The sequence below is a fragment of the Muntiacus reevesi genome, chromosome 8 (genome assembly GCF_963930625.1).
Source record: "Muntiacus reevesi chromosome 8, mMunRee1.1, whole genome shotgun sequence".
In the NCBI taxonomy this organism is placed as follows: domain Eukaryota; kingdom Metazoa; phylum Chordata; class Mammalia; order Artiodactyla; family Cervidae; genus Muntiacus; species Muntiacus reevesi.
The window spans coordinates 46,523,609-46,625,898 of NC_089256.1; the positions used below are offsets into that span (position 1 = coordinate 46,523,609).

General features: G+C 39.6%; 1 protein-coding gene across 1 annotated transcript; it reads right to left on the bottom strand.

The window, feature by feature from the left end:
* Positions 1-5,191: 5,191 nt before the first annotated feature.
* Positions 5,192-94,111, bottom strand: HACD2 (3-hydroxyacyl-CoA dehydratase 2). Its single transcript, XM_065942985.1, has 7 exons — positions 93,927-94,111; positions 91,029-91,146; positions 79,064-79,082; positions 35,241-35,329; positions 15,244-15,365; positions 13,232-13,410; positions 5,192-8,489 (listed from the first exon to the last, which is right to left on the bottom strand). The coding sequence occupies exons 1-7, from the start codon at positions 94,079-94,081 to the stop codon at positions 8,407-8,409; spliced, it is 765 nt and encodes a 254-aa protein (XP_065799057.1). The 5' UTR covers positions 94,082-94,111; the 3' UTR covers positions 5,192-8,406.
* Between the last annotated feature and the right edge of the window lie 8,179 nt (positions 94,112-102,290).

Genomic DNA, 102,290 nt, shown 5'->3' on the forward strand with positions numbered 1-102,290 from the left:
TTGTAGTAAGAAGAGGAGTTAGAATAGAACTCTCAAGATGAGGAACCCAAAGGCAAGGACCCCCAAGGCATGTTCTTCTAAGTAAGCCCCTGGATTGGAATCCCCCCATGACTTGGATAAAAATACACTCCTAGTCTCTATCTCTAGTGATTCAGATTCAGTAGGTCTGAGGGAGCCAGAAATCTGATTTTGTCCAGCACCCTGAGTCATTCTTAATGCACTCAACTTTTGAGTGAGACTTGAGCAAATTTTGTCAAGGAGGAAGGAGGAAACCAGAACAGGCTGTCCAGAGCAAAGATCATTTCAAGAACGACATTGGCTTCCCGGGAGAGAGTCCAAGGTCCCTCTTCATTCTTCCAGCACGTCTTGGCTCCTTCCCAAGGAAGAAGAATGCTAATCTTCGTGCTCAGGTTCAAGATTCTGATGGAGCTCCATCTGCTCGTGAGAGGGAGTGGAGTCAATGGGCATTAAGAGGTTGGTGTACAGGGGTGAGGGGCTCTCTTCTGGCTCTTCTAGCCATGAAGTGGTAAGCAAAGTCAGATTTGCTTTTTCTGCTTTTTTCCTGTCCTTCCCAGACCAAGTCAGCCTGGTGCCAAGAATGGTGGCACATGCACACCATCTTTGAACCTCCCTTCCCTGGAGCTGGTGATGTGTGTTGGGTCAGCCTTTCTCCCTATCACAGTGGTAGGATCTAAGATCTGGGATGAACAAGAAATGGTAAGAGGTAAGCTGAGCAGGCCTCACAATTGCCTTTTAGTCTGAACCACTACCTCTTACTAGCTTAGAAATCATGAGTGTTCTGTGGGGAGCTTCCCAGGATGCTCTCCTGGGGCTCGACTCAGTTAACCACTACACATTTTGTTAGCTGGTTCTCCCTCATTTCTTTTGCCTACACCTTCATTAGAGATGCAAGGAGCAGGGAGGAAAAATGAGAGTTCTGGGCCAGAACTTGGTATTGCTGGGCCCCCACTGGTATGACTCTAAAGTCATACCATTATTTCTAACATCCAGCCAGTAGTGCCCCAATTTCAACCCTAAGACAAAGGCCACAGAGTCTGCACTGGATGTCACAGCAAGGAAGTCACTAGTGGCCTGGAAGAGAGCCGTACCAGCAGGGGGTGAGATGGGAAGAGGGGGAGGGGAGAGCAGAGGAGCGCTGGCGGGGCCTCTCCCAGAGAATGGAGGAGAGCAGGAGGTGGGTGGGGTCAGAGCCAAGGCGGGGAGACCCTCTATGGGAGGGGATGGCAAAGAGGGAGCACAGAGGGATGGGACGGCTGCAGGGAGGTCCCTCAGCGTGGGGGATGGAAACATCTAGAATACAAGGAAGGGATTAACTTTGGACAGAAAGTTGCCCCTTCCATTCTAACAGGAGGTAGAGCAAAGGGTATGCTCTGTATAGGTAAGTCTCTAGGTGTGGTAATAGAAAGCTGAAGCAATTGCTACTTGAGGACAGATTTCTGTTAAACTGGGGGTGCAATCTGGGACTGGGAGTGAGTCAGAGGTCTAAGGAGGATGGAGTTTAAGGGAATTCAGGGCAGTGCCAGGCAGACAGCCCCCAGGGTGAGGCATGGGCAAGGGGAGAAGGCATATGATCCGAGCTCGGGGTTTTGCCAAGAGGGTGTGATGGGAGGGCAGGGGGCATGGGGGTTCCTGATTACAGTGGTGAAACAGTGGGGTCTGGCAGAAGGTCGGGAAGGTTGAGGGGTTGTGGGCATGAGAGACTGGGGAATAGGGAGATGGGGAACAAGAGAGGTTTAGGAGCTCTAGCCATGATGGGTGTGGGCAGCAGAGGGCAGGGCACAGCCCTGGAGCTGTGTGGCAGGGCAGAGAACTGTTCCCAGCTGTCTCACTCTGTGGCCCTGGAAAAGTCACATGCCCTCTCAGGTCCCCGTTTCTTCTGCACAGAGTGATGGCTTCCCTGGCTCTAAGGATCTATGAACACGGTGAGCTGACATGGGGAGGATGCCAACTGACAAGAGCCCAGAGCAAAAGGAACTCCAGGGCTTTGTCACATAACAGGGCACACCAGGACAGAGAGCCATCACCCGGGACTGTTCAGGATCAACAGTCAAGTCAGGAAGACACTAGGAGACTCAAGGACACGGGCTGAAGAAACTGGGGTGTGGGCACAGGGGGCGTGGCAGTTGGACTGACCCAATTTGGGGCTGCAGTTCCATCTAGATCTTCTCAGACGAGTTCTCATCCACTGGTAAGCTCCCTTTAGAAGCATCAGAAACAAGCGAATGGTGGACTCCATCCAGGGCTGCTGACATCTGGGTTCTCAATCTAACGTGTAATTCATTTAACTATTTGGGATGGGTTTTTTTTTTTTTTAAACAAACAAACAAACAAAAACAAGGAAAATCTTCCCAGATTCCAGGCTAAGCCCTCTTTTGTTTTTTTCCCTCAGGATGCATTAATATTCTCTGATGGGGAAAGCTGCCAACAGATTAGTATTTTTCATAGTGTTCAAGGAGCTTTAGCCCTGAAGATGTTTCAAGGATAAGGTTGAAAGTGACTTTGGGCCTGCATCAGTTCCCCCTTCCTTGGAGAGTCACAAACTGTATTCACACGCGAAAAGATATACAAAGTCCAGCAGGAGAGAAAATTTTCGTTTCAACTTTTTAAACCACAGAACCTCCCACTCCCTAGCATACTTGTACTCCCATTGCCCCCAGAACTAATATTCTGTGGCTTCCACTTTGACATACACTAGCAAAATAAATAAACCACCTGCAGTAGACTATCTGCCCTGGCACAAACAACTAGTGTGGCTGTGAGGGATTACATATGCCTTGGGTGATCTATTGGGTATGTCCAAAATTGGTGTTATTTAAACAGCTCTTGAGGAAGACTTTAAGCCTGTTAAAGAGTGAGAATAATCCCTGGCATGAATAGAAGTATTTTAAATCCGTGAGAAAACTCACAGTCCAAGAGTCAACTCACACCCACAGAGTGTACTGGACATGCTGCAGACAAGCATTCTCGGGGCCAGACGCGGCCTTATAAGGTGGCCTGACATTTTCTCATGGCCCAGGCCACCCTCCAAAAATATCCAGGGACAGAAGAAGAGCGGGAACTGACCTCCCTGAATGTTTCAAAGATTAACAAGCAGGCTCTCCATTAAGCAGGAGCACTAACACCTGCTTTATGACCAGCTCCAATATCTCTCATTTCAAAACCAGGCAGCCTGTGCAGTCCCAGCCAGGGAGGTCTCCGCAGCAGGAAGAGAACAGCTGGAGCCTCAGAGCTCAAATCCAAACTGGGGTTTTTTGCTCTAAAAAAGTGTTATTTCCTCTACCCCTCCAGAACATGAGGCTGCCTTTACTTTATATGGACAATAGAAGTCTGTGACTGACCTTTATTAGTGTGCCTTTCTGCCCTTGGGTCAAAGCTATGTTCCAAACGCCTTTGAGTCCCCAGATCCCCAATCGCTTGTGAGGTGCTGCCCCCCAGTGGGGCCACCCAGCTACAAAACTGAGGTGGAAATGGCCTTAGGGCTTTAAGTCCAGCATGAAAAAGCATCTGGATTGTCACAGATAGATGTGGAGGCGCTGCCACAGTAATAAGTCCATGTTCTGGAATTAGTGAACAGAAAACACAACTTCCAAACATAAATAGATTTATGAAAGGGGTATTAGGTGCTTAAAGTACACTGCCTCTCACATATTTTATTTTTGTTTATCAAGTGACTCTTAGGGTGAATTGCCTTTTTGTGGGGGGGAAAAAAGATTATTTTTGGTAATGAGATCTTACCCTGTAACAGTAAGGGGTATTTCTCTAAATTTGAAAAAAAAAAAAAAAAAAAAACAATAACCCAGATTAGTTTCTCACATGTTCAAATCAAAGTGTAGGTCAAAAAAACCCACACAGCTCTCTTTTCTAACTCTGGTTCCTAGTTGCAGGCAGGGGAATGTTAATAGGTATAGCTATTTCTGGTAATAGATGTTTAGAACAGTTTCTTCACCACTAAACTGTATACCAACGAAACAGTCTATTTGTAATGCTGGGATAAAAAAAAAAATGAGGAATCGCAAAGCTAGTTTCTTCATTCTTGTTAAAGGGAACAGAACAACACAGCAGTATTTTCGGAATACTGTGTGTGTAACAGTGGGTCTCAATTATACCAATGGTAATTCCTAAGGCTGGAGCTTATGCTAACAGAGTACAAACAATTGCCATAAAATATGACAATGACACATTACAAAGACCTGGCTGGTTTCCCATTGCCACCCTAAGATGGAAAGGTTGTATTTTCTGGATAGCCTTTAACTTTACCATCTGTTCCTCAGTTTCAGCTGAAATAATTTTCTTTTCATAAATGTGCCTATCTCCAATGTAGATTAACTCTATATGAGGAGAGAGGTTATTCTAACCATTGTGCTAGTAATTTCTAATGGTGACCAGACAGCATTCAGAAAAAATATGCTCCCCTCTAGAACATTTTCCCATTTTAGAACATTTAGAACATTTCCCATTTTCCTGGATAAGGGTGATACCTCTAGGACCTGGGAGACTCAGGTGGGCTCATGCCCCTGCTGGAGGCACCCTGAGACCACCTAGAGAAATAACTAGAAAGGGATTGGCACATGGACACATTACCGCTTTGGAGGTGAGGAAATCTGCGGTCTAGAACTAGCGGGTTGGAAGCGGCCAAGCTAGTATCCTCTGTCTCTCTCCTGGCTTGTTACTGTGTGTAAAGCAGTTTCGAGGATTGCTCTGTACTTGGAGGTGTTTTTAGGAGGAGGTGCTAGACTGCTTGACCTAGTACTTGTTTTATAAGGTGAACATTGCTGGGCAACAGTATTTCCTCTCTCAACTTGTATTAGAAAAATATTAAAACTCACACACATACACACTGTAAGACAAGGGCCCTCCATCTTTTACTGATTGATTTTTTATTTCTCCTGGTCACCTATATGATGAATCTGTCTTGTCCTTCTGTAGCCAGACTGGAGACTGGCGAGGTAAGCTTGAAGACTGACTGCTAGGAAGAATGATTTTTTTGAAACCTCTTAATATAATTTGTCTACTTTTCCTTTAAATGTAGAACCATTATGAAGAGCAGAAATAGATTTAAAAACTTTAAGAAAGAGCTGGAATCTATAATGGAACTGAAACTCCCACAATCCTAAAATACCATTTTCAGGCCAACTCATTGTAAAAAATCACCAGATTTACTGGTCAGATATCAAATCCAGGCAGAGCACACACAGTTTATTTTGAAATGCAACACAGATCAGTATTTTATGAATACAACTTATTACTACATTATCAGGTAAAAACAGCTTCCAAATGCATGCATAGAAAGTTAAGCAGTCTTTGAATGCCTTATTTCTAAATATACAAAAAATACATTTAAATTATATAATTTTAGTGAATCAAAGACTTATAAAATTACAGTTTTGGTTTTCACAACATAGAAAAAATATAAAAATGACTTTATATATGGTTGTATAATTTTTTACCCGAATTTCAAAGGAGCGGTATGTACCGATTTTGTCTTACAATGCTTTATCCGAAACTCAGAATTGAAACTAATTTACAGGTTGTACCACATCAATGCCAACCTTTTATTATAAATGAATAACCAAAAACACAAGTGGAAGTGAGGGCATAATCTCTTCACATGCCTCAAAGCTACACCTTCTAAGCCCTTCCTGTCGCAAGTTTGCTCCAGAGGAACGTTTCCATCAGGTGGATGTGCTTTAATTCCATGACTAACTCTCCACAGAGCCTTTGAAAACAGTCAGTACGTGTTAAATGAATGACCCCAACCTTAGCAAACAGAACACAGCAAGATGCAGATTAGCAGCTTGTGTCAATACAGCACTACTGCGTATCTCAAAGAATTCTCTGCCCGAAGGTGGTACCCGAAGAGGGGGATCTGAAACACCCAATCAGGTATGGGTTGGGGGGGGGGGCAGATGATGCCTTTGACTCTGCCTGGAAATGAAAGTGGTTAAGTCTGACAAAATACACACCAAAACACCACCTTCCTCATTCACACCTTACAAGAAGATGTGATATCCGGTGAGGTTAGACGTTCTCAGTTCATGAACGAACACCACCACTTCCAAAAAGAAATGAATTCACATTAGAGATAAAGAAACCAGTTACTGAGAGAGGTGATTGAAGGACACGGTACATGCCTTACTTATCTGCAATGAGCATTTTAAATGTTGATGGACAAAAATACACACTGGGGTTGAGACCCTTTTTGAGAAGGGAGTTGTTCGCTGTGTTCTTATTGTCAAAGTTCAATTTGATGCATGACCACTATTTGTGACAGATTGTTTTTCAGAAATAGTGACAAATTATAATAGAGAGGCCCGAATAAAACTCCCAATCCAGCAATCCTGGAAAACTTGCATTTCTCATCCCATCTTCTACAACTATTTCAAACACAAATGAAAAAAATCTTACTCAAGTAATAAGGCTAATATAACCCAAATTGATTCTATTTTAAGGCAGAAAAACATTTTGGAAAAATAGAGAGAAAAAAGCATGAAAAATAATCTTTCCACATATTTTATCAAATACAAGAGTAGATTCTAATCTCACCACACCCAAGTCAAGAGTGCTGCCTTTAAGAAGCAGAATTTTAATGATCAATTCAAAAATAATGTATTATACATCTGCTTGCATTAAATTTCAGGCTGCATATTTTTTCTCATTTTTCATCTTAAGTTTCAAGCTTCTATTAAAATAAGCATTTAAAAGTTTTCCATTATGACATCCTTCTAATATTGGCAATTATACTTTAGTTGATAACCAGTCAGTAAACTAGTAAGCTAGACTTTTAAATGGAGAAGGCAATGGCAACCCACTCCAGTACTCTTGCCTAGAAGACCCCATGGACGGAGAAGCCTGGTAGGCTGCAGTCCATGGGGTCGCTAGGAGTCAGACACAACCTGAGCGACCTCACTTTCCCTTTTCACTTTCATGCACTGGAGAAGGAAATGGCAACCCACTCCAGTATTCTTGCCTGGAGAATCCCAGGGATGGCAGAGCCTGGTGGGCTGCTGTCTGTGGGGTTGCACAGAGACCGACATGACTAAAACGACCTGGCAGTAGACTTTTAAAAGATCAACCAATTAAAACAAAAAAGGGAAAATGTTTCCGTAAAGAACACTGTATATTTAAAATTTAATGCATGTCTAAACCTGGGCTTTACATTTTCATCCAACTCTTTCTTGAAAAGTCTTAAATGCACAGTTTAGCAATTATAGTATGTAGACACGACGTTAATTAGACAATGTCCATATGTCCAAAGTATTTCTTGGCTGCTCCAAAATGCGGGGATGATACTACTTTTAGTTCATGACTGCCCAACTGGAACATTTCACTGCCTCTGGACTTACAACTTGGTGGAAATTACATAGCATCATAATAAGGAAAAGTACACAAACAGAAGAGCAGAATAAAAATGTGAAAATAAAATAATAAGTGTACATAAACCCATTCCTGACTGTTTTTCCAAACTCCATTTCTAGAGTAACACCTTCCATGTGCTTTCAAGAACAGATTCTCTACTTCTGTGCACTAGACTCGCTTCAGGTCCCTAAGCAAGAATAGCTCCTGACAAACTCCTTACTCTGGGCATTCTGAGAATGGTACTGTGAAAGATACCTGTCATTGTCTAACTACTGAGCTTTCCCTTTCTCAAAACTGTCCAGTTTTGTTAAAATAGGATTGAGGTTGAGCCCCAGTTAAGGTAGCTTCTCTACAATATACACATACTTATTAAATTCAAGCACATTTCGTAGTGGCAAGCAGTAATGACTCAATTGAAAACGAACAAAAGGGTTCTAGTTGTTTTCTGATTATAGGCACTACCCCAAAGTTTCACAGACATGTACATTGTATAATTCATTCACTAGATACGAGGGGAAGGTCCCAGCCATAACTTCAGAGCATTCCAGAGAACAAATGGCTTCCAGCATGCAGTCGAGCACTTTGAGAGGGAATGCGAAACACACTGCAGACTGAAACGTAACTGCTCCAAGTTGGGCATTCAGTGGGCACAACTTCATGACTCAGACTGTAACGCTCAAGTATTTAGTGTTACAGATCTTTTATTTATCAGACATGTGGAGGAAACAGGAGGATATAAAATGCCAGATCCCTTTCCAGAGCCATCATAAATATTGGGAACTTCTGGTTGAAAGAGCATGCTGAAATGGACCGGCCAGGATGTTTTATGTAACAGCTTTTGTTTTTTTGTTTTGTTTTTTAGAAAATCCCAGGCCCACATGACACTGGATTTTGGTTTATTTATTTATTTTTTTAGTATTTAAAAATAGTTCTTACTTATTCTCTATGAAACGTATTGGGAACTGAAAAAGTCTGCAGCATTTTTTGTCATTGGAAAGTTTGTTTCTGGGGGTGTGCAGGAAGGAGGAACTATTCAAATTTCTTGTGTTCTTCAGTATGAGAAAGGATCTTTCTTCTCTGGTGTATCATGTGGAAGTATAACTGGGGAAAAACTGCAAAGAAGAGAAAGAATTGGTTAAGGAGATGATTTAAAACCACGTTCTATGTAAAGCACATGGACTTGAGGTCCTCTCTGACTCCGACCATCTTCTCTCCCAGCAACCAAGGATGGTAACAAGACGGGCTTGGAGAAAAAAGAAAAACACAAAGAAACTCACTTTCCTACTTTAGCCGACGGGGAAGGGTAATGTGGATTGGAATGTCAGATACTACTGTCACTAGGCATTACCAATCAAGATGCCACAGAGCTGCCAAATAATACTCTTTACACAAGCTCATGCTATCTTCACATTTATTCTCTGATTTCCCAACAACTAGGGGATGAATTCTAGTGCTGGGGTTATTCCTGTTCACAGAGGAGGAATGGAAGCCTCAGAGAGGGTGGGCATTTGCCTGCGGTCTCACAGCAAATCACTGACGGTCAGGAGCAGGCTCCGTGCTCCTGACCCTCAGCCTCGCCCTCTCTGTCCCCCTGCTCTGTCACCCAGGAGGATGTCCCAAAGGTACTTCCAGAGAAATGCTGTTCTTTGGGAAGACCGAGGAATGGTGTTTGATCTGAACACCACTAAGCCACGCTTGGATATGAAAAGCAGGCCCTTACGCACTGGAGATTCTGTTCTTGGTCATTTCGTAAGTTACTTTAAAAAGGACTGGCTGTCGATTGAACAGGGTGGTACTGCCTCTCCAGGGATAGTTGGAAGTCGGGGTGGAGTGGGGAGGTTACTGGCATTCAGTGGAAGGGGCCAGTAATGCCAAAATCCACACTGTGCCAGTCCTCCGTGACTAAGAACTGCCCCACCCCAAATGCCTACAGTGTCTCTGCTGGGAGATGGCAGCTTAACCTAGCTGACCTTCACAAGGTTACTGTAAACTGAGGGTTCAAAAACCACAGAAAATATTCCAGTGAGTTGGTCTTGGACATACACCATCCACTTTCCCTTCTCAACAGCTCCAATCTCTATATTTTAGACAGTAACCTGTGTTTGGGGGGAGGTGATTTCTACTACTGCCAACTCTTCTCTGACAGTTTCTTTCCTTCCAAATGGGTTCCAAGTTGGCCAAATGTCAAATGATCCTCCCAAAGTACCAAGACATCAGTGGGTGTGTGCACACAGATTTGATAAACTGCAGAGGAGGCTCCGGCGCTGAACAGCGCTGCCATCCACTCCACTCACTATTTGCAGGCAGGAAGTTATTCACAGCAAAGACCCAGCTTGTGCATAAAATTCAACAGGGAGAGAACTATTTTGGTATGAACGCCAGAAAATTTGACAAGCTCTATAATCTAAAAACTGGAAGTAAGGATATAATTAAACCATAAGGAATGCTAATTGTAATCATTTAAAAATGTGAGGCTAGTCACATTTCTATAGATATACTTTAGTAAAGGGAAACTGCGGCAAAGAACACTAAGGACTTTTCCACTGGCTGCATTTGTGATTATGTCACCCATATAAAGTGTGGCTATGGACCACGGGGTCTGACACAGGACAACAATCCAAAAGCCATTCAATAGGCCTTTAGTGGCAACAAGATGGCTAAATATACCTTCATCCTCATGCAAGGGCCTGCCAGCTACTGAGGCTCCTGGGTCAGAACTGGGGAGCAGATATGGCCCTTTCATTTCGTTACATTCTTCCAGAGGCTGCTCAGTGCCCGAGAGAAAGAAATGTGTAGGGGAGATGGGAAAAATGGGAGTACTTGGGTTAGAGATTCTCTGCTCCTCTGGCAGTGACTCCCTGGTGACCAGAACTTGGGGGACACTGTCTTCATCTCAATTACTCACCAACTACAGTGACTGAAGTAATTCCAGATGCATGGCTGCCTGCTTTTAACTACACTGAAAATCTCAACCTGACAAAAGGCTGTTCAGAATTCTAGCCTCTGCTCTTATGGTTCAGGACATGTAGGATGGAGATGGTGGCTGTGCATGTGTCTGTCTTGGTGTGCAGGAGGGTGGGTGGGTGTCACTGGGCACACCTTCCTGTAAGGAGCAGGGCGGTCTTAAGACTTGAAGGCAGAGGGCAACTGGAAATACTCTGCTTGGGGCAAGTTCCTTGTGTTTCTCTACAAATCAGAGGTGTGGTTATGGTTACTGACAATGCGGACAGTGCCCTGCTTCTTGGTGACCCTGCCCTCCATCACTGTTTCTCATTTCTCTCTGCCTTTTTTAAACCCCCAGCCCTGCAGCTAACTTGCACCAATTTGCAAAAGGGGGAGGTCAGGTAATGTTAACAGATACTGTTCATACTCATACTGCAGCTGCAGCAGAGGAGAGGAACAGCCCAAAGGGAATCCAAAGCACCCTGATATGAGAAAACTCCCAGGGCTGAGGCTCACAGGCCATGCACAACATGGGCTGCATGTGTGATAATGCATCTGGTCAGGACCATAACGAAGAGATGCTGCTTTCTGTAAGATATGTACATCATCCACTTCCCATGAGAGGGGATTGAAAGAAACCTAAGTTGTGGAAGGGAATCCAAATTTGGTAAAGAAGGCTGCATGGCAACAGCAACCTCTCCTGACTCTGCATTTTCTTCTTATAAATACAAAGTTGTGGAAAGTTGGAGACATGCAGTTGGCTGGAGTGAACTGTACAAACTGGTCTCAGTATTAACAACGTAAACTACTGAAAACATGCAGGGCGACTGGCTCAGGCCAGAAGCACAGTGTGCGCCAGCAGACAAGAGTGATCTGCAGCAGGAGACAGGGTCTGTGCTGCCATCTTGAGCCTGGGTGGGGAGTGAGGGATTTGAAGGGAACCTTTTAATCTCTGTCCTTGAAATGAATCCTTTTTTTGTCCTACAAGAGTTGAGCTACCTTAGAAATTAGAGTGTGGACTTTAACCAAGCCAAGTTCTCTCATTAAAAAGAGGCTGAGAATGGTAGAAAGGGCAAGGACTGAGGTACAGAAAGCAGATGCTGGCTGAGAGGAGTTTCCCTACTCTCTGTAAGACAGCTGACCCTTGGGTCTGTGCTCTCTTCTCTTCTAAGGCCAGGAAGGAAAATCCCACACAACTGGGTTTGTTTTCCTTCAGGAATCCTGTCATCCTGTGCTTGACCAGGTCCCTTCTCTACTGAGAGGTCAGCAGGCAGAGGCAAAAGGTTGGCAGCTGGTTGGCCGCCATAGCACAAAAAGAGACTAGGAGGTGCAGAGTGACTTGAGTTGCCTGGAGAACTGTTCCTGGAATACAGTCCCACCTGCAACAGACTGGAAACCTTGCAGCTACTCTGAGGTAGAGGCCCCAGGCTTCCATTAATGGGGCAGCACTTTGTTACTGGTTTGATTTCATGATAGTCTCCTGGCCCCGTTCCCAGTTATCCAACACAGCATTTATCTACATTTATAGACTTATGCTGAATTTAAATAAATTTTGTGGTGCTCGTCAGGATAATACTGGTTAGTCTGGGTGTGGCAAAACTACAGTTAGGAATTGTTGCTCTAGAGACTGGAAATGAAACTCTAGGGGGACAAAATTGGAAAGGTGAAAGCTCTAAGTTAATTCTTACTACTTAAATTTTTACACTCTTCCATATTTATCTTTTGTTTGAAAATCAACTACCTTTTACATTTGGAGAGAGATGGCCTTTAGCCACCCTGGTTCCAGCAACAGAGAGGAGGACTTGATTGCTACTAAAGGGTGTAAAAGGAATCATAAAGCAGAAATGCATCCAAAAACTTCTCCAAGATAAATGTTCCCAAGAAACTGGGATGTCGTTTTTTTCCTCAAAATGTATGAAATGCAATTTTCCACAAGGGGACACAGCTTGTCACCTGTGATTGTTAGGATGATTCATTCAGTTAATGCTGTGGGCTGAAGAAAAATCCAGCCTTCCAGTCTGAATTTAACCTGAGGTTTAGGGGAGAATATAGCATCTTACAACCTAAAATAAGATTCAGAGTCATAAAGCCAACGGAAGTAGCTAAGGGAGAAGAAGCATTCAGTTTACATGGCCTTGGGTAAAACATGACTCTTGGATATGTGGAAATCAATTATAGGATAGAAACTGAACATCAAAAATTGAGAAAAGGAGTAAACAACTCTTCATCCTCAGCAAACACGACTCACTGCAGAGAAGCCTCAAACATGGCCTTTTCTCTCTGTTAATGTGCTGGGAGGCAGATTTGAGTATCTATATATTTAAACCTTCAGCAGGACTACTAAAATAATCGGAAACCATCCTGAACAGAATGCGACGTCCTGTTCGGATGGCTTTAAGTGTTTATTTCCAAAAAAGAAAATAAGAAATAAAGAAAAAATTAATCTATTAATCTAGTTTTTATTTTATTTGTTTCTAGTCAACTACCAATTCCTTAAAAGTGAAGTAATGTCTATTTTGATATAGCAAAAGTGTAAAGCTCTCTCTACAGTGTCTTCCAAATACCATAACAAGCAGCTTTTAAGAGACAGAAAAAGTCAAGGTAAGGTCTCTAATGGCTTTTTTTTTTTTGCTTTCCACTCAGTACTTTCCTCCAATAGACAGTTAACCTATCCTAGCATTAACTGTTTCAAACACACACACTAAGGACTGCACTTTAGCAGCTGAGAGGAATTCATTTTTATTCAGTTACTACCAGAGAAAATTCTTTCTGACAGTCAGCTTCAATGAAAACCAAAGCATCCCCGATAAATTAGATTTATGGTATGAAAACAACCAAAGGCATTTAACTCTAGCTATTGTTGAGCCGATTTTTAAAATATAAATAAATATATACATAAATATCTACTTACTTGGAATGTAAGAGATCATTATCAGAATTAGGAATGCATAATAATCAAAGGAGAAATTGTATTTGTTAGGTAAACTGATGGAATACAGGCCAGCCTGTCTGACAAAGGGCAAAGCGGCATATATTGTGAGCAATTCTCCCGACACTCCCATTGGGTACAGCACAATGAAGAGTGTGTACCTAAAACAAAACAAAATATTCATTACTGAGGTTTGAAGTCAGCTTCAGTAGAAAGACGCAACCTCCCACCCCTACAACCAGTACTGATTATAAGTAATCAGTACTAGTCTTGTAGAAATCTATTGTTTATACACTTTCCTGTTTACCCACTGCTTAAAATTCAGGTTTTACAAGCCAGTTTTTGAAAAGGGCCAAAGCAGGTATGTTTCTGAATGTTCTAAAATAAAATGTATTTGGTCAGCCTCAAAATCTGGCCTGACTAAATAAACAACTCTTCAAAACAACCTCCTAAAATAACTGAGATGATGTCAAATACTGGTAAAGTAGGGGCATGGAGTCATGGTTCATACTGAAGGGTCCTGCCTCATAGGTGGGTGTGGGTTTTGGGGGGAAGGTGTTGAAACATGGTGTCTAAGAATCCCTACAATGCACACCAATTCTGGTCTGTGGACTGAAAGAAGCAGCATATCCAATGTGTGTCTACTTCTAAGTTTTCAAAAGCCTGTAACATGCTACTGTGAAAAATAAAACACATGCTAAGTTTAAAAAATATTAAAAATTTTATGATAGCCTTGGTCATGATGTAATTTTCCAGTCCCCCTCCCCCCAAAAAAGCCCAATTACTATCACATGGGTGACTCTACACAATTTTCTTCACTTTAAAAAGGAGTTTCTCATGTTTTAAAAAGAATTTTGGAGAGGCTCACCCTATGGAACTAACTGGAAGCCATTCTGAGGTGTAAGTATTGCTAAACAAATCATCAGCTCATGTTTAAAAAGCCTTTGGCTGTTTGTGGCTGACAGTAAATACAGGGCTCTAAACCTCTGCATACAGGAAATATGCTGATGAAAGAAAGATATGTTCTCCACTGTCACCTTCAGCCATTCTCAGGAGGAGGGTAGAAAAGCACGACTCTTCCAGGGGCCACAGAAGACAGCGGACAAAGGTATCTTTCTCTAATACTAAAACCAGAGTTTGGTCAATAAACTTGCCCTATAACTAGGATAGACGGCTTTCTATTTTTCTATCAGCTTTGCTGCCCAACTTGGTTAGAAACAGCTATACTTTTCCCATTCTCCTTTCCTAATACAAATGTTTACTGGAGGGGAGGGGGGGGGGAGAAAAGAAAAAGAAGTTTACATGCTTTGGAAACATTTGGCTTACATCTCTGTTTAATCATTAAACTCATAAATTGTCTAGGAACCACCGTTTTCCTTTTATGAAATGAGGCACTTTGGCCCCAAGGACAATTTTGATCCTTTGGCTTTGTCACTCATTCCTGTAGTCTTTTCTAGCTCAGAAAGTTACTCACAACTGTGTCACAGGTTAGTTCAGATAATCAGATGAATGATCAGAAATGCACCAAATTCATAACAAATACTATTGCTAAAAATAATCAAAGCAAACTAAACTGATAATATGCTAAAAGTGCCCTGTAACATATGTTATTAATTAAAGAGTAATTTAAGAATTATTGTGTTGGAAAAATTGAGACAGGAATTGGACTTGGTCCCAAAAAACCATCATAATGGCAGAAGCTCATCAGTAAAGTTTTCTGTGGACAAAAAGGGATGCTATACCAAATTTCTATTGAATAATTTAACTGAGAGAATTGATCCCAAATAAATTACTTAAGTAGAGATAAAAAATTTAAAAATGTTTTTATAAATCACAGTTACATAGTCACTTGTCCTGATGAAATCCACAGAGCAGAATTTTATCCAACCCCTATCTCACAAATTTTAGAAATAAAAAATAGTATTTAGGCAATAGAGAAAAAGTACAGTGATAGAACACTTCAAAAGTTAGCCTTCATTCCTGTACTTCTTTACCTGGCCCATTTGATGAGGTAAGGCAGATGGTTTAACAGACTGAATGTATAAAAGGAGTAACGGATAATTTCTGTGATTGTCCAGGCAATAACAAACAGGAGGACACTGTCTTCACTCTGGACCTGTAGGAAAAGGAAGACAAAGGAAAAAGCAAACACATAAAACATTTTACCAAAGAAGCACTCACAGTGTGGAGAGCTGAGTCCTTTCCCCCTTCCTGAGTTGGCGGGGCTGAAGTCAACACAGCTCCTGGTCTGTAGCCTCAGGGCCCACAGCACGGCGCATAAAGAGTTTGCCACATGAAGAATACACACATGTCTATGACAACAACTGCAGAGCCAAGGGACGAGGGGCAAGTGAGAAGAGACTCGGCTTGCCGACGAGTAAGAGAGACAGGGAGGGGGAATTACATGAGCTGGAGTCCACAGGGAGAAACAAATACGATGAGTGAGTTTCTGCGTGTTTGCTTGCTGACATGATGTGGAGAATGTGAACCGATGTCGTGGGAGCCAAGAATGCTTAGGCGAGACAGTAGAAAGGTGAACTGGTGAAAAGCTTGGGTTCCATTAATAAGAAATTTAATTTGATTTCCATGACAACTTGGAATCCAACGAAATTTCAGAGAAGGGCAACATAATGATAAAAACACAACTGAGGATGAAGCTAATTCCCTGGGCAGGATGAATTCATGTGGGGGAGGCTGGAGATCGTCTATGAGGCAAGCCCATTTATTCTCTCCCACTGGTGACTTCTGATCCCAGATGAGCCTGGTTTAATTCAAGGATCACAGAGGCTTCCTTGCTGATCACAGGAGGTGGCAAAAGCCAGAAGAACTTTGGAATTCTCAGCCTCCTCTGAAGTTGTTTTCATGCTGAAAAACCAATATGCTTCTAATAAGGCTCCTTAGTCAGTCAGTTCAGTAGCTTAGCTGTGTCTGACTCTTTGCAACCCCATGGACTGCAGCATGCCGGGCTTCCCTGTCCATCACCAACTCCCAGAGTTTACTCAAACTCATGGCCATCAAGTCGGTGATGCCATCCAACCATCTCATTCTCTGTTGTCTCCTTCTCCTCAAGCCTTCAATCTTTCCTAGGATCAGGGTCTTTTTCAATGAGTCAGTTCTTCAGATCAGGTGGCCAAAGTACTTGAGTTTCAGCTTCAGCATCAGTCCCTCCAATGAATATTCAGGACTGATTTCCTTTAGGATTGACTGGTTTGATCTCTTTGCAGTCTAAACTCTTAAGAGTCTTCTCCAGCACCAATTCAAAAGTATCAGTTCTTCAGTTCTCAGCTTTCTTTCTAGTCCAACTCTCACATCCACACATGACTACTGGAAAAACCATAGCTTTGACTAGATGGACCTTTGTCAGCAAAGTAATGTCTCTGCCTAGGTTGGTCATAGCTTTTCTTCCAAGGAGCGTCTTTTAATTTCATGGCTGCAGTCACCATCTGCATTGATTCTGGAGCCCCCCAAAATAAAGTCTCTCACTGACTTCTTAAGTATTTTCATTTTAGGGGATGTTCTCACGATATGCCTCAGACTGCAAATCTTGCATGAAAATTTATTACTGTGGTATTAACTTTCAGTACACCCAGCATTCCCACTCCAGCTAAGTTATGATGGTCCCTCACGCTTGAAAACCAATAGTAAGAATAAGAAACAACCTTGCACCTCAATTCACTTATATTTTCTTACATCCAAAAAGGGCAGTTAGAGTTGTATGTAAATAAGAAATTCCACTGAGCAAACCAAACAAATATCATTTATAAGATCTTCTCTGTCTTACTCCTAACATCTAATATAACAAAGGTATGGCATTCTAACCTTAACTTTTGCTTCTCTTCATTTGCAATGTTATTGAGCACTTATATTCTTCCTCAGAAAGTGAACATGGAGCGATCTGCCTACACAATGAAATAAGCAGTCATTTACATACCTATTAACTAAATTGCTCTGACAAAGAACTTTATAAATCCACAGTTACTATTCTCTAAAAATAATAAGAATTTTATACTGTCAAGAGTGAGAATACTTTTGTTTTCCTGGTGCTCTTATATGAGCCAAAGTAAAGCAAAAGCTAAACTCCTTTAAAGCGTTCATGTTTGATTTTTTCAGTCTGTCCGCAAATCCTTGCTTAAAACCCATCTATACCAAAATATAATTTCAAAGCACACTTTGCTTTTTTTTTAATATACTTTGTAATCCTCATCTTAAGGAGATATATTTTTACAGCTATGGGTTGAAAGCCTTCCTCAAAGATCTTTGGGTTATAATAGAGGTTCTTCTCTAATATTGTGCATTGTAATAGTCTTGAAAGCAGGAAGCGAGTTTTATTCATTTTTTGATTCCCAAAAGCACTTTGAGCTTTTCACAAGTAGGAGCTCAATAGATATTTGTGGAGCAAAACAATTCAATCCTAATCAGCTGCCTGCGCTTTGATACCTGATACTAGTTTCTGTGTAGTCTTGGAGGCTTTCAAATAGGGAAAAGCAGAAAAGCAGGCCCCCCCCAGCCTTCTGCTCTGATCCAGTCTAGAAGGTATTTGATTCACACACACCCTCAGTTAGACCAAAAGGACTGCAACAAACTCAGACTCAGGAGGAATGTGAAAACAGTCTGTTTCCAGAATCCAGCTGTGAAGACCATGTCATAATTTTAAAAAGCCTAAGGATAGGGAAAATGACCATTTTGTACAAATGATATCTTCAGATCTACAGGAAGTACAACATGTTATTAAGAAGGGGCTCGTGTAAAGTCAGAGATCAGGCTTATCAATTTGCAGATAACTATCCAGTAACACAAAATAGGGGTAGAATGGAATGAGTTAAAATGAGTTAATGAGTAAAAATGACCAATGAGCAGTTTGGGCTAGGTTGACCAAAAATGTTTTGAAGCCATGTTTCAAAGCTGCATGCCCACACTCACGGCACAAATGAGGGCGTGGGCATGGGGCAACCACGTCATCCAGGAAATCTTCCTTTGCTTGGGGTAGTGAGCTGTGTGTTGGACCCTCCACACTGCAGACGGCAGATTTCAGCCCCCTGCTCTACAGTGAGAGAGGAGGCATGGGGAGTGGGTGGCTTGTGTAAATTAGCCAAGGGAGTTTACACAGAAATTCAAGCTTGAGAAACAAATGGGCACAAGAGAAAAACCTTTATACACAAACAGCATCATATGTTGGACTTCAAGGCTCGGGGAGTATCAGTACATGAAAAGCTGTCATTTTTATTACATTCAAAGAAAAACAGATGGTGCCACACAAGAAAATCTCTATGAAGAAACTCTATTCTTCTTAGCCTTTTGGAACCTACCGCTCACCACTCTGGTTATTTCAAAGAAATCCCCTGATCAAGCCTTCTGGTAAGGCTTCTCTCTTCTTGATATCCCTTTCATTTGTGAAGAGAAGAGATTTTGGTAAACTCTAGGGGATGAAGACTAGAGTCCGTTCTTGGCAGAACTGTGAAGAGTATGTTTATCTTTCTCCTCTGGCTGCCATAAAAAAACACCATAGTCTGGGTGGCTCAAACAGCAGAAAAGTGTTTTCTCACAGTTTTAGAAGTCCAAGAGCAGGGTGCCACCATGTTGTTTCCTTGTGAGGACCCTTTTCCTTGTTCATTCCAGGTACCTCAATTAAATGGAATGATATTATGTTTCCTTCTGCATCTGGCTTGTTTCACTGAGTGTAATGTTTTCAAAGTTCATCCCTGTTGAAGCATCTATCAGAATTTCCATCCTTTTAAAGGCTGAATATTATATTGTATGTAAATACCACATTTTGTTTAATGATTCAATTACTGATGGACATTTGCATTGCTTCCACCTTCTGGCTGCTGCTATGAACATGAGTGTACACACATCTATTTGAGCACCTGTTTTTTCAATTCTGTTGGGTATGCTTAGAAGTAGAATTGTTAGATCATATAATACTATGTTTAGCTTTTTGAAGAACTACTGAACTGTTTCCACATTGGCTACATCATTTTACATTCCTACCAACAGTGCAAAAAGGTTCTGGTTTCTTCAGGTGTTTACCACCATTTTGCTATTTTCCTTTTTTTTCCTGACAGTAACCATCCTAATGAGTACAAAGTGGCATCTCACTGTAGTTTTGATATGCATTTTTTCAGGTGCTTATCAGTCATCTGTGTATCTTCTTTTGAGAAATGTCTTTTGCCCATTTTTAACTTTGGGGGAAATAATCTTTTTAATAATTATGATGACAATAGCAGTAAAAATAATTATACATAATAGTATAATTGAATAATAGTATAACTAAATTCATACTATATGCCAAGCACTTTTGAACATATATTACCTCTTTGAATTCCCATTTTACAGATGGGAAAAGTGAGGTTTACAGATGTTGAACCCGGCCTGTGCCCCCAAGCTCTGAACAATTCTGACTTGTCTTCCCGGGGTTCAGACACACACACACAACCCTGCTGCTATGGGGAGAATATCCCTCTTGCTGTTGAGGATAAGGAGGTGAGGGAGAGACACAGGTGGCAGGCTGAAGCCATGGCTAGTGTGGCTGGAAAATCAGCTACATGTTGTAAATAAGTAAACCGAGTAAATAAAACAATACAGTTCAAAAAATGGACTTCCTGCCATTGGAACAGGTATTTACAAACATGGAAGGGAGAACTCTAGAAAGAATACCATGGTGTTGGATTGTAATTGGAGGAACTGGTACAAGTCCATGATTTTATAACACAGACTTATATACTTATATACATATATAAACTATACACTGAATATATATTTACACACATTTGTACACAATGACATACTGTTAGACGTACATGTGTATGAGTATACATATATGTGTATGCTGTTGCTGTTAAGTTGCTATGTTGTGCTCAACTCTGACCCCGTGGACTGTAGCACATCAGGCTCCTCTGTCCTCCACTATCTCCTGGAGTTTGCTCAAATTCATGCCCATTGAGTTGGTGATTATATCTAATCATCTCATCCTCTGTCTTCTCTTTTTGCCTTTCATCTTTCCCAGCATCAGGGTCTTTTCCAATGAGTTGATCTCTTCACAGCATGTGGTCAAAGTATTGGAGCTTCAGTCCTTCCAGTGAATTTCCAGGGTTGATTTCCTTTAAGATTGGCTGGCTTGATCTCCTTGCAGTCCAAGGGACTCTCAAGAGTCTTCTCCACCACCACAGTGTGAAAGCATTAATTCTTCAGTGCTCAGCCTTCTTTATGGCCCAGTTCTCACATCTGTACATGACTACTGGAAAAACCATAGCTTTGACTATACAGACCTTTGTCCACAAAATGAGATCTCTGCTTTTTAACACTAATCTAGATTTGTCATAGCTTTTCTTCCAAGGAGTAAGCGGCTTTTAATTTCATGTCTGCAGTCACTGTCCTCTGACTTTGGAGCCCAAGAAAATAATATGTATCACTGCTTCCATTTCCTCCTTCTATTTGCCATGCAGTGATGGGACCTTAGTTTTTTTTAACGTGGAGTTTCAAGCCAGGTTTTTCACTCTTTTACCCTCATCAAGAGGATCTTTAGTTCCTTTTTACTTTCTGCCATTAGAGTGGTATCATCTGCATATCTAAGGTTGCTGATATTTCTCCTGGCAATCTTGATTTCAGCTTGTGATTCATTCAGCCTGGTATTTCGCATGATGTACTCTGCATATAAGTTGAACAAATAGGGTGACAATATGCAGCCTTGACATATTCCTTTCCCAATTTTGAATCAGTCAGTCATTCCATGTTCCATTTAAGTTTCTGTTGCTTCTTGATCCATATACAGGTTTCTCAGGAGACAGGTAAGGTGGTCTGGTATTCCCATCTCTTAAAAATTTTTCCATAGTTTGCTGTGATCCACAGAGTCAAAGGCTTTAGCATAGTCAATGAAGCAGATGTTTTTCTGGAATTCCCTTGCTTTCTCCATGATCCAGTTAATGTTGGCAACTTGACCTCTGGTTCTGCTGCCTCTTGGAAACCCAGCTTGTACATTTGGAAGTTCTCAATTCACATACTGCTAAAGCCTAGCTTGAAGGATTTTGAGCATAACCTTAGCATGTGACATGAGTGCAATTGTGTGGCAGTGTGAACATTCTTTGGCATTGCCCTTCTTTGGGATTGGAATGAAAACTGACTGTTCCCAGTCCTGTGGCCACTGCTGAGTTTTCCAAGTTTGCTGACATATTGAGTATAGCACTTTAACAGCATCATCTTTTAGGATCTGAAATAGCTCAGCCGGAATTCCATCATGTCCACTAGCTTTGTTCATAGTAATGCTTCCTAAGGCCTACTTGACTTCACACTCCAGGATGTGCAGCTCTAGGTGAGTGACCATACCTTCGTGGTTGTCTGGGTCATTAAGACCTTTTTTGTATAGTTCTTCTGTGTATTCTTGCCACCTCTTCTGTTTCTATTAGGTCCTTATCATTTCTGTCCTTTATTGTGCCAATTCTCACAAGAAGTGTTTCCTTGATCTCTCCAATTTTCTTGAAGAGATCTCTGATGTTTCCCATTCTATTGTTTTCCTCTATTTCCTGTACTCCAAGGCCAAACTTGCCATCCACAAAGGGAAAAAAAGGACACTGTTTAGACTGTTAGTGAAATCTGAGTGAAGTCTGGGGGTAGGACGGTATATGTTATCAGTTTTGGCTTCCATATTGGGGGGTTGTATGCAGGTGATGTAGAAGAGTGTCTGAAACATGCACTTGAGTATTTAGGGGGGACAGAACATCATGTACAGCTTGCTCTCAAGGTTCAGGAAAAAAACGATATGCAAATACAGAGGAATAGATGATGGAACAAATGTAGTAAAATGTCAATAGTTGGAGAATCTGAATAAAGGAAATATGAGAGTCTTTTGTACTGTTCTAATTTAAACTTTCTGTAAACCTGAAATGATTTCCAAATAAATTATTTTAAAATATCACCTGAGCATTAAGCAATCACTTTGGGGACATAATTAGAAGCAAACAATATCACCTGGTTTCTATAAATTGCCTTTGATATGAAGAATCTAAATCTGCTGGAAGAGGCGGGCTACATAACCATAAAAGAAGATTTAAGAACATTTATAACAAAAACTATCAATAAAAGCACACTTGAGATGGAACAACAGATTTAATGCTGAGGCTAAACGGGCATCCGAATTACTACTGTCTTATACTGTAAGTACCCCGAGGGCAGGTCCAAAAACTCCCTTTGAAAAAGGGGTTAGCTTACTTAAAAGGCAAAATGAGATTTTCAATAAATGCTTTAGATTAGGATAATAATGATGATTAAGATAATGATAACTCCCATTAGCAGGGCTAATTATCCCTTAAGTATGGTAAAAGTAATTATGTATAAATCTTCACCAGCTAACTGTGAAACTATTTTAATAAGTATAAAGAATTCATTCCTATGTGAACAGTCAATTATATCTCTGTTTTAAAAGTCAATTATATCTCTGCTTCAGGACACAGAGAAGAATTCAATACAGTTATACAAAAAATTGTCACTGAAAGTTTGGGAAAAGATAAGGTTACATTATAGCTAATATGTAACTAACATTTACTGAGCACCTACTAAGTGCCAGGCACTGTTCTAAATGCTTTATATGTATCACCGGACTGTACCTCCAGGACCACCCAATGAGGAGGAACAAGTGGGCCTGGGAGACTGGAACAGCTCCTTAGGAGCTGGACGGCTGGTATAGCCCTCAGCTGGGCAGCTGGAGTGTGACACGTGGTGCCAGCAGCCTGTCTTTCCTGCCGTGTCAGTTACCCCACTCTAAGGCACTGCTTGACTCTGCTCCTGAGCAAGCCCTGTGAAGGCAGCACCTGTGATTTCTCTTTTCCACGCATCCTAGTGCTGAGACGATACCAGAGCAGAGAAGGTATTGAATAAGTATTTGCTGACCTGTCTGCAGCCTGGCCTGCATGTTCTCTGCCTTGGGTGAGGAGGGCTGGGCCCCTGGGAGAGTGAGGTCACAGAGCTACTGCCTTGAGGGTGACGTCAGCAGAAGGTTTGGGCTGGGGCACAGGACAGTTCTGACGACAATCCTGGTCCTTTCCATAACTTAATATTAAGTCTTTTTGAACAAAAATGTAACTTATCTACTTAAAAGGAATGTCCTCCTTGATAAGAAATTGAAATTAATAAATACTGACATGTGGTGGTTTAAAAAGAAGATGTCTGGGCAAGTGTTGGTCTTTTCACATGGCAACTGTCTGTGTAAACTACCCATGAATGTTTACGGGGGAGGGGACGAGGCAGAGGGCGAGATGCATGGAGAGAGTAACGTGGAAATTACAACACTGTATGTAAAACAGACAGCCATGGGAATTTGCTGTGTGATTCGGAACTCAGATAGGAGCTCCACGACAACCTACAAGGGTGGGGTGGGGAGGGAGGTCACGGAGGGAGGGGACAGGAGTGTACCTATGGCTCATTCTTGTTGATGTATGACCGAAACCCACAAAATTCTGTAAAGCAACTATCCTTCAATTAAAAAATAAAACAAAAACCTATGATAGGATACACAGTAAACAAACCGGAAAATAATACTCCTTTTATATGGAAAAACGTGAGCTATATTAATATACTTCCCTTTTAAAGGAGAGAAAAATATGCAACTACATAGATTTTTCTTAACCTACAATGACAAGGGGGACTGATTAAAAAAACTATTTCACAGTAACTGAGAACTACTCTTTAATATGGATGATGGCCTAGTTAAATGTTTTGGCTTACCGAAACAAGTCTTGGTCATGAAATTAACTTTTCTGAACATGCAATGAGAAAACTGTATAAGCATGCAGTAAATAGGCAATGCACGATCAATTCTGCATTTAAGACAAAATCAGACATGCAGGTCTGAATGCTAAAATGTTCCCATTAGTCCAACTTTAATGCTACTATCTGCTCAGCCCATTTCCTGGGAAATATGAAGAAAGAATGGCAATTTCCTACAACTAGCCTCTTCTCAATCACTGCAACTCTGGAAGCAAACGGACCTCCAGGCTTCCAGGCTGCACGTTCTTATCCTTTCCCAGCTTCAACATCCTCATACGGAAACTGAGGTAACATATTTGCCTTTGCATGGGTTCACGTGAGGTTAGAAAAACCTATCAAGAGCTTAGTAAAGTGCTAGCCATTCATAAATAGCAGTTATTATTTTTATTCCATGAAAGAAAAATTCAATTCAACAAATATTTATTAAGTTTCTACTATCTATGCTAGTCACTGCTGGGATCCAGTGCAGGCTGATGGTTGCCTCTTAGGCTTAATTACTAAAATAATATTTTGCTTTGTCATTGTGTTTTCTGTTAAGTGTTAAAGCATTAGCCTGTACCAAATCTGGGATGTTTAAGGATCTCACCAGCTGCTAGCCTTTCCCAATGTTCTTCCTAAGTTCAGTTTGACTCTCTCAATTCCAAATAGCATGTTATTAACAGTTTTCATGCAACTACTACCTTCAACCAAATTCAAGTATAAGGACTGCATCAGATAACAGTCATTAATTAGTTCCACCTTGATCATACATATCCAATACAGCCTAAGTATTCTATGAAGCAATAGTCTTTTAACTATTGCCAAGACAGCCTGAGATCAATATGCCCAGCAGTAGGTTACTGTGGTCTCATGGGGAGAACTGGGGCAGTCAACCCACAGTCTGCCCCCAGAACTCTAAATGCATCATCCCAGTGTGCCTACCCAACACTCTAGAGGGGATAGGATACATCACTGTCAGAAGTGTAACTGATGTGGTCAAAAGAACATGAAATGAGCAATATACACTGTGAAATGTCATGCTTCTTTTGTTCTATGATGGTTTAATAATTGCAAAAATGTAAGGCAGAAAATAAAAACAAAGGCTTTGAGTATCATCTCTTGAAACATAAATATTAAAACAATGGCCCCCCAAAAAGAAAAAAAAAGGCCCATAATCCTGGATCGCAAACATTTTCTTTGAGTTTGTACAGTGCTTTAGAAAATATTTGAGCCAGTTTTTTAAGTTGAGAGATTTCACATTAAAAAATCTGTATTTCTGCTTTTTTCTTAAAAAAAAAAAAAGGTGACTGCATAACACTAGACCAATTTGACAATTACTAGCTGAGGTGAGCACCACCTTTGTTCTGAGATTATGTAGACATTCCAGTTATCATATTCTTCTTGAAATTTCTTTTAACACCCACCTGGGGGACAGACATCTGATACCAGTTGATAAGCTCTGCTACTGATGGCAAGATGCTACATAAATGTTAACATGACTATGTGAAAAACTCTAAAATTAAAAAACAGTATTTAGTATATAAAACCTTGGTTAATTTGATTAGTGTTTACACCTGAGGCTCTCAACATATACTGCTTTGAAACACTGACCTCAATGAAGAGTCCTTAAACTTGTCTTAACAAGACAGCACCAATGCAGAAGGCAAAAGAGAGGCACAATTATCAGGTTTTCAGTTATCCTGGTAATACTTTCACCAAAGCAAAATATAGTAAAGGGGAGAAGATACCAAAACTCATCCTGTTAGAAACAAATGTTTATGGCGGCAATTTAAAGGAAAGATAAGTTAAAAATCTTTAATGCATCAAGCCTAATAATTAGTCTCCTCCCTCCCTTTCAAATGCAGGCATACCCTCAGCATGCTTCCACACACATCCACATGTGGATATCAAGTCACGTCTTACAAATTCCCGAAGTGCACCAGGGTTTCACTTCAGACTTGAAAGGGCTCCATTATCTGGAAAATGCAGATGACTTAGTAATATGCTTAATTTTATCTGTGATGCATCACGGCTTTTAACGAGAGCTTCCTGACTATACAGGACTTCTTGACATGGGTAGGTAAAAAAGGTTATTGACTCCTCCTCCTGGAAGCCATGGAAATACACTTCATGGGTACTTCATGGAAGCAGGGGAATGGGGATATCTTCAGGTTCCCCTGTTGTCTTCAAGGTTCCCACCAAGACCAGTTACCTGCTGCATTCACTGTGCAAGTCAACTGCCAAGAGACTGAATGCATTGGCATTCTTGTCAATTTATGTATTTTTAAATGACCTGATATTTCATATTCATGCTGAAAATATAGTTACACTGAAAAAGCAACAGTATACAAAGGACCACTTTGGCAAAGGAGCAGATAATTTGAGATAGTTCTTCCTCCTACATATTAAAAGTTTTCAAATGAATATTAATCAATGCTTTAAAAATTCCACTTATTGTACCACGGAGCACACCTGTTTAAAAGGAGTTTATTGCTAATAATTTTTCACTTTCCTTGACTCTGCTGACATATTTTAGCAATGCTCACGAAGCATGCCAATCATCTTTTACAGTGTGAGGTGAGAACCTTTGAGCTCATGGGGATAATAACGTTGACTATATTTCTAAGGTATCCTTGAAGTCAAATAGGAGAGACAAGGTCTATGAAACGGTTTTCAGGAAAGCCAAACGTGGGACATGGTATCATGGTCACTACACTGCAAAGGCCAAACTCCAGGTCTCTGAAAGGTGGAGTCTGTATGGCCTCCTGCCTCACCAGTTAATGAACTGCTATCTTTTCAACAGAAGAGAATACCACACAGTTTCCCACACCTGCAATCAGGATTTTTAAAAGAGTTTAACTTAGAGTACTAAAAGAATTCCTGGATTTAAAGAACACAGCATACCAAGTATGTCATATAAATTTCCTGTGGCTACATGTTTTTTTCTTTTAAATCATACAATCTTGCACATGAAATAAAATATATGAAAACCTAATTGACTGAAATAAAGAGAATGGTAAATACTGTGTTGGCCGAAAAGTTTGAGTTTTTCCATAAGATGTTACAGAAAAACTCGAATGAACCTTCTGGCCAACCCAATAATATTACACTGAATAACTACAGCTACACTGTCCAATGCAGTAACCTCCAGTCACATGTGGCTATTTAAAATTAAATTACATTAAAATTCAGTTCTTTAGTCACTCAGCGGTTATTTCAAGGGTTCAATATGTGCACACATACAACTAGGAGCTACTATGTTGAACAGCATAGGCACAGAACATTTTTTTCATTGCTCAAAATTCCTATGGACAGTCCCAAAATAGAAGAAATATTTAAAAGAAAAATGTTCGTAACCAACATGCTTCTATCACTATACAGGACCAAAAAATTACCCTCTTTGGCTTGAAATAAACATCTCAATTCACTTTACTCTCAAATCATGGATGAAAACTGGTTTTAGTGTCAGAATTCACTTACTGTAACTCTCCACTGACAGTACAACTTGACAGCATAGCTCAAATAACAGGCTTACTTCCCTGAGTCATTCTTCAACTTAAGCTGAACATATAACCAGAGCTGAAACCACTGAGGCTCTCATGGTAAATCTCACTGTAAATATCATCTCAGTTGTTTCTTTGGGAAACCAGTACTTGACATGCAAGGGAACATTTTTTTTTCTTTTTTCACTCATTCCTTTTTCATGACAGCTTCCCGTGCCAAGAGTCAAACATCTTTGTGAATCTCAGGACTTCACGTATCCAGATTTGGCTCTAAAATGGTTTCCTACTGTTTGTAAGTAGCAGCAATTACATGTTAAGATACTACCCAATAGTGTGAAGACGTCTTATGCCTGAAGAGAATGAATTCCAACAACAAGCTTCTTTGTTAGAACATCATTATCAAAAACAGGAGGAAAGTAGGAGACACCACTGACACATCCAGAACATCAGTCAAATGGGGGTAGGAGGATTTTAGCATAATATTTAAAAAGACTAACTGAATCTTGGGGACACCAGAAATCTGGAAGATCTGGGACAGAAGGAAAGAAAGAGGACAACATTGCTCAGCCTGAAGGGCTCGGGCATGTGCGGGGCAGTCTGGACTAGGCAGGCAGGCAGGTCTGGCTTTGGGTCCCAGAAGAACCTCCTAACAGTGGGACACTTTCCTTTGGAGCTGACAGGTCAGGCCCTAGCCCTTCCTGCCCTGCGTGACACCCTCCCAAATGAAGATAACCGTGCTGTCTTCCAGGGAGTTTGTCTGATGTAACTGCTCCCCCTCATGCCAGAATTGAGAAATGGGAACGAAGGATGCCAGAGATAGCCCTTAGGGTAAGAGAGCAAAAGAAAGTCCTGTGTGAAACTTCAAGTGTGAGGGTGTTTGTAGGGCAGGGTCACCAACGGAGAAGGGTGAAGAGAAGGAGAGGCCAGAAGAGAAAAAGATTAACATTAAACACAAATGAAACTGATTTCCTGATTTTGTTGAGCCTGGAACCTAGTCAATTCTTAATTGACAAATGGGGCTATGTTCTTGTAGGGTGTAGTGGTAATACTGGCTTGCATGGTTTAAAATGTTTTATTTTAAACAAACCTGACTTAATAATCAAAGGAAAAAGTATAATACATTTTGAACAAAGGAGTTCCACTGGAGTTTTCCAAGGGCTACAAAAGAACTAAGGCAATGGGAGAAAGATGCAACATGAGATGTCAGAAGTGAACTGACACTGAACCCAAAAGGATCTAAATATTTTTCAATATTTTGAAATAAAATTTTTATACACAGTTCAAGAAAATGTTGGAAAGGGACAGAAAAACACTCAGAGAAAAATAGACAACCTGATTTTGCTCAAATCACCTAAGCTAAATATACACAATGTTAGAATGAACCATCTAGCCATGAGAAAAGTAACACTTTATGTGTCCACTATTAACAGATGCAGAAGTGGCATTAAATTACTGCTACATCTGTCTTGGAGTTGTCTAAAGTCTGACAGTGTCTGATTAACAATCAAATGATGAAGTTTTTCTACCTTTAGGAGAAGTGCTAATTTTAAAAGTGAAGGTGATGCACATCCACCTACAGAAATATTTAAAATAGAAAGTCAGGGAATAGAGAGAGCAGGGTGGAGAACTTGAGACACTCAGCACTCAGGGGGCCAAAAGATACTGAATGTATCCCAATGCCTTTCCTTGGCAGAGCTGGAACATCACTGGAAAAAGGGCCCCGAGAGGAAGACAGTGGCATGGCGCAATGTGCCCTAGACATAGCCTCTCAGCAACTCATCTGAACAATGGGCTTGAGCAGGTGCCCTGCCTCCCCCGCTGAAAGGCCATGTTCACAGATGGCCACTGGGGTCATTGAGGAGCATGTGCAGCAACAGGAAATGTGTTGACGAGGGAGGTAGCCCCAGGAGGTGGCAAAGAGCAAGAGTGCACTGCAAACCCGGTCAGAGTACCCAGCAGAGAAAGAACACCTACAACCAACACAACACAGCAGCAACAGAAGTCAGGATATCATTGTACCTAGTCTTTTAGCTTCCAGAGTGAAAAAGAAGAGGACAAGAGGAAGACAAAGAAAATTGTGCTACATCTCTGAAGGAAGCAGCATTCCTTCTGAAGTGAAACTATACGTTAGGGTTTCAGAACCTGCTCAGCAAAAGACCTGCAAGCCAGAGACCCTGACATCTCTAAACACAGCTGTCTGGTTTTCATATAGTCCTCTCACTTAACCTTTATTAAAGACTCTGTGACATGAGCAGGGCAGATACTAGTATTACTCTGTCACAGATGACAAAAACAAGGCTCGGAAAGTTGATGTGCTTTGTCCTAAGCCACAAGGTAAGTGCCTGCCGAAGTCCACCCTCACCAACCCTCATGTAAGATATGGCTGCTCAGCCTCCATGTTCTAGAATAGTGTTTGACTTACTTAGAAAATAAAAAAAAAACTATCCAAGGAAGGTGATATTTCTTGAGAAAACTGAAGAAGAGAGATGCAGTATTTCCCTGAGTAGAAATTATCATAAACGACCTACCTGGTGGCGTTGGCCAGTCAACAAGAAGCACATGTCCACGGTAGAGCCCTTCCCTGCAACCCACGCCCCCAAACAAATGACAGTTTATCTTTCTTATTGCTGTGCTTTCAGATCTGCCTCTACCTGCAAGGTGGGCCCCTCAAGCTTCCTCTTATATGTACTTGAGCTGCAGTTCCACAGACAGTGGATTTTGAGGACTACACGAGAAACTCCAATCCCTCCACTTAGCTGGGTAAGGGAACTCCAGGCTTTCATTCTCTACGAATGAGACTATGGCTCTTGAACTAGGGACAGAGATGGTGAGATTTGGTTATGCCTCCAGGAAACTAAGCAGAGATAGGAAGTAAAATCAAGAAAAAGGAAAGTTGAATAAAAATTACAGCACATTACAGTATTTTAGAGCATTTCTTAAACCTTAGATCTCATCAAATTATTCAAGGAGCTTAATAGTGATGATTCTGTCTCCACTCCTCAAAATTCTGTATCATATATGGGGTGGGACCTGGCAGGTGCATTTCTAAGAAGCTTTCCGGGGAATTCTGTTCCAAATAGTCCATATGCCAGTATGAAAAATAGTCTTGGGACTTTCAAGAAGAAAGGTCAGTTAACTGGAGGGATATATCAGAAGCCCTAAAACGAGCACTAAAGAAGCAGAGAGGCACATTGGCAAAGTGTGCAGACGAGCACCCAGGCCTGCAATTACTGGTGCATTTCACCTATAAACCATTTGATTGGAGAACCGTATTTCAATATGCGTGTGGTATGACAGAATTGCCGAAGAGGAAAGGTGCTTCTGCGCCTGAGATGTCATGTGCTTAGTCCCCCAGTCGTGTCTGACTCTTTGCGACCCCACGGACTGTAGCCTGCCAGGCTCCTCTGTCCATGGGGATTCTCCAGGCAAGAAACTGGAGTGGGTGGCCATACCCTCCTCCAGGAGATCCTCCCAACCCAGATCTCCCGCACTGCAGGTGGATTCTTCACTGTCTGAGCCATCAGGGAAGCTCAAAATCTGGAATGGGTAACTGAGATGGGTGTTTTCAACTCTTCAAGGGATAAAGTATGATTAGCACACAAAAGTAAGAATGTGTTTACATCACATTTCTAACTGGTGAGAGCAAGCTTTAATGCAGGAGGAAGACTTTGAATTCAGAAGTTTACTTTCAACTCTGCCATTTGACAGACGGTCGTTTGCTGCTCTAGCTTCCAAGCTTTAAGTGGAGTCTACAACCTACCCCAAGAGACAACTGTCAAGAGTGAATAATTATATTTTAATAAAGTCCTCCATAAAGTATAATGTAACAAACAACAAAAACCAGCATGATGATAGAGAACTGGACGTTACTAACTTTCTTAAACATGCACGACAGACTTTTTGTAGGCAGCTTGCTGAGAAGTTAGCAAAGATGGCAACTTAAGTGTCACGAACCCCAGTGGCATGCCAGAAAGAAGTGGGAGCCAGCTGACTGGTGAAATCAGAACTCACGGGACATTCCAGAGGAATGTGAGAAAACATCCTTTTCTCCAAAGGTAGCAAAGGGTAAGGAAGAAAGAAGGCTCAGCAATCCAGGGCAAAGCTCTATCTCACACAAGTTACCCTACCTAGTAAGGTGTTGAAGGTGTTCACTGCACTCAGGCTAAGTCACAGTGAGAGTCCAACAACTTCTTATTCAACTGCTGCTCAGAGCGGTAACCTGGGACTTCTGCTCAAGAACACAGCAATCTCACACTGAGAACTCAGGAGAGGATACGTGGGGGCTTCTTCAAAGAAGAAGCCTGTCCCCAGGAAAAGGAACAGTGGCCTAGTTGTGTGTCTAGGAATCGGGCTTGGCTTAGCTACTTTTAGGGAAGGAAGAATATGTGCCCTGTGGACTTCTGTTTCTGATGGGGGGTAGGGGTGGCGGTGGTGGATCATATTAAGGTGGCATCTCCCATTGCAGTTTACTCTGAAAAACATCAATCTTGCTACAGGTCAATGACGAGACAAAGACACCGACCCAAACAGAAGGTGAGGGGAACAAATGCCCACAGAAGCCTGATATGGCAGTAGCAGTGGCCATCCTGGCTAAGGAATGCAGAAGAAGCCAGTTCATTTCTGGGGTTCAGGTGGAAAAACTGCAAAGAAAACAGGTTAGCTAGAATTTCTGATTCCTCCTGTATCCCACACACCCTATATCTCACCCTGAGCTTGTTATCAGAAGCTTAACTTTGCTTATATAAAAAGTCCCTTTAAAAGGAAAGAAGTGGGGAGGTTATTTGCTATGTTGGGTCAAGAAAAAGCTTTTGAGCATAGAGACATTTTATCTTTAATATCCTGCTCATCAAGAAGTCCTGCTAGTGATGGTGGATCCTTCTACATCAGAGAAGAAAACCATCTGATCATCTTTAGTTCTATGATATACCTGGCAACATTTATGTGACTAGTGTTCCATGCAGCAGAGAATAAAAATGACAGATAAGAATGCATGTTTTATAGGGCCTCTTAAAAGAAAATCTACCTCAAATATGAAAACCGTAGTATCTAGTCCTAAAATGTATATAGGCTATACCTTAGTACATCATGTACAATTACAGAAAACAAGGGAAATGAGTGTAGAAAATACAGGCAGGCCAAAGAGGGTAGGGCAAGAGTCCAAACCCAAATGTAACGCTATGAGAACGAAGCAGGCGTGTCCACTTTAGAGGATATGTGATGCTAGAAAAGAAACTGAGGATGAAAGCAAAGTACTGCAAAAAGAATTTGAACATTAATATGAGAAAGTGAGATATACTTTATTAAGCAGTTATTTCTGGGATCAATTTCCCTATGCATTAGTTATTGGGAATTTAGTTATTAGTTATGTGGTTCCCACCATTAAAAATAAACAAAGCTAACTATAAGGAAAAGAATGATATTTAAAAGATGTTTCAGTAAACAGAAGAATGGACATTTAATAGGGAAGCCATATATAATGTTGTATAGGACAAACTAAATTATAGCTGACATGAAACTTGACAGTAGAAAAAATAGTCTTTGCTAAGAGAAGTGGGGTAAGGAGCAGGTGACAGACAGCAAACTGGCCTCTGAAATGCCACACTAACAGGTTTTCAAGCTACCTATCAGCAACTTGGGGTGGGTCAAGAGGGAATCTACTGCCATGAACAAAACAATGAATGGGTTCTTCTCAAAGAAAAGGGGAATGAGGAGACAAGAAGTGTGATCATGGAGCAGTAGAAACAATGAATCCTATTTACGTGAGAAAGGAGTAAGTCAGTCAATACAGTATATATGAAAAGAAGAAAACGGAAGAGGTGACAGAAAGACAGTAAGATTTACTACATTCCTAAGAAAACGATATGTTAATGATAGTAAAATTGGGTAAGATTGGCTGCAGAGAAACAATTTTGAATATGCAAACATAACAAGCATATAACTGAAATTACTGTGCTGACACTACATGTGAAACCATCTGTTAAATGGCAAGTCTGTGCATCTGTCAGGCAGGTGGTTACTAAGGGCAACGGCCAGGTCCGCATACCTGTAATCCACAGAGATATTTAATATCTTTTTAAGCCAAGCTGTCTTAACGCTCTGCCTAGGAAATTCTAGGAAATGTTGGTAACAGCAATATGGTAACAATTGCTTAACTTGAATTGTAAGCATTTTTGCTTTACTTGTCTATACTCTTTGCCAGAAGTGCTAATAAGCAGAGGAGTGGTTACTGAAGCAGAAGGGAGAAGCAGAGGCCATGAATAACCCAACAGCTGGAGCATTAGCTCCGGGACACCTAGTATCTGACTCTCTTGGCCGATTATAAACACTCCACAGTTGATAACACTCTATCTTCATGTAACTAACATTTAATTATTAGAAGAATATAATTACTTGTTTAAGAATATAAATGAGTTACTATTAGGAAGAAAGTTTAGGTCACTTAAGACTATTGGGAAGTTAAAACTATGAGTTGCCGGTTAAATGGAAAGGAAAGAAGGAAGAAACACAGGTTACAAATGATTTATAGAAAAGACTTTGAAACCAATGAAGAGAGTAACTTTTCCTTACTCCAGAAACAACTAAGAATGAGAACAAGGGGTAATATGCCACGTTAGGATTTACTTGCCTGTTTTTGACTTTTTCTTTAAAGAAATGTGGCACTATAGAAAGTGATCATGTAAAATATGAGATTGCTTTATATTCTTCCTCCACAGAAAGTGTAAATAGATATCTTCAAGGAATGAATGAGCTTAAAAGAAAAATTCTGTGGATCTGTAACAAGAACAACTTAGCTTAGTCAATTTTCATTAAAAATGTGCATTTTTCTGTATGTATAAACATATGCTAATAAAAAGTTAAAAACAATAACTAGTTAAAAAACAAACAAAACTGTCTAAATAAATCCTGAAAAACCAAGTGTTTTGACAGGGATTTCAGAGTAATAGAAGACAAAGAAAACACCAGGATAATGCTAATAGATAAGCACATTCCATAAGGCTAAAGTGCCCAATAATGCTGGTGGTTAAGTTACTAGGACTGGAAAACTGAAAACTGAATCTTCCTGGTGGGTACTGGTACTCTGCCTCATGGTGACATTAACAATAATGGACTTTTAAAAAGCGAAAAACATACTGGAAAACAATTCCCTTCTCCAATACCAGACAATGAAAGATAGCTGTGGATTTATAGCCATGGTAATGATGGTTTCCTCCCTCCAGTTCTTATAAGAAGCTGGCCTGCCTGGGCATCCACCTCAGACCCTCAGAAGAGCGCTCATCTCCCTGAACCACTAGACTCAGCACACTTGGGAATTCCATTAATGCAAGTGGACCGGGTAGGAACAAGTTTGTTACTTTACCCTGGTCCGACAAAGATTGGACTGGCAATGAATTTATGTCCCTCACTTCCCCAACAGTCCCGCTATAAAGATGCAGCTGTCCAGGGTTTATGGTGCTGAATTCAAACAAGAAACCAGAAAAATATAACTGAGGTGCAGACCATAGCCATACCAGCCAAATCTCCAAGGGAACTGAGACTTTGGGACTTTGTGTAATCGGTCTCCTTTTTTCAACTGTATATTTGGGGTATGTTTCCCACAAGTAACCCAATTCCTATAGTACAAGTGAATTTTGTTTGGGCTATACTGATATGATGTGCAGTTCCATCTTTAGCGATAAAACACACGTGAGAAAGAAAAGTTGACTAAAGTTTGTTAATGCTAATATTATTTTATTTTTGTCTTTTTAAATGCTTACCTCTTTGACACTATGTGTTACTGCCCATATTAGAAAAACTCTTGACATCACCTGGAAAGAAGTCAGGACAACAGAAGATGGAACAATTCCTGAAAGAAAATTTAGGATGGGTAAATAAATGTATTGTACTGTGTTTCAAAATGTAATAGATTTCCTAAAACATCCAAATTTTAATGTTTAAAGCTATCATGAGCAGCTGAAATTTATCTACATTTCTGTATAGACTATGTTTTTCAGTGTAGTCAATATTAAAACTTTTCCTCCCTCAAAACAATAATATTGTCAATGATAATAGTAAAGCATGGAATCTAGGTAACTTTCCTAGGTCTTTCAAAGTCACTGACAAAGTACAGTATTTTTTAACACTTTTACAGGCAGAGAAAATAAAACCACTGCTTAATGCTTAAAGTTAGACACTGAAAGTTCATTTTACAATGTGGGTTTCAGAAATAAACAGGCAACTATGAAAAGGAAAATCAACTGTTTATGTCAACAGAATGTTGAAAGCTCCTGGCTTTCAGACTGGATATGATACACTAACAGTTAGGTTGCCGTCTTTTATATTTTGCTAACAAGCAGACAAACTCAAAGTTTATATACCATTTTTTCTCACCTTATTCATTAGGGTAAGCACTGGTACAATTATCTTTCCAATGTCCTCAAGTTATAATGCTAGAATTATGTTTAGTTATTTTTTTATAATTATCAAGTTCTGCTAAGTTTACATTTCTTTGGCTTCTCCCTTCAATTCCTACAACCACAGTGCGTATCTAGAGACCAGCCACCACCATTATATAAAAATTTTCCCTTCTTTAATTCATCTTAAACCAAGTAATAATTCCTTATCTAAAAATATTCTCTCTGTAACTTCACATTGGCAAGGAACTGCTACAAATATAAAATCTGGAAGCAGAATTATGGGTATCCAGTCCAGTAACCCCTCCACCACTTCTCTCTGCTCATACTGCTATCAGTAACTACACTTACCAACTTCCCAGACCTGTCCAGTTGCATGTGGGCAATTCCCCACTTGCCAGGAACCCCTTATCATAGGTAGTAAATTCTTCATCCACTTTAAAACTAACCTCATCGTCAATATATTCAGTGGACTATCCCTGATCAATTTTCATTCTTCCAAGCCCTCTAAAATCACTCAGACTTCTGGACATTTATATAGCTGGACAAACTACAACTTGCCAAAAGCCCATGTGCAATTATATGAAGCTAAAATTACCTCTATAGGTATGGCTACGAAAGAAAATTATTTTATATCTCATTAAGAAAAAAAAAGGTACTACATCCTATTAGAATGAGTTTTAAAGAAGATTTGGGCTTTAAAGAGGTATGGTTTGGTTTTCAAAAGCAAGCAAAATGGACATGTCAAGCACAATGCTTGGCATATAAAGATGCTCAATAAACCTTTATAGAATGAATGAAAATGGAAGTGTTAGTCACTCAGTTGTGTCCAACTCTTTGTGACCCCGTGAACTACAGTCCGCCAGGCTCCCCTGTCCATGGGATTTCCCAGGCAAGAATACTGGAGTGGGGAATAATGGAGTACCATTTCCTTCTCCAGGGAAATAGAATGAATACAAAAATATAAACATATGGACATACAAATATATGGAATAGAACTGACAGTCTGGAAATAAACCTTCACATTCATAGTCACTTGATTTTTTAACAAGAGTGCCAAGACAAATCAGTGGGAAAATATTTGTCTTTTCAGCAAATTGTTCTGGGATAACTGGATATCCACATGCTAAAGAATGGAGCTGGGACACTTTCTTAGACCAAATAAAAAAAAATCACTCCAGATGGATCACAGATCTAAATGTAAGAGGTAAAATTACAAAATTCTTGGAAGAAAACATAGATGTAAATTTCTGTGATTCTGGATTAGGCAATGGTTTAACAGATATGAAAACAAAAGCACAAGAAATAAAATTGGGCTTTATCAAAACTAAAAACTTGTATGTCTCAAAGGACATTAAGACAGTGAAAAGAAAACCCACAGGAGAAAATATCTACAAATATATATATAATCTGGAACTTATATGTAAAATATATAAAGAGCTCTTATAATTTAAAAATAAAAGAAAACCCAATTTAAAAGTGAGCAAAGGATTTGAGGAGACATTTTTCCAAAGAAAATATGCAAAAGGTCAATAAGCACATGAAGAGGTGCTCAACATCATTAGAGAAATGAAAATTAAAGTCATAATGATACAGATACACTTCACATCCACTAGGAGGGCTACCATTAAAAAGACCTGTAATAACAAAATTAAACCAGTCAATCCTAAAGGAAATCAAACCTGAACATTCATTGGAATGACTGTTGTAAAAGCTGAAACTCCAATACTTTGGCCACCTGATTTGAAGAGCAGACTCACTGGAAAAGACCCTGATGCTGGGAAAGATTGAGGGCAGAAGGAGATGGAGGCAGCAGAGGATAAGATGGTTACATAGCATCACTGACTCAATGGACACAAATTTGAGCAAACACCGGGGGATACTGCAAGACAGAGGAGCCCGGTGTACTATAATCCATGGGATCACAAAGAGTCAGACATGACTTAGCAACTGAACAACAACAACATAATAACAAGTGCTGATGAGGATGTGAAGCTGGAACCCTCATACATTGCTGACAGGATTAGAAAATAGTGCAGCCACTCGGGAAAACAGTCTGCCTCAAAATGTTAAATACAGAATTATCCTATGACCCAGAAATTTCACTCTTAGAATATATACACCCAAGAGAAATGAAAACATATATATGCCCATACAAAAATTTTTATACAAATGTTTATAGTGGTGTTTATATTAGCCCCAAAGTGGAAATATTAAAAATGTCCATCAACAGATGAAGGGATAAATAAAATGTGGCATAGCCATACAATGGGACATTAGAAATAAAATAGAAAGTAATAAAAAAAAAGAAATGAAGTAATGATACATGCTACAATATTAATGAACCTTAAAGCATGATGCTGAGTGAAGAAGTCAGTTACAAAAGAGCATGTATTATATAATTCAATTAAGATGAAATATCCAGAGTAGGCAAAATTATACAGACAGAAAGGAGATCAGTAGTGACCTGGGCCTGGGAGGTTAGGAAGAAAATGGAAAGTAATTATCAGTAGGTACATAGTTTTGTTTTGGGGTAATGAAAATGTTCTAAAATTGATTATGTTCTAAAACTATACACTCTAAATGAATGAATTGAATGGTATGTGAACAAACCTTCTATTTAATCAAATGCACAAAAGAAGTATAGAGCCTGATGGTATAATATGTAACACTGCTAAAGAAGCTAATTGGTAAGTCAAACATTAAGTGAATATACTTAGCCAGATCACAATTCAAATAAGAAAAGCTAAAAAAGATTGACAATCAAGTTTTCCTAAATGAGTTATCAAGTACTTGCCACTTAAGACCACCACTCTTTCTAGCCTCTTTTTTTTTAACTCAAAGACCAGCTCATCACATAAAAATTAAATTTTTTTTTCTTTAATTTTTGCTCTTCTTTTATCACTGAAACAATGGGCTAGATGGCTAGTGGTTTGAGCAGTACTCTAGGGCTGCTGCTATATTTGGTTGGGGATCAAAAAAATCCAGGATCTGGACCTCAGACTTTCAAGTTCAAAAATCTGATTTTATGCCACTTAAGAGCAAGAAATAGGCTCTATTAATGAGTTGGGAAACCAACTCATTAATCAAATCCATAGGAGACTAGCTAACAAACCAAAATGTCAATTTATTCACTTGTAATAGAGGCACAGCCTTTTTAATAACTGAATGACTAGGATTTTAGAGACCCTCATCTAGGGGTGCATTTTTTTGCTGTCAAAATTAGAATGCTTTGTAAGTGTGACTTTAAACAGAGGGGTTTGGGAGATCTGGAGATGAATATCACCGTTCAGCAATATAAGGCTTTATCCCTTCTCTACTACAAAGCTCCCTTTCCTAGGAAACATGGATATTTACATGTTTCCCTTTCAAAAGTGCTAAACAAGAATTATCCGATTGCTTTCCTTAAAAAGTAAGTTTTAGTGACCAAAAATAAAGATTTACTTTTTTGGTAAATTTCCCACCAGTCTTTTCTTCTGTTTTTAAATACAGTTCAACTTCTGTTCTTTATAGTCTTTGTGGCTTGCTTTTCTCATTTAACACTTTAAGAAATTTTCTATCTTGCAACATATTAAAAATATTTTAACTTGAGTAATAATATCCCTTTGAGTGGAACATATTTGTTTATCTCCTCTCCTTCTGTAAGACATTTATATTGTTCCAATTTTTTGATACTATAAATGAAGTAATTAAGTATTAAAAATAACACTTAAAATTTTTTTGAGGCTTAGACCCTTTTTTTTTGAAAAAGGATTATTTCCTTGGGACAGTTCCCAGAAGTGTAACTACTAGGTCAAATGGCATGAATGCCTTTAAAGCTCTTGAAATATACCACCAAATTGCTTTCCAAAAAGTTTGTATCAATATACACTCCTACCAGCATGGAAGCCTGCCTGCTTTAGCACTGCCTCAGCAGTGAATTTAAATTTGAGTAAGTTAGGAAATAAAAAGCTGATCAATGCTTTCTAATTTGATGCAGATGCTGAGACATTTCTGGCTTTGCCTGCAGGTGCTCCTACATTCCTGTTCCAGAGAATCTGGCTATTTAGGCACCTGAAATTTTTCAAGGGATGCCATCTATACCAGCTCTCACTTTACTTAGTTTCTACAGCATAGAACCTACCTCAACCAGTCACCCAGCATACAGCACTTCTGACCCTCATGACAGCAGATCTTTTCTAGACTTCTAACAGTCAATCCCCCTGTGATTACATCCGTTATACCCTTTATTTGATCACAATGTTCATTAACATAGCATATTAAAACTACCCAAACTGCACACTTTTGCTGTTGATGACTGCTTCAACTGGCTGTTTCCAAATGACAAAGAGAGATTCTGCAACCTGATCAGTAAGCTATTACTAGATCAAAATTCATTCAAAATGATTTACTAGGTATATATTGTTGTTGAGTGGTTTAGTAGCTAAGTCATCTCTGACTCTTGCGGTCTCATGGACTCTAGTCAGCCAGGTTCTTCAGTCCATGAGATTTATCTATTGGACAGAAGTATTGATGGAACCTATCACTTAATTCAACAAATATTTTTGGAGTACCTACTCTACTGTTCTTCATGCTGGGGGTACAACAAGGAAGGAAAAGTCCCTGCTCCCATGAACTCACTCTCAGGCTATAACTGATTTGCTTTGGAATAGCTTTTATTTTTAGCACATTTTCCCCGAAGTTGCTGTGGGGCTATGAAAACATTTGTAAACAGGAAAATGGCATGACTGCTTCTCAGTTTCAGAAAGATATCTCTGTCAGCACTGCAAATCTTTGGCAAAGCAAGGTTATAAATTGAGAAATAATTATGAGAATTTACGGTGAAAGGGCGATGAACTTTTAAAGCAAAACACTGGTAGATAAAAGAAACACAGCCACTTCTGTGTGTGCACGTGTTAAGCAAAAGCTGTATAAAGGGGATCTGGCCATCAGTTTCTCATTTCTCCTGAACCAGGGTGCTATGAGGATGCTCCAACCACCTGAACCCTGGGAAGTTGAGTAGTACTGAGAAATCCTTCCTGCCTGATGCACCCGTCACATGGGCCAGGTTAGTGGGACTAGGAGACTGGCTACACATGACCAAGACCAGGATGAAAGTTAAGTACAGGAAAGGCAACACAGGCCAGGAGCAGAGCACGATAGTGTTTAGATGGAGCTCACTACCAAAGAAAGACAGGAGACACAAAGCTGGTGCCAGCAATTAAAGTAAATGTGGAAACTGAAATCAGAATCTCCCTATAATACGTGTAACTCTATGGCTGATTCATATCAATGTATGACAAAACCCACTGAAAAAAAAAAAAAAGAATCTCCCTACCCAAATTCCAAACCCACTGAACTAAAAATAATGAATATTAAATAACAACAACAAAAATGGCTAGCAGTAGCCAGAACAGAATCGGGTAAAACATTATGTCACACACTTTAAAAAGTGCTAGCCAAGAAAGAAGGGATTATTGCATACCTCCTACTCTGTCCTCAACCCCCAAAAGTGATACTGGTGAATCAAAAAAATTGCAAGAATTTCCACTAACAGGCCTAGATTTGGAGAGAAACACAAATTTCTGACTGGAGTGTGACAGACACGGAGGTTGGAAAGTGGTGGGGAAATGACTAACTGGGAGCCACTTCACTGATCCTAAGCCTTTCAGATCCCCCCCAGAGTCGGAAGACTGGTGCAAAGTTCCTTATGGGGACAGGATATACTTTCTATAGGATTGAGGAATTCCAAGATGGAGCAATTAAGACTCAGAAGAGAAGAAAGAGCTCATGTGTCTTTTAAAAGTAATTCATTCACCTTGTTCAAAACTTTTAAAGTATAAAAAGATACACAGAGAAAAGCTTCCCTCCCAAATCCATCCTACTACCACTCAGGTGCCTTTCCTACAGGCAACCAATTAATGCTTTGTCTATCATTCCAGAGATACATTTTAGGTAATCAACAGCAAATATGTGAGTCAATGTGTAAAGATACATTTACACACACTCTTCCAATTGTTTCCGCAATGGCAGTCTTTACATATATACACTATCGTGTGTAAAATACAGCTAGTGGGAAGCTGCTGTGTAGCACAAGGGGCTCAGCTAGGTGCTCTGCGATGACCTAGATGGGGAGGGTGGAAGCAGGCTCAAGATGGACGGAATATATGTAAATATATGGCTTACTCATGATGTGGTACAGCAGAAACTAACAAAACATTGTAAAGCAATTATGCTCCAATAAACAAATAAGAAAAAAAATCCCAAAGATCTTTCTATATCAATACATGCATACACTTTTAATTATTAAGGCTTTATGTTTTAATATCCATATACTTTCTAAGCCCTATCCCCATATCCTCAGTGTGTAGAAAACTACATAAATCAGGAAAACCTCCATCCTTGAACTGTAGCTCAGAGGGAAAAACAACTGAATCTTAAATATTGTGGAAATGCAGTCAGGGTGGATTCAGTAACATTTATATCAGAGCAAAGAAAATGGCTGGACAGAGCTGCTCACAAGACAAAAGGCACAGCAATCACATGAACATAATGCAAGTAAAATAAAGCATGCATTGTTGGCAGGAGGAGTCAGACAGATCTGAAGCACAAGAAAGATATGAGGCACCACTGCTGGCTATGAAGATGGAGAGGCCATGTGCAAAGACTGGAGAGCACCATCCAATTGCTAGGAGCAACCTAAGGACAATAACCAGAAAGGAAACTGAACCTTAGCATTGTAACCACAAGGAACTGAAATCTGCCAACAAGTTTAAAAGCAGATTTTCCCCTAGAGTCTCTAGATAAGAATCCAGCCCAGCTGATACCTTGATTTTGGCTTTGTGAAATACTAACCAGAAAACACTTTGGTGGTTCAGATGATAAAGAATCTGCCTGCAATGCAGGAGACCCAGGTTTGATCCCTGGGTTGGGAAGATCCCCTGGAGAAGGAAATGGCAACCCACTCTAGTATTCTTGCCTGGAGAATCCCACGGACAGAGGACCCTAGCAGGGAGTCCATGGGGTCACAAAACGTTGGACACGACTGAATGACTAACACTTCCACTTCCAAGCCGAAAACACACCTGAGCCCACTGAACTTCTGACCTAACTAAGAGCTAATAAACAAGTGCTAATTTAAGCCAAAAAAATAAAAAAAAAATAAACCAAGCATTGAATTTAGGAGAAAAGTCAAAGATGTAAGCAATTGGAAGGAAGATGATAATGACAGAAGATACAGGCAATCCAACACAAGGATAACTGCTATCCTCAAAGTAGAGAAGCCAACAATAGAACAGAAGATGTATTTAAGGGTATAGTCCAAGAAACGAAAGAACTACATTTGTACTGAAAGAACAGTGAATAAGCAAAAGGAAGAACTTTCTTGATTACAAAAATAATACTTTTGGGATCCAAGGAGAAAAAAAAAAACAAGTTACCTACAAAATGGCAACAAAGTAAGCCTGGCTTCAGATTTCTCCACAGCAACACTCAATGTTAATAAATGATAAAACAACACTATTAGTACAAAGGTCTGAGAAAAACAAAGTATGCTCAAGAATATGATAACCCCCCCAAAAAAGAATATGATACCCAGCCAAGATGTCACTGGCAAAAGGTTGACACCACTAAATATTTAAGAATTTGTCACATAATGCCTATGTGAGTGACCCTGAGAAACACACAGTGTCAGAAACTCAGACAAACTAGACATAAATCAAAATAAAGAACTCAGGAGTAGAAAAGTCACAGTTAAGGGGTCCACTGTAGGCAATGAATCCATTCACATATAACACTAAAACTAAACAATCATGGTAACTATGGTCATAGAACAGAGTGTGCTGTGCTGCGCTAAGTCGCTTCTGTCATGTCTGACTCTGTGTGACCCCATGGACTGTAGATTGCTAGGCTCCTCTGTCCATGGGATTCTCCAGGCAAGAATACTGGAGTGGATTGCCATTCCCTTCTCCAGAGTATCTTCCCGACCCAGGGATCAAACCTGGGTCTCCTGCCTTGCAAGCAGATTCTTTACTGTTTGAGCTAGAGGGAAGTCCTAATATTAAATTAGTAACAATTTTAAAATGGGAGTCAGGGAAGAACTGAAGGAAGAACAAATAACAATACTAATTCCCTTAACAGAATTAATAAATATTGCCTAAAATATAGCTAAATATAATTTTAATCTAAATTTTTCATAATCTTTTCATTACACCTTAAGGGACCTTTTGATAAATAATGTTTTTCTCATGGTTAAAGGTTTTACAATGTGTTTGTTTTTTACAAACCCAATAATTTTACTGAAAAATAGCATGTATAGCATGACCTGTACAACTTGATTCTTCTATTCATTAACTTTTTCTTTCTTTGTATTAACATATATGTAAAGAGAATGCTTCCTGGATGATGCTTATCTTAGTCAGGATTAGCACTATTGGTAGAATCTGGAGTCATTTTTAAACTTTATGCACTTTTACACATTACTTAAACTCCTTATAAAAAATAAGAGTTAAAATTTTAAAATTAATAAAATCATCATTCTTAACAAGAAACTAAACATTTGGCATCAGCAAAAGATAATTCTGATATTGAACTAATTCCAATCTTAAACAGAAATTTTCTTAAATATTTTCTCTTAGAGTACAAGCTAATCTTAGGGAAACAGAAAATATTTCTGACCAAAATGAAGAGAAGGGTGGGAGTATGAAATTCAAGAAAGATGTCTGGCTTTTTTTGTTTTTTAAAGTACTGACAGAGAACAGTTTTCTTTCCTTTTTTTCTGGGATATAGAAAACTGACCATTCCTCTTGGTGTTGCAGCACCTGACCCCACAGAAAGCAATTTTTAATATACTTAACATAAGTACAACTTACTTTATTGAGCCTCTGACAAAAGAAATTTGTGTCTTACACTGAAATCAATAGCAAAATTATGGTATTTATATGATAAGCTCTGGATTTGAGATTGGCATTTCAAAAAGATGTACTAAACTGTAAGATGGCATTACATTTTGTATTACTAAATGCTTATTTTTTCACATAACAGACATGAATATAAAATCAGGTACAAGAATACTTCTTGTGTCTAGCATTGGGAAGAACTATGTAGTTAGAAAGAAATCTTTTCCCTTTACGTGACAAAATTTTAAATACAGAGGTGCTTCTCAAACTGGGGCATGTATATGTAAAAGATGTTCATCAGGGTCCCATCCAGCGACATCCTACAAGCAATCAACCTACTCAAATTCACAAGTATGAACTCAAACCAAAGTAAATAAGATAGAAAAATAACTTCATGTAGGCAACTCTATGGAGAAGGCAACGGCAACCCACTCTAGTATTCTTGCCTGGAAAATCCCATGGATGGAGGAGCCTGGTAGGCTGCAGTCCATGGGGTCGCTAAGAGTCAGGCACGACTGAGTGACTTCACTTTCACTTTTCACTTCATGCATTAGAGAAGGAAATGGCAACCCACTCCAGTGTTCTTGCCTGGAGAATCCCAGGGACGGGGGAGCCTGATGGGCTGCCGTCTATGTGGTTGCACAGAGTTGGACATGACTGAAGCAACTTAGCAGCAGCAGCAGGCAACTCTACCCAGGATTTCACAGTGTGAACAGAGTGAGTGGTGGTCTCAGATCTCCTGGCCATGTTGATTGTGATTTTACAGTCAGAGATAACATAATAGTCATCCAATGAGGCCCTGAGTACTGAAAAATTGATGCTTTCAAATTGTGGTATGGGAGGAGACTCTTGAGAGTCACTTGGACAGCAAGGACATCAAACCAGTCAATCCTAAAGGAAATCAACATTGAATATTCACTGGAAGGGCTGATGCTGAAGCTCTAATACTTCGGCCACCTGATGCAAAGAGCCAACTCATTAGAAAAGGCCCTGAAGTTGGGAAAGACTGGGGGCAGGAGGAGAAGGGGGCAACAGAGGATGAGATAGTTGGATGGCATCATCAACTTGATGGACATATGTTTGGGCAAACTCCCAGAGATAGTGAAGGACAGGGAAACCTGGCATGCTGCAGTCCATGGAGGTGGCAAAGACTTGGAAAGATCTAGCAACTGAATAACAATGAGGCCCCAAATGCAAGCCAATTGCTTTATGTGGCCTTTGAATGAAGGAAGAGTAAACACTTTCAAACACTGGAGGAAAATGAGCCTGTGCTGGACTCACTGAGAATCAATAGTAAGTTATATCGTATTGTATGGACAATTGAAGGTATTTTTCATTGAAATTTTACTTCTGCATAACCAATTCTACTTTAAGAGACAAAGTCACAGGATATACATATAATGCATCTTCATGATTCATTAATGTCTCCCTGAAATTCTGAGGGAAAGTCCATTTTTACATTAAAACATAAAGAAGGGAACTTCAAAAGTGTTTGATATTTATAGCAAGTTATTTGGTCTTTACTCTCAAACCTCTTAGGGTGGAATTACACTTCTCACAGGTATTAGGCAAACTTGTGAAAAGCTGGAAAAGCACTATGATATATAACAAAGATATAAGGTAGGAAGTTGAGCCTACAGAAAATAGAGGAGTAGGAAAAATAACTTGAAACCATGGCAGAAATTAATACCTAAACGGATATGGAGAAGGCTTGTGCACTTGCTTGGGGCAGAACCCAAACTTGGCTTACAGTTCCTTTATGACAGATATAATGAGAGAAAACAATCCATGTATAATTCAGTGTACATGAAAAAACTGGAACCAACAGGTTCGGTTTTTTGAGCCATGTACTTATATGTTAAATGGCTTTGAGTACGGTAGTGATTTCAAGTTTACTGGATGTCCTTTACATGACTTTACTGTCTCCTCTGTTTCAGATGGCCAATGGTCAGAGTGTCTGCCACTAATTAAGAATCTCCACTTAATTGAGGTTCTTACACGTAAAAGGTAACAATAAGTTGGCTTTAAGAGAAGACCCAGAGACCTCTAAAGGAAATGAGTTCCTGAATGCTTTATCAAATATCCATTTGTTTGTTTACTTTCGGGGTCTCTATTTTTTAACAAAGTTACTGGAAGTCTAATCTCTGAATGAAAGCAAAATATAAACATGAAAAAAAATGACACAATTCCAACCATTCTGAGGATAACACAAAAGGGTGACACATTTTGAAAAAGATGAAAACATAGAAGTATTAGAAGCCATTCTCAAAGAGGACACAAAAAGTCAATTGTAAGTCATGGAAACGCACTCAAACATCTGTATTATAGCTAGTATTTCTATAGTAAATTACCATCTAATTAGTTTTAGTGGTCACTGCAGGTGTTTTAGATCAGACTGTTAATTGTAGCCTTGAAATGGGGATAGTTCATATATTTTTCCCTAGCAAAGCTACATAATAAGTTTTTCTTTAAAAAAAAAAAAAAAGACTTATTAGTACCTCTATTTTTAAACTTACTAAGTTTTGTCTCAATATACTTCTGAAATTTCTATTACGTAAAGCTTTTTCAAAAGGCTGAACCCAATCTGTCATTTACTGGAAATAATGCAAGATCTAACAAGTTTGAGAGTAAAATCATTTCCTTACTACTTGAAAAAACCAACAATCAAAGGATCTCACTTAAGCAAACCAAAAAAATATCAAACTATGTTCTTTCTCAGAGTTCTAACCACAGTCCAAACCCTGTGGGTAGGGAATGAATACTGAAGTTTAATCTTACTAGAAGGTTTTGAAAGAAGGCTTCCTTGGGAAAGATTCTCTATTTAAAAGAGCAAGTAAGCACAAGGGTTATTTAAATACAGTGATCTTTAGCTAAGAAAATCTTGGCTGTCACAGCTGGAAAGGATCTAAGAGATCAAGTTCAATTCAATACATGACAGATGAGGAAAGTGAGGTCTGAAGAAGTAAAGTGACTGCCAAGCTTACATGATAACCGAATACAACATATTAATATTTATGTTTAAAATTTTGTGATTATTCTCAAAGAAAGTTAATTATTGGTCAATATATAACAGATTAAAGTATTTTCAACCAATATGACAAAAGGTTAACATTCGCAGCATATAAAGAAAAAATTATTTCTGTCTTTTAAAAAAATCAAGACCCTAATGGGCAAATAAAACAAACAGCATAAGTAAATAATTCACATAATATTATAAGAACATAATAAACATATGGAAGTATACATAATTTCATAATTAGCAAAAAAAGTAATAAACAAGATTGGGATTCCCTGGAGGCTCAGTGGTAAAGAATCTGCCTGCCAATGTAGAGATGCAGGTTCGATCCCTGGGTCCGGAAGATCCCCTGGAGAAGGAAATGGCAACCCACTCCAGTATTCCTGCCTGGGAAATCCCACGGACAGAGAAGCCTGGCGGGATGCAGTCCATGAGGTTGTAAAAGAGTCAGACACGATTGAGTGACTAAACAGTAACGATTAAACAAGAGTAATTTATGATTTTATATGATTATCTTAGTGAATATTAAAAATAATCCTTTACAATTCAATTTGGCAATATTTTTTAAGAGTTAAATGAATCTTTGTACTCTGGATTACTAATTATATGTGAAACTATACACAAAAGGCATAATCTGAAGACTAAAAAAAAATCACATATCAGATACTGGTTGAAAAACTAATATTTAAAAATGGGAACAACCTGGACATTTTACACTGGGAGGCATGATAATACATCCGATTCAGTAAGGTATTTTGTAATTAAAAAAATACCAGTGAATACAAGGTAAACCTGAAATATCTTGTCATATCAGAAAGCAACAACACTAAAAAGATGACTAAGGTTCCATCATAAAGGACTTGGAAGACAATCTGAAGATATTCCCACTGGCCAAAGATGGCCATTTTGTGCACTAAAAAGGAGATACAACAGACTGAAAAACACCAAATATGCTAAAATTCATGAGATCACAGTGATAAGAAGCAAAGACCTTCATTGTCCCTTTGACATGCTGTGTTGTTTGGAGGAAGGGGTGAATGTGTGTGTGTGTGTGTGTGTGTATCTGAGTGTATCTATTAGTATCAGTGCCTGCCTTCTGACATGCTCTGATCTGTGTTGTTTGGAGGAAGGGGTGAATGTGTGTGTGTGTGTGTATCTGAGTTTGTCTATTAGTATCAGTGCCTGCCTTCTGACATGCTCCGATCTGTGTTGTTTGGAGGAAGGGGTGAATGTGTGTGTGTGTGTATCTGAGTGTGTCTATTAGTATCAATGCCTGCCTGGGTCAGGTAAATGACATCTCCAATTTTATATAGGAGGACAAGTGTGCATAAAGCAACATGAAACCTAGCCCTCATTTTAACTTACAAACTAATGCTAACTGTTCTCAGAACTGGATTTTTTTCCCTCAACATTGAAACTGCTTTTTCCTTTTGGATTTAACTAAATATTGCTAGTTGAAGCCAGTGTGACATGGTAAGATAGCTGTCAGGCTGATGAGGAACATTGCTGCCTGTTTTAAAGCCAAACCCCAAATCATTTTAAAGAATAAAAAATATTGTATATAGGAAAAAAATCCAACAAATTTGTACTGGTTTTGTATAGAGGATTCTGGGAAACCAACACTTTATTCTGAAAACTGGTAACTAAAGGGAAAGAATCAAGCTTGAAAAAAAGAATATATATATATATCCTGTTACATCACAAGAAACTAAGGTAAGTGGGAAAGGAACTGGGTAAGTGGAGAACCATGGTGGAACAGGGGCTCACTTATCACTGTATACCCTTTAGTGAAGTAGCCATTTGAAAAATAAACTCATTTAATTATCACCATAGAGATTATGTAAAAAAAAAAAAAAAAGGAAAAATGGCTATATTAAAGGAAAAACTCAGAAAGCAAATAGAAGCCACTCTGATTATAATAATGCAGAAACTGCATAAACACATAGACCGGGTCTGGAAGGAAACATAAAGAAACAAAATTATTGACCAGAATTGTAGAATTTAGGGCATTTTTTCTTTTCATTAAAATGAATTCCATTGTTATATTTATAATGTTATTTGTCCAATAAATAATGTTAAGGTGGCATTTAAATGGAAAACATAGTATTTTCACCCTGTTACCCATACTTAAACAAAGCCCAGCTTTTTGAATCTTGAGCCCATAATCAAGGCAGTAAGAACCATTTGGGGGTAACTTGACTCTTACTGTAAGCAAGAGGTCTAAGAAGGATAAAAGAAAGGGTCTATTGAGGGCTGTTCATAGAGTAGATGTTAAAAGTTCAATGACTCTGCCCAGCTCTATCTCCCACTCCTGCACTAACGCGGGGGTGGAGGCGGTGGTGGCATTCACCGAGTAGGAGGCCAGCAGAACATGGAAAAAGCCTGTCGACAGTGCATAAAAGACACGCACTGAAAACACTGCTTGCAGGAGGAGTGAAGCTTGTCAAAGTACTGCAGAGGCTGGGAAAGTGAAGAGAAGAGAAAGAGCAATTATAACCTGAACCTAACAATTCCTCAGCTAAATTTAACTTGAGAGGTGGAATATATCTGCAGCATGAAAACGATAGGCAAATGAATGCTCAGGTACAAAAAGACCCAACCTACACAGAACTTTTAATGGTCATTGTAAAAAAAAAAAAATCAATTTTCATATCAATTATCTGCTATTAACCTGAATATATTTCAATTGTGAACCTCCCAAATAAATAAATGGACTTAAGGAGGAATACGGAAATCCTAGGCTCAGAGCAGAACCTTTTATTTCTTGTTATAAGTCAAAGTTAGTGAGGATTTATTAATCCCAAACTTCTCCAGAAATATTACTTAGAATTTTCCAGCTATGAATAATGAAAATTAAATAGTAACTTTCATTTACTTTATCAAGTTTGAAATGAAATTCCTTACTCAGCCTTCCAAACTGTGTCAAGAGATATTTACACTGTACTATGTTCACAAATAATTCCCAAATATATTACCTGAATATCTAAAATACATTATCCTAAAATACAAATACTTTATATGTTAAAAAAAGTATATCAAAATGTAATGATAACGATTTCTGGGTAAATAGATTAAAGTGATTTTTACTTTCTTCTTTATGTCTTTCAGTATTAAATAGCTTACCTTTAAAAGAAAATACATGTGTTACTTTTATATAGAAATAGGCCTTTTCACTTAAAAATGTCATCAAGACAGGACTTAATAGCCACCATAGTACAAATTCTGTTAAAAATAAAAATGGGTAGAAATTAAACAAAACAATAGGAAACCCTATTCCCCCTGCATTGTTTTCACACACAACTGATTTACAATTATTTTGGCAAAATATATACATATATAATATAATAAAAAATCCAAGTTGAAAACAGCTTTTGAAAGAGTTTATTCAGGTGCCCCATATTCTAATGAAGACTTTGGCAGCAGGAGTTGATCATGTACAAGATCATTACTAAGATTTATGACCATGTGTGTTACTTAGGGATACTGAGATTTACGACCATGCATATTGAATATGATGTAGGGGTAAACCAACCTGTGTTTATGCTTTTCAAATCCAACTTTAAAATATAAAGCAGATTGATTATTCACATCAAGTACTCTAATATTACTATATTCTGCTGCCAAGTGGATGGACTCATGGATTACTCTACTGGCTCAAGACTAAAGCAACCAATCGAATCCTTTGTGGCAACCACCATTAGTTGATTATTCACTGAGATTTTCCTCTTTTCCTTAACTAACAAAGTGCTGATCTTATGTGGAATAGTAGTGTACCATGCTAAAACACTAGCTTCTTTGGAATCCCCTGCAGTTTGAGAAAGCACGTAGCACAGTCCTGACCAATGAAAAGTAAACTATTTCTGGAAAGCACTGCTGTGCACCAACTTTGTGCCTGCAGCCACCTTCTGCCTGCAATGTGACGTGACACCACAGGCTCATCACAAGAGCCATATTACAACTATAGAAACACACACCAAGACAAAAGTGACACATTCTCATGAATGCTAAGAGCAGAAAGACAGATTTCTTGTTATATGGGAAAAAGAAACTTCTATTTGGCTAATGCACAGTAGTCACAATTCTGGCATGTAGAGCCAAATGCAATTCTACATATATCTTCTTTTTTTACAGCTGAGAAATCAAACCCAAAATCTGAAGGCAATTTGGGTAGACTTAAGAAGTCAAAACCATCCCAAAGGAAAAGAAATGCAAGAAGGCAAAGTGGGTATTTGAGGAGGCCTTATAAATAGCTAGGAAAAGAAGAGAATAAAAATGCAAAGGAGAAAGGGAAAAATATACCCAGCCGAATGCACAGTCCCGGAGGACAGCAAGTAAGAGAGAAGAAAGCCTTCTTAAGTGAACAATACAAAGAAACAGAGGAAAACAACAGAATGGGAAGACTAGAGACCTCTTTGACAAAACTGGAAAGACCAAGGGAACATGTCATGCAAAGATGGGCACAATAAAAGTCAGAAATGGCAAAGACCTAGTGGAACCAGATGAGATTAAGAAGAGGTGGCAAGAGTACACAGAACTATACAAAAAGGTCTTAAGGACGCAGATAACCACGACAGTGTGGTCACTCACCTAGAGCCAGACATTCTGAAGTGTGAGGTCAAGTGGGTCTTAGGAAGCATTACTACGAACAAAGTTAGTGGAGGTAATGGAATTCCAGTTGAGCTATTTCAAATCCTAAAAGGTGATGCTGTGAAAGTGCTGCACTCAATATGCCAGCCAATTTGGAAAACTCAGCAGTGGCCACAGGACTGGAAAAGGTCAGTTTTCATTCCAATCCGAAAGGCAATACCAAAGAATGTTCAAACTACCAAACAGTTGTGCTCATTTCACATGCTAACAAGGTAATGCTCAAAATCCTTCAAGCTAGGCTTCAGCAGTATGTGAACCAAGAACTTCCAGATGTACAAGCTAGATTTAGAAAAGGCAGAGGAACCAGAGATCAAATTGCCAATATCTGCTGGATCACAAAGAAAGCAAGGGAATTCCAGAAAAATATCTACTTCTGCTTCATTGAATATGCTAAACCTTTTGACTGTGTGGATCACAACAAACTGTGGAAAATTCTTAAAGAGATGAGGATACCAGATCACCTTGTCTGTCTCTTGAGAAACCTGTACGCGGGCTAAGAAGCAACAGTTAGAACCGGACATGAAACAAAGGACTGGTTCAAAATTAGGAAGGGAGTATGTCAAGGCTGTATATTGTCAGCCTGCTTATTTAACTTATATGCTGAGTACATCATGCAAAATGCTAGGCTGGATGAAGCACAAGCTGGAATCAAGACTACTGGGAGAAACATCAACAACTTCAGATATGCAGAGAAACTAAAGAGCCTCTTGATGAAGGTGAGAGAGGAGTGAAAAAGCTGGCTTAAAACTCCACATTCAAAAAACTAAGATCATGTTATCTGGTCCCATCACTTCATGGCAAATAGATGGGGAGAAAGTGGAAACAGTGACAGGTTTTATTTTCTTGGGCTCCAAATCACTGCAGATGACTGTAGCCCCGAAATTAAAAGATGTTTGCTCCTTGGAAGAAAAGCTATGACAAAGCTAGACAGCGTATTAAAAAGCAGAGACATCGCTTTTTTTTTTTTTTACAAAAGATCGTATAATCAAAGCTATAGTTTTTTCAGTAGTCATGTACAGATATGAGAGTTGGACCATAAAGAAAGTTGAGTGCTGAAGAACTGATGCTTTCAAATTGTGGTGCTGGAGAAGACTCTTGAGAGTTCCTTAGACAGCAAGGAGATAAAACCAGTCAATCCTAAAGTAAATCAATCCTGAATATTCACTGGAAGGACTTATACTGAAACTGCAGCGCCAATACTTTGGCCACCTGATGTTTACACCAACTCATTGGAAAAGACCCTGATGTTGGGAAAGATTGATGGCATGAGCAGAAGGGGGCAACAGAAGATGAGATGGTTGGATGGCATCACTGACTCAATGGACATGAGTTTGAGCAAACTCTGGGAGATTGTGAAGGACAGGGAAGACTGGCTTGCTGCAGTCAATGGGGTCGCAAAGAGTTGGACTCAACTTAGGGACTGAACAACAACAACAAAGTGCAGGACAAGGTAACACTTTCAGAAAGAAGTTATTCCAATTATACTTTTCCAGTCATGAAGACTAATGGCATCTGTAAGAAAGAAGATGGTGAACCTTGGTGTAATATTTCCTTCTGGTCAACAATTTCGTAAATCATCTCTAAACCTAAGTTCATACCTCCAAAAAAAAAAAAAAAAAAAAAACCCCACTAATACTTAATGTCCAAAAACAAAAGCAAAAAAATCTGCTCTCTTTTGCAATTTTGGTATTCATGAGACATGTGGTATTCATGAGCATCTTTTAAAAACATCTTACAAAAACATCTTTCTGGAGCCAGGGCAACTCAATACCAGGTCAAGATCTAGCAGATATAAATGTAGGATTTACTGAAGTATTTAACTATCATAACTATCATAAAGAGTTGGTTGCCCTTAAACCATTTTTCTTCACCTGTGTTGGAAACGTAATTACCCTATTCCCTCTACAGAGATTACTTCAAGGAAAAACTCTATTCATAAGCACCATACTCTATCTAAGCAAATCAGCCACAGATCTAAGATGAAAATATTATATGAAGGCAGATAAACTTCAGAGAGCTAGAAAATACATGTTTTACTTGATACTCCACACAGTAAACAAGGTACTATGAAAAATCAGTTTGCTTTGACCTCCAAAGATACAGAGTAAGTATTTATGGGCTGAATATGTGAAAGAACCCTAAGAATAACGAACACAGATCATACATCCCAGAGCAGATTCCTTTAAAGTTTAGGAGAAAATCCTTTCAAGGTTCAGTTCAGTTCAGTCGCTCAGTCGTGTCCGACTCTTTGGGACCCCATGAATCGCAGCATGCCAGGCCTCCCTGTCCATCACCAACTCCTGGAGTTTACTCACACTCATGTCCATCAAGTTGGTGATGCCATCCAGCCATCTTATCCTCTGTCGTCCCCTTCTCCTCCTGTCCCCAATCCCTCCCAGCATCAGGGTCTTTTCCAATGACTCAACTCTTTGCATGAGGTGGCCAACGTATTGGAGTTTCATCTTCAGCATCAGTCCTTCCAATGAACACCCAGGACTGATCTCCTTTAGGATGGGCTGGTTGGATCTCCTTGCAGTCCAAGGAACTCTCAAGAGTCTTCTCCAACACTTCAGTTCAAAAGCACCAATTCTTCGGCGCTCAGCTTTCTTCACACTTTCAAGGTTAGAGTTTCAGAGTAGAGAGGGATGCTATTCCTTATGGTGTGTCATTATGAAGCTAAAGCCCTCACAGGCTATTCTACCATAGGTGGAGTCCACACTATATATAAAATAAGGCACCAGCTTATTTTGCTCCTGTCATGTGTTCCCAAAGTACTTGCCAAAATGACCAGCAAATCTGTATTAGGTGGTATCTGTTAGGACACAATTTATTTTAAATTATATGGAAGTAAAAGGAGACGCAAGTTAGACTATTGTTCAAACTACAACAGTAATAAGAAAATCTATTAACTGAGTGTTCTATGCATCAATTATGGTTCTACATACTTTACTTATATTAGCTAATTTACTTCTCACAATTCCTATGAAGAAGGTGCTATTATTTTTCTCATTGTATAGATGAAGGGAACCAAAGTCCAAAGAAGATAAGACACATTCTCTGATACTCCTCCCTTTAAGAGGTAGCCTCTTTTTCCTTCTTTTGAGTGTGGGATGGTCTCAGTGCCTTGTTTTGAAAAAAAAGAAAAAAAATAGGAGTAACAGTGTGTGATATTAGGGACTAGATCATAAGAAGCACTGTGGCTTCCTCTTTGCCTTCTCTTTTAGATCATCTACTCTGGGGGACACTAGCTGCCACATCGTAAGGGACTTTGCAGCAGCCCTATATGGAGAGGACCAAGTGGTGCGTAACTGAGGTCTCCTGCCAACAGTCATGTGAGTGAGTTATCTTAGAAGCACAGCCTTCTGTTTCAGTCAAGTCTTAGCTGACTGCAGTCCTTGCTGGCATCAGACTGTAACCGCGAGAGACTGAGCCAGAACCACCCTAGTAAGCTGCTTCTCAATTCCAGACCCATAGAACCATGAGATAGGAAATGTTTGTGATTTTAAGTCACTTGGTTTTGGGGTAGTTTTAATCTATCAGTAAACACAGAACCATGTTTTCAATATAAAATTATATTTTGATACATTTTGTATAAAAATATAACAATTTGTGTAATTAATGTGTAATTATATAATTACACAAATTGCATAACTATATATCAATAATTATATGTAACTATGTATATACATATATAATGTCTGCTATATATATAACATACATATAACTTAATATACCCACATATATTTGTAACTACATGTAACATATAATTACATAATTATAATCATAAATTAATAATATTTTGAGTATCTGCTCATTCCCTGCAAACAGTAATGCCACTTTAATCACTGAAGAAGGGGAGAATAACATATCTCCAATGTCCCTTCAAAAGTTACCCTACTTGCTGCTGCTGCTAAGTCACGTCAGTCGTATCCGACTCTGTGCGACCCCATAGACGGCAGCCCACCAGGCTCCTCCGTCCCTGGGATTCTCCAGGCAAGAACACTGGAGTGGGTTGCCATTTCCTTTTCCAATGTATGAAAGTGAAAAGTGAAAGTGAAGTCGCTCAGTCATGTCCCACTCTTAGCGACCCTATGAACTGCAGCCTACCAGGCTCCTCCATCCATGGGAGTTTCCAGGCAAGAGTACTGGAGTGGGTTGCCAGTACCTTCTCTGGACCCTACTTACTTATTAAAAAATTAAACAATATATATTAAACATACATGTAGAAAGATTATACCTGCCTTAAGCTCTCACATACTCTTTACTTTTTCTCTTCTCTTGTAAGTCAATAAAGAAATAATACATCCAGCTCCCAAAATCTATCATAAGAACAAGTTGTCTATTTGATTCCTAACAGTCTATTCAAGGTGCTAATGTGTCATTATTTATAGACTCCTGACTCCTTTCTGAGTAGCTGTCATTAACAGAAAAACTTAGGAGTTCAAAACATTCTTTATTCAATTCAACTGCCTCCTGGAATTGTCAGTTGTGCATCTCAGGGTTACAACTGTGAGAAAAGCTAAAGATGAACCAAATCTCAAGGAGGCTGTGAAAAAGAGCTACTATCACACCACCAAGATTAGCTGATGCTCACTGACTGACATTCCTTTAAAGTCCTCATTCCTAATCATTTAGGTCTCTTTTATCAGATTGAAGTCTTTCTGGGCGTGTTTCTTACACTGGTGTTTTTAACTGTGGCTTTCAAAGACACACCAGAGCTGTTATTTGGAAACCCATGCAGGCCCAGGAGACAAACAGTAGTGCACCTCTTGCTGTAGAAGGGAAACGAGAAAACGGTAAGGAGGCTTCTAGTCTCGAAAGATTTGACACTTTGCCCACACTATTGTCCCCTGCCTCAGGCTTAAAAATGGTACTCTGACCGCAAGCTGTCTCATCCTAACTCAAATTCTTTCAAGGAAGAAGAGCAGAGCCATGACCATACCTGGGCAATGAGGGCTGAGGAGAGTCTGAAAACAGGAAATGCAAAAGGAACAAATGTGGAAGAAAGTGGAAAAAGAGAAATGAAGAAAATACACAAGAAGGGGAGGAAGAAAAGGCAAGGAAGAAGAGTAAAGAGATTTAAGAGTAAGACATGAGAGCACAGAGAGAATAAAAATATGGAAAGACAGAGAAACAATTTTCCTTCAAGGAAAACAGTGAGAGTGACACCAAGAGCAAGAGACTGTGGGGGAAGCGGGTAAAAGGTGTAAAAGGCAAAGCAGCAGGGGAGTCGGGGCTTGTTGTTCAGTCGCTCAGTCGTGTTCGACGCTTTGCAACCCACTGGACTGCGGCACGCCAGGCTTCCCTGTCCTTCACTACCTCCCGAAGTTTGCTAATATCCTTTGAGTCAATGATGAACATCCAACCATCTCATCCTCTGTCACCCTCTTCTCCTCATGCCCTCAGTCTTTCCAGGGTCTTTTCCGGTGAGTTGGTTCTTAGCTCAGGTGGCCAAAATATTAGAGCTTCAGCTTTAGGATCGGTGCTCCCAGTGAATATCCAGAGTTGATTTCCTTTAGGATTGACTGGTTTGAGCTTTGATTAGGCATCTAGCAGAAACTGGGAATGTCACTAATAGATCCAGAGAATAGGAGAAAAAGCAGGTCTGAGATAAAGCACCTCTGACAAGTTAAGTTTTATATATGTTGAGTTTGTGGTGTGCACAGAGTAACCAAGTGGTGGTGATCAATTGAGCAGCTGGGTTGGAAAGTTAGAAGATGGGTCTGGCCCAGAAGAGAATAGCTGGGAACCAATGAAGCTATGGGGAAGGTATGGTGAGGTCAAGGAGGAAAACTGCACAAGGGAAGAAGAAGAAGGCTAAGAACCAAAGGACAAGAAATACCAATATTTGAGGGACAAGGGGAGAAAAGAGAGCCCATGAAAGAATCTAAGGACAGGTGTCCGTGACCGAAGGCACAGGAAGTGAACTAGGACAGAGAATGGGCATGTGAAAGAGTGAATAGCCCCACTTTCAGGAGCAGAAGGGGTAGTGCTGTCCTTACGGAGAGTGAGGTTTCCATTAAGTTAAGAAAGCTGAAGAATTATTCTGAAGACAGAGGTGAATTTGTCTCCAATAAGAAAGGGTTCCAAAACGCACTGTCACCTCTCTTGTGCTTCCACACCCCTTTGAACCCTGTCTCAAGAACAGGACAGGGTCTGTTGATATTTGTACTGTCAGTGCTTTAGTCAGTGCAACGCCTGTCACCCAGCAGAAACTCAATAAACGCTGGGAGGTTTTCTGAAGGGCAATGGGAAATAAAAGCCTTGAAATATGATGTCATCTTTGACTTATTTCTATAAATTTATCCATAGAGACTAGTCAGTTGTGTATAGATTTAGCTACAGATGCAGTTATTTGCATATTTTAAATATTCAACAAACAGAGCACTGATTTAAAAATCACAATATGTCTATCTAATGAATTCTATAAATCCTCCAAAAATCTATATGGACCATTAGCAACAAATAAAAGTATATGAAATCTACACCCTCAGCACTACTAAAAGATATATATAATGACTACAGACTCGAATCACATGTAAGTAGAAGTATAAACACCAAATTCCAGCAGAGGCATGTCTTGAGCTTCCAATGCTTTTTTATGGAAAGTGAGCTTGGAAAAACGGCATGTTAGCAAAGAGAGAGGAATAGAGGGCTTAAATTTGAGCTAAAAACTCCCCCAGGAAGAGGCAGTCCACCCTAACTATAAAAATACTGAGAAAAACACCTTGTCAATTAGAACAGTGATGACAGAGAAGGGAATTTTTAAGTTGTGTGCGGGGTTCGAATGGCAACCTCAAAAAGGCATTACTTCTGGGCAAGAAATGGGTAAAAAAGGAAAGGAGAGATGTCTTCTGGTGAGTGGATGGTGAAGGAGGAAAGAGACAGGAGGAAATCTGTACTCCTGTAACACAAACGAGAACTCAAAACAATTGACAGGCATACAATTCCTCTTCCTACTTACCTCCTCAAACAAAAAGGCATCCTTTACAGAGACTACACTTCACTATGTTTACAGACAGAAGTGTTCTCAAGCTAATAATCTTTTTAAACATTTTGTTTATTTATTGAGGCTGTGGAGGGTCTTCATTAACTGCTCGAGCTTTTCTGCAGCTGCAGTGAGGGAAGCTACTTTCCAGTTGTCGTGCAGCCGCTTCTCATTGCTGTGGCTTCTCTTGTTGCTGAGTACAGGCTCAAGGATGTGCGGGCTTCAGTAGTTGTGGTTCCTGGGCTCTAGAGCACAGGCTCAATAACTGTAGCACGCAAGCTTAGCTGCTCTGTGGCATGTGGAATCTTCCCAGAACAGGGATCGAACCTTTGTCTCTTACATTGGCAGGTGGATTCTTTACTACTGAGCCATCAGGAAAGCCCTCAAGCTAGAAATCTTATAAACCAAACCAAACTTCCCATACTATCCACAAAATGAATATATGAAAGCAATTTACAACTACATGAAACTATCAGAAGAAAAAAAAAAATCAAATATTTTAGCTACTGAAAATGCACTCAAAAAAAAAAAGTCACAAAGGAAACTTTAATATAACACTCTAAACTGAATACCCTTAAATAAGCATTGGAGTATATGAAAAATGATTTTTAATCAGAAGTTCAAAAACTAAGAACAGAAATGGACCAAAGCAGGCAGAAGTGAAACAAAAGTTGAACTCAGGACAGAAATGGAAGAGAAAGACAAAATGATACATGAACAAAAGACTACTTAAATTTCAAGGTGATCAAAGCCTAATAGATTCAAATGAAAAGTAAACAAAAGACCCTAAAGAAAAGGAAGCAAAACAACCAAGAGAATAAAAGTGAAGTTAAATAAAGTGAAAGGGGTAAGAGAGAAAGTGGCTGAAAAGGGGAGGCAAACAAAATCTAACATACACGTATCTGGAAGAAAAACAGAAGAATGAAACAAAACTAAAATTCCATAAGGTAATTCAGGAAAACTTTTCATGAATAAAAGAAGGCCTGAATTACATATCAAAAGAGGCTACTGGGTACCTGGGAAATTGCCCTGCAACAGTCAACTTGAAGGTATACTATGATAAAACTATTAGACATTAAATACCAAAAAAAAAGAAAAGAGAGAAGATTAAAATCACATCAAGTATCTTTTCCAACCACAATGGTATCAAGTTAGAACCAATACAGGAATAAAACTGGCAAATTAGAAATCAAAATGTAAATTGATTCAAAGTAAAAAAAATACCTTGAAACTAATGAAAATGAAAACACAACATACCAAAACTTATGGGATGCAGCAAAGGTAGTTCTAAGAGGGAAGACTTAGCAACAGTGCTTACATTAAGAAAGATCTCAACAACCTAACTTTATACCTCAAGGAACTAGGAAAAGAACAAACTAAGACCAAAGTTAGCAGAAGGAGAGAAATAATAAAGATCAAAGCAAATAGATCAAAGATCTAATAGAGACTAGAAAAACAGTACAAAAGATGAATAAAACTAATAGTTGGGTTTTTTTTAAAGATAAAATTGACCAATCTTTAGCTAAACTATGAAAAAAAAAAGAAAGACTATTCAAATAAATAAAATTATAAATGTATACCACAGAAATACAAAGGATCATAAAAGACTACTACAAACACTTATATGCCAACAACTAGACATCCTAGAAGAAATGGATAAATTCCTAGAAATACAAGCTATCAAGACTTAATCAATAAGAAATAGAAAATCTGAAAAAACCAATAATGAGTAAGGAGATTGAAATCAGTAATCAAACACCTCCCAATGAGAAAAGCCCAAGACCTGACGGCTTTATTTAGTGAATCTACCAAACATTTAAAAAACAATTAATGAGTCTTTCCCAAACTCTTCCAAAAAACTGAAAAAGGAGTGAATAGTTCTAAACAGGCCAATATTTCTGATGAACACAGATGCAAAAATAATACTATTATTATACTATCAATAAATACTAGCAAACCAAATTCAAAAGCACATTAAAAGGATCATACACAATCAAGCGGGATTTACACCTGGAATGTAAAAATGGTTCAATATATGCAAATCAATAAATGTGATATACCATATTAACAAAATGAGAGATAAAGAGAATATGGTCATCTCAACAGATGCAAAAAAGCACTTGACAAAATTCAAAACCTTTTCATGACAAAAACTCAACATATTGGCTACGGAAGGAATGTATCTCAACATAATAAAGGTCATACACGACCAACCAACAGCTAACATCATATTCCATGGTGAAAAGTTGAAAGCTTTTCCTCTAAGATAAGGAATAAAGATGACAGCATTCACCATTTCTATTCCATATAGTACTGGAAGTCCTAGCCAGAGCAATTGTGTAAGAAAAAGAAACAAAAGGTATCCAAATCAGAAAGGAAAATGAAAACTTTTTGTTTGCAATCACATGATCTTATATATAGAAAACTCTAAACTTCACCAAAACAAAACTGTTTAGTGAAGCTGTAGGACACAAAACCAACATAGAAAAATCAGTTGATGGCAATTAACTGATTACTAATTAATTACAAGTTCATTAATTAATTAATAATGAAATATACAAAAATGGATTAAAAAATCATCCCATTTATGGTAGCATCAAAACATATATAAGTACTTCAAAATAAATTTAACCAAAGGGATACAAGATTTGTACACTAAAAATTATAAAACACTGATAAAAGAAACTGAAGACACAAATAAATGGAAAGATATCCTGCATTCATGGATTGGAAGCATTAATATTGTTAAAATGCCCATAGTACCCAAAGTGATCTATAGATTCAAGGCAATTCCTTGCAGTATTCTAATAGCATTTTTTACAGAAACTGAAAACAAAAATCCTAAAATTCATATGGAACCACAAAAGACCCTGAAAAGCTGACACAATCTTGAACCAACCACCCAACTCCAAACAACAACAATAAAAAACAAACAAAATACATTGTTGGAGGCAGCACATATCTGGACTTCAAAATATACCATAAAACTCTGGTAACCAAAACATGATACTGGCATAAAAAGAAACATATAGACCAATGGAGCAGAATAGGGAGCCCAGAAATAAATCCACACATTTATGGCCAACAGATCTTTGAAAAGTTGCCAACAACACATATTGGGGAAAGGACAGTCTCTCTAATGACAGTGCTGAGAAAACTGTATATTCACATGTAGGAGAATAAAACTGGACCCTTATCTCAGGCCTCGTAAAACGTCAACTCAAGGCAAATCAAAGACAATAGAATATAAGATCTTAAACTGTAAAGCCACTATAAGAAAACAGGGAGGGCTTTCCTGGTGATTCAGCGGTTAAGAATCCACTTTGCAATGCAAGAAACATCAGTTTGATCCCTGATCTGGGAAGATCCCATATGCGATGGAGCAGTTAAGTCTGTGTGCCACAGCTACAGAGCCCATGCACTGCAACTACTGAAGCCCACGTGCCTAGAGCTTGCGCTCCACATCAAGAAAAGCCACCGCAATGAGAAGCCTGCCACAACAGTGAAGAGTAGTCCCCATCTGCTTCAACTAGAGAAAGCCCATGTGAACAGCAAAGACTCACTACAACTAAAAAATAAAAAGTTAAATCAACCAATAAATAGAAATAAAAAACAGAAGACATAGGGGAAAAGCTTCTTGACATTGGTCTGGGGGATTATTTTTTGCCTATAACCCTCAAAATATAGGCAGCAAAATAAAAAAATTTAAAAAGACAAATGGGACTGCATCAAATTAAAAAGTTTCTGTACAGCAAAAAAGAAATGATAAACAGAATGAAAAGAGGAGCCCACCAAGCTCCTCCATCCATGGAGTTTTCTAGGCAAGAGTACTGAAGTGGGTTGCCATTTCCTTCTCCAGGGGATCTTCCCAACCCGGGGATCGAACCCAGGTCTCCCACATTGCAGGCAGACACTTTACCGTCTGAGCCACCAGGGAGCCCACAATAGGAGAAAATGTCTGCAAATAATATATTTGATGAGGAACTAATATCCAAAATATATAAAGAACTCAATTCAGTAGCAAGAAAACAAACACCAAAACAGAAAATGGACATAGGACCTGGATAGGCATTTCTCAAAAGAAGGCATACAAACAGCCAAAAGGTATATGAAAAAAGCTTACCACTAATCATTGGGTAACTGCAAATCAAAACCACAATGAGATACCACCTCATACCTATTAGAATAGCTATTATAAAAAAGCCAAAACATAACAAGCGCTGGCAAGGATGTGAAGAAAACAGAACTCTTACACACTGTTGATAGGAATATAAATTGGTATAGCCATTAGAGAAAATAGTATGGAGGTTCCTCAAAAATTTTTAAATAGAATAACTATATGATCTAGTGAAGCCATTTCTGGGTATGCATCCAAAGGATATGAAATCAGTATCTTGATGAGATGTCTGCACTTCCTTGTTCATTGCAGAAACATTCACAACAGCTAAGATATTTAATCAATCTAAGTGTTTATCAATGGATAAATGAACAAAGAATGTGATACACACCCATTTATTATCCAGCCTTAAAAAAGGAAATTGCTACTTGGACAACCTAGGTAAACCTGAAGGATACTAGGCTAAGTGAAATAAGCCAGGCAAGAAAGAAATACTCCATGATCTCACTTACAGGTGGAATCTAAGAAAAGTCAAACTCTCAGAAGCAAAGAACAAAATAGTGGTTGTTGAGAGCTGTAGGATGGGAGAAAAGGGGAGATGCTGGTCAAAAAATACAAAGATTCAGTTGTGCAGGATGAATAAGTTCTGGAGAACTAATGTACGGTATCAGTTCCGTTCAGTCACTCAGTCATGTCTGACTCTTTGCGACCCCATGAATCACAGCACGCCAGGCCACCCTGTCCATCACTGACTCCCAGAGTCCACCCAAACCCATGTCCATCGAGACGGTGATGCCATCCAGCCATCTCGTCCTTTGTCGTCCCCTTCTCCTCCTGCCCCCAATCCTTCCCAGCATTAGGGTCTTTTTCAATGAGTCAACTCTTCACATGAGTTGGCCAAAGTATTAAGCGTTTCAGCTTCAGCATCAGTCCTTCTAATGAACACCCAGGACTGATCTCCTTTGGGATGGACTGGTTGGATATCCTTGCGGTCCAAGGGACTCTCAAGAGTGTTCTCCAACACCACAGTTCAAAAGCATCAATTCTTCAGCGCTCAGCTTTCTTCACTGTCCATAGCCTTGACTAGATGAACCTTTGTTGGCAAAATAATGTCTCTGCTTTCAAATGTGCTATCTAGGTTGGTCATAACTTTCCTTCCAAGGAGTAAGCGTCTTTTAATTTCATGGCTGCAATCACCATCTGCAGTGATTTTGGAGCCCAAAAAAGTAAAGTCTGACACTGTTTCCAAGTCTATTTCCCATGAAGTGATGGGACCAGATGGCATGATCTTAGTTTTCTGAATGATGAGCTTTAAGCCAACTTTTTCATTCTCCTTCTTCACTTTCATCAAGAGGCTTTTTAGTTCCTCTTCACTTTCTGCCATAAGGGTGGTGTCATCTGCATATCTGAGGTTATTGATATTTCTCCCGGCAATCTTGATTCCAGCTTGTGCTTCTTCCAGCCCAGCGTTTCTCATGATGTACTCTGCATATACGTTAAATAAGCAGGGTGACAATATACAGCCTTGACGTACTCCTTTCCCTACTTGGAACCAGTATGTTGGTCCATGGCCAGTTCTAACTGTTGTTTCCTGACCTGCATACAGGTTTCTCAAGAGACAAGTCAGATGGTATGGTATTCCATCTCTTTCAGAATTTTCCACAGTTTATTGTGATCCACACAGTCAAAGGCTTTGGCATAGTCAATAAAGCAGAAAGAGATGTTTTTCTGGAACTCTCTTGCTTTTTCTATGATCCAGCAAATGTTGGTAATTTGATCTCTGGTTCCTCTGCCTTTTCTAAAGCCAGCTTGAACATCTGGAAGTTCTCTGTTCACGTATTGCTAAACCCTGGCTTGGAGACTTATGAGCATTACTTTACTAGCATGTGAGATGAGTGCAATTGTGTGGTAGTTCGAGCATTCTTTGGCATTGCCTTTCTTTGGGATTGGAATGAAAACTGACCTTTTCCAGTCCTGTGGGCACTGCTGAGTTTTCCAAATTTGCTGGCATATTGAGTGCAACACTTTCACAGCATCATATTTCAGGATTTGAAATAGCTCAACTGGAATTCCATCACCTCCACTAGCTTTGTTCATAGTGATGCTTTCTAAGGCCCACTTGACTTCACGTTCCAGGATGTCTGGCTCTAGGTGAGTGATCACACCATCATGATTATCTGGGTCATGAAGATCTTTTTTGTACAGTTCTTCTGTGTATTCTTGCCACCTCTTAATATCTTCTGCTTCTGTTAGGTCCATACTATTTCTGTCCTTTACCGAGCCCATCTTTGCATGAAATGTTCCCTTGGTATCTCTAATTTTCTTGAAGAGATCTCTAGTCTTTCCCATTCTGTTGTTTTCCTCTATTTCTTTGCACTGACCGCTGAGGAAGGCTTTCTTATCTCTCCTTGCTATTCTTTGGAACTCTGCATTCAGATAAGAATATCTTTACTTTTCTCCTTTGTTTTTCGCTTCGCTTCTTTTCACAGCTATTTGTAAGGCCTCCTCAGACAGTCATTTTGCTTTTTTGCATTTCTTTTCCATGGGGATGGTCTTAATCCCTGTCTCCTGTACAATGTCACAAACCTTCATCCATAGTTCATCAGGCACTCTGTTTATCACATCTAGTTCCTTAAATCTATTTCTCACTTCCACTGTATAAATCATAAGGGATTTGATTTAGGTCATACCTGAATGGTCTAGTGGTTTTCCCTACTTTCTCCAATTTAAGTCTGAATTTGGCAATAAGGAGTTCATGATCTGAGCCACCATCAGCTCCTGATCTTGTTTTTGCTGACTGTATAGAGCTTCTCCATCTTTGGCTGCAAAGAACATAATCAATCTGATTTCAGTGTTGATCATCTGGTGATGTCCATGTGTAGAGTCTTCTCTTGTGTTGCTGGATGTACAGTATGGTGACTAGTTAAGAAGAGTATACTGTATATCTGAAATCTGCTAAGAGAATAATCTTAAATGTTCTCACTACCACAAAAAAGAATAACTGTGAGGTAATAGATATGTTAATTAGCACCAGTGTGGCAATCATTTAACAATGTATATATATACTAAAACCATATTGTGCACTATAAATACACATATTTTTTAACATCTCAAAAAAGGTGGAAACAAAATCCTTATGAATTTCAGATACAAAGACAAAATATCTTAAAAGGGCAAGATATCAAACTTCCCAGGAGAAACATATAAGCAAGGCAATAATGGAGCAGCGTTTTTAAGAAGTTCAAGGGAAGAAAGTGTAAACTAGGGATTTTATATTGAACAAATATTTAAAATATCAAGGTTATAAGAGTCTTAAACATATATGAACTAGGGAAACACTGTGCCCACAAGCTCTTCTTGAGAATCTACCTTTTGGGAAAGGCAATCTGCCATGAGCCCTGAGCATCCCTGAATATACCTACCACAAGGGCAAGGCCTGACTGCTTTTTACCCAGGTCAGTTCCTAGGTGTGTGTTTGAGCGGAGTGACCCTGAGGGATGAGGTCGTGTCCACCCTGACAACAAAGAGCACGCCTGCTTCTACTTACCATAAAAGCAACAGGTTCCCCAGGCCCCATGGTCGTCCCTATAACAGACCGCTACATGCTGCCACGGTCCACGCAACAGTGACCAGCTAACTTACAAGTGGGGTAAAACCTCAGACCCTTCATGGTTCCTGACACCACAAGAGGGTACATTTCATTCAACTAAAAGATAACAGAAAACTTTGGGAGAAAGACTGACAGTAAACATTTGATATTTTAAAGTGTGAACTGAAACAAAGATCAGGATGGGGGTGGGGGGGGTGGCGGGGAGAGACTAGGTAAATGCTATTGTCACTGTGCTCAGTCCTGTCTGACTCTCTGTGGCCCCAGGGATTGCAGCCACCAGGCTCCTAACGTTACAGGTTCTGAAAAAGTAGAAATAATGCAAGTAAAAAAATAGGAGGGAAAAGGAGTGTGGAAAAAAGAAGGCAGATAAGCTTACTGACTGCACAGGCAATAGGTGAGAGTCAAAACAAATATTTAAAACCTGACAAACCAGACAGTAACAGGTTAAATAAGATACAAAGAACTAAGGGCCTTTAGAAAGGTATAAGTGCAAAGGTAACCACTAGAACAACTGCAAAACCTTCTAAACACCAAAATAAATATTTTAAAAAGCAAAGAAAACATATCATGTAGGTAAATACAATAATAATAGTATATGTAGCAACTGCAACAAAAATGCAACAAAGTAACACTGAACATGTTGTCCTATGGATAACTGTAAATGTGTTTAATTCACCTACTAAAGGAAAGAGATTTTCAAATTGGGTCACAAAACAAGATCCAACTCTATGCTAATACAAAAGTGATTCAGAAAGGCCACATATAAAAGACATTTTTTTAAGTGCTAAAAGCTGTAACTCACAGTGAAGTTACAACAGTTACAAATACATATTACCAAATACTAAAGCAACTATCTTTGTTAAAGTAGAAGCTATAGAAGGCAGGAAAACTGGAAACACATTAATAAGTAGATACTTTAACATTACCACTCAGTGCAAGATGGATCACTCACACAAAACATAAGAAAGAATATAAAAGGTTAAAAAAAATCTAGAACAAGCTTACAGATAAGTATTGAAATTTATACGTTGACAGTAAACATGAAGTAGGATGTATTCATCCCTTCAAAAACCAGCATACAAATATTCACAGCACTTTTATCCATAACCATCCCAAACTGAAAGCAACCAAGAGTCCTTCAATAGGTAAACAGATAAACAAACTGTATTTATTCCACTGTATACAGTGGAATCTATTCAGGAATAACAAAGAATGAACTTTCTAACCATGTGAAGAAATGGGTGAATCTCAAATGTAGACTACTAACTGAAAGGACATAGTGAGGTAGGAACTGTTATTAAAAGAAAAATATGTGGAAAGATGGTCACTACGAAGAGGAAAAAATTCCTTTCACAGAAAAGCTGTACAGACTATAAAAGTCAGACATACTACATCATACAGATATTCCAAAGAGTTCTTGCTTCCTTCATTAACACATTATTTACCATTTAACTCCTAACATGGACTCACAAACCAAGGAATTCTTTTGTTAAACTTTCACTGTTTGGTTCAATGGAGTTAACTTCGTTGCTGCTGCTACTGCTGCTAAGTCACTTCAGTTGTGTCTGACTCCGTGTAACCCCACAGACGTCAGCCCACCAGGCTCCCCCATCCCCGGGATTCTCCAGGCAAGAACACTGGAGTGGGTTGCCATTTCCTTCTCCAATGCGTGAAAGTGAAGTCGCTCAGTCGTGTCCGACTCTTAGAGACCCCATGGACTGCAACCTACCAGGCTCCTCCATCCATGGGATTCTCCAGGCAAGAGTACTGGAGTGGGGTGCCATTGCCTTCTCCTTAACTTGGTTACTAGATGGTATTTCCAGCTTTGCTGGACTAACTTTGCTTTTGAAGCTAAGAACAAAAGTGGAAGGTTTATTGACTTCAGACTCTCACAAACCATCTGACCAAAGATCTTCTAAAATACTTTCATTTCCTCTAGCTTGTTAATTAAGCAAATTAAGCTAATTTTTAATTTTAAAGTACCTTGTGCCTATAATTAAAAAATATTTGAGAGAATTTCCAGGGCAATGCTGGAAGTTTCAGCTTTTCATTACCTAAAATGATCAAGTCATGAGACACTGATGGAAAAACATCCACTTCTCTTTTCTCTTGTTAACTTGCTCATTCCTCAGTTTCAGCTATTGATTCACTACTGTCTATTTTCATTAGACGTCCTCCAGGAGTCCTTAAGGGCCGTTTATCTCCTTACTAATACAAGGGTGCCATCTAGTGATGATCATGGGTAAATGCATGCCATAAAAAGTGAGTGTCCCTCTCCCAAATCTAATTTCACTTTCTGATGGTGTTTTCAAAATGTATTGAGAAAGCAAAATAAACAAATAGGGCCTAATTAAACGTAAAGCCTTTTGAACAGCAAAGGGAACCATTAACAAAAAGAAAGCAGAACTTACTGAATTTGAAAAAATATTTGCAAATGATGTAACTTATAAGGGGCTAATGTCCAAAATAGAGAAACAGCTCATACAATTCAACATCAAAAAAATAAATAAATAAATAAAACAACTAAACAATTTGATTAAAAAGTGAGCAGAACTCAATAGACATTTTTTCAAAGAGCACATGCAAACGGCCAACAGACACATGGAAAGATGTTCAACATTGCTAATCACTGGGAAAATGCAAATCAAAATCACAATGAGATATCACCTCAAGTTTGTCAGATAGCTGTGATCAAAAAGAATACAACAAATGTTGGTTAGGATGTGGGGAAAAGGGAACCTCTATACACTGTTGGTGGGAATGTAAATTGGTGCAGCCACTGTGGAAAACAGTATGGAGGTTTCTCATTAATACTTAAAATAGACTTACCATATGACTCAGCAATTCCACTCCTGGGTGTAAACCCAAACACTAATTTGAAAAGATATATGCTCACCAATGTTTACAGCAGCATTATTTACAATTGCCATGATCTGGAAGCAACTTAAATGCCCCTCAGCAGATGAATAAAGATGCGCTATAGACATAAAATGGAATACTACTCAGCCATAAATAAGAATCAAAATTTGCCATTTGCTGCAGCATGGTTAGTCTTGGAGGACATTATGCTAAGTAAAGGAAGTCAGAAAGAAAAAAACAAATACTGTATAAAATCACTTATATGTAGAATCAAAAATGAAACAAAGTAAATTTAATAAAAAAGAAACAGACCCACATACATAGAGAACAAACTAGTGGTTACCAGTGGGGGGAGAGAAACAAAGAAGAGCAGGATTGGGTAGGGGGGTTAAGAGTTACAAACTACCATGTATAAAATAAATAAGCTATATGAATATATTGTTCAGCATAGGGAATACAGCCAATATTTTATAATAACTATAAATGGAGTACAACCTTTAAAACTGTGAATCACTATATTGCACACCTGCAACTTTTAAATCAACTATACTTCAATTAAAAAAAATGCACTGAGAGGGAAAATGTACTAAAACTACTATACTTAAGTTTCCTAATATTCATATCATAGGTATATTTAAACGGGGTTTTCCAGGTGGTGCTAGTGGTAAAGAACCCACCTGCCAATGAAGGAGACATAAGAGATGTGGGTTCGATCCCTGGGTTGGGAAGGTCCCCTGGAGGAGGGCATGGCAACCCACTCCAGTTTTCTTGCCTGGAGAATCCCATGGACAGAGGAGCCTGGTGGACTACAGTCGACAGGGTCACAAAGAGTTGGATACTACTGAAGCAACTTAGCACACAAGCACACAGGTATATTTAAACATCTAGAGCAGCCTCCTTTTGGAGAAGGAATCCCAAGGACAGAGAAGCCTGGGAGGCCATGGGCCACAGGGTCGCAGAGAGTCAGACACCACTTAAGTGACTAAGCACACACGCAGCCTCCTTTTTATCACCGCTCAGATAACTGACCTACACCTCTAAGGCTACTTCATAGTTTCACGGCATTTCAGATCATCCAGCTGAAAGGAATGTTAAGAGATTATCTATTATCTAGTCCAACTCCTAGTTCTTCAGATGTGAAAACTAACACCTAGGGGGAGGATGGCTGACTTGTCACACAGCTAGTGATATTTCGAGTGGGGCTGGTTTGCCTTAGCTTGATTCCTGATGGCCTGGAAAACAAGATAATATTACCTCACAGAGAAGAGATTTTAAATATCTCAAATCTCAATAACAGCTTTCAATTTAAGCCAACCCCCAAGCTGTTCCTACAAGGATGGCAAAGGGTAAAACTCCTTGATCTAGGCTCTCTTCATGGCTTTCCCTTCTGAACTCCAACTGAACACAGAAATCCTCAGGGATTATATTTTGCCCACTAACAACCAATGGAGAAGCCACTACAGCTTACTGAGTGCTTGCTAGGTGCCAGGAGGCTCTCTGATCCTGAGATCTCTCTCTCCTTTTGTTACCGGGAGCTGACATGTGGTCACATGACCGTGTTGGCTCTCTTCCTTCCTGTTCTTACTGTGCTCAACCCTGGGACCCGTTGAGTTCTGGTTAAGCCCAGTGTGCATGAGCTCTGGGTAAGTCCCCCAACCTCCCCTGCTCAGGCACTCTGGGCTCCTGATGAGCATGCCCTATTTCTACCTTCCTTTCATCAGTACATTCACACAGAGCTGGGAACAACTTAGGGAGCTGTGTGTTCCAGGCAAAGGACATTTTATGTACAAAATTATGGAGTGTGAAAATACGAAGTTTATTCAGAGAACAGTGAAACTCTGGGTATAAGGAGCAGAACATGCAGGTGCTAAAACTATCTTTCTATCGTCTTCTCTCTCTGTCTAGAGAGGAGGAGGAAAAATGTGATCAGGAGGCAACAGACTAATCAAAGTGACAAAGCAGAGGGAGACTATAGGCTGCTCTGAAGGGCTTCAGTGATCTGGGAAAGATTACCGTTGGAACATGGCTATGGTGGAGTTCTGGTGTCAGGATGCTGGGAAATGACTATACTTATTAATAAATGACAAAGGAAGAAATGCAAGGAGCTGACCAGGCCTCTGACCTCTACACTGCATCCAGACAGCCCTCCAGGCAATGGACTCAGGCTGGCCTGCTGGGAAAGGTCAAGGCCATTTCCCCACCTCAAAGGGCTTCTCCTTCCCCTGCCAGTACCACCACTAAGTATGCCCCCAGGCAGAAAGCAGCTTCTGAATGGAAACCTGAACCATCTTTTATTCCCCCAGCCAGGAAAATGGGCTTGGGGAAACGGGTTCCAGGGTTGAGCCCAGTAAAAACAGGGTGGAAGAGAGCCAGCAAGGTCCGTGTGACCCCATGTCAGCTCCCAGTAACAAAATGGGAGACAGATCTCAGGATCAGACATTTGTATTTTGGGAATATGACTATTTTTACATTGTTTGTGTTTCTGATACTCATTCCCTTTCTGTTCTTTCTCACTTTTGGTAAAGTTCTGTTTAAAAATGTCAACTAGACTAAGAGGAACCAAGGTAAGCAGTTTTCTTTCTGTGCCCCAGCCATACCTATGAGGGTTGGATGCGAGGTGAAAGCAGAATTCCAGGTGAGCAGATCCGGGGGAATCACCCTTCCCTCCACAATGCTTTCCTTTCAGAGTTCTCTTTTGCTGCACCATGGAGGGTTCTGGGTCTGGCTTCTGTGATATGTGAGGGTTGTTCCTTCCCAATACTGCATTGGAAATGACTGATGAATGCTTGACCCGCTGGTGGGTGGGGCAGGGGGAGATGGGAGGTGTACAGTTTGGACAGGATTTAGTTCTCTGTCACTGCTGGGAGGGGAGAGATTTCTGGTGGGAGGAGATTGGGTCTTCCGGTGCTTGTCTCTTCAGGAGCTGCCCCTTTCCTCCTTGGCATCATTTGTTACTTAATAAAATCAGTCTGAAGCCATATGCTACCTCTGTAAGGTAATTACAAATTTCTTAAAACTCACTTTTAAAAAATAAACAGAAGTTTATTTTGTCTTCGAAAGAAGGCTCCCTTGGAGCTGGTCATCCTTTAGAGACTTGTACACCTTTTATCGATTGGGGAGCTGGAATCAGGCTTCCCCAAAAAGTGTCAGCTCAGAAATTTGATGACTCATATTTGCAAGGAAGGAATGCTTACCTTTATTGTTTTTATGAATGTGACATTTTAAAATCAAAGTTTAACTTTATTTTTTTTTAAATTTTATTAGTTGGAGGCCAATTACTTCACAACAAAGTTTAACTTTAAAAAATGACTTTTCAAATTATAGCTTTCATTTTGTTATTTGTGACATTACTATTTCTGTGTATTACTTCTGTATCATTTATATTATTTCATTTATGATATTCAGCTTAAAATACACATTATTATTTGCCTTATGGGAAAAAAAAAAAAACCAGAAGTGTCATCAATTTGAGAAAGTTGCGCAAGCTGGAACATACAGCAAATATCTGAGACCACAAATCTGGCCTATCTAAGTGAGGGCTTCTGTCCTTGTCTGTTGAGGGTATTGAGAGATTCATTTCCTAGGCAGGTTGATAAGAAGTCTAGGGGTCCCCAAGGAGAGAGAGGTCTGGGATATGCAAGGAGGAAGAAAGGACAAACTTTTTTACTTTTTCTCCTCTACATTCCTTAGGATTATATAACAATAATGTATCCTGCCTGAGGACAGTCTTTGGATCAAACCCTCTGGCTAATTCTGTTATCTTAAAATGTAAATTATGGGAGTAGGTCCGGTCTTTACAAGGATGTATCCTGCCTGAGGACAATCTTTGGATTAAACCTTCTGGCCAACTCTGTTATCTTAAGATGTAAATTATGGGAGTGGGTCTGGTGAGGTCTTTGCAACCTCCAGATATTCTTTGGATTCATTGGAGAGTATATAACTCCATTGCTAACACTACCAAAGGGAGTACTCTTTTGCCCCCTTCTGATGCCTATGTCAGAAGCTTTCTCTATCTCCTTTATACTTTAATAAAACTTTATTAGACAAAAGCTCTGAGCGATCCAGCCTCGTCTCTGGCCCCGGATTGAATTCATCTCCTCCGGAGGCCAAGAATCCCGCGTCTTATCGTTCAACAACAACCTTTCAGTATCAGAGTACTAATACTCAACTTCAGACACAGTACCCTCTGGGCTATGACTGGGTTCCTGTTCTACAGTTTTCAATCAAGAACTTCTAAAGTTACTTATACTGACAGTTTAAGTTCCAACACTTATCGCAAAAGACTCTGATACTGGGAAAGATTAAAGGCGAGAGGAAAAGGGGACGACAAAGGATGAGATGGTTGGATGCACCATTGACTCAATGGGCATGAGTTTGAGCAAGCTCTGGGAGATGGTGAAGGACAGGGAAGCCTGGCGTGCTACAGTCCATGGGGTCGCGAAGAGTTACACACGACTGTGTGACTGAACAACAATAAGCTTCAACACAAAGATTCACCAAACGCACAAAGTCACATCTTACCAGTGTCACCAGTTCCCATCCCTCTACCTCTAACTTCTAGCCCAACAAAGTGAGGTAACCATACTCCGGAGTCAGCTGAGAACCACTCACATCCAGTATGCCTCTTCCACAATCTAATCTGAGCAAAACACAGAAAAGCAGATACTTCTTTCAACATAAACTGTACCACATGATTAAGAAAACCACAACTCTTCTTTGCAGCCTTGTAAAAGATGTGTACCAACTGGGTTTAAAATCCTCATTTCCAGAAAGAAAAACACTGCATAAATAAAACCACTACAAATCTTGAGCTGAGGGGTGCAACCACAGCATTTAAGAAATACTATCCCAGAAAAAGACAATGTATGATCTCATTTGTACATGATATCTAGGGAAAAAACCCAAACTCGCAGATACAGAGAACAGACTGGGAGTTGCCAAAGGCAGGGCCTGGGGTCGGGGGAATGAATGAAGGTGGGCAAAAGGTACAAACTTCTAGTTATAACATAAGTCAGTCCTGGGGGTGTAACGCATAGCATGGCCACTATAGTCAGTAACACTCTATTATACACTTGAAAGTTGCAAAGAGAAGAGACCTTAAAAGTCCTTATTACAAGAAAAAAGCTGTAAATATATGATGTGATGGACATTAACTAAACTTATTGTGGTGATCATTTCACAATATATACATATATAAAATCATGTTGTATACCTGCAATTAGTACAATGTTGTATGCCAATTATACCTTAATTAAAAAAAAATATGTCCTCAACATGTATTCAAATGGGCTATCATTTGCTCCTCATCAAAAGAAATCTTGTTCCTGCATTATCAGAAGCTGGGACAAAGAAACCCATTAGGAAAGAGAGAGGCTTGACTTTCTCACAGAAATGAATCCCCCATGCGGAATTTTAGTTTACCGTTTCACTGTCAAAACTATGAACAAGCAACTCCAACCCATACTAAGAATAGGCGGCCCTGAAGTCCTCACTTACACAGAAATTGCAATTGAGGAAAAGTCAGAATATGGAAAAGTTATATTAATCTAAATATGGAACATTACATTAGGGACAGAATAAAACTTTTAACATTCCATGACATTATTATTGTTAATAGCTACCATTTCCTCATGCATGTTTTACATGCATGTCCTATTTCATTTTCACAATAACCTTAGAGGTAGGTATTATTATCCTCCATTTATTGATGAAGAAACAAAGGCACACAGAAGTTGTGACATCTTGAAGGTCACAGCTAATAAGTTACCCAGGTCTGACTGAGGTCTACATTTCTTACCAACAATACACAAACTAAAGACATCTCAAGGCTCTAAAACAAGCTTCTAAAAGACCAAGCTGGTACAGTGAAGTTTCAGAAAGACACAGGAAAATAAACCATCATTCCAAAAGTAAACTCAAGTCATGAGTAAAAAAAGAAATAAAGGATTGCCTTTAGGCCAATGCTAAAAAGAGCCTACTTATGATTATTCTTATTGAATCTTAAGCAACTGAAAACATTTTGAAACAAGTTTTGGAAAATGTCACCAGAATTTAGTAGGATTATGATCAAATGTTCACCGAGCTCCCATTAGGAGCCATGAACTGTTAAGTGTTAAGACACAGAAATCAACAGGAAACTGTTCCCAGTCTCAGAAACATTCAGTGATGTTGGTGAAAGATACAGGTACAGTGACAGACCATAATATATTGTGGAAAGTGCAATAAAAGAGTTGCAGGGTATTAGAGGAAAGTGAGGAATGGTATATAATTTAGCCAGTGGGTGGCAGGAGAGTTTACTGGGGGAAGCTGCCTGCTGCAGAGGGTGGGCTACCACTACAGGCAGAGCACAAAGCCTGGGCACAGACCAGAGGTAAGAAACAGTGCAGCAGCATGGCTTATGGTGGCGGGGTTGGGGGGGATGCTGTGGGGTACCACGAGGTCAGGGTTGCTGAAGCATGCAGTGGGAGGCAGGGACACCGGTAAGGCTAGGGAGGTGGGCAGGGTTCAAATCACGAAGAAGTTTAAACCAGTGAAGGGTTTTAAGCACACAAGTGACATAGTCAGAATTATCTTTTAACTAAATCCCTTGAGAGATGTAAGCAGACTTATAGCCACACAGCCATAGGTTCAACTTCCAGCTCTAGGGCTTATTAGCTACATGAACCTTGGAGAGATAGAAAACCTTCTACGCCTCAGTCTTGTCAACTGTAAATTGGGAAGTAAACAAATAATAAACGTAAAGCCCTGGGACATAGTAAATACTCATTATAATGCTCGCTGTTATTATTACTAGTATTAGTATCATAAGCCTACAAGTTCAGGGCGATCCATACGGGAATCCAGATAAGACATACTCGGGTCCTGAATAGGACTGGAAAAAACAGAAGACTCTGAGAACTATTTAGGGAACAGAACTGAGAAAACCTGATGACTACCTGGCTATGGGAGTGTGGGTAGGGAGAGGGGGCAGAATTGATGAGCCTGGTCAAAGGGATGTAGAGGAATTATGCAGTAATAAGGGAGGAAGGCAGGGTCAAAGGTTAGGTTAAAAATTATTTTCAGGATGGAGCATTCGTGTGAGCTGAGATGGAAAAGGCAGATGACAAACGGTGATGATGCAAGAGAGAGAATCACTCATAGAACAAGGTTCTTGAGAAAATAAGAAGGAATTTTAAAGCATCTCCTGTGTGTTGGGCACCACACAAAGACCAAGGGACACCGGTCAATGAACCGTCACAGCAGAGTGTGACACAGATGCTAGTCCTCGGAGGGCATCCCATTAGAGAAGCTCCGAGGGGTGGCCATCTGACTGTGGGCCTCCTGAGCCTAAGTCTGTGCCTATTTACCTCTCTAATCCCACTACCCATCAGTGTCTTGCGCCATCTGGGAGGCATTCAATCAAGTTCTTGGTGTGAATGAATAAATATACTTGCCCAAAATTTTATTTCTAGGAGTAGAAATTTTATAAAGAGGTCTGAGAATATGAGAGGGATGCAATAAATTTGGGTATTAAGATACAATTAAATAATAATTAAAATACTAAAACATGCAAAACACACATCTAAGAGTTTTACACAGAGGCAGCTGAAGGTTAAGAGACTGGGGGAGCCTGGGGGCACAGGGCTGAGTCATGTGGAGAGGCCTGAAGTGGTTCCAGAACTCTGGCTGAATATATTCCCCAATCTGCAAATTTAAGCATTTAAGAAGGGACACATTTTTCATCTTAAAACTATAGATAAAGGACTAAAAAGGGAACTTACCAAAGATTATACACTAGCTGAAACCCAATCACCATAAAATAAAGTCAGGCAGGTGGGCTCTGGTTCAGACTGGCCAGGTCCCAAATGAGGCTATACCATTTAGTGACCATGTGACCTGGTCCAGGTCCCTTAACCTCTCTGGTAAAGCTCAGACCATCTGAAAACAAATGAGTCTCCAAGCTCCTTTCAAATCTCTTGCTTAAAGGTGCTAAAGCACCCTTTCTTAACCTTTTGAATCACATACTTACTCTGAAAATCTATGAAAGCTATGAATTCTACCTACCTTCCCAAAATAAACATAGGCACATTCATACAAAATTCTGCAAATCATTTCAGAAATTCCTAATTGCAGACCTCCTTCTAGTGAGAAAATAGATGAGGTGCAATTCTTAAAGAAGATATTTGTCTTCTTTAAAAGAAATAGAGCCCAGGTATCAGTGATCCCTCTATGGCCTGCGGTGGAGAGCTTGCTGGGTTTCCACCTGAACTGTAAGTCTCCTCATCTCTGAATTCCTCAGGGCCCCAAATATAATAAGTACCCATTTCATTTATCAATTATATTGATCAGGGCCGTAACAGTTTGAATGCACAGTTTTGGAGTTTTCAGACCTTTGGTGCTTCTCAATGAGTTATAAACTTCTAATCCTCCCTTGGAGTAAGAAATCCAAATATACAGACAGCAACCACCACAGGCTTACTCCACAGGGTCTGTCAACTTTCCCAAATTTATTTCTGCTGCGAGGAGTCTAGCCACCCAAGACTAGAAGCTTTGCCTCAATTCCACAGCAGAATTTGATAACCCTCCCCATTCCCCCAAAAGGAAACACACTGCATCTCCTTTTAGTAAAAATCCTTCACATTAGTATAACCCTATGTACTTTCCAATCCCTCTCACTTACATTAAATATTCATCTATGAGGTAGGCAATATACACAGTACTCCATTTTAAAAGATAAGGAAGAGAATATAACATTCAAGTAATCAGAGAGGGCTTTCAACAAAGTCTAGCACCCCAAGTCACATGGTTATAAATATGTTAGTGTTTCTCTATTTATCCTTTATTCAAAAGGTAGGAGAAGCCTTTTTAAAATGACACAGAAAAATAGACATGGCATTTAACAAACTGTTCAATGAACATCTAAATAGTACCTATGATTTTAGAAGCCAAGAACCTAAGCAATTTTATAAATAATGATCAAAGTTTAGTTTTTTAATGTTCAGTAAGAATCTAATCAACCTATTATTTATGATTTTTTAAAAAAAAAAGCAGAATTCACAGTATGTAAGTAGCGGGTGGGGGGATTCCATACTTACCTATTGCACAATGTAAAATCTGGAGAGAAAAAAGGGGGAAAAGAGAATTAGTAAAGATCAATAATATTATATTAATAGCTTTATTTCATATAAATTAGCCTTCACTCAGAATAGAGCAGTGTCTGCCAGTAGTATTGAATTTGAAAAATGAACATTTCATTTTTAAACTTCCCTACAGGGTATTTGACAAAATGCAAATTCTTATTCAGTTTTTTGTTCATTTTTAGTTTATTTATCTGTGGAGGATTTCCTAAGGAGTAAATCTCACCCAATAGCTTAACAGATGTCAATGACTTCTTTTATAAGACATAAACTGGTAAGAGCAGTAGTGTACAAGTCCCCTGTGCCACGCTGTACAGAACTGTCACAGACTATGCAACACAGGATCAGAAGACACCTTCCTTGCCTGGCAGGCCCTTCAGTGCATACATTCATTCCACAAAGCTCCACCCTTGGGCCCCATCTAATCTCCAACCCCAGATCTCTTTGAACTCCAGCCCCACATTCCTTTGGACATCTAAAGCTAGATTGGCACGCTTCAACAGGTAGTTCACCCTCTCTTTCTTTCATACCTACCTGCCTCTTGACCACCAACCTCCCACTCTCAGTTCAAATGCTCTTTCCTTTCCCGCACCCCCAAATCAACCAAGTTTCCGAGTCCTGCCAATGCTTCTGGCACATCTTCCCCAGTTTTTTATTTCCAGTGCATAGATCAGACTGCTATCTCCTCTCTACCTCAATGGCCATCTAACCAGCCAATTAGGTTTTTCCAAATTCCTTTCTAATTCATCCTGTATCTAGCACTTTAACCTGGGTGGTAGTACTGAAGTAATTTGAAGCCATCTACAAGATTGATGTAATGGCCAAAGTTTTTCTGGATGATAAGACTAACAACTATTGCAGTACATTTTAGAATTTACATTTCTGTAGCTGTCATTGTGTTGTTTGAACTAACAATAACCCTGGCAGATGGGCAGGATACAAACCTCTATTTCCAGATGAAAAAATGAAGACTCAGAAAAGTTGTCCAACTTAAACAAGGTAGTAGGTGATATTCAGGATCAAGACCTAGATTTTATTTCTAGTCTACTTACTGCTTTTTCTATCATTTCACTGTACATTAGTTATATCTGCAAAAACTATAACCTGACAAGACTTAGCTTTATCTACAACATGCCTAGTAAGACTCTGTACTCAAGTCTACTATTCAGCTAAGTCTTTTTTGAAGACAGTGGGGCAGATACTTGGATAAAAAAAAAATTAAGCTGCACAAATTTGTTGATAACTGATAAGAGAACAAAAGAATTACTAGACTTCAAATCTTAAGAAAACACTACTAAGAATCTCAAATGTGTGAATATTACAAGATAAGCTGAACCTCCTGTTGCAAAATTAAGGAAAACTAAGCAACGCGCTGATTAAACTGAAATTAAATGAAAGATGAGCAACGAACATCCTTGAGACAAGACAGATGATGGTGCCTAGACAGAAAACCTACTCTGTTCATGTATGTGGCAAGACATCCAGGCTGCTGATTCACAATAGGACACTGCAGAAAAGGATATGTAACACTTAAGGCCGATCATATCTTCTTTGTGTGACAGAACAGATCTTAAGTCATATGAGACCCAATCTCCCCCTTTTAATCACATATTTATAATGCCTCCTTTACTACATAATTCAGAAATGGTATAACTTACCTACACAAAAATGAAAACAAATAAACAACATCCTAACTGACATGTAAATTAGAAATAAGAAGAAAGTTGTTTATTTAAAAAAACATGTATTTCCACATACAAATTCATGGGAACACAATGACATAATGAAGCACTCAGATACAGGTATGAACTTATGATGAATAAGCTTGGATTTAAAAATAAGAATATCAGAAAGCACTTTGGGCAAGAATAGGAAAATAACAGAAAAGAGCTACAGGCCAGCACTAGACTAGAAACAGTATTAAGACAATAATGAACATAGGGAAATAATCTTAACTGAAGCTAAAATAATCATAGCAAGTAAATAACAAAGTAGAGGAAATGAGGAAGTATAAACATTATCACAAATCATGCTAGGTCTTATTTATTTGTGTGATGTCAAAATAATCCCCTAGATAATGTCCCAGGATAGGGTAGTAAGAACGTATCACCAAAAACTTCTCCTTCTCACTTGAAATCCCATTGAGACATACAGCCTGTGCCTACTCTGTAAAAAGAACTTGGAGACGATATACTCCAAACGGTATGACAAGGAAAAGAATATGGATTAGACAAAAAAAAAAAAACTAATGAAAATACTGAGATGATGTGATAACGTGGTTGTGTAATAGACTGCGAGTAGTTTTAGGAAGAAAGTGATTCAAACAAGGGCAATATAAAATACTATTAGTTATATTAAAGGAATTGAATGAGATTCCTGCATTACATGTGTTGCCATTAACCAAAAGTCTGAACAGGAATCTCAAGTCTGTTTCATATTTTCAGTCAGTTTCATTCCTTTTGCAGTTATAACACTATTGCACTGAAATCCTTTTCAACTAACTATGCCAGCTGAAAATGCTATAATGCTTACAGAACAGAATGTGCAGTGAACAAATTACTCAATTTTGAGGTATCTTTATTTCACTTAAGTTCCCTCTTCATTCCAACTGTGGTAGGCAGAAGAGTAAAGATGATTCCCTTAAGATTCCTGTCTCTAAGTTAGCCAATCAAACACTAAACAAGGTACCACAGGGTATGAATTTTGCAAATGTAGTTAAAAGTCTGAAGTCAATGGACTTTAAGGTACAGAGATTATATGGATAGACCTGATCCAACTGGGCCAGTCTTTTAAAAGCGGTTTTCTCCGGCTGGTGGTAGAAGAGGAAGTCAAAGATATTCAAGGAACAAGATATTCAATATGCCATTTCTGGCTTAGAAGCTGGCTTAGAAGCTGGCCATATGCAGGGACTGGAGAGCCTCTAGGAGAAAGGTGTGACCTCCAGCTGACAGCTAGCAAGGAAATGGGACCTCAGACCTACAACCACAGGTATGTGTATTCTGTCAACAAGTGAATAAGCTTAGAAGCAGATTCTTCCCCAGGGGCCCCAGACAGAAGCCAATCCAGTCTTGATTTCAGTCTTGTGAGACCCTGAGCAGAAAGCCCAGTCAAGCCCAGTTTCTTATAGAGCTGTGAGCTAACAAATGAGTGTGGCTTTAAGCTGCTAAGTTTGTTATTTTGTCATGCAGCAAGAGAAAACAGTCTTCTAGCTTAATAAGCTTTCTGCTTTAGTACAAATTCTTTAGTACAAATATGTACTACTTTAGTACAAAACCATCAATTTATATTTGGAGAGGGGTTAGCCCATGGTAGATACAAAAGTCAGTGGGGATACAGGCCTCCATTGCTCTGGACAGTCTCAGACATTGCAAGACATCTACTTATAGCACCCTCACTCACTGAGGCAATCAAAATAGCTACCCTGACAAGTTTCTAAATTGCACTTTAGAGGGACCACACTGCTCTTGTTGAGATCTACTGATAATCATTAGACTAAAATAAGCATTCCTCATTAGAAAAAATTTAGAAGACTTGCCATATTCAAAATCTCCCGTGAAGGTATGTCATGGCACTAATGATCCAATGACAATTGCTGGGAGTGTTTACGTGGTTGAATGTTGCCCAATGTGTCTGCCACCAGTGTCCGTGTCCCCGGGTGACCCCCACCCCCCACCTCTCCAGAAGACTCCCCAAGACCAGTAGACCAAGGCACGAATGGAACTGGTAGAATTTGCACACAGGCAGCCAGGCTCTAGAGCTGGTGCTCTTAACCACTTATTGATTTTGAGATCTGTGCCTTACAAACCATGAATATTCAGGACTTGGAACAGTACATTTGGTTTGTCCTTGTGTCTGAAATAGAGATAACCAGAAGTACTGGTTATTATTAATTCAAACTCATTCATGAGCAGTTGCTAAGGGTGAGCTGGATGGTCAGGGACTTGGAAGGAACAGGACTAGAAGATAGTGGCAAGAAAAGATAGGGGAAAAGTATGTGGATGGGTCTCTTAGAATGGGCATAGGATTTGACAATATTTATCTCACATCAAAGTGAAGTGAAAGTCACTCAGTTGTGTCCGACTCTTTGCGATCCCATGGCCTATACAGTCCATGGAATTCTCTAGGCCAGAATACTGGAGTGGGTAGCCTTTCCCTTCTCCAGGGAATCTTTCCAACCCGGGATCAAACCCAGGTTTCCCACATTGCAGGCGGATTCTTAACGAGCTGAGCCACAAGGGAAGCCCAAGAACACTGCAATGGGTAGCCTATCCCTTCTCCAGCAGACCTTCCCGACCCAGGAATCGAACCAGGGTCTCCTGCATTGCACGTGAATTCTTTACCAACTGAGCTATTAGGGAAGCCTATCTCACATGAATGCTCATCAAACTGCATCCACTGTAAAGGAGACTCTTAATAAGAGTGAACAAAATGATATACACTATTAATATCAATTAGCCTCTTTTCCCAGCCATCCCAGTGTTTCCTCAATAGGTTCATGAAAAAATTGGCCATGGAGGCAAGAATGGAGGCTATGCATGGGCTCCTCTTAGCAAGGCAGACCTGGTTAACCCTACTGCTGAGTGCCTAATCTTCTAACAGCAGAGATCAACATTAAATGCCCTATAAAATACCATTTCCCAGGGAGATAGCATACACCCGGATGGAAGAACTGGACTTCTTCCATCAAGGAGGGAGCAGATATTTGTACTTATTGGAATAAACACATATTCTAGATATGGATTTGCCTTCTTTGACCACAATGGCTCTGCCAGCCTTACCATCTATAAACTCACAGAGTGCCTTATCCACCGTCACGGCATTCTAACAGTTTTGTGTCTGGTCAAAGAATATACTTCACAGCAAAAGAAATTCATACATCAATGGGCTCAGGACCACTGAATCATCTGATCTTACCACACACCCCATCACCCAGAAATGCCTGGCTTAGTTGAAAGGAAGAATGCTTTACTGAAGACTAAGTTATAATGCCAAATGGGGAAACTTCCCTTGAAAGAATGGGGTTCTACCTTACAGCATGCCGTCTACACTTTGAATCACAGATGCTATATTCCTCATAACCAGATTACAAAGGTCCCAGAATCAAGAGGAAGTAGGAGTGGTTACTCTCACTATTACACCTATTAACTCACCTGAAGAAATTTTGCTTTCCATTCTAGCAATATTGAGCTCTACTGGTTTAAAAGATCTTAGTCTCCACAAGGTTACTGGCTGCACCAGGTGACACAACAATGGTTCTACTGAACTGGAAGATTAGACTGCCCCCTGGCCATTTTGAGCTCATTATTTATGCTACTGAACCAACAGGCAAAAAACAGGGTTTATTGATGGAGTGGTTGATCCTGATTGATATCACGTTGCCATAGGAATGGAGGCAAAGTGGACTATGTACAGAAGCCAGATATGAGGCACCTGTTAGCATTTCCAATAGTAAAGGTTAATGGAAAACTTACAGACACCAAAAAGAGGCAGAATGACTAAGGACTCGGACTCCTTGGGAATGAAGGTTTGGGTCATTCCACCCTTATTGCTATAGTAGCACTGTTAGTTGCTCAATCATGTCCGACTCTTTGCGATCCCACAGACTGTAGCCCACCAGGCTCCTCTGTCCATGGGATTTTCCAGGCAAGAATATTGGAGTGGACTGCCATTCCTTTCTCCAGAGGATTTTCCTGACCCGGGGTCGAACCCAGGTCTCCTGAATTGCAGGCAGATTCTTTACCATTTGAGCTACAGGGAAGACTTGCAATCTGTACCACGGTCTAAAGCTATGCTGCCAATGCAGTAGTCACTAGAGCTTATTTCATTTTAAATTAAAAGGAAATAAAACTAGAAAGTCATTTTCTCAGTCTCACCTACCCCATGGACTCAACAGTTGCTAGTGTATCAGACAGATAGCACAGATTTGAAGTATTATCATTGCAAAAGTTCTTCTGGACAATGCCAGTCTAAAGAATTAATTTTATTTATTTATACATCAGTTAGAAACCCTTTGATGGGATTCTTTCAAAGTTCTATTATTTTGGTAAGTGTTTTCAAAATGTCTCCATCTGTAGGAAACTACATGGTCTCTTATTCAGAGACCTAATGCATTCTCCTGGCTTCATGTGAATCTTTTTATTTTTCAAAGTTTAAGGTTCCAAGTTGTTTTACTATTACATCTTAAGATTTTCTCTTTTCTGTTAGAAATCACGTATATTCATTTTAAGTTTAAAAATTTAACAAGCAGGGACTCAGGAAGGGAAGAGTTTTTTCCTTGAAAAACAGCTCCTATGTGTAACTCCATACACTCTCAATAACCACACTGAGAGGAGCTTTCACTTCCGAATAATTTTCTAGAATTTTTCTTGATTATTTTTGAATTATACTTTCCAACCTTTTCTACTTCTGATAGCCATATATCTTGACAGGTCTGATACTCTCAATCTGTTTTCTAGATATCTTGGTTCTACTACACTATTAGTCTGTTAAGTTCCACTACTCTCCTGTATGCTTCTTCTGTGGCGCTGATAATCATTCACGCAGTAGCTAGTCCACCAGAGGTCTCTGCTCTGTAATCTATTTTATCTGAGACCGGAACCAGAACTCCTGCCTTTCTTGAATGTTCAGTACATATTACATACTTTTCTGCCCTGCACCCTCCTTCCTGTCCTGAACTGCAACCATTGATATTTTCAGTTCTCTTTATTAAAAAAAAAAATCAGCATGCTCTTTTTTACAGCCATTACCTGTCTTCTCTGAATACCATATCAATTTGCTTCTATTTGCTTGAGTTGTTGAGCAGTGAGGCCTGTGTGGGTGGACTCCTGTTTCCCACAGTCTCCCTCTTCCTTTCTGATGCTGTGACACTTACTAATTATACCCAAGTTCTATTCCCCTCTGGTTTTCACAGTTTCTGAAGCTGGTTTGTCTGGTTTCTTGTCATTCTTGTTTGCGTCAGGTAGCTCCACTATGACTTGCTCTGCTTGCTCTTCAGAAGACTCAGAGGTCTGGTTTCTCAAAACAAGGGCTCAGAAAAAAGGTAGTCTAAAATGTGCATATAGCTTGTGTTTCAGAAGTTTCTTTTAAAAATCATTATTGAGAAATCAGCATGTTTCCACAAAGAAGAAAAACATTATAGGTGATGGTATGTCCCCAGATGAGTTCAGAAAAGCAAACTTAACAGATAATGTGCCTAAAATGTATGACTGTATTAGTAACATCACAGAACCCAATCACCTAATATTTCTGTGGGGGAAAAAAAAAAGTCATTCAGTAGTTGAGGCAAAAAGACAAAAACGCAGCAGAGAGACAATATTGGAGCCCTCTTCCGAAGGATACTACAAGTTCTTAAGAATTTCTGTATTTTAGAGAAATATCCAAATCAGTTTCCTGTTTCATCAAAGGATCTGAGGAGAGTTGAGGATACTACAAGTTCTTAAGAATTTCTGTATTTTAGAGAAATATCCAAATCAGTTTCCTGTTTCATCAAAGGATCTGAGGAGAGTTGTGAGGCTAGGTATAAGAGTCAGAGCAGAAAAAAAAAAAAAAAAAAAAGAGTCAGAGCAGAATACAGAGAGAGGACTTAGAAAACAACAAAAGCTGTCTTCTTTCCTTCTCCAGAACCAACCAGTTTGGCCATTTCAGACCCAACCCTAAATCAACTCAAGAGAAAAGATAACAAATGAAACTTTCTTTCTTTCTTTCTTGTGTTGGTAGATAAGAGGGTTCCAAGCATTAGAGGGATGTGGAAGAGAATAAAAGGAAAAGGGGTGCCTGTGGTTCATTAGACAGTCCAAGATGGACAGGGGCAGGTAAATGATGTATGTAGTGATGGACATGTGCTGAAGATGGTCTATTTAGCAAAAACAATGAATGTCTCTGCCGAGCAGTCCTTAACTTATTGAAATCCTCACTGTCAATCAGAGAGGCACATCCAATTACAAGTACCTGAAAGTGTCTTTGTGGCAATTACAGTCTTACGCTAACTAAATATATTTAGAAATCCAGCTTCTGTTAGAAATAAGTTTAAAGTGCCATAATGTAGGATCAATCTACCACTTTCTTTTCTTTTCTTTTTCTTTTTTTTACCAATTTCTAATCTTTAACCCAATTCTTAACAGGAAAGATAGAGTCCTTTCTTATCCAGGACTATCATGGATACCTCAAAAAAGAATAAAGTAAAAAGAAAATTAATCCATAGGTTATTATATATGAATGGTATTTTTAAAAACTGAGGTATAATTCACATATCACAAAATTCACTTAAAGTATACAATTCAGTGATTTTCAGTTATGTTTCTAAGGTTGTACAACCAAACCACCATTTAATTCAAGAACATTTTCATCACCTTAAAAAGAAATCCTGTGCCCCTGGCAACCATTAATCCATTTTCTGTCTCTTTGAATTTGCCTATTCTGGATATTTCATATAAATGGAATCAGACACATAGCTTTTTGTTTCTAGCTTCTTTCACAAAGCATGTTTTCAAGATTCATCCATGTTTTAACAAGTACTAGTAATTCATTCACTTTATGGTATTGAGATACCATCTTTTATTTACCTATGAATGGCATTTAAAAAGTATACTTTATTACCTATGTTAATTAACTCCCAGGATTACTCCAGATTCAACTCAAGACACGATGTATTTATTCACACACTGATCTCTTGGCTCACAAAGTTATCAGCATTTTACTTTCTATCAATTTATAAATCATCTCATATCTTATTATCTTCACTGTACTGTGTCTCCTGACTTTAGTATATACTTTCTTGGGCTTGCTGCCTAAAACCATTTTTCTAGAGATTGTCCCTTCCCTCCAACTTCTATATGGTTAATGTGACCCTGCTCTTGTCTACAGGTGACTGGACCAGAAATAAGTACCTAGTTTAAGCTGGACAATAAGATTCTTCACTAGGATTATGGAAATGGAAATAAGATTGTTTTTAATTAGCTGCTCTCTTGATTGCAGAAACTACAATCTCAGGAGTTTTCTGTTACCATGGTCTGCCACAGAGACTAAGAAACCAAAAAAAAAAACCAAAAAACAAACAAAAAAAACCCCAGTCTGCAAGAAGAGAAGAGAGAAAGAGAGAGAATGCAGTAAAGAGATACAGCAAGAACTCCTGGGTTCCCAATGGTGCTCCAGTTCCTGATTCCAGGCCATTCCTAGGTCCCAGGTGCAGCACCACCATTGGGTTCCATGGGACATACTATACATTTATAACAAATTCCCCTTACAGATTAAGTCAGGTAAAGAGGTTTCTATAATCTCTAGTCAAGAGTCCTAACATAATCATTTACTCAATAAAACTTTTGTCTTTATCAGCAAGGGTTCAGTCTCCATGGTACCCATTACAGTGCCTCAAGCACATACTTATTTAACTATCACCTGTGGAATATTTTGAAAAACTATCTATAAAAATTACTTAAGACACTCTTGTATGAGTACATGGGAAAAAAATTAGGATTTCTATTTTATTAAAAAGCTACACTGTTTCACAAACTCGATATATCTTGTGCATATTTTGCAAAACTTCATTTAATTTCCTCAGAAAGTCTTTCTGTATTACATTACTACATGTCCATTTACACATGCTTAGTAAATGCTTTTAAATTTTTTACAAACCAGTGTTATATTTTCCTGAGAAGATTTGAAGTGTCTTGAGAACAAGTAAAGTCTATTTCCTCTGAAAGCAAACTCTCACAGAACCTACTAAGGAATAATCATACAGATTATTATTCAGAATATTCTTAGAGAGGTACAAGTGAGTGGCTGACCTCCCTGGACTCATTTTTTCCTCCTATAAACAGGGTTTATTATCAAGCACTAATAATTCACAAAAGGACAACTTATCTGTAATTAAACAATACTAAGCACATATAATTATCTTACCATCTAGGTTGGGTAGGCAATAAAACATTCCTTAATGGACAGCTCAGGAAACGCTGTTCTAGCAAGCCTGATCTCTTCTCCCCAGTTGTGGGGTCCCTTGCCACCACTGACATCTACAAAGCTAATATACTGCACATTCCAGGGAGTCTTCATTCATTTTGCAGAGTACTTTTTCCAGAATCAAATCCAGGATTTGTCACCAAATTGGTTTTTACTGGGGATAATAAAGATAAGACCGAAACTCCAAAGTATTTTCTTAAATCCCTATTAAAAATTCTATAAGGATAAATGGGCTAATCCCTCCCAGGCTAAGATTTGGTTCCTAAGTGGATTTTTGTATCACACTATTTAAGGTCACTACCTTCCCTAAGATATTCTTAAATTGTAAAAATTATACCTCTAATATTACCAAGTCTTACAGAGATGGAATCCCCTTTAAATTATTACATCATTCCAATAGGGTACAATTTCTTACTGTATCAAGCACTGAGGCAGTTTCTAATGGTCTTGATTCCAAATTTGCTTCTCTGTAGCTTTAGAGAACTGTGTGGGCCAAAGGTCCGGGAGACAAGTTCTACTTATTTACTACTGCCTCTTTCCAAAAAAATTTCAGCCTCCAAGTTTAAAATATGGCCTAAGCTATTTGCTTAAATTTCCTTAAGCTATTAGAGTAGAAAGGAACTTTACAAATCTACTTCCACCTAATTATTCTACAAATGAGAAAGAGGTGGACAAGAGATAAATGACACACCCAAATTCACAAAGTAAATTAGTAAAACTAGCATGCTTAGAATAAGGCACTCAAGCTCCAGCTGTAGGCTCTTTACATCATACTATCTACCTTAAATATATAAGGAAGGACAGTATTGAAATCTCTCTGCTTTATGAGAGAAAAAACCAAAAAACTGTTAACTTTCTGCTTTCAAAAATTAGGGGGAGAGGTGGAAGTAACACATTTTATTTCATAGAGATAAATGGTCTTTTCTTAAATATCCTTCCAAACATCCTGATGGGCTTGGCCTAGAGGCTAAGTGAAATAAAACTGAATACCAGATCTCTGCAACCTGAAAAATTTTCACCATAATGAACTATGGCAGCTATTGTGTGTGCCCAAAGCTATCTCATCTTTCTTTTTCCATTAACAAAGTCTACAGTTTCTTGGCCAGAAGGATGTGCCCTAGATCTGACTAATCAAGTATATCACATCACTGGCAAGAATAATTTTTCTAAGTAAGGCCAACCAGAATCCTTCCCTGATGCTAAGAAAAATAAGCTCTCTCCCACCATGTGGAGAAGGCAATCTGCAGTAGCAGAGCCTAAGACCAACATTCAAAGAGAAACAGAGAAGCAGAGATGAGAGATGGAAAGAGAGTCTGGCAACATCAAATCCTTGGTTTTCATTACTCATTCCTGAGCTGGTTTCTTTGATTTTGTATGTTAACCCTATATCTTTACCAATTATGGAAGCCAATAAATTTCCTTTTGCTTAAAATAATTTGAATTGGGCTTCTGTCACTTGCCACTCAAAAATCCTAACGTACTTAACCCAGAAGACAGGAATGGATATACACATTATCCTTAAAACAGAGAAATTAATAAACTATTGTTTAAAAAAAATTTTGGAGGCTTCTAGACAGTCTCTACTATTCTTATATCTATCACTCCTGACATCCTACACTCACCAACTTCACTGTGCCCATTATATGCCAGGCCCCGAGAGTATCCGAGTTTGCTAGCAGTTCCTTAGAATTTTCCTGGAACTTTTTTAAACCTAATATAAGTTTGTTTAATTTGATTTCCAATAAAAGTTGAATGTAAAATACATTTCAGGTAATGCAAGTTAAATGAGATCTACTTTACCTGGTCAAAAAGATAAACCAGACATTAACATTATATATAGCATACTATGAGGCAAGTTTTTAACATTTAAAGCAAATCCAACAGAAACATGGCTACTTCAATATAATTTAGTAGCTTGTCTTTAATTTTACAATAGAAATCAACAACAACAAATCTCATGACCCACCTCCAATAAGGCTCCAGTTTGGAAGAATTTCAAAGGCTTTTCAATGGAATAATAAAGGCTATGATAGCTACCCTTAGCCAGGTATGCTCTGACCAGACCGACTGCTATAACGAGCCACCTAAGAAAAAGAGCAATCAGGAAAAAAAAAAAAAAAAGTTAAGTAGGATTATAATAGAAAGACATGGCAAAGACAGATACTGCCAAAGGTGACCTCAAGAATCTGTCCTGGATTTATGGATTATCACCCTCAAATGCCAAGCTGTATGTAATGCACAGAAATGCTGCACCATCAGCAACATCCTACCAAGAGTGCTTTTTGCAAAAGCACAGTGGCACCTCACCCATCTGGAGCTCGGCTTTTTGGCAACCTTGCCTATTGAGAACAAGGCCAAGAGGAAGGGAATAAGCTAAATTGGTCCTTGAGGGGCTAAATTAGGTGCCAGAAAGCACAAGACAAAAGAAACTATTATAGGAAAATTTAATGCCCTGTGCAGTTAAAGGGTCTGTAATAATAACAGGGTGAAGATAAGATGTTTTAAACTATTTATGTAAGTATCTTCCTGGTACCTTAAAAGCTGTTGTTTTAAAAGACTACAAATGACATGAATAAATAGCTTTCTTTTTTTTTTTTTTTTTAAAGAATAAAAGGCTTTTAAGCTGAGATTCCCAAAATCAATTCAATAAAGAAAGTCAGATTAATACAAAACCAAAACAGGGAAGCATTTAGGCATATGGCTCTGAACACATTTTTGTTCTACTGTCCTCCAAAATAAATTTCTCAGATCTTGTAGCTTTTTATTTGTTAAGTTCTGTACTGAAATGTTGTATACCTTTATTAAAGTATGTCTCCTTGAAGGTGCTAACAGATTTATTTACGTGTACAATCTTAACTAGGCAATGGGGAATGTGGTCTGTTATTTCTAGAAACTATCACACAAAGACATCAAATAAGAGTCTGTAAAAAAAAAACAAAAAGAAATTAATTCTTTAATGGTGTTACTGGTTCAGCATTGGTGGTGGTGGTGGTTTAGCTGCTAAGTTGTGTCTGACTCTTGTGATCCCATGGACTGCAGCCTGCCAGGCTCCTCTGTCCATGGGATTCTACAGACAAGAATACTGGAGTGGGTAGCCACTTCCTGCTCCAGAGGATCTTCCGGACCCAAGAATCGAACCCTGGTCTCCTGCACTGCAGGTAGATTCTTTATCGATTAGTGACCTAGAAAAAAGCTTACTTTACTCTCACATCCCCAACTTGTCTTCCTGGTTTAAGATACCATTTCTTACCCTCCACCCTATTCTCTATGTTAATGGTTTAAAAATACTCTTTTCACCTTCCCCAATGTATCTTAAAAATCTATCTTCAGTACAATGCCCTTACTAAGATGACAAGAATTTTTATATATAAACACACACATAACACTCCTGAATATTCTTTTAAAATCACTGTGACCATTTATGTGATAAAGCAAGCTTGCATGCAATATTTCTTCATTAGTCTTTGAGTCAAGAGACATGGGTTCTAGACCCAGAACTACTACTAACAAGTTCTGTGACTTCAAACAAGATAAGCAAGTCACAACTTCTCTGAGCCTAGGTTTCAATACTATTTCTAACAATAGTCATAAAGCTCCTATGATCTTCTCAAGATATATTTTGTGCATGTGTGTGTGTGTGAAAAAGCAAGGTGCTGAAATGCTAGTAGATTAGAATTTTAGAATTTGTATTTTTAAAAAGGGGTGGGGTATGACTGTACAATTTGCTTGTATCAGTATCTTAAAGGTACACTAAATTATCTGCCTTCTAGGGAGGAAACCTGTGTGGAAGAGAAGATAGGAGGGTAGATTTTCACTGTATGCCCTTGCATATATTTTCAATTTTGCATCTGGCCAATGTATTATCTAGTTTAAAAATAAATCAAATTAGATGTTCATTATACAGTTTTTTCAACCTTTCTGTATGCTCGAAAATTTTCAAAATAACAAGTTAAGAAAAAAATTTTTTTACAAATGAATACAATTAAAAAATCTATATAGTCGTCTGATCCTGTGATCAAACATCAGGAGATCAAAGAATTGGAGAAATTTGGAGAGCGCCTAGCTCAACTCTTTAGTTTTTACAGATGAACAAACGGAGGTCTAGAGAAATTAAATGATTTATCCAAGGTCACACAGCTAGTCAGTGTCATAACTAGAACTCAAAACTCGCTGTGACAAGGGATGGACTGAAATGAGAAACTAGAGGAGGTAAAATCTGTTTCCAGGGTCTATTCCCCTCCTCCCCAGTAACTCTGCCTTCCATCTCTAGAGTCCTCCCCGCTCCAAACCATCCTATAAAGTCTAAATTCACCTAAAGCACAGAACTGCTCATGTCACTGGGCAAAAACTTTGAACGCTCTTCCACCACCTTTCACATTAAAGCTCATCGTGGATTTTGAAAACAGCCGCGGAAACAAATGGTCATTCTGCACCCACAGCTCCCGCCACTGCCTTTAGAGGGAACAGCTCGCCATCCGTGACTTGCCGCCTGGGCTCTCCCCGCTGCAGGATCGCCCAGCACACCGCCCCCCCGACCTGGACGTGTGGCCAGCCCACCTGTCCTCCCAAGGCCCTCCGAACTACCGCCTAGGCAGCCTTCCCCGAGCCCCCATGGTGCCTCGAAACTCCAGCTCCGGGCACACCCGGTGCCTGGGAACTTGCTCGGGCCCCGGCCCGGGCGAGAGTCCCGGGTAGGCACAGGGGAGGATCCAGCCTCGGTTGCCCTCAGCGCCCAAGTGCTAGGGCCCGGACTCCCGCCGCCGAGGATGCACTGCGCGTGGCGGGCCGAGCCGCGCCGCTCCTCCGGCCGCAGGGCTCCCTCCCCGGCCAGGCTCTCCCCCGCCTTCCCGAGCCCCAGCCTCACCCCGCGGTCATCACCACATTGTAGATGACCAGGTATGCCGTGGCCAGAGGCCCCGGACCCCTTTTCTTCCGCGAGCCGCTGGCTTCGCCGGCCCCAGCACGGCCCCCGCCGCCCCCATTCCCCTTCGACGCTGCAGTCGCCGCCGCTGCCGCCATGTCAAGTGCCGGGAAGTCACTCTCCTCGCGCAAGCCCCACCGCCCGGACTGGGCACTGCGAGAGGGCGGGGGGGAAGGACGCGGGAGAGGCGGAGCCGAGGCCGCGGGGCGGAGCCAGGGACAACGCCTACGGCGGCCGCCATCTTGAAGGAGGGCAAAGACGCTCCCGGCGCCTTCCGCCCCTCCGCGAGCCTTAGGCGCCACCGCCATCTTGGAACGGAGTAATCACCGCCGCTTTTGCCCCTAACCTCTGGCGCCATCTTGATTAGGTGTATATTGTCTTTGGTCTTGCTGGGCAGGCTAGCTGTTTCTACCATCTAGATATATCGTCGTCCGTGGTTATTCTCGTTCCTATAATTTCCACCTCCATGTTGGATTAAGAAAATGATTCTTTCATTCTCTCTTGTCATCGTGACTTCTCCCAGTGGTCCTATTTTCTCCCCTACTGCGGCTCCGAGTAACCTCTCGTTTTGGGTCAGGTCAGTTGACGCACATTTCGTTTCCCATCATACCCAGAGGCCGGCCGGAACTGCACTTTATGTTCGCTTGTAGCTAGGTTGAAGATTTCAGTCCCCGAGGGTTTGTCCCCTGCCTTTTAAGTTACTTTTAAGTAGAGGTCTGTAGGGTAAGGGAGTTAAAGGCGAGGTTCGGAAAAAGAGACTGGTACTTCACAGGAACAAATCACCTTTAATGAGGCAAGAAGGGGCAGCAGTCACATTAGTGAGCTGCTGCACTAACCCAAGAAAAGAGGAAGCATATATGTGGAAACCTACTGTGTTAAGGGGGCCTGTTCTTCTCCAAGTGTTCTTCAGAGTAGTTATCTCTTAAACGGCTGGGGCAAGGAATTCCAGAGGTCGGCCAGAGGCAGCTGGGCATAATCAACCGTAATGTCTTTTTTTTTTTTTCCTTTAGGTGAGAGAGTTCTTTGTTTTGCATAGAATGGTGGGGAGGACCTGGAGGGGAGTTTTAACTCCAGGCTATTTTGAGCCATGTAGTTTTCCTTCATTTTAAACCCTAAGGAATATATACAAAAAGAGAAAGAGAGGTGGGCACCGTTAAAGGTCAAGGTTTCTTTGTGCTGATAAATGAGGGTCAGGGGTTTGTGGTCTGGGAGGAAGGAAGTCTAAGGCCCGTAGTGTTGATTTTCTATTCTAGCTGTCACGGTCACAAGCAAAAGAACAGTTTGACTTGGTCTTGGGAAATGGCTCAGACTCCGTCTTGGAGGAATCCCTGGAAAAGTTTAAACAAACAAGGCCCAAAGGTGAGTAGGAGGATGATAAAAATGAATGGTCTGAGAAGGGGTAAATCCCAAGGCATCTAGTTCCAATCTGTTAACCATGACTGCCAGGAATTGCTTAATCTCAGGTGGATTCGTGAGGCTCCATCTGTAAGGTTTTTTGCAGCTCCTTGGACAATACCAGATTGGCTAGCATTGAAACAGTAGGATTTGTCTAGAGAAAGGCATAGACTTCTCTTCTCTGCAGTGAGTAGCTCTAATCCCCTTCTATTTTGTAATACTATGGCCGTCATGGAATCAAGTTGATTTTGAATAGTTATTAGGCCTTGAGCTATTTCATGGTGGCTGTCTAGTAGGTCTTTAGATAGTGTCTGATAGTTTTCGATGGAGGTTGTTAAGCCAGCAGTTCCTGTTCCAATTTCATCTGCTATTTCTAGTCCCATTAAGAGGAGAATGAAATGAATGACTCGTTTTATTCGTTTGTGGATGAGAGGAATAGGCTAGGGTTGACCATTGAGGGCTATTAAAATGTTTGGACTGGAGTATAAAGGGTGCAGGTTCTGGTCCAATTAGTTGGTAGACAGAGGTGTGTAGACGTCCCACACAGGAAATATAGGCCAGGTTTTGTAATACAACAGCTAAAGTCAATGGCGAAGAGGAGTTGAGGGGAGGTTTTGATCGTTCATTCAAGGACGCTCAGAGGTTAAAGCGTCTGCTTCCAATGCAGGAGACCCGGGTTCGATCCCTGGTTCAGGAAGATACCCTGGAGAAGGAAATGGTAACCCACTCCAGTATTCTTGCCTGGAGAATCCCATGGATGGAGGAGTCTGGTAGGCTACAGTGTACGGGATCGGAAAGAATCGGACACGACTGAGTGAGTTCACTTTCACTTTGATCGTTCATTCAAGGATGCTGAGAGACCCTGCTAAGGTGGCCTCAACGATAGGAGAGGTGGAGGAATATGTTGAAGGAAACCGCCCTGTGAAGGTTAAAGAGTGTCCTGTAGGACCAGAAACTTTATATATAACCCTTCCAGTGGCAAAAAGTAAGGTGGAGGTATGGTTGCACATGGAGTTAGGGATTGTGTCCACGGGTTGGTCACATGAACTGTTTTGGGAATTTCTGGATATGTAAAAAGGAGCTGGTTGTAACAGTGTTATTTTCTGGGCAATAGGGCCTCCTATTGGAGGTTTTTTGTTGAAGGAGGGAAGTTTGGTGAGTAAAGATTTTAGAGTATGTCTGAATTTCTGATTTGGTCACTAGTGTGAAGGTATTTAAGATATGAGACAAGTAAAGGCTCTCCACGGTATGAGTGGTGTAGGGACATGTTACCTGTGGTCCGGTCGAGGATGGATGTGGGGATGGCTGAATCTCCCAGAGGAATTATGGATAAATATATCCAGCAGTCTTTAGCCAATTGTGGGTTAGAAGCATTGAGAAAGGTATGGGTTAAATTAAGGGTCCAGAATAGATAGTTGAGGTTAGCATTTTGAAGGAGTTTGTAGGTCAGAGGAAGAAGGGAGGATAAGAAAAAGATGTTAAACAACATTTAGGGAAGTGAGTATAAGATAAATTATTATGGAAAAGAATTGGATTTTAAAGGGGTAAATGTTATAAAAAGTTCCCTGTAGCCACAGGGTGGAGATGTAATCTTCAATGTGTTCGAGCATGGATCCTTGAGGACTTGAGACCCAGATACCTGCCAGAAGTTGTGCCAGGAATAAATGCAGCCGTGAAACCAGTAGGCTCATCCGTTACCAGTTGAGGCCGGTGGAAGCCGTGAGAACTTTAGAGCTGTAGGGCCTGTGTGAGACTGTGAAACTTGATAAGTTTTAGTCTGACAAGCATTTTCATCGTTGGGCTGCATAACCTTTTTTTTAACCAGGTGATGTGTACCCAAGGGGTGATTTCTTTTAATTTTGCAGCAGTAGGGGTCAGCCAAATTATCGTGTAGGGTCCTTGCCATTTTGGGGTTAGATCTCAGTGGGAGACTGAACTGACATATAGACTTTGTCTCTTATTTGAAGGGATGGATATGGAAGATTGGGGTGTGGTTGAGTGAATAAGTCATCCATATGTTGCAGAGGGCATCTTGTATCTGGGCAAGTAAAGGAAAGGGAAGGTGGGAAGGCAGTTTGGGACTGTCCTGGGAGGGGGGAAGACCCAAAGGTATTATGGGCCTCCCATACATGACCTCGAATGGACTGATATTTAGGGTTTTTTTGGTAAGGCCCGGACCTTTAAGAGGGCTAAAGGGAGGAGTTTAGTCCAGTCTTGATGTTTGATTGTTAATTCGGTCAGTTTCTTTTAGGACTTGGTTGGCTCTCTCAACCTTAACAGAAGACTGAGGATGATAAGGAGTGTGAAACCTCCAAGGAACTTGAAGGACTCGTGCAATATTTTGGGTGATTTGGGGTGTGAACTTGGGCCCATTGTCAGACTGGAGGGAGGAAGGCATTTCAAACCTTGGGAGGATTTCAGTAAGAATAAGCTGAGACACAGTAGGAGCTCGTTTGTTAGTAGTCGGGAAAGCTTCAATCCAACCAGAAAATGTATCTACGAAGACTAGGAGAAATTTAACCCTTTTTACAGGTGGCACGTGGGTGAAATCTACCTGCCAGTCTTGTGTGGGAAGATGTCCGTGAATTTGGTGGGTGGGGAAAGGAGGGGGGTGAATGTTAGAATTAGGATTTGTCCACTGACAAATGGTTCAGGTTTGGGTCAGATTATTTAAATAAGTCACATCATCCTTAGTTAACTCTATTAATAAAGTCCTGAAGGAAAGTCTTAAGTACTTTTGTAGAAGGGTGGAAAAGGGAATGTAAACATGAAAGAAAGGTGCGGATGTTAGGCTCGTTGATTTGGGCTATAGTAAAGACAGAACTAACAGAGGCGGCCTGCCACTTTGCTTCATGATCTGCTATATTGTTATAAAAGGAGATAGGACTATGTCGCTGATGTCTCCGGCAATGTTTACAGCAGCTTGTTTTGGGAGCTGAGCCACATGGAGGAGTTCAGAAATAAAAGAAGCATTGAGAATATGTGTGCCCTTCTGAGTGAGGAATCCCTTCTCCCTCCAGATTATAATGTTAGAATGTAATATGTTATAGACATATTTGGAGTCAGTGTAAATGTTTATCTTTTGGTCTTTGGCTAGGATCAAAGGTTGTGTAAGAGCTATCAGTTCAGCCTGTTGTGAAGATGTGTGAGCTGGGAGTGTGGCTGACTTGATGAGGCGAGGGGGGATAACTTCGTCGGGCTGCCCCTGAACTATAGCCTATCTAGCCCCAAATGGGGCTTGTTTCTGGGCACTGCCGTCTATGAACCAGGATGGGACTGGGGTCAGTAAGGGGCTGATCAGTTATATGTTCAAATGGATTAAGTGTCATATCTAAGGTCTGAACACAGTCATGAGATAGGTGTTTTGCTTCTGGATCTGGTGTAGGAGTAAGCGAGCAGGATTAAGAGGTTTACAAGGCATGAAAGAAAGGGATGGGTCTAGGACGTGTGTGTGGAGGATTTGTAGTCGATCAGGGGGCAGAGAAAGGAAAGCCCAATGAGAGAGTAAATCTTTGAAGGAATGAGGTGAGCATATATTTAGAAGAGCATTTTGGGTTAGTTGTTGGGCTTCACGTATTAAGAGGGTGGTTGCAGCTACGGCCTGGAGACAAGGTGGCTATCCGAGTGTGACGAAATCGAGTTGTTTAGATAAGTAAACTAGAGGGCCCCATATGTCCCCCCTTTTTTGGCACAGAATCCCCAAGGCATGTCATTGTCGAGAATGTACAAAAAGGAAAAAAGGCTTGGTGTGATCAGGTAAGTAAAGAGAAGGGGCCTGTAATAAATGTTTGATAAGAGTCTCTATTGGAGTGTGGAGAGAGGCGGGGGCCAATAAGGATTCATTTAAGTTTTCTCAAGTAGCTTGGTAGAGAGGTTTTGCGTGGAGGGCAAAATTTGGGACCCATATTCGGAAGAAGTTCAATAGACCTAATAGAGAAAGAAGTTCTCTCTTGGTTTGGGGCCTGGGGGTCTGTGTCAAGGCTTGAAGTCTCTGAGCTGGGATTATTTGGATGTGGGAGTGAGAAGTAATCCTATGTAATTGACAGTGGTGGAAGCAATTTGTGTTTTGGAGAATGAGACTCTAGCCCCAGTTGCCTAGGGCATTTAATACCATTGCAGTGTGGACTAGGCAGTTATGGTGAGAGGAACTACATAACAATAAATCGTCTACATATTGGAGCAAGGTAGTAGAGTCTAGGTCTAAAGTTTGTAGGCCTCTTTGAAGGGCTTGACCTAAAAAATGAGGGCTATCTCTAAACCCTTGTGGTAAAATAGTCCAAGTTAATTGTTGAGATTGATATATGTCTGAATCTGTCCAGGTGAAGGCAGATAGGGGCTGTGAGGACTGGTGTAGAGGTATAGTAAAGAAAGCATCTTTGAGGTTCAATACCGTGAAAAGAGTGTGTCGGGGGAATATGTGAGAGAAGGATGTAGGGTTAGTGACCATGGGGTGTACGGGTATTATGACCTCATTGATCTTGTGAAGATCTTGGAGTAGACACCAGGAGTGGGGTCCCTTTTTGACTGCCAGTATAAGAGTATTATGAGGAGAACAGACAGGCCGTAAAAGGCCGGCTTTAAGCATTTGGGAGGTTATTGGTTTAAGTCCTTGTCGGGATTCTGTGGTCAGGGTATATTGAGTTTGGGTTATTACTTGAGAGGGATTTTTAAGAAAGACCTGCACAGGGGAATGGTGTCTGGCTACTTGTCGGGGAATGTTTGACGTGAGGATTCCTACATGCTGTCTCTCGTAAGTCCTTTGTCCCTCTTCAAGCGGAACAGCACGCTGCTCCCAGGGACTGAGGTCATTGTGTGAGGCAAGCATGAGTCTCCTTTAGTAAACATTCTCCTTAGGACAAAACAGCTTAATCTCCTTCCCCTTTCTTGAGATATGGATTGTCTCCTGACCTTGTGACTAACATTACCCCTTGTTCCCTAGGTAACGGTTGCTGTACATTTGGTTTTCTGATCTCTATCATTCCCGAAAGAAGTTTCTTGTACTGCAGCCTATATATACTCATAGAAAAATCATTAAAGCACCTTTGCTCCATCAGAGCTTAGGTCCCCGGGTCTTTTTTGTCTCTCTCTCTCTCTCTCTTTCTCTCTTTCACTTTCTTATCGTCGACTCCGTACCACCAGATTCCGGTCCATTAAAGGACCCCAACAAATGGCGCCAAGGAACAGGGACACTGATATACTCGGCATATCGGGCGGAGTGACTCAGGGACCTATTGAGGTCGGTAAGTATTAAGGCATGGGTTAAACGGCTGGCCAGCCCCATTATTTTTCTACTTTACTTCACCATTTGTTTAAATTTCAGGGACTTTTGGCTTCACGGCAATGAATAGAGGCTTGCCTTCAAACAGTAGTTGAACATAATCCTTAGTTTCCTGATAAATGCAGTTTTGATTTAGAAATTTAGCTCCAGGTCAAAGAAAATGTTAAATGAGCAGCCAAACAAGGAAAAAATAATCCAATTGATCTTTAGCCCCTATGGGCTCTTATTAAAGCTATAATTCTGCCATTTCAAGGTACATTCTAGCCCTTCCAATATTCAGCAACAGACAGAACACTTATTACATAAATATAAATTAAATGATTAAACTTTACAAAAGGCCCAATTAAAACAATACAAAATATCTCAAAATTTTCTTACTTGCCCTGCCCCGGCTGCTCCAAATGCTTCTCCTCTGCCAACAGTCACAACTCCAAAAGTCTCTCATTTGTTGGAACCTAGTGAAAAGTTATGCTAATTTTTAAATTAGATTAGAAGCTGCTATTTCCCGTAGTGTAATTGGAGAAGAAACCAAAAAACAGCTAGAGAAATTACTTGCTTATGAGAATGCAAATAAAAAATGTCAAAGAGCTATAGCTGCAATTTGTGAGTCTAAGATTATTATTGATTATTTGAAAGCTTATCGCAATCTAGGATCAGAAACTCAAAAGATACAAATGGTCTTTTGCTTGGCCGATCTAGTCTGACTTCTAAAGGAATTACTGTTCACCCTGAAATAATTGATTCAGATTATAAAGGAGAGATTCAAATTCTGATGTCATCTCAGATTCTATGGCAATTCAAAAAGGGGGACAAAATTGCTCAATTACTTCTTTTACCTTACATTTCTATTAATTCTTCTAATAATGTACGGACAGATGGGTTTGACAGTACAGATCAAAAACAATCTTTGTGGACATCATTAGTATCTGAGTATGCCCGACCAAATATAAATATCAAAATTAATGGTAAAAGATTTTCTGGTCTCCTCGACACTGGATCTGATATTACTATTATTTCCAAACATTTATGGCCCAAATCCTGGCCTGTACAAAAGGTCTCTTGCCAAATTGCAAGAATTTCTCAAACTAAAGTACAAAAAGTTTATCAAAGTGTTCAAATATACTCATGTGAGGGACCAGAAGGCCAACCTGCAACATTAAAACCTTATGTGATAAATGTACCCTTTAATCTAATAGGAAGGGACTTACTTATACAATGGCAAACTCAGATATACATTCCACATTTTTCCTAGGGGCCACTGCTCGTTTAACAAACAAAACGATTATTAAAATAACTAAGAAAAATTATGAGCCTATTTGGACAAAGCAATGGCCCCTTATGAAAGAAAAATTACAAGCTACTAAAGAACTTATAAACACACAATTAAAATGGAAACATATTGAAGAATCTTGCTCTTTTTGGAACTCTATTTTTGTTATAAAAAAGAAACATAACAAATGGTGTCTCTTAACAGAGTTTAGAAAAGTTAATTCTTTTATGAAACCTATGGGTGCATTGCAACCAGAGATCCCATCACCTATTACTATTCCTCAAAATTGGCACATTATTATTGCTGATTCACAAGATTGCTTTTTAAATATACCTTTACACCCTTTAGACCGGGAGAGATTCAC

Bases quoted from the DNA above. Each gene is read 5' to 3' on its own strand.
- HACD2 (XM_065942985.1), bottom strand. From the start codon at position 94,081: ATGGCGGCAGCGGCGGCGACTGCAGCGTCGAAGGGGAATGGGGGCGGC. The intron at 91,147-93,926 runs GTGAGGCTGGGG...TCTTTTTCTTAG, and splicing joins AATGTGGTGATGACCGCGGG to GTGGCTCGTTATAGCAGTCG. The intron at 8,490-13,231 runs GTAAGTAGATAT...TCTTCTTTGCAG, and splicing joins AATGATCTCTTACATTCCAA to TTTTTCCCCAGTTATACTTC.